Source organism: Conger conger, chromosome 8 (genome assembly GCF_963514075.1).
Source record: "Conger conger chromosome 8, fConCon1.1, whole genome shotgun sequence".
In the NCBI taxonomy this organism is placed as follows: Eukaryota; Metazoa; Chordata; class Actinopteri; order Anguilliformes; family Congridae; genus Conger; species Conger conger.
Window position 1 is genome coordinate 47,445,752 of NC_083767.1, and position 144,179 is coordinate 47,589,930.

Consider the following 144,179-nt stretch of genomic DNA (forward strand, 5'->3'; position numbering starts at 1 on the left):
TGCGCAGAAAAGAGGTCACAGTCAGACATGTTTGCTGCTATTCCCATGAAGACCGACACAAAGTGAGCCCATCCTTTCATAAATGGGAGGCAGATGTTCTTTTTGGACCATTGACAACCTGCTCACTTTGAAAAGTAACATAAATTATGAATGGGCACTAGAGCTATTCTGCAGGCCATAGGGGCCAAAATACTTTACAAGCACAGTACTGTATATCACACAAAACAAGATACTGAAAATCAAGGGAGAAATACAAATTAAATAACAGTTCTTTGAGCCACATGGGATTATGAACAGGCATAAATCATTTCCATGGGTAGAAATAGCTGCCACTCCCAACAGATAAAAAACATTTCCCCAGAACTTTGTTTCAAAAGTGAAAGTAAACCAATGAAAGATAGATAAAGATAGATTCAACTCCAAAAAAAGCAAAGGACTTCTTATTATCCCATTTGAGGAAATAGAAAATACTTTATACAGACTTCTGCAGAAAAAAACAGAAACACAACATCTTCATAAACAAGCTAATACAGATTTACAAAACTATTATAAATGTGCTTCACTGTGGCTGCAACATTACTATGTTTTCACAAGATGTGTCGGTTGCACAACATGTTATCAGTACAGTCTGGTATGACTGAGCAAGGAACTGCAGTCCTTTGTGCATGCTTTATAATGCAGTCCCTATGTTCCTGAAGGAACTATAATTGCATGCACACTGAAGGTTTGACCAAATGTGAAACGAATCAGAGCAGAAATCCTTACTGCATTCAGTACCGTGTGAGACAGGCCGGCTGGCTCTCCATTCAGAGGCCTGTTCCATATGCACTTTGGCAGCAAAAGGTGTAAACACACTGAATTTTTCATTAACCCAAGACTGGGCAGGAGTAGTATGAAGCACAGTGAGATGCTTTCATCTGGCTTCCAGGAGAGAGACACACTTCAAACTAAAAAATTGTGATTGTAGCTTTGACTCTCCTTACACTTACAAATTTTACTCTGCAGTACTCCATATTTCCACTATAATTTCCTGATAGCAACAGATTATTTAGTGCTATAGCAACACATGGCAATCAATGTGACAGCCTGAGTGTTGCCCCTGGAACACTGCTTCAAATTCACTGGTGTTGTTATATGTGACCAGTCACTTGATTGTCTGAGGTCAGGATGACAGACTATTGCACTATGAACACAATTTATTCATTTCAGGCTTTAAGTACGGCAGGCAGCAAAGCTGATTTCCCTAATGTTTGCCGTAATTACGCTCTATTAATTGTTTGATGAAGTGCTGTTCAACACAATGTAGGCACTTTATGTCTAATTAATGTCAGTTTAATACCTGGTCTGCGACAGGGTGAATCAAACCGGCTATGTTCGACCTGATTGAAGTCCCTGAGTAATAATTCATCTCGGTGCAGGAAGGCACAAACACTAAAAACCAACCTGAGACAGGGACCACTCTGGTGAAACACATTAAATCATGCTGATCATTCTGCTGTTTATGAAGCAAGCTTCACAAATCAAGTGTTTTCCCTACATAAGATGCACATACAGTACATGTATTAACTTTTACAAATAAAAAATTATTCCATTCCTTTTTTTTCTGTTAGGCAACAGAGACTTGCGACTCCCATATATTGACTGGTCAAAGCAGGGTTTGACCAGAAAACTACAAATACATTTTGTTAAGTTTCAACTGTTTTGTCACCAGCAGTAGTAACTACTGAACACATACAGAGCACAGAGAAGACGCTTCACTGCCTGGAGGTAAAATACTTCAGATACATGCCTCTGAAAAACATTATCAGTAGAAGAGACACTAAGCCATAGGCTACTTCATTCTCGTGACAAAGATAATGGTTCCAGAGTTGAAAGTGCACTTTCGGTTTGTGAACTTTTATTTCCAATGCAATGCACGCACTTAAGGATGACGTGAATCCAGCTATTCTAAAGGGTTATGTGTTGTCCCTACTGTTCCTGTCATAAAATACAGTTGCATGTCGATTTAATGTGTTTTATAAATTACAATAACCTGCTTAATCTGTATAAATGCTTGCTTAAGTTTTTTTTACAGTACAGTTTGTAGTATAACAAATTGCCTCTTCTCATAAAAACTGAAAATAATGATTGATGAATAATTGATCATCACTAATTCTTCGCTGAATAATTCAGAAGCCTACAAATGATGTGTTATTCACTGGCCACAACGTGGCAGAAATAATCAGGTCAATCAATGGCTCCGCCTTCCACTTTCAGCAGGCTGTGTGTGTAGGTCTCTGCTCTGCGTGCCTGTGTGAGTCAAAGTGAGCACGTGCGGAGACACACTGCAGGTGATGAGAGAGAGGGGGCCAGTCCGTCATCACATCTGGAATGTGAGCAAGTCCAGTCAAGTGTGTTTGTGTATGTGTGTGTTTGTGTGTACCATATGTGCGCATGTGTGTGCCTCTCTGCAATGGTGCATGTGGAAATGCATGAGTGACTGTGTGTGTGTGCTTCTGTATGCCTGAACATGCATTCCTGAGCCATGAGTGTGTGTTTGTGTTACCATATGTCTGTGTGTGCATATATAAATATGTGTGTGGCTGCCTAACTGATTTCCTGTCCGTTAATGTGTCCCTACAGTACATAAAATGTTGACTGGCATTTGTTATTAATGTCCAGTCAGAACTACAGTGAGAAGCAGAACGTCTGCTTCCCTGTGCCCACTCACTTATACACATAATTGTATTATACACCGGTACTGTATCTGCTTATCAGGCACCCTCAACCATAGGGTGCGTACATTTATTATTGTTTACAAATAGTCATTTGCCCAGGTATATATTTAAAGGCAGTTGACTGCCTCAAGGGAACAACGGCACTGCCCCACCTAGGACCTGAAAGGCTGAGAGTTACATTCTCAGTCCCTGACGACACTGCTGCAGTAAGGAATCCAAATGACAAAACAGTTCCTGGTAGTAGAGTCAGGAGACTAAAGATGCAGAACTTAAGGTGAGCAGGTTCACGGTGACAGACAGCGGGACACGGGCTCCACTGCTCTGCACAGACACCTGAAACCTGCAGACCCACCATACCTGTACTGCATATGCAGAATGAGTCTGTGGATCAGTGAGAAGCAAGCCTGGCCTGTATTAGGGGAGGGGGGGCTGCCCCTATTTCAGAGACAGAAAAATCAATAAAACCGTGTCCTTACTTCCCTACTAACAGCAGTAGACCATGCCCCTACTAAACAGGCCTGTTTCACAAGCTGCTCTTTTGGAGGCAGTGAGAGACATGCTTTAGAAGCGTCAATATTCAACCTCCACTCAAGCAACACCGAAACCCTACCCTATATTTCGGGAACAGTGAGACTCTGACCCTGTTACAGGGCGGTCCCTGCCTCTCAGAGACGCTTGCTGTTTCTAACACGCCGTCATCTCCAGCCTGGTCTCTGCTGCAGCGTCTGGAGTCAGGTTGTGTTTTCACTCCCTGTTACATCACAGGGTGAGTAACCCTGCCCAGGGCTGCCTCAGCGCCTCCCTAAGGGCCGCGTTCTCTAACATGGGCCCTCAGGGCCAGCTCCACGCTGCGCTGAACAGTCACATTAACTCAGCGCTCCAGCCCTTAATGCACATCTCCTCTCAGGCGGCCGGATATTCACGACACCTCTCACCCTGGTGTCTCAGGAACACACAGAGGAGGCTGCAGAGAGAGCACTGAGTCTGTGAATGATGATTGCTTAGTGATGACATGCCTGCTTGCATTAGTAGGTGGTTGGATTAGTAGGTGGGACGGTATCTGACCTAATACCTTTGTCTAAGTCAGGGATACTCAATCCTACCCGGAAAGGGCCGGTGTGGGTGCAGGGTTATGTTCCAACCAAGCAGTAACACACCTGATTCTAGAACCTTAGCAAAGACTCTAATGGTTGATTAGTAGAATCAGGTGTGCAACTGCTTGGTTGGCATACGTAGAATATGCTGTATGTATTATGTTATTCATAATCTGTAGTTATCACCATCATTTTATTCTATGTAATTGAATCATTAGCTGAAGTTGGGGTGGGGGGAGGACAAAGGTAGGTAACACATATTATGTGAGGTAACACATATAGCGGGTGTGGTAGTTCTGCCTGAAGCAGTTGAGGCCCAGGTTCCAGCTGGGATCTTGTGGTATTGAAAGGACATCAGCATATACAAAGGGTAAAACTATCTAGGAAAGCAACTTGAGAGAGGGTTTAAGTCTTAATGAGGTTGCCCTGGAGGGGAGTGGGTGTCGGAGAGAAGGGATTGTTTACTCCCAGTGAGAGGGAGGCCATACCTTGTCTCACAAAGTGGCAGAACCGGCAAAGGTGAAATGGAAACCCTAAAGTTCAGTCATGGTGTGTGATCTCAACTCACACATTTTATCCTTGGCTTTAAGGATTTGGACTGATTCACAATTCAGTAATAATAATTACAATAATAATAATAATAATAATAATAATAATAATAATGGTTTGCTCTTATATATTCATGGGGTACTAATAGCAAACTGTGGAATAATGTTGTAAATATACAAATACAACAGAGCCACTGTATATAAATAAAACACTAATTTCTCACTGTTAAATTGTTGCCAATCAAATGAGAAAGAGTCATTAAGTACTCATTTTGCAGGAATGCTACCACATATGCCAGTTATGTACAAGCACTTATTACCCAGAACAAAAACACATTTTTGAGTGTGTTTCCATCATATTCATCTCACAAAATCAGTGATCTGGATAAAAGCCAGCCTGAGACTCGCCCGCAAACTGCCCTTGTTACCAACACAAAGTGAAGCTCATGGTCTCTCCCTTTGCTACCTCACAGGGTCACTGTACACTTCACAGCTGAATGGTTCAGGATGGCTTTTCTTTCCTAATGGCCATTTCCTTGCCACGAGAGCACGAGAACCTTCACGCTGCAGCATGGGAATCAGACAGAAGGACCCCTTTAAATATCCCCTCTAAGAAGATTTACGCAGTCTCCAAAGCTGAGTTCTGCAGCTGGCCTGATTTAGTTTTAATCACAATCAAACCTATAGGCAGCCCATTCAAACCAGAACACATCTCTGAGTAATTCACCTCTCGCATTGATAAGACTTGTTCTAATTTAGCTTCCAAGATTACAATGACAAAACAAAACAATATAAACACAAAACTGTGTTGTATGGAAGCAATTATCTTCCTCTGAGCAGATCCAACTCTACCCTTTGTTCAGGACACAATGCTCCTGCTTGCAGTAATTCATTTCTGGAAAACTGAGCAAACTTTTTCATTCTCAGAATTGTTTTTAAATATTCATTCAAGATCAAATGCTGCTACAAATTCTGCGCCAGTCAACTTTACTATCGGAGTTGAATAAGATCTGATGCTTTACCCAGCCCCAGTGGAAATCAGCCAATGGCCTAATTGATAAACCTTGTGTTACAGTGTGTCAGTCTGTTAGCTTTCCAATGTACCAAAACCCTGCTATCAGAGCCCAGCTTGAGAATAGCCCATGTGTTTGTACACACTCCTTATGTGTCAGGCATTTTCCCTTGTCCAGTTTTCCCCCCTGAGAAACTGGCATTAGTTTAAGTCTACCTACCTTCCACTGAGGGTGTAGGGTCTATGCCACGCATACGTTTGTGGAGTGTTTGAATGTGTCTAATTATGGATTTGTGTGCGTGTGTGTGTGTGTGTGTGTGTGTGTGCAAGTATATGTGTGAAGTGTGTATCAGTGGATGACTTAGTGGAGTGATCGCTTGTGTTTCAGTATGTGTGTGTATATGTTTGTGGAGAGAGAGAGAGAGAGAGAGAGAGAGAGAGAGAGAGAGAGCCTATGCTGTGGATGTTTGGATGACTGAAAGCAAGTGCTTCAAATGGTTTTCTTGAATGTTTACGCCACATACTGTATCACTGAATAGAGTGGACCAGTTTGCTTTGTTTTCTTACAATAACTTTACATTACCTTTCAAGCCACACCCTTGCAACAGCTACCACACTCAGGTGATGCTGTTTACTTCTAGAACATCTGCATTTTCTACGTAGTCATTGGCCAATAGGGAACTATATCATTGCAGTTTATTTTGTTACAGCTTTTAAACCAAACACAACCCACTCATCAAGACGGAAGAAAAAAATAATACTTCAGGAATTACCTCGATGTATGGTATGATTTTACAGGAGAACTCCCCCAGCAACCAGGTTTTCGTCAGCTCGTGGTAAATCACAAGGGGCAAGCAAAAGAAGATGATCACGAAATCCCACAGGGCCAGATTGGCTAAAAGCGAATTGGAGATGCTCCGCATGTAGTAATTGTGACATACGATGCACATGATTGCAATGTTCCCGATTATCCCCACAGAGAAAATTATCATAGAAACACACACGATGGCGAACGCTCCATATGATTCATTGGTTACGGGGTAGAAAGGGTTTCTGATCCAGTTTTTCTTCTCCCGCGTATTAAGGGGGATCAGTGGTGTTATTTCCCCAAGGTCATCGTCCGGTAAAGTAAATAACTCGTAATTTCTAGTATCGAATGGAAAATCAGTGGACTGGTTTAGGGCAAGAGGTAGGGGGATTGGTTCCCACACAGCGAGAGAGGCATCAGGTGAAGTTTCTAACTGTGCAGTGAGAAGGCTATTTTTACTCTGCTTTTTTATTAAACTCTTAATGGATTTATTCTGGCCGTCTATGGTGCCTCTTTTGCGTCTGTGGTTCCTCTTGCGTCCCCCCAGCTTGTTCCCTGAAGGAGGCTTAGATGAACTGTATCCATCACCTATTGTTTCCATGGCAGCGGCCATCTGAGAATTAAACTTTTCTTTCCTTCGCCTCCGAGGCTCTCTGTGGTTTTTCAGATTGTCTGCTTCCGTTCTGTTAAAATACATTTCGTGTTTGTATCCATACAGCTTTGTTTTATCTTCTGCAATCATTTTCATCTTAAAAGAGGTTGCGTTTATGTCTCGCACCAAAGTCTTGATGGCGTCCCATGAGGACACACCTGTGGCTTGTCCCCTCGTATTGTCCATATCAGTGATTACTCTCCTATATGCTCGGTGCCATCTCCTTCCATTTTCTGAGGTTTTGTGCACATTTTTGTGTGTGACGTTGTAGTTTTTCGTAACGATATTAGTCCTTAATTTATCATCATGTCTGTGCGTTTGCACCGCTACATTAAATGCTAGGAAAAATATCACTCTCAAAATTAACACCTGCATTGTTCGACTCTCGTAAGGTTTGGGTATCTCGGATTAACTGGATACTGTTCTCCAAAGGTACTTGCCCATTGAGACCGCATCTATGTAGCCCAAGAAAAGAAAACAATGTCAAAGCTCAAGTCATCATTCACGTGCAACAAAGACCATTCCCCAACAGCCACTGATGTTGCTGCGTAACCATGACTGTGGCGGGCTATATTTTAATCCATGCACAGTTCATAACAGGATAGGCTATATAGTAAAACCACTTCAATTTATACAGGCTCAGGTTGTGCCATTAAAACTTGCTTTGAGAGTTAAGGTTTCTTACAGACTGAAGTATTCTTGTAGACGTTGCCGTGCCAGGAAAACAATGTCAGTGGTTGTAAACAGGTTGACCGATGACAAGATAGTCGCATTTCAAACTCCTTGGCGTGAAAGCTGGAAGTTTCCGCCGTCTTGTCTGAGAGGAAAGTACCGGAACAGCGCCATGCGAGCGTTCGGATCCTCGGGTGTTGGGAGACTGGAGATGGTCGGGGAGGTGCCGCGCGCTCTGCGGTCTCCGGGCTGTATGTGCCTGCGATATGAGCGCCTCGGTGAGGATTCAGCAAGAAAATGGGTTCTCCTAGCGGCTAACCCGGATCTGTCAAAGCAAATCCGTCAGGACGAGCTCTTCAGACCACTGTAGCTTGCTGCCTACCACACCCGCCCAGCAGATAATGAATAAATATCTTATTTTTTCGCAAATAACGCTGCCCAGAGCGAAGAAAGCACGTCACATGGGAATCGATTTCAACCGGAAATAAAACTATACGCATAGCATAAGCTATAGCCTATATTCCGAATAAATAAAATAACCACGTTTTGAGAGAGGAAAACGATTAATTTTACAACCACGTCATGAGACAACATTAAGACAACATTGAAACGTTTATTTATGAAAAGCTAGGAAGGATTATTATAAGAATGTTATTACATATGGCTCAGTTCCATTATGACAGATTCACAACAATCACTGAAAAAAGCATGTTTCAATTTATCAGCAACAGGTCGACGGGGACCAAATTGGCCGATACACAAATTCTGCGCAAAAATACAAAACTGACTTCGAACAGCCAGGCATGTGGTGGTGACAGGGAGTGAGATAGCTGCTTGCTTTAGGTACTGTATGTGGTACGCTTCCCTAATGTAAAAAATCACGTGTTTAATCGTGAGTTCAAGAAAGTGAGAGGACACACAATGAAATGTCCACAGTTAATTAAACTCTAACAGAGTTTATAAGACTCCGAGAGACCATGTGCACTATAAGTTAATTTAACACTGGACATTTACTGTACAGGGGCCTAAAGATAGTGGCATGGGAAAAGTCCAGTGGCTCTTTTTCACACACTCAATTTTTCCTTCATTTTTTGTACTCAGATTAATGGCAGAAATTCTACAATTAATGTGTAAATTGATATTTTAGTTTAGTAAAGCTGCTGTGGGATATCAGGCTGTTTATTTTCCAGGAAATATGTTTCATATGTCATACATTTTCTCACCAGCCAACAACTCAAAGCGCTTTACAGCGATGAGGGGGAGACTCACCACAACCACCACCAATGTGTAGCTCCCACCTGGGTGGTGCACCAGCATGAATGCTCACCACACATCAGAGGTGGAGAGGGAGATAACTTATTTTTATATATTTTTTAATCAGGGGATGATTAGGTCTTAGGCTACCTGAGAAACGGCACACGTCAATGGGCTCTATCTGAGGTAGGAAATGATAGTAATAATAGGTGTAATGTCGTGCTTTGGTTTCATAGTGGTTAAACAGTCTGTCATGGTTGCTGCCCTAGGGGTACTCGATGGGAAAGCTTTCAGGGGCCCTGTCACTGGATAGGGCCCAAGAGAGGGCGCTGAGAGAGTCGCCCCAATCCGCAACTGCATTCCCCACAACCTGCCACCTCCTTCCTAAATTCCTCAGTTCTCCCCAAGAGGACACGAGGAGAACTCCACATGTTGGCCACCACCATGCCACCTCAAAACTGTTGATATAAATTAACAATTAGACAGCTAACACAGCCAACATTTACACAGATATACCTACTACAACATTACTATTGGAGAAAGAAAATTAAAAAAGGATAGCAAGCAAGAGATGGGTCTTCAGTCTGGAAATAATTCATTCACAAGTGCAACATTGGCAAACCATTTTGCCCAGCAAGCCAAGATTTTGTGACCAGGAAGCAAACATAAAGTACATATACTATGTATGCACTGAAAGACCAGGGCAATTCCCTGCAGAACAAACAACACTGTAAGATACGTGGGGGACATGAAGAATTAATGTGTGCTCTTCTTAAAATAAATATTTCTTCCTTCCCATGCCTAGTAGCCTACATAGGAAAAGTTAGTTTTCTCTTAGCCCATGTGCGCCCTCTGGCAGCAATGACTGGAACAGCAAGGGCTCGGAAATCAGTACTGCAGTTGTATCAAGGCGGACGTCCCTGTTAATACAAAGACGATACTCCAAATAGGTACATGAAGCCGGTAGCTTTTCAACAATTAAATCAATAGTTTCTAAAAATGACAAAGCCAAAACTGAAGACATTATGGATGATAATGCAATGCAGTCCTCGGGGCTTGGATGTGAATACAACGATCCGACCGTCTGCAGTACTAAACTGGGCAACCGCGAGTACACTCATTCGGGGCCAGCAGTCTCACTGACAGACGCCTCCGTCAATCATCTTGCTTGACTGCCGTGAGAGCCTGAGGACGCAGACAAGGTTATACTTAATCAGACTCGAGTCAAGACGAGACAGCATCTCTGCGACTTTAACAGACACATTCCCCCCCCCGCAATTACCCCAGTTTACCGTTTGATATTATGCACACTCGCCATCGACAACACACGATCGCTGCTCCTTTTCTACTTGAAAAGTTTATAAAGAGCACACATTCGAATTCATTCACACGCATACGGGTAAGAGAATAATGAGAAACATTCGCGTTGACGACAGGCTGTAGAATAATTGCGGTGCCAACAAAATGTCATTTACCCAATATCCTTTGTGCGCGTTCTCAGCACTGACGTTCAGTGTTCCAGTTGCTCATTTATCAGTCTATTAGGCACCAAGCAGGGCAAGATTCTGTCTTATCAATTTCTTTCTCTATTTGAAAAGCTCATTACTAGGCAATTCAGAAGAGAATGCTATAAATCTGATATTGAAGTTATCCAGCGCTGAAATTCCCATACCCTTTTAACATCAGTCACACTGTTAGTTATTTTTCACACCCTTGAACAGCAGGTCTATTAAAATAAAGAGAAAGCAAACAGAAAGCTGCATAAATTGGCATGTATAGGATCTACTCCTCTGACAAATTAGTGTTTTTTTTTGTTTTTTGTAGCACCTGTTGTACTCCTCATTTCAGCACTCTGCCACCAACATATTGAAAGTGTACTGCTGCTGAAGTGTGTGCACTCCATTAGTATGCCAGCAACGATCAGACCACATAGTGCAATATGTGAAACAGTTGGCATCAACTAGAGGATCAGTGTATCTCTCATTGATATTAGTTTGCAGACACACTGTGTGGCTTTATGAGTTCTTAATGTACTGATAATCCAAGTAACAATTAAACTCTACATTATCGTGGCAGCATGAAGCCAATTGTGTCTTTCTGCTGTGTTGTACCCGGTCATCCTCAGCCAATGATCAATGTGTTGCAATGAACAAGATGTTATTGGGCCCAGCCTGTGCTTGTGGTGAGCACTCAAGAGTCTCAGCGACTCAAGTCTTCCACATTTCCCTGGAAGCTTTGGAGTGACTGCACCAAGCATCAAACTCGTATGGATTCACGCAACCCTTGTCATGACGTTAGTATTTGGGTAGTTAACATTGCATGTTCATTTAATTTCCGTGCTTGTTTCCCATTTCTACTGTACAGCTGTCAGAACCAGCCCACAGTACCAGTATCTCCTGAATAACAGAGGATACCAAAGTGCTGACAGCCCATATCCCCTTCAGTTTGACTGACAGCCCACCCTGGGGGTTGCCTAATTTGATGCCATTTTCCTGGGGTGTGCAGAGAAGCATGGAGGGCGGATCGCTCAGCCTGATGATTCTCTGCATCTCCACTGGCCTCCATGCCGAGGGCAGAAACCTCTCCACGCTCCCCTGGACAAGAGGCATTCACTCCGGCTGGGCCCAGGTGAAATTCCGGGGCCGGCACGGACCCTTGGCTCCACAGGATCGCTGCTTAGTTCCTGACAGCCATCAGCTTCCTCAGAACCTCATAGTGTCTGAAACAGAAAGAGTGCCAGAGACTGCTTCTCTGCACTCGATATATTTCATTATTTTTTTTATTATGGCAGCTCAAAATTAGCAGAACAAAGTACCTGCAAAGGAAACATAGCACACAGGTAATTAACAGCCACCTTAAAGGTCATTCCAGCATTAAAGCTCTAACCCTTTCTTCTGTTCCATTTTTAATTTACAACAGAGGATTATTGCCATCAAAAATCCAGCTGTCTTCCAGTTGATTTACAGTAGGCTGTACTTCTCTGGTAGATACAATATTTGGTTCAGGGACGGGTTACCTGAAAACATGGTGCTGTAAGAGAGAATAGTGGAATAGCCGGAGAATGACGAGTCAGTAATTTTCCCTTATTTTGAGCAAAATGCAGGTTCCTCTGGTTCCTCACGTTTCCATCTGCATGAGAGCTGGCCTTGTGCAGGGCAACTGACATTGTACCACAGATTACACACTGTAAACTGAAAGTGCAGCAGCATAAATCATGAAGCGTTTCATAAGCACCCATCATCAGGATTTGACAGCACAGGTGCACCTGGGACCCAAATCTGCAACCCTGTAGTTCAGTGCACTTCTTTAACTGCAACCCCACACTGAGCCTTCTTTTCACTGAGAGGTACTGCGGTGTGAAGCCTTAATCGATGGCCTCTGCGTGCACACCGAGAACAATCTGCCAAAGAGCTAAGAAAGCTGTGAAAAGCCCCCCTGCTGGGAAGACTCTGAAAGAAGCGCAAAGTGGACCCCCTGCAACCCAATGCTCCTTCAAACTTTCCTGCCTATCGCCTTCACCCCTCCCCCCAACCTCCAGACAGGCACACTCTCACACACGCACTCACACTCACATACACACACGCAGAGAGGCAGTGTTCTAGTCAGTAACATTTTTTATACTGCATACTTTACAGGAGTGCAATAAAAACAGATATCCCAGAATAAAACCAGGACAAAAAGGTCACCAGTCCATCACAGGGAACTTTGCACTATGGGAGGAACATAGGGAGAATTTTGGAACATGTACACAAAATGACCTTGGCCCAGTTTTGATGTGTAGTGGGTAATGTTTTATCTTTTTATCTTTTATTTATCCTTTTCTTCAGCTTTTCCAACGGGGCCTTGACATATCGAAACATCATATGGTATTAACATGGTCGGATAAAGTGGATTCTGAACATGAATCCTGCTTTTTGTGTATATTTAAAAGCCCATTTCCCAAATTCTGTGCAAGGTTGAGAAATTTTAAAAACCAACTAATTGCTGGAACAATGCTGACAGGAAATAATCATATTCCAGTAAAACTTCCTATGATGGCTTTATAAATTAGTTAAACCACACCATTCATAGACAAAACAGTGATGGGTCAGTGATCTGCCATTTGTGATCAAATGCAATTGTGCATAATCTTGTTTATGTATTATTATGGTTTTGACTTCTTTCACTAGCATAAAACATCACATTGTCTTGAACTCAGCCTTTAAGCTGGGTTAGTTCAATTCTCCAATTCGTAACATTCATGCCTATGGCTACCAGACAGACTGCCTGGTTAATTTCAAAATTAAAATGGTTGTAACTAACAATGATAAGGAAAATACAGTTAAAACATATAACACAGCAGAATATTTTTCAATGCCACAAGTCAACAGATAGTCAGGGACAGCCAATTGACCAAAAAGGTCCTGCAGCCTGCGGTCTAAAACTTGAGAGCCCTCTAACAGATCTGTCTTTGACAGGATATCGGCCTCCCGAGGTCTTGCTCTATTGCCTTCTGTTCATTACAAGCCAGGCCCCGCTGCACTGAAGTTAGGGGAAGAGGTTTTGACAGGGAGAGATTTCCCTCCTGGCAAAAAGACTGCTCTCACAACGTTATGTTAATGTAGAGGGAACGTTGTGGCTGTGCCAGCGATGGTTCCTGCCACCCAACACCATTACGAAGTGAAAAACGGCGCTGGGCGCACAGCATCAGTCATTTCAGATCAGCCACCGGCACCTCACACATCATTATCTCATCCTACAGCAACCGGCACATCATTACGTCCCCCGTCTTCTCCAGCCAGCCTTACATATGGCCCATGACAACTATGGATTTAACGGAGGCAGCTGCTGTACCAACAGATTGCTTCTAAGTTCAGGTAGGGGCACTGCTCATTACCCGTTCGCCTCTTAATTTCCCAAACTGCGAATTAGAATGTGAATCACAGAGCATATTGATTGGGTTAGAGAAACAGGCTCGGCCTTTGTGAATACATAATTTCAAACCGGCTTCCACTGGACACGTCGTTAGGCCTGATGGCTCATAAAGAATACTGCATATTTATTTCAAAGCTATTCAGCTATGATCATTAAAATGATTCGTGATTCCATAGAGCCAACAGTGTTCTGGAAAGGGAAACACGATCGGTCATAGTATGTGCAGTGGACAGAATGCATAAATCTGCATAAGGCGTCAGGTCGAACAATGGATTCGTTTTAAACGATGGTCTTATATATACATTTTTTAAATACTGCAGAAAAGATCCAAATTGGGTGTGAATAAAACTGAAAGATGAAGGGATTTGGCAGAGCCCTGCAACAGAGAGCAGAAGCAGGTTATCCTGCATGGTCAATCTAAAAATGCCCTGCTATTTTCAGCCTCACTGCCCCCCTCCACCCTTCTCCCGCCCCGCTGCGATCTGTCCACCCTGCCCACGGGGGGCACAGCGTCCGCCTGACTTCTGCCCGTCTGGCAGCGGGCCAGGCAGAATAACAGGGAGACGAGGAGACCAGAGACGGACGGAATCAGTGGCAGCTCCGAAAAAGATGAACACGTCCATGAAAGCCTTCTCTGTTTAAGGATGAGAACATGGACAGAACAGACATGTGGATTGTATTTTTCCAAAGAATTATTGTTTTCTTTATCTTGCATGACTTTTCCTTTATTTAACCAATTAGGAGGGTCAATTGAAAGCAAATTCTCATTTGGCCAAGAGGCTTCAATTGTGGCAAGATAAATAAAAAAAAATCATGTCTGAAACCAGATTAAACCTGGTAATTTAAGTCATTAGCAATAGGACCTTTAGCATACAGTACATCAAGCAGTGAATGGTGACAGAGCCTACTTTCACACACACCACTAGGTGGTGGAATAGGGCAGGACTGGGCTTGTCGTGGGCGTGGGAAGCATTGTGCGCCAGTGCAGCAGTGTCAATCGCTACAGAGCTACCTGGCAACACGCCTGCTATCCAAATCAATTGTTTCTAGACCATCTCTGTTACAGAGTTACAGTGTAGATGCCTTTGAATTCAGTCCAAACGTTCAGGTGCCAGACAGTAAACGAGAGGCCCAGTGGAGGATAAGAACCTCTCCTCTAATTGGTTCCACAGATGCAGCTCTGCAGACAGTGATCAAAATGAAGATCCTCTTGCTAATGCAGTTCTATTGGGTTTGAGAATAATTTTTTAAATATGAATAATCAGGCCTTAGCAATGATGTATTAAAATGTTATACCATTCCACCATATTTTTCATCAAATAAAAAACTATACAGAAAGTGTTCTGAATTATTCAAAAATAACAAAATAGACCCACCTAACATGTTTTAACTTTAATTTATCGAATTTATTTAATCATGGATTATTTATATAAAAGACAAATACATATCACAGTTCAACTACCAAACTGGCAGAGGCTGTCAAATTGACGAGAGACATTTTCACTAAAAATGAGATTGGCCATTCCAAAGCAAGATATTAATAACCCTGGGAAAAAACACTTTATTGTCACTTCGATGAATTATACCTCACTTGCACAAACAGTTGATATGAATCAGTATATCTGTTTATTTAGAAGGCCTGGAACAGTATAAATTAAAGTCAAACTGCTGGTCTAACAAGTACTCGCAACTTCATATTCACAGCCTGTACGGAATTCTCTCACAGGAGAGAGAGGGTAAAGGTCAGGTAAGAACCTGACGGGTAACAGTAGGATATTTATGTCCAGCGACCGCGGTCAGACGTCAGTCCTTCTAACTGCTGTGTTGAGTATCTGGTGACAGACCATGTGTTGACCACTCTCCTCAACAGTGTATGACCTCAGACACAGGTCCAGCCAGGGATGGTCTTCTGGGGTAGAGGGAGACAGGCAACCATCTCTGTCCGCTGATTCTAATAACGTTACACAGTTTAAAAAAATGCTTACAAGAAATACCCCTTCATAGATTATTTAACTGTTATTGCACATTGAATTTGCCCAGATACCAGGCAGAACTAAAACTATGAAACAGAATATAATTAAATTCACTCAGCAGGGTTTTTAGTTGTTTGTTAATGCCGTTCCTGCTTAATTTGTTCCTTCACAGTGGTGACGCCGCCTTGCTAGGCCCATCAGCTCAGCACACCTCCAATGCCGGCTGGTCATAGCAACAGGCTGCTTATGTCCCATTAATGGTATTCTGCCTCTAGTATTGATGGAATGCTTCGCTAGCGCCTTGTTAGCTGATATTGATATTGTGACTATGAGCATATTTGACTGAGGAGAACACAAGCTTAAGCTTGTTTTTTACACTGGGGTCGGCTACTGCCGAGAGTCTGGCACCGTTAGGAGGCCGGGGAATATGATTGACATTTTTACCCAGAGAGCCCCCTGGTGGGCATAATTTGTCCAATGTCTGCTGAATGCAATCCTGCTGCTCCTGACTGGCTTCGGCGTCGCTGGCGGAAACGCAAAAGAAGCTCTCCTGGAAAAGGACAAAACAGCTGCCATTCAGACAGACACATCTGACAGACAGACAAGTACAGACACAAGCAGATATAACCTTGACAGACAGACATGACAGATCCTTCCTCTTCCAAAATAAATCTTCACACAACACTGGCTGCCTTCACAAACAACTGAGATGTTACTGATATGGGAATGACTGTCAGGTTTCGAGAAGCTGGGATTGTATACAGGGTGGCATCTTGGGATGTCCATGTGAAATATATGCAGTCTCTCCGCGTGTTTTCTGTGTAGATGTGCCAGTCTGTATGTGCAGGGAGAAGTTACTCTGACACAGGCACCCATTTTGTGAACTCAATGTGGAAGCACGCATAGGTCGGCATCAGAATGCATCATAGAGCGAATGAAGACAGCCTCTCCTCACAGCGTCATTCCACAGCAGAGCATCCAGGCAGTCAGTGTCATCCTCCAGAGCCATCTTCACCAAGAACACATACTGCAAGGGCTGCACACCCAGCACTGAGGAGAGAGGGGGGGAGAGAGAGAGAGAGAGAGAGAATGGAAGAGTGGGAGAGAGGGAGGGAGAAAGGAATATAGGGAGGGAGAGAAGGAGAGGGAGAAGAGGAGGGACAATTGAAGGGGGGGGGAAATTGAGAGATAGGGAAATAATAAAGATAAAATTGTTACAAAGGAAATGAAGAGAAATAAAAATAATGGAATGAAAGCAATGGCAATGAATATGAACAGACGGATAGTGAGGGACGAGAACACATTTATATCAGCAATAAGGGGAGAGAGAGGGAGGGACAGGGACAGAAAGAGAGAAAGCTAGAACTGAACTCAAAATCAGCAAACCTCTCCTCCTTATTAGGGAAATAGTACGAGCAACTGTATAGCATGCACCATATGAAAACTAAAAAACTGAGCTACAGCAAGTCACTATTTGACTTAATTGTGAAGTCTTTTTTCTCTACTTCACTATTAATTACTGTGATAGTATTTAATTAAATACTAAAGGACTGTCTCACTTTTGCATTGTATAATGTTTCTGTAAATGTCTGTGATTTGGTAATATGATATTTCTGCTGTTATGCCAACAAAGCAATCTGTGTGTGCGATGTGAGAATAGGAAGGAGAGCATCAGCCGCATTGAGATCAGCTCTGAGGAGACAGTACGTCCCCCTGCAGCTGAGCTGAAATCCTCTCCTGTCTGAACGCTTTTAACCTGCGTGACTGACGGGGTGAGTTCAGTGCCCTGTTCATAAAAGGCGAGCGTGACTAATGCGCAGGGACTGGAAGTGGTGGGGCGCAGCGTGACGTAGGCGGAGGGACTGTCCTACCCTCCGCGATTGTCCCCTCGTTCGCCTCCATCTCTGCCTGTGTGTCCAGCTCCACGTGTTTCACCTGTGAGCACTGTGTGCACCTGGAACACACACACCCCAGCATCATCTCTCACTGAGGAAAAGACCAAACGGAGTATAATGCTCTTGAAAAAAACAAAAAAGCTTTAATTGTACATTTGAAATCTATCACTCTGCCACACTTACAGTAGTAAATGAATGAATATTTTAAATGATTCTTTTTACCACTGTAATAGCAGACACAGAATTACGTTTTAGGTGAAACTGCAGTGAAAGTAAATTTTCAAACATTACTTTTATAAAATGCTATATCACCATGGGCACTGCTGGTAGTGAATAACAGGCATCAAGGACTTTTGGCAGACCATACCTAGCCAATATATCAGTCCAAATACATTGCTAGCCCACAAGGTAAATGACATCAACCTTGAAATTTTGGGGCAAAATACCACTGCCTGATGTAGAAAGATATGTGCAGTTTTCCATGCAAAAAGTTCTGTAGATATTACATATTGAAGATGAAAAGATAAAAGTGCCACAGGTGTAGGAAAGGCTAGAATATCCTTTATCTTGGCCAGTCGTGTCTCTGAACTGTCAGAAGTTGAGTGCCACGGGACTGAAATAAATCAGCCGTTTAAAAATGGAGTTTGAGGACGAACCCATAGTATCGCTTTGGGCCTCGGAATAGGAAGGGGGCGGAGAGGTCCAGCAATGTCATTCTTCCTTCTGATGACCTCACAGGCACCATGCTTCTCTGCACGCCTGACATCCGACACATCTCCTCGAATGTGGCCCCTGTGAAAAAGCATTGAGTGGTTCTAAGAAAACTCAGGGCACGGTACACTTCAGATGTCTGTGAGCGTGGACAACGCAGGGAATGGCACAGTTTAGGTATCTGTAAGTGTAGATAACAAAAGCATGATGTAATTAAGACGTCTGTAAACAAAGGAAACTAAGGGCATGGCGCACGTCAGATGTCTGTGAGCTTGGAAAACTCAGGCATGGTACACAGAAGCTCAGAGCTCAGAAACTCACCCTCCACAAAGACCAGCTCACTGGTCCCCTTCTCCACGCTCCGGCACAGGTGCAGGCTGATCTGTCGTCCCGGCTCGCAGGAGTCCAGGTGCCCCGTGAAGGCCCAAGGCTCACTGCAGCACCCTGCTTCACTCAAAGCCTCCCGAAACCGGCTCGCTATGGCCTCCTCATCCGGGACATCCAGTCTAAAGAGACCAGGCGCAGAGACAGAGAGCTGACAATGTGAAAAGTTCAACAAACATTCAACAAATTCAAGAGGGAAAAGCAATATGGTGCCGAACTATGGTAACAAGGTCATGTTATGTCTTGTCTGCGCGGTTTGTTTGTGTCTCGTTGTGCCTTGGGAGTGTTTTGTTTAGGTACAGGAAACTCAAACTGCTGTTTAGCAAGAACAACATGCAGGAATTGATCAACAAAACCAAGAAGCTTTCCAGGTGCAGTCGACCTCAGGGACACCCAGACAGGAGTGTTGCCATGACCTCAGCAACCTTACGCTCTCCCACACGTCCCTTTCACAGTCGCAGGCACAGATATGTGCTGAAGTATCACCCGTCATTACAGAATGGACCAAAAACACAGCTTCACAGCTTCAGCTAAATATCAATCAATGCCAATCACCCACAGCTAGATAGGCAGGAAGAGAGCACTTACAGTCACAGCCCATCTGATCAAATGAGGAAAACTGACAATGATTCGGCAATTTTTTTCATTACAAAAACTGATATGACATGATGTCCATTCATTTCTGTAGGGACCATAGACACTGTACTAATGAGGCCTGGCAGTGCTGTTGATGGAGAGATTAGACCTAGTCGGAGAAAGAAAGGGAAGTACTACATACAGGAACAAAAGGAAGGGACGTGACCGGACTGAAAATACTGAAAAAATAACCTGTGCACAGAAAAAGGTCAGTGTGAGTCACATGCCGTGACACATTGTGAGCGTGCACTCGTGTGCACATGCCTGTGTACGTGTATATACGCACACGCATTTTGATGTGAATGCACATGATCACGTGTATGCATGAGCCACTTTTTGATGGATTTGTGGGTGTGCCCATTTTTCCCATGTATTGTGCATGTGTGTGTATGGGTATATGTGTGTATATGTATGTGAGTGCAGACCTGGGTTCAAATAATATTGACTTTGGATTCAAATACTTGCCTGGTGTATTTGAGCCTGGGTTTGGTTTACACTTTTGGGATAATACAATTTTCTCCTGTACACTAATCAAGAAAAGTACTTGAATCCAAAAAAGGAACACTATTTGAATGCAGGTCTGTGCGAGTGTGCGTGTGTGACTCACAGCACTTTGCAGTTGGGGCAGTGGAGCTTCAGGGCCTGGTGGAGGCTCTCGGGCTGGTAGGACCGAAGCCGCACACGCACATGGGACACCCGAGGAGGCGTGCTGCTCTTCACACACGCAAGTGTCACACGCTCCTGCGTGTGGTCACATGTCCGCACTGCACGAACGACACACACACACACACACACACACACACACGTCAGATAGAGAGAGGGACAGAGAGCGGAGTATATCCTCGTCTTCCATTGCAGAAATTGGCAGAATGCCTGTCCACAAAGTGCCCGGAGTGAAGAGTGGTCATTTGATTGGCTATGATTGACTTCAGCTGCAACACACCCACTGAAAATATATTCAGCCTAATCCAGCCAGTTTTCCACCTGCGCTGTGAGCACTGAACTGTGCGGTCTTTGTCTCTGGTCACAAAAATACCAAAATTCAGTAGAGGTATGCCCAGTGCACCCATGCAAATGTGCCCATGCACGACTGAATCCGGAAAATAGAGCCCACACAGGGTGTGCACACACAGGCAAAGTAGACAACTGGCATGCAGGAGAGAACAGAACAGATTTTACTGGGCATAGCTGATGCCTCAACATTCAGTCCGGTGAGATATAAAATGACCTTCTACTGCATAATGTGTTCTTTTAATGCTCAGGCTAGCAGCGCAGGACTGCGGCTAAAGGGCTAAGCCTGCAATCCACTTGGTCACAGGTTCAATTCCTAGGTGGGGTGCTGCTGCCCATGGCACTAATTAAAACTGCCTCCATAAATAGCTGTAGCATAAATTAACAAAAATAAAAAAATAACCCATATAACCCATTATACAAAATACAACACATTTAGCTGAGAATCCATCAATCCAATAATGCATGCAAGAGATGGTGCTAAAAAGGGCAACAGCCTCGTGCTGAAGACGGCACACTGTTAGCCAAAGCAGTCGCTCTGTCAGGGTAAAGGTGCCAACACCTCAACACGCCTGTCAGTTATCACCTGTTAGACTGTTCTCGGGATCCATATCTGAAATACAGAGCAAATGTGCAAAATAAGAACATCTGTGCCTGTCATTTGCAGCCACAAAATATATTTGGTACAGTCACACTTGTTATCTTTCCAAGAACATGCACATGACACACACTATGGAAAGGCAACATGTCCGACAGCGGGGGCACAGTGATGCGCAGAAAGGGACTAACCCAGAGACTCTGGGGGGGTGGACCACTCAATTAAAGAGGAATCACTGGGATCGTTCTCCAGGGACTCCAGACGGCTGAGAAAAGAAAAAGATGTTGAGGTGTAGAGATTTCCCACATATTTCTGCTGTAGCCAACTGTGAGACCGTGTCAATAACACTCAACCTAAATGTGAACTTGAGAGAGACAAAGAATATGTGAACACAATATTTATAACACATCCCATTAACATAATGTCACACAGCTCTCCATCTTCAGCACAGACTGACCTGAAGGGTGCAGAGGAGTCAGATTCGGATCACACGGGGCTACCTGCCCAAGGTAGTCCATACACTGCTCTAGTACAGGACCCACTTAACAGGCCTTTTTCTCAGGCTGAGCCAATAAGAGCTGACAATGAAATTAGCAAAAAACTCACCTCTTGAGCTCCTGCAGGTCGGGACTGTCGTCGGGCAAGACCCGGATCCCCCGGCCGAACGCCGTGCCCCTGTGCAGCTGAAAGGAGAGGTGGCCGGCCCCGCCCGCTCCGCCACCCCCCGGGGGAGTCTCGGCACTCTGTGCCACAGCGTGAAGGTTGTAGATGCACAGGTACGAGCCGGGCTGTAGAGATAAGCATATGCAGACACGGAAAGAAGGAAAGAAGATGTTCAATAATCTAAGTTGTATTTCTGCAGTCTACCACAATATAAACCAGATATGGGTCAAATACATAATTGTTTCGGATACAAATGCTTTTCTATGCTTTACTGAGCTTACCTCTCAAAAAGCCATCTGGTTCTCTTGGTTGCCTTAATTGCACCCAGCACAGAACAGTATTCCAATTCAAAACAATTGTGTACATGAACCAGGACTGATATCCACACAATGGATACATGCTGATGAAGCATACACATCTATTGTACAAAAAGCTATTTTACTCAAATTTAAGAATAACAGCAGCACCATACCCCAACCAATGATTCAAAACCTGAAACACTACGTTAATTAACAATAGGTTAACCTTACCTGTCCAGAAATGGAATGCGTTTTGGCCATTTTAAGTTAGGTTTTAGAATAGGTTTCCTGTGTTGATCCAGTAAACGTGCCCAGGCAGACTTGCGCTTTGTTCCCAAGACAGGCGGTGATTTTTATCCCGTTTAAGTCACACAATAACCCAGAGGGATGATGAGCTGAACCCACATGCTAATTTAATATCCTCCTGCCAGATTGAATTTGCGCTTCTTTTTATTAATATTCAGAAAACACTGTTTGTAATACAGATGAAATGCTATTGCTATGGGGAGAATTATATACATTTATATAGAAATTTCATTTATATAGAATATATAATCAGTGACCACTTTATCCGGTACATTTGTACACCAGCTTGTTAATGCAACTATCTAAATGTGGTAGCAACTGAACTGGGATTCTCACAGACAACAGTCTCTAGAGTTTACAGCAAATGTTAAAAACAAAAAACATGTGAAAAACAAAAAACATCCAGTGAGCAGCAGTTCTGCACACAAAAAACACATTGTTAATGAGAGGTCAGAGGAGAATGGCCAGACTGGTAAAAGCTGACAGGAAGGTGACAGTAACTCAAATAACCACGTGCTGTAACAGTGGTGTGCAGAAGAGCATCTCTTCTGAACATAATATGTGGAACCTTGAAGCGGATGGGCTACAGCAGTAGAAGTCCAATTCAAAATTATGTCACTATGCAATATTCATGGACAGTGCGCATGTGAATGATTTGAATGTGTGTATGTTTGGTAAAAAACAGCATGAAATTAATTAGGAATTAGGATTTAAAGAGTTTATTCCTTGTTAATAAATTATTGTATCATTAAAATTTTATATTTAAATTTGATGATCAGCCTGGTTGCTTGTTCCACTAATGGTCAGCAGAGGGCGCTGTGATATCAAGGCAAACTCGTGCTATAGTCACCCAGTGAAATATAACACAATTACAAGAGCGGGAGGAAGCGATTAACTACAGCCGAGACACCCACTAGAATGCGAGTCTGCTGCCACAGTCTGCTGAAGACCAGACCCTGGTATTCTGTCAAGGACTGCTGGAGGCCCCGTTATTTAAACCCCCCCCCCAAAAAAAAAACCTTTACCTTCAATATATTATCTGTGTTTTATACCTGAATACAGCTCTAATATCCAGCCCTGGCTCTTCTCAGGGTGTCCGCTGCAGTGTGGGTAGAAACCATACATGCAGCTGGTCGTAGGCAACACAAATCACACCTGACTTTAATGTTTCTGCAACATTCTGTGGGCTGAAAAACAGCTAACACTTTGAGGCTTTGCTAACAATTCATGTGCAGCATGCTGACATGATGTTGAGACATTGTTGTCGCTGCTTGCGATTCCATTAGTTCAGGCTTTTCAGTTTAGCACAGAACACAGAGGTCTAAGTGAATGCATTGTGAACTTATTATGTGAGCACTGCGACAGGCTGAACAAGAGATTTCAAAACAGTATGAAATGCGTTGATGTGGAGTACGTGGAAATGGGTATTTATGACAGGACAAACAAACAGGCAGAGCGGATGTGATGTGTTGTGTTGTGGGTATTAGAGCAGTTTGAATGCTAAGGCAATGCAGGGTTGACGGTGTTGTCAGTGTGGTCACTATTGTCTGAGCAGCATGAGAGCGGAGACACTGATTTTCTGCATCATTAATTCCCGTCCCCAACTGCTGACTCCACAGGCTGACACTCCAGTGAGGGGAAGAGATCCCCAACCCCCAGACAGGGGTAGAGCGGCCGGGCGTGACTGCACCTGGGTCCCCCCTCCCGCACCATCTGGCTGCGCCGCGGGGTCTTTTTCGGCGTTCCCGTGGCCGAACTCCCTCTGCGTTCCGTCACTCGCCCCATCTCCGCCATTCCACTCCCGGGGATGGCGGGACACGATGACCCGCTCGCAGAGTCACGGTGTGCGAGCGTCCCCTGACGCTAACAGGTTCCAGGACCTGCCCCGGGCCGCTTCACTGCCTGTCTCTCATATCAGCCAAGACCCCACACCTGCAGCTCGGACAGCCTCACGAGCCCAGACTCAGACCGATAACTCTGCCCCTCTGCATCCAGCTGCCTCTGCCAGACCGAATGGTAGCAAGTGTCAAACATGGAGTAGTATTACTGTTATTTACAGCAGCAAAAGGCCAGCTCTTTTCGACCAGTTTTTGCAAGCATTTTATGTTTTTAACATTACCTAGTATTTTTATTGTTATATTTGTATGGTTTTCTTTGTAGTTAATACGTAAATTCAAACATTAATAGGCAAGTTTTTAATCTCAGCTATTCTAAAATTATACAGCTGGTCGGTTACAGAAGCACTTCAAGCTCAGAAGGGTTTGAACCCACTGCCTTTTAGAAAGAAAAATCAAATTACTCCACTAAACTAAAATTTAACTGCTGTACTATCTGCCTTGCAGCAGGAAAGGCTTTGCAGTGCAGTTCACAGGCCAGGCGTCAAAGGCTTTCAGTGACTGCCTATGCGGTGGGACTCAGTAAACATCTGTGAGCCCGTGTCACAGCATGAGAGCAGCTCTCTCCCGCACCGTCCAGCTCTCCCATTCATTCACTCTGTCCAGCGAATCCACAGCAACGCCCCGCCCAACACACCTCCCTCTCTCTACACCTCAGAGAGGATTTCAAAACAACCATGTCACCCTTTTCAATATTTTTACTTCTCTCCACAATGCAGTACAGAATTTGGTGTGAGTACACAATGGGGTGGATCAATATGGGGTATATTTTCAGTCGTGTGGTATTCAGGACGGAGAAAGTCACTGTTCCTTTCAACGATCTTAGTCTGCTCTGCTCTTTTGAAACTTTTTGATGTTTTTTTTTTTTGTTTTAATTCCACGGAAGAAAAAAAAATAAAAATCCATTTCCCAGAAAAGTGACAGTACTCGGCTCTAGCTCTGAACCCGTCTATAGCAAGACTCTTGTAAACATCCACTCTGTACACGGCTAGGGGTGCTAAATCTGGCCCCAAATCTCTTCCCGACAGTGGCAGCACCCCCCACCCAGTCTAAATCAAGGGCCACTGCTGTCTGCTGCAGTATTACTGTCCTCTGCAGGTTCCATTAACCATGAGATTTGTGGATCAGCCTCTCATCTTGGTCCTGTTAGACAACAACAGTGAGAGTGGTGAGACGAGCCTGGGCTATTATTCTCCTGAGTACCAGATGTCTTCTAACTACCAGCCAGGTGGATACTGTGGGGGGTATGGGGATTTGGGGATTGGGGGATTTGAAGTACAGACAAACTGTAAAAAAACATTTTTTTTAAGTCTTAAGTAATGAGTTTTGTAATCTTGTCTTTTCTTTCAAGTAGAAAATATTGCATAAGTTATTTTTTGCTTGACAAGTAAACATATCTTATCCCATTATCAATCTTTTTGTCTTATCTAGCAAATGAGAAATATAAATACATTATAAAGCGTAAATATAGGACTAAAATATTTAAGATTGACTTTTTTTTGTTGTGGTTTTTGCAATGCTTATGCCGGACCCGTAGGGCAAGATGCGCAAGATGGCTTACACAATACGTACAAAGATACAGACTACAGATACAGCTCTAACAAGACGGCAGATAAAACTGCTATGCAGAATCTTCTGGTTTTTCTGGTTTCATGGGAGAGCTGTTTTATCACCGATATAATGTTATATCTTTTTATTCTTAATAAAAGGTGAGGGAGGGTCCAGTTCCACTTCTGCGTCGAGAAGGGTCAATGCAGATCACTGCTGCACTGCTCCTGTTTCCCATAAGCAAGGTGCTTGACCTGAATTGTTTCACAAGCTGTGCTAATGGATAACCCATCATCAATGTGGGTCAGCTCAGGTAGAGGAAACTGTTAGGCAGAGACATAATATCACGGTTAGTAAAGTGCTAACCCTAAAGTAGACGCCCTTCTGCCCAAGGGGATGAGAATGCTGAGTACTCTGAATGACCGTGTACTGGATAAACAGCCCCTGTTCCTTTCCACAGAGGAAAAATACATGCCTGACCAGACATTTTTGGTTCATAGAGGAAATGGGGTAAAAATGCAGACAGTGTGAACTGTTGAATCTCGGAGAGAAACAACTCAAACGGCAACCCACAATACCATTAAAATCGACAGGTTACAGCGGTTTTATTCCGTAAGGCGGTTTTATTATGGCCTTTTCCGCAATCTGTAAAAGAGAGAGAAAGCGCCAGGATTCAGTCTGTTTAGGGGTACTGGATATTCTGTATATCATAAGACTTCTTAACTGAAATTCAGTCACTTAAAAATACGTATCTCCTTAGTCAAATTCACACCCCGATGGAAAGTATTATTTTTTAATACTTTAATATGGGCTACTTTTTCATGTACTACACACAAACATAGTCATTAAGGCAAAGGAGTTTCACTAATTAAATTGGCTTCTGAAGACTTAGCAGTCCTTTAAGTCATTAGTTCTTCTGGGACCCATAATCGCCACATAGTTTCTTTATTTTACTTCTCTTTTGCCATTTACCCATTGTTTAGATTGTGCACTCTCTCATAAAAGTGTATTTGGCAGTTTAATTCACTCATTCAGCCAAATAAGTTAAGAGTACAGCTGTTTTTGTAATTATATCACTATGTTATTTTGTTTCGCCATTTACTACACCTTTACTGCTATTCATAATTCAAACTATGTACTTCGGTCCAGGTCAGTGCTCAGTGAAAAGGGACCATGGTCAACTCCTGCTTATAGCGTTCCGTTATATTTTAATTCACATTAATCTGTTTGAATTTATTCCTGCTGGAGAAATTTAATTCCTTTACTTTCATTCCTTAAAAATGTACTGTATGTGAGGAAGTAAAATCCCATTATTTATTGGTTAAAGGCTAGCTTAGTCATTATAAAACACAATAATTACCATCTAATTGGAAATGTCAGATTCTGTGCGTAGCAGACGGATTCAAAGCCAAAGAATCAATTTTCCATTAAAATAAAAGGCTGTGACTATTTTCCTTCTATTTTCAGCAATATAAGACTGGATAGACTGCTCAAACTCCCAAATAAATGCATGGAATGCAGACGCTGTCGTCCAAAACATTCACAACCCTTTCAATGACTACAGCCCCCAGCTCTAAACTGAATCTTCCCAGGTACGCTTCAAGCTCAAGACCACTCAGTGTTCCCTTACACAATAGACTTTTCCTTTATTAAGCCTTTCCATACTCCATCAGGCACTGCTCTGTACTACAAAAACCCATCACATTAACCATGTGAATAACACACGGCAGGGCTGATTCATAAAAATCACCGTCAAAGCTTCTGTGTCAATAGGTGCTGGCACCATCCTGTTAGAGCATTTTCCTCATTAGTTACTGGAGAATTTAAAGTGCTGCCATTACAATGGAATGATTCTGACTAGCCTGAATGTTACATTCACCATTCCTTAAGATGATTCATGAATAAATATGACCTGCGTACGCCCACGAGGTGCAAAACAGGATAGAGAGTATTTGTCAGTAATTCATGAATCAATTTCAAAAATAATTCTTTTGTAAAGCTGGACTAAAATGTGGCCACTCAATTGTGCCCATTCTGTAGCAACAATACAATTTACATGCCTGGTTTCATCGGATGTTTACCTAAATGTTAATGTACTGTGAAAAATAAAGCAATGATGTGGTATGGTCGCAATAATCATTCAGATGCTGCCTTTCAGTGGCAATCTGTGAATGCTTCCATCATGTGGAATATGCGGGAATTCTACGAGCAACTTCAATGATTCAGCCAGTGTGCTGCAGCCAGGATTGTTTTAGGTAGATCTTCTATGGCGCACACTGCTCCACTGACTGCTGATTGTGTGACTGCTGTTTTATGCTGTGATTCAAGGAACAAATCACACATTCATATCAGTGCTTTGACACCAATTCTATCTCCCAGAATCCAGCACCATTTATTAGCAGATATTCCACTGACTAATGAACAGAAATAGTCATTGCTGTTCATAAGCACATGCACACACACGCAGTAATACATACACTCACACACATACACATACACATACATGCATTCATTCACACACACATACACACTCACACATGCATACACACAAGCTCTCTCACTCACTCTCACACGCACATGCACACGCACACACACACACACACACACACACACACACACACACACACACACACACACACACACACACTGTATTCCAGCACGTCTAAGAAAGCAGCAGACCACCCAGTCGATTCATGGAAGAGAATGTGCGCTCTACCTATGGGAATGGTAATAAGCATGTTATTAATAATTCAGATAAAGTAAACTGTTGGGTCAGCTACAGCATTTCATTTGTAGGAAATTAATGGCAAGGCAATGAGATCACATTACATTTATTAGCATCTATTGCTCTGCTTTGTTCGCACCACAATCTGAGTACGTGGTGCAATATTATCAGACTTTATAAGTGCACACATTCACAAGCTCACATTCACAAATATATCCTCACTCACTCATACTGGTTGAGCTGCTGCCAATTACCTCATTATGGCCTTAATAATAGGAAAGAGATTTCTGGACTGAGCAGAGCTGAAAAGGTGTTTTGGTTCCCCTGCTAGTTTTCATTTTGGGGTAGTCCCTACCTGGGAGTAGTTAGTTGAGGCCTAACTAAAAGATTATTGTCATTTTGACTTAATAAATGGAAATTTTGAGTTTGCGTGTCTGTTCAACACATGGTGCCGAGGGCCTTCCCAGCCCAGCGTCACAACATGCATGAACACACACACACACACACACACACACACACACACACACACACACACACACACACACACAAACACACACACACACAGAGGAGACATGTCTGACTGCAGTCACAGACAAATGAACAAACTCTTCTCACCAACAGTACTACCACCTGGCTACATGACACTGTCTGCACAGGTGAGCAGGCCTGATTTTGAGATCTCACATGCTCATCCAGAATTCCAAATTAGTTTCCTGAACCTTCACTCTGAATCCCAAGCAAGCTTCCCACACATTCACCCACAATCTAAAGTCACATTCCCACATGTTCATTGTGAATCCCAATGGGAAAATGGTTACACGATGCACAGATGCACAGCGCTGTGTGTTCACTCAGGGCAGTCCCCACCACGGGCTAGTGCTACACGAAAAAAGGCACACACTGGATGATTAATGGATTTTAATCGACGTGAAGTGCGATTAGATTAGGACCAGGATGCTATCCTTTTTAAGTTGTGTAAAGACAAGCAAGAGAGTTATTATGAAGAGTGTGGCCACACACATTTCCACAAACCGCTACTCCATAGCAGGGGTAATCGTCCACTTCACAGACTACTTCACATGACTCCTGGCCACCTGACCCTCAGTTTATCAAACCAAGCCATGCTCAAGTTTAATGAAGTGTCGGCGAGACTTGACCCACAGACCAACCGTATAAACACTGCTCCACGATCCAAATGAAACATTTCAGCGTGTGATAAAATATATGATCTCAAAACATGCGCACAGGTCCTCAGCCTCTTCATGTTCATCAACAAAAATAATTGTATATTTACAAAGGTGTAACAAAGTTGAACACAAAAGTGTGACAAAAAGATCTATCGGTGTCTGGACCTCCAAAAGCCCTGCACCACCCCCACATTGGCTAATCCATCTGTTCACTGTGTTTCCTTCAACAACAGAAAGGACAGTGAGCTTGGGGGAGGGGGAGGGGGGTGCAGCACCAAGCACTGAATGTCTAATAGGATGGCTGAGTTCCAGTACCGTTAACAATGTCAGCTCGCTATTAAAATGCAACAATGGAGCGAGATAGTCACAATATGCTGCTGTTTTGCCATTTGCTGGCTAAAAGACTGTTGTGTGTAAGAGAACATAGGTTTGCAAATTGAAAAAAAGCGCTCAGTGTGCTTGCTTATGCCAATTTAATCACTGAGCAGATTCAGTGGGGGTATGCACTTTATATTGTGCTGTGGGATCATTTCTACCAGCACAGTCTAATATTGAGTTCTCTTCAACGCCTCTCCAGCTTCTTAAGCCCTGTATCTGCTCTGTTAATCCCAAATACAGTGTTTTGGCAGGAAGTAGGAAGTGCGGGGAATTGCTACCAATGGGATATACGAATATGCAATCAATGACACGGATGGATGTTTGAAGCTACTGTTTGGAGTTTGTTCTACACATATATAAGTGAAATTAGAGAGCCCTTGGCATTTCAGGGACACAGTAGAGGTACACATAGGAGACTGGATAGACAGATAGCCTTTCTAACCAGAGCCAGTAGTTAGGAATGGACTTTTGCATCCAGCCAGCCATGTCCTGTGCAGTGTGTCTGTTCCATGGTGCTTATTTCTGTTGTTTTTTTTATAAGTCTTATTATGGCAATCACCCAAAATGAACATCTCCGTGCAACAAACAAGACTATTCTTGTTTTTCAGCTGTAAATTATGAGCACTGGAGCGAAGGACAGCAAATCAATTTTAGAATTATATTTTCAATTGTGTGGTTATTAGTCATGTTACTATTTTTGGCTATGGTGTTTTCTAGGTACATTATTGCCTTTGTGTAACTGACAACATTTACAATGTGACACTAACGTCATCACTTGATATGATTTTCTGCAACAGGCCGCCACAATCCTTAAATGCCCCCATTGGGTAAGGCAGGGATGGGCAACTCCAGGAAGGCCAGTGTGTATGCAAGATTTTGCTTTTTGATTGACCAGTTACCCTGGCTCAATCAGCTAATTATCTATAAGCACCACCGATTCACTCATAAATAAGACCACAATAAAATGCTACAAGACAAGAAAATGTATCAGCTGCTGTTTATATCATGGAATGTGGCTAAAAATGAGAGGCCATGTAAATGGTTGGGCTAATTTAACCCTTAAGAGCAAAAGTTGGTCTGAAATCAGATACAGCAGATCTTGCCCATCCCTGGGGTAGGGTAACAGAGATTTTAAACCTCTGAATAAAACCTGGAGGTTTCTGAGAGAGTCTGTAGGGAGCAGAGGATCACACCTACTACAGTGCCCTACTTGGGTGGGACAGAGGGAACGAGTATAGTGCCAAAAAACCTGTGAACTAAATGTATGCAAACAGGCATTACTAATACCTAAAGCAGGCTGTAACCAATAAGAACAAATTGAAAACGAGGTCTGTGCAAAGCGAGTGAAGCCGAAACATCTGCGGATGGGGTCTTGGGGGTAATTAATGCGCACATTTAGATAAGGTGCACATGTACAAATGACTAATTGGCCGTTCCCAGACTGTGCACACCGGGGCATTAGAGCCGAGCTGGTGGGAAAAGTGGGACCAGTTTCTGCAAATTCAGCACAAACTGGAGTAAAACTGGGAGCCAAAATGTCTGAGCCCTGAGACGCTGTGCTGAGAGGGAAGGGGGGGAGGCAGAAAGAGAGGAAGAGAGAGCAAGAAAGAAATAGACTGGTGCATACACACAAACCAAACACACAGGAGAAGGCAGAATACAATGAATTATTGTACCATGCACACTGGATTACAGTCAGGCTGTTACTGAAACCAGATCCCACCTACTGAGTGCTGCAGAACCATTATCACTATAAAACTATGACTTATGAAGACCAACTGCTGTCCACCACATAATCCTGTACTACTGCTGCGATAGCTGGATATACTCAAGCATCCCTGCAGTTTAGAGCAGGAAGTAGATTCACAGGTCCCTGCTTAACCTACTGAGGAGGAAGGGCCTGTTCTCACTGGTTCCTGTGGAACACACAAACAATGAAGCGCTTGTTTTCATTTGTTCCAGTGGAACACACAGATGAGGAAGGACTTGTCTTGATTGGTTCCTGTGGAACACACAAACGACGAAGGACTTGTTTCAGTCAATCCCTTTGTGGAGTGGAATCACTGGCAGGTGATATAAACTTCAGCTAACTCTGCTGGTTAAACACACAGATTAGAATGTTATCGTCACAAAGTGGATCTTTGTCATACGGTTATCTACAAGAGGATAACCACTTTACATCTCATGTCTGAGTATTTAAAGATCAATTACCTATGGTACATACCCAGTTTACAGATCAACTCACTCCTGATCTCCCCCATCATAGAGATACACCCTCAAACTCTCTCACTGATGCAGCATGTGAGCTGGTATGAGATACCATAAGGAAAAGCCAGTGCATATACATGTGAGCATTTGTGTTTGTGTGTGTTCATGTGCATTCCATTGTGCGTATGTAGGAGTGTGAGGTATGTGTTGTGTGTGCATTTTACGCACGCTCTTGTGCATGCATGTCCATATGTGGATGAATACCAGTAATGTGAGTGGGCGTGGTCTGTGTGTGTGTGTGTTTGTGTGTAAGAGAGTGTGAGGTGTGTGAATGGTGTGGTCTGTGTGTGTGTGTGTGTGTGTGTGTGTGTGTGTGTGTGTGTGTGTGTGTGTGTGTGTGTAAGAGAGAGTAAGGTGTGTGAATGGTGTGGTCGGTGTGTGAGGTGTGTGTTTGTGAGAGTGAGGTGTGTGAACAGTGTGGTGTGTGTGTGTATGAATGTGTGAGGTGTGTAAGCAGGTTTTCTTGGTGTATGTGAGGGTGAGGTGTGTGAATGGGTGTGGTCTGTGTGTATGTGTGTGTGTGTGTAAGAGAGAGTAAGGTGTGTGAATGGTGTGGTCGGTGTGTGAGGTGTGTGTTTGTGAGAGTGAGGTGTGTGAACAGTGTGGTGTGTGTGTGTATGAATGTGTGAGGTGTGTAAGCAGGTTTTCTTGGTGTATGTGAGGGTGAGGTGTGTGAATGGGTGTGGTCTGTGTGTATGCCTATGTGTATGCTTGTGTGTGCGTGCGTGTGTATGAATGTATGTCTGTGTGTGTGTGTGTGTGTATGCTTGTGTGTGTATGCCTGTGTGTGCATGTTTCTGTATGCCCTTGTGTGTATGCCTATGTGTGTATGCTTGTGTGTGTGTGTGTGTGTATGCCTGTGTGTGCAGGCCTGTGTGTGTGCGTATGACTGCGTATGCCTGCGTGTGGGTGTGTGGGTGTGTGTGGTTGTGTGTGTGTGCGTATGCCAGTGTATGCCTGCGTGTGGGTGTGTGTGTGTGTGGTTGTGTGTGTGAGCGTGTGTATATCCCTGTGTGTGTGTGTATGTCAGTGTGTGTGTGCGTGTGTCAGCAGCGTCAGTATTGAGACACAGGGGGGTGCGGAGCCTCATGGCCCCTGCAGCAGGGAGCAGTGACAGATCGATTCACACTCCTTCCCCTCTACACATTAATCTCGCCTCCACCATCCTCCCTTATCCTAATGGGCTGCTTTCAGTGGGCATTCCTCAGCCCCACACACTGTGGCTCTGACCCCATCCATTTCACACCGTAATTGCACATACAAGTATATGAAACTGATACTGCGGATTATCTCTATTCACTCCCTCATCCTTGGAAAAAAGAGCCTTATCTTATGGGAGGAAATCAATTCATTGGCCATAAAAAAACAATGCCTTTACATTTCATTTAAGGCACTGAAAAATGGCATTGAAAACCGTGAAATATTTCTTAGTTTAACATAAGCGTGCAGTGTGCGCATTGAATCAATAATAATCAACACGTGGGTTGTTTTTAGCCTTAGACAGTTGTATTGTATGGTAGCATTATAATTGCTGCAGAAAACTACTGGGAAACCAAAAGCTGCATCCTTCAACAAACAGTTTTTCCCTGACAATTTTAAATGGCTAAACCTTGCGGTGCAAGAAACATCCTTATTCCGGGGATCATTCATGGCTAAAATATGAAATAAACCAGGTATCAGACAGACCCAGCTTCAAGACTAGATGCTCCCCAGAATAGAATTGAGAAGGATCAGCTTTTTTTGGCTGAATGGCCTGGTCTCTGCATCCAATGCATTATCCTCTCACAATACACACCTGGATATTTACTGGGACATTTCAGGTTAGAGCCCTACTCAAGAGTACAAGTGCAAAACAGACTTGAAACTGCAACCAAAGACGTTAACCAAGCCTCAGTCCCTAAGCCATACAAGCCTGTCAAAGGGCTTTAAACCCTGGTGTAAATAAAAAAGGAAAGGATTCAATTATTAAACCTGTACCAATTTTTGCCGCCACAGGGCACCTTTGCCTATGAATTCTTTTCAGCGTGTGTTGAATGCGTTGATGAATGTGCTCTTACACAAATGTGTGCAATATTTAAGGAAAGATTCTTACTGCCGGTGGCACCTCCCCTCCCTGCGCACGGCGGCCAGTAGCATTAGCCGTAGCACATCTTGTCACCATGGCAATGGCGTGTGTGTAGAGATAGAGAGAAGCTGTGGCAGTGATGGATGAAATAGCGATGAATCATCTATCAGTAAAATGCTGTCAGTCTGCTGAGATAAAGACAGACATACACATACACACACACACGCACACATACACACACACACATACATACATACATACATACATACACAGGCACACATACGCACACACACACACGCACACATACACACACGTACATACACACACACACACATACACACACATACCGATACATGTACACACACACACACACACACACACACACACATACACACATACAGATACATGTACACATACACACACATACATACATACACAAACACATGCACACATACACACATACACACACATACATATACACACACACACACACACACACACACGCATACCCACATACAGACATACACACATACACACACTCGCATGCATGCCCACACATACAGTTATGCAAACACACAGACATGCGCACACACACACAGACACATACACACACACACACACACATATAAACATACACACACGCACCACACACACAGACATATAACATAAATTATTTTCATCTGCAGCGGTCTCAAGAGGTTCAAACTGGAGTTCCCAGTGTGGGGTACAGCACTGCACCATTAAGCAACAAGCTGAAGTTACTTAACCAGATTAAATGCACATTTCCACCTTTCTAAAGACAAGCACATTTCACCCAAGCACTTACCCTCATAAATGGGAAATTATTACCCTAATATATTGCAAGTGACCAACTCTGATGGCCTAAAGCACACAGTCACCTCCATTCATTTACTGTAATAACTGACCCAGTTAGGCAGTTAAGAGCTCACGGGCAGAATATGAAATCCACTGGATGCTCATCTCTTCTGGATCACTGCCTCTCAGCAGTCTAGACCCTGCCACCGTTTAATGTACAGTAGCTATAATAATAACATCAGTTAAATATACATGCATTTAAGCTACTGACAAGTTAAAGAAATCTCTGTTGGGTTTCATTAGAGAATTAGAAGCACATTCATATCAGGTCATTTAACAGGGGGCTCCCAGTCAAGCAAGTGGGTAGCCATCTGTTTGTGTTATTGATTAACAAACGGTTATAGAATATATAGAATTTTGAAATGGCATTTGCGCCACTGGGAAAGGTACTTTACCATCTTTAATTTCTTCTGTAAACCTGCAACTACATAAACTGACACCGTAGATGTAAATGCCAAGTGCCATGCACTGAGGGTGCCTGCTATGAATAGTAGAATATAACTCTGGAAAGATTTGGGGTTTACCGTGCTCCATCTACTTGTAAACCCAGGGTGGACAGCCACAGTGAACCAACTATTTCAGCCAGACACATTTCAAATGGCCGTGACTACTGTTTCTAATTTTCCCCCTTTACCTCCGTGTCTTTAGATCAGCAGTTAAGTGAACAAGAGCATTAAACGCTCTCCCACTTCACCACAATGTTTGTTGCAATTTACTACCTGAAGCCAACTTTAGAGGATTTGGTGGATAAAAAAAAAAAAACATCTAACAAAACAAACCGAAAAAGCGTGCAGGTGTAAGACATTCAATAAACAGGGTGTCAGGGCTGTCCTTCTGGGAGAAGAAAAATCCTTGTAACGCCAGATAAAGTAGAAGAAGAGGAAGAAAGAGGAGGGGTTTAAACGCGAGGACGCGGGGCGCGGGGAACAGGGGCTAATGTGAGATGCAATTCATCACTTACAGAGCCTTCACTCGCGGGCAGTGGCCGCTCCTGTTCCGCGGCGGAAAACAAGAGCCCGTGAGCAGAGGGAGGGGGAGAGGAAGAGAGGGAGGGAGGGATAGGTAAGAGAGAGGGCAGGGGAGGGAGGGAGAGAGGGAGGGAGGGACAGGGGAGATAGAGGGAGGAACAGGGAGAGGGAGGGAGGGACAGGTAAGAGGGAGAGAGGGAGGGAGGGACAAGGGAGAGAGAGAGAGGGAGGGACAAGGGAGAGAGAGAGAGGGAGGGACAAGGGAGAGAGAGAGAGGGAGGGAGGGACAGGGGAGATGGAGGGAGGAACGAAGGGAGAGGGAGGGAGGGACAGGTAAGAGGGACAGGAGAGAGAGGGAGGGACAGGGGAGAGAGAGAGGGAGGGAGGGACAGGGGAGATGGAGGGAGGAACGAAGGGAGAGGGAGGGATGGACAGGTAAGAGGGACAGGAGAGAGAGGGAGGGACAGGGGAGATGGAGGGAGGAACGAAGGGAGAGGGAGGGAGGGACAGGTAAGAGGGACAGGAGAGAGAGGGACAGAGGGAGGGAGGGACAGGGGAGAGAGGGAGCGAGGGAGAGCGGCTTCAGTGTGTACGACAGCGCTGTCAAAGCCAGAGACATGCGCCTATTACATAGAGAGCAGCACAGCGGGGCGGAATTAATGCAAGGTTAATATAACATCATAATACATCAACATCTAACTCCAGTCATAAATAAGACCCCCGCAATCTCATCTACGGCACAAAACACCAAGGACTGATTCAAGTGTGTGTGTCTGTCTGTGTGTGTGTGTGTGTGTGTGTGTGAAAGAAAGTGAGGAGGCAGGGTTTTTTTTTTTCTTTTCATTTTTTCCCCAAAGGCAACAATGCAAATTTACGCTTTTTAAAAATTTCCAGCTATTACTGTCGGGGGTGGAAAAAAAGAGAGCTGAAATTGGCCTCGGGCGTTGTATAAAAGCGGGACTCCTGAATGCATGCGTTTTCAAGGAGAATGCTCACAACATCAACATTCAACATTCAAAGAGAGAGAAAAGGTCACAACCGCGTTCTTTATTTGAAGCGAGGCGTGCAGTCAATATCTAGGGGTAAACTGTGGTGGAGTAAAGAAAGAAATGGGAGGGGGGGGCATCGGTTTACAAGGAAATACTGAGGATTACAGCACTAAACACTAGAAATATCTCCCCACACACACACACACACAAACCATTCCCAGACAAAACCAGCTCACCACCTCCACAGACTTTTCTGCAAGACAACAACATATCAATCACAGCCACACAAACTATCCCCCCTAAAAGCAGTGCACAGTCAGCAAGTAGGGAGTGGCGCCTCCATCAGAACTAGGAACATTAACCTTCAAGCAGTTGTAAGAGGCAGAGTGGGGTGGGTTGGGCAGAGTGATGTAGAGTGGGGTGGGCGAGGCAGGTCAGGGCTGTGTAGGTTTGGGAAGATGCAGAGAAAGAAGGCAGAGACCATGGACGAGAACCACACAGGTGAAAGGCAAACACACAAACATCCATCCATTATCTGAACCCGCTTATCCTGAACAGGGTCGCGGGGGGGGGGCTGGAGCCTATCCCAGCATACATTGGGCGAAAGGCAGGAATATACCCTGGACAGGTCGCCAGTCCATCACAGGGAACACACAAACAATGATAAGCAATAACCTGTACCTTTAAAGGTACAAAAAGTCATTTCTGATTTCTAATGGCCAAGAGATGAATAGCAGCAACAGACTCCTTCAAACCACAACACTTTATCCGTTCCCCCTTCTCTGTAAACACGCTCACATTGAAACGTCATTGGCTGTGGCAATTTGAACCAATTTTCAACCAATGAGGTTGAATGAATGTTTTGGTACAGAGTGTCGGGCCATCAACTGTATATTTTGACTATAAACACAGGCAGAGTCAACATGTCAGTGAACCTTTTACAATGATAGGAAGGGATTTACAATGGTCTTGTAACAATGTTTAAACACGAAAATCTTACCTATTGTACCTTTAAGCAAGAATCACATGACCTCCTCTTGGGGCAAGTGAAAGGTTTGGGTTTCATAAGACCATCACCCACACCCCACGTTTTACCACTGCTGTGGGTCAGTGGCATTACAGATTCTAAAGAACCACCGCATATTAAAATCCATACTTTTAATATTCAAAATGATCTTCCTACCACTGAAGATGAAACATTCAAAGTTGATGGATGGTATGAATATTCATGAAAGAGAATGATCAATGGTAGTGCTGTGGCCTACCTTAATGTGTTCTGCCCTTTGACATGGACCATTACCAACAGCTACCCTCTCACATTTGGGTGGAGAGGATGGAAGTGCCTCAGGAGGTTCGGGTGGTTGCATCTATTCATGAGGAATCCCACAGCGACCTCTCACCTTTAACTCCCGAGCCATCTCCACGTGGTTTTCGTAAACGAGCACGTTGGCCACCAGGTTGTGCCTCCCCCTGGTGGGGGCTAAGCTTCCCTCCAGGGCATCCTGCTCCACGGACACGTTCAGCAATGGGTCAGCGCACATGGTACCATCCCAAACCTGTAGAAAACAATCACCATACATATCACACTACACTAAATAACCTTGACTATACAGCTCACTCAAATTGAGTTTGTATGGGGCTATGATTTAGCTGCAGACTTTATATTTGCGAGATGTGTTTGGGAATCGAGAGAGTGTGAGTCTGAAAGTGTGAGTCTAATGCAAAAAGAGTGAGAGTTGGCAACCCTGCATTAAAATAAACTTAGCAGTCAACGATTTGCAAGCTAGCTCTTGCCTCCTCTCATTCACACACTGGCATGTGTGATGGGGCTTTCTTCTCATTAATTAATTAATTAATTCATTAACTAACTCATTAACTAAGCATCAGGGGGAGGGGAATTCTTGAACAAACTATAAGTTCCCCATTAAGAAGAACGGGGAAAATCAGACATTACAGGCCACACACAGGAGCACCTACACTCAGTGATCACCTTATTAGGTAGACCTGTACACCAGCTTGTTAATGCAAATATTTAATCAGCCAATCGTGGCAGCAACTAAATGCATACAAGCATGCAGACGTGGTTAATGAGAGAAGGGCCAGAGGAGAAAGGCCAGACTGGTCGAAGCTGACAGGAAGCTGACAGTAATGCAAAAAGTGGTATGCAGAAGAGCATTTCTGAACACACAACACATGAAACCTCTAAGTGGATAGGCTACAGCAGCAGAAGACTTAATACGTCTAAAAAGTCTACTAAATACCAAATAAAGTTCTCACAGAGTGTATATCTTCCAGGTTTGCACAAAAGAACCTTTCTTATGATGCATCAGAATGAGAGGCACTCGCGCTTCATTAGTGAGACCTCACAGTGAAGTCCCTAACCCAGCAGGGAGGTAGGGTGAGTAAGTGCTTTCACTGTGTCTGGGGATGTTCTGGCCTGGGCATAGGTGTGTCTCAGACAGTACATGGTCCATGAGGCCGGAGGTAAAAGCTCCATTGGCTCCTACCTTCAGCAGAGTGCAGCAGGCGTCCATCTGGGCTTTAGCCAGGAGCTGGCAGGTCAGGTCGAAGTACGTCCTGGGCTGGACAGCGGACAGGACGACGGCGGACGTCGCCGGGAGGTCCGCCTGCCCCGCGGCCCACGCCCGCAGCCTCTCCACCGCCTGCCGGTCCTCGTCGCCGAAGTGGAAGGAGCGGCTGGACGTCCGGGGGGTGACGGGGCTCCCCGCGGTGCCGTCGAAGGTCAGGGCGGAGAAGCCCAGGGTGCTCATGCCGTTGACCGCGCCGTTGAATAGCTGCATCTGCCGAGAGAGGGGACGGGCAGAGGTTCGGTCCAGGGGGGAAAAAGTTTCGAGTTCTGCCGGCTGAAATATCGCTCTCCTCAAAGATGAAAAGCTCCTCTGTCCCAGCATGGGCATACATCATTAGGCAGGAAAGGGCAGGCGGAAATGCCACCCCGTTTTTGTCAACCTTGATCAACAGAAAGGGTAGAAAAGTAAAGACAGCCAAGACTTGTGGTCTGAGGATTGGGAACGTGGTCTCAGTGGCACACTAATTTGCGACCGTATGTGTGAGTCTTGCACCTCTGTGAAGCTGGTCTCCAGCAGGGGCCCTTGACTAAGGAACACTAACTGGCTGCACAGTGAACAAGGCCTCGCAGCAAGGTCCTGGGTTCTAATCCTGATAAATTAATAAATCTATTAGTCAAATCTATTAGTCAAATTAAACCATAAAGCACCCACTCAGGGACCACGTCCAGACTGAAAACATGTTCTTGGTGTGGTGGTGTGCTGCAATGTCCCCACTAAAATAGCGTCAGTCCCACTGCTCCCGCGGCTGTGCCAGGAAGTCTAACAGGGTGATGTACATTCAGCCCCGGCAGCACCCAGGCTGCCAGGGAATTCCCCTCCTCGTGCCGGAGATCTACCTGCGTCTGACGCGCGGGGCGCGCAGGTCGTTCCGCGCAGACGGCCGCGCAGACGGTGGACCCGTGAGCGAACGCGAAGCAGCTGGCTGACGTACGCCCCGCGGCTCGCATGCGGCACCGCGCGCCCTCCCGAATTAACAGCCCAAAAAAATTCAACCGGGGGCCCCAAATTGGGAAAATAAAAATGACACATTTGCCGAATAAAACCTGACGTTGCTGAAGTATAAAGGAATCGCTCCATTAAGGCTCGACTGATGAACATTCTGGGCAACGGCACAACCTTACTCACGTTAGCATAGCATAGTGTGTGCTCTTATAACAGATGGCTCACATTTTTAATGTCATAAAGTTTTACAGCCAGGTTTGTTCAACGGAGAAATTCAAACCGGAAACTGCCAAAGCCAATACAAACGAACCCACAGCCTGCTGAAAGTCCGGTTGCCAGACAACCACACACAATGCCCTGATTTTCGATGCAAAGCTTGTAGAGAAAAGCTGTAACTATAAAGGAATCTAACTCCAAACCCCTCATTCAAACTGACATTCCCTCTCCAGGGTATTACCCACAACCACGTTTTATATTAAAAATCATACAAAAGACCAGCTCAATAACATTAGCAGTATTCCTACAGGATTGTGCCAGAACTGAACCGACGGTCAGAAGCATTAGCGCCCTCAGACTGAAACCGATTGAAAAGGAACGGTTGATCTACTCAGCTTTATCCAGGTCTAGCCGACTTCTCTGCCTTTACCTTCTCGATTGTGGATATCGCTTGCACCTTTGCATTCGGCTTGGTTTAGATAATTCCCCCAGTCTCAGGATGGTTATGTTCCCACTAAACCACAGAATATACATTAACCTGTAGGTCACCGTGGATGTAATGAAAGCTCCTGCTAGGTTAGGAAATGTGATCTCAGAGCTGTGCATTGTAAGAACGCGGTAATGATGCGCCAGAGCATTGTGATAGTGTTCACTGTACGCAGTGAAGCAGCCGAGAATCTTGCACCTTGACCCTGTGGAGACGGACGATGTCGCCCGTCTTGTAGATCTGGGGGTGGTCTTCCAGCTTCTCACTGAATATTGAACAGCCCAGCTTAACATCCGATTCGTCGGTTATCTTCAGCGTGGAACAGTAGTCTACAGGAGACAAAGTGTAAGCATGTCAATCCAGTCAAGGTCGATTCCTCCACCCGGAAAAAAAAACATGATCAGCAGAGGAGGATGCCCTGTGGTAAACACTCAGATTCAATGGGAGATCAGTGTTCTCATTCTCAATATTGATTTTCTTAAGGAATGGCTGCATTCAGGGTTTTTATTTGTACATGTATATTACCCCTATGCTATGTACTAAAGCATACCAATTAGGGACCTTGCTCGAGGGCAATCTGGCAAGGCTGTAGATCTGCATAATGATTACAAACCACTCCAGCAAGCTTTGGTTGTGATGCTTGTCCGTGGTTCTTCCTATGACATCAGAACAGGTCTGAGCAGTGACCAATAAGGACCATCAATGAGGCTAACCTCAGTGCCTCACAACAGGAAATGAAAGCACTTAATTCATGTTAAATTCAAACTATCAGTAGCTTTTAAGCACCTGTCAACAACTCATAAAAAGATAATTAATTATTTTGTTTTAAACTAAATGGAAAGGGGAAATATGCTGAAATAAAACACAATAAATCAGTCCAGGCCATGACAACCTTTGTTGCAACTGCAAATAAATCCCAGTCCTCACAGTTCAGCTCAATGTTTTATGCATTAAAATTATCTTTCCGATTGGAATTTTAATCAGAATTGAATAGTAACAGAAAAGTGGAATCTAGAGATGAAAGCGCAGGTCTTGGCAACCTGTTGTCAATTACGAAGCAATTTTGATGGAAATCCATTTAAACAGGCAGTGGCTCTCTTTCTGCTGAAACACTTGCATTCAAACTGTAATTAATTTGCACTGCCTGGATCTCCACCAATATCCAATGCAGAAAAACACTTGGAAAAAAGTATGAACAGAGCAGAGCACAGAGACTGTGACGCAAAGTGACTCACTGAACATGCACAATACAAATGGATATAAATAAAACTAATCACTAAAGAAATGCTAATACACAAACAGGCACAATCACTGACACACAAACAGGCACATACACAAGCACGCACACACACACTCTCTCTCTCTCTTTCTTTGTCTCTCTCCCTCTCTCTCACGGCACATCTCTTTGAGGTTCCAGTCACATCTTTCTTCAGGAAGAAGTGATAAACGTCAGCGACACCTGCTCCCGTGGGAAAGGCCATTCTCTGGGTGATTTGATGAAGCACCTGATCGCGCTGCATTACTGAAAATGGAATAAAACATATGGAGGAAACCAGTGGAAAAAAAATGTCCTGAGCTTAACCTTGCAGAAAGCATATTTCTCAGTAATATTTCTTTTGGGTGAGAACAGAGCAGCCAAGTGAGTTCAATTAGCACTCGGCTGTTATCACAAGGTGTGTAATTAAAGTACAGAAATTCATTTCTGCACTCGTCTAACCCTGAAAACAACAGGAATCAAAGAAAGGGGCTTTCTTTTAAGCACACAATGCCCGCCGGATTCCTGTAGATTTGCCTCATCTCCACTTGTCTGAGCGTGTGGGGCCTTCACTCAGTCTCTGCTACAATCTGCATGAAGACGGGGACCCCCACAACCCCACACCATCCCCGATGTGACAAAAACAACATGCCACTTTTCAGCATGCAAGCCCGACCGAGGAGAACATTCAATCTAGCCAGCACCAAATCGACTTTCAATCTAAAATGTGCTACGCTTTTTGATACTTCAACACAAAGCCAGCATGCTTTATAATAACAAATAATGTGTAAGAACAAAATATTGGGCTCGCGTACGTGCATGCGTATGTGTGAGCGTGTGTTTGTGCACCCGTGTGTGTGTCTGTGTGTATCTGACCGCGAGAGTGTATGGATGTGCAATTCCAAAGGAACCGTTCACCAATTAGCCTGGGCCAGGGTGAAATGAGACATTTGAATGAGCTCAGGGTCCAACATGTGCCAGTGGAAAGAAGATGAGGGTAATCAGCCTCTCGGAAAAAGCCTGGCAATATTACTGAAACTGTGCAACTGCCATTAGAGCCCTCCATTTCAGCACGCAGTATAAAACTGAATCTATTGAGAGGGGCGATTACTACAGAGTCAGGGACTGAGAGAAGGACCAAGAGCCTTCGTACATGGTCACATGACACCTCAGAGATCAAAGCACGCCGTCGAAGATCGCTAGTTATCGCGTTCATCCGAAAGGCCGGTGGAGATCAAATGAATGAGCCGGCCCCTCTATCCTCTCTTCCTTTGCTTTCCCTTTCACATCGTCTTTTCTTCTTAAGGGCAGTGACACTAAAAATAGGCAGCTCCACAACAAGAGCGGTGTCACAGGCTGCTCCGTCTGTGAGAGGGTCCCATTACGGTTAGCCAATTCCCAGCGCTGTCTCCCTCACCGCAGGCTTTTAGCTGGCAGTAACAGAAACGCTAACCTACACCTTCTCCCGTGACATAGATGTGGCAATACACAACAAATCCCCCCCCCCCCCCAACACATGCAGAATCATTCACAAAGGGAATGAAATGGGTTACAGCTTAAAAACTAGAACGTTTAATCTAAATCAGCCAGCTCTTAAAAGGCAGTTTTGTTAATGTGAGTGTATGAGACTGACCTCGCTGGTGAAAATACTGCATGACATGGTCACAAATAGGGTCACAAATCCTTGCGCTTCAACCTACCTCCTCCAAAAACAGCGCAGTCAGTGTGTGCCCAGGGTGCACTGTGCTGTACGGACATTATTACTGCCATTCATTTCCCACTAACCAAAGCTATGCTGAGCAGCCCCTGTGTGCGGTTCATACTGCACAAGACATTTTAGAAAATGCATCCACTGTTAAGTATGCTCTCTCTCTCTCTCTCACTCACACACTCCCTCACTCTCTCACACACACCCACTCTCTCTCACTCATTCAGTCACTCACTCATGCACTCACTCACTCAATTACTCAATCACACTCACTCTCTCTCTCTGTCTGTCACGCTCACCCTCTCTCTCTCACACACAGCTACTTTTCACCTGCATTTCCTACATGAAGAGATCCTTCTCGCTGACGCTCCTGAAGCCACGTGTGTTTGATCCTGAGAAACGAACAAGCTGCTGGCTTGTCTCAGCTGTTATTTTTCCCGGCTCACACTCGCGCAGTGAATTGATCTCCTGAACAGAGTTTCCCATCTGGACACAGTCAAGTGCTCAACTGACCGTTCACAACGCTGATTAAACTGGCCGAAAAGCCCCTCCGAGCCCCACGCGTCAAGCTCAAGTCAGACCTCCGCCGCTTCCGTCCGCTGGAATAAACATTGATTTTCACAGTCTTATGCCGCCTTGCGTGGCCAGATCTCATATATGATCAATGATTTGAATGTGTTAAGATGAAGATAATTGCAAGTGCTGGGCGCCCGTGATCTCAGAAGCTCCGAGTGCAGCCGTAATTGGTTTGGGGCCCGGTTCACATCCCTCATCGTGATCTACGCCGGCGAACGGGATGGTTATTCATCAAGTGGTTTTGTGAAAGGGTCGATTGCGAGACTAACTGCCCGGCCTAACAAACAGTTTCTTCACGCTGTCGATGTAAAGATGAGGTTCTGCGCGCGGAATACTGCAATCGGAGGGCGGTAATGTAGAGGCGTCTCAGACCGTAGCCTGATAAGCCCGTGATGAAGAGACGGAGGCAGTGCGGAACGACGCAGGGCAGGAGGGAGGGCTAAGGGGCCAGGCGCGAGGAGGAGCTCTAATGCACCAGAAAATAGGTTAAATAAACAGAAATGTATAGATCCAGAGATTTGGCCCGATTAGCTGCCGCAGAAGACAGATTATCGTGGAGGTACCATTATGTGCACTGTCAGAACCCTGCTTCTGGAGAACAAGAGAGATGGACTAAATCAATACCGTGTCCCATTCAGAACAAGTTCCCATACAAAAGAAAGGCACACAATCACACAGGAGCATTCACCACCAGCGTGGGGTATAAACAATCCAGAGAATAAAATGGGTACTGTAGGATGTGGTAATCCCTGTTGAAAGAGGTGCTATACAGGGGGACTGCCTGCAGTTACAGCCCTCGTTCAGTAGATGGCGCTGTCAAACCTGTAGAAATTCTGCCTCAGAGGGAGAGGGGGAATGAATGCACAGGAGAGGCGAAGTGGCGCATCATTATCATGTGATGGCTCAAAAAAAAAAAAGGAGAAGAAAAAACATTCAACAGCGTTCAAAAAGCAGCCCTTTCGACACAGCAGCCCCCATACATGTGAGGGAAAAGACAGAGGTTAACGGGGAGTGTGAAAACAGGGACTGGGGCTGATTGCAGCACAACAGGTAGGAGAACTGCCCCCTGGGTTCAAAGGTGACTCAAAATGAATTCATGGGGCTCATTAAAATTTTCTTTATCCTTTTCTATTTTTCATCCTGTCTCCCTTGCCTGATTCAGAAATCAATAGAGGTCCGCCATCTTTAGAGAAATTCCAATCGGGTAAAATGTTCCTTCAAAGAGGTGGGAGCCAGGAGCAAGGAGGCCACCAAAAATGTATTGAGTAAAGGAAATGAGCGCATCCTTTACAAGAGTATTTTTCCGGAAAGCCTGAGGTATAAATGATCAACCTGTAGCTCCAACTCACCCCATCTGCCAGGCATCTGCCACGTCTGAAACTGACGCCGCCACAAACTGACGTATGAAGGAGCAAGGGCATTCGATTTGCCTAAATCACATTTTTTCGATTCCCTCCCGTTTTTTTCCTCCCCCGACGGGTGGAACGAGGAGCAGGGAAAGGAAGGAGGAGGTGAACAATAAACGATTGGAAGGAGCCCATGGCGCCCTGCGTCTCCCTCCCCAGTGTGAGCCGTAGAGACCTGCAGGTAATCACGTGGAGGTGGGCGGAGTGTCCCTCAGCAGGACACAGCTTTTGTATTGGGCACTCTGGGGCTCTCAATCTCGGCCTAACAAGTTTCCTCGAACGGGGGGGTGGGGTTTGCCGAGTTGGCTGGAGGATGTCGTGATCGCCCCGGGAAACAGAGACGCCTCTCTGTGAAAGCCCAAAGCCACCCCCCGCCACCCCTCAGCTGTGCAAACACTCGCACCAGGACTGTTCGTTTCGTCTCTGCGAGGAACACCGCGTCCGCAGCGAGAACAGAGCACCTCGCATCCTTCCTGCTCCGCTCCACTTTCATTCATCTAAACACATCCTGTCCTTAAGAAATGTGCTGCTGGGTAGTGTGAGGGGGCTTGGCTGCTGGTGCGATGTCTGTGCCTCAAAGACGCATCCCAGCTAACGCGAACCGTTCTCACAAAGTTACTGAAACGGGGTGCAGTGTTAGAACATATACATATTCTGTGCTAGCAGGGACGGCCATTCACCGCCACTATTTCACCATTAGGTCCGTAATCATTAAACCCACATTAAATATCTGCATGTGATAGCTGAAGTGCCGATTTAATTCTTTTCCAACACGGCGCTGAATAATTTATGAGGATAATTGCATTGTGACAGGGAACCACAGAGCAGTTTATTAACAAGGTCGTTTATGTGATACAGAGATGACCATCGTTTAGGCATGGTGGACGGACAAGGTTTTGGTGGTCATTATTGAGAAAGAACACAGACATTTTCTGATCAGACTGCTTTTTAATTCAAATCACAAACGCACAAAAAAACCCCCACACCTACGCGCACAGACACACACGTGATATAGAGATGACCATAGTTTAGATATGGATGGATGGATGAGGATTGAGAAAAAACACAGACATTTTCTAATCGCATACACTTCTGACTGCTTTTTAATTCCAATCACACGCACACACAGCCACACACGTGATATAGAAATGACCATAGTCTAGATATGGTGGATGGATGAGGATATGCTATTCACTATTGAGAATGAACAGACATTTTCTGATTGCACACACACAAGCACACACATACAAACTCAGACACACACACATACACACACAAACATAATGCATGCGTGCACATACACACACACAAACTCAGACACACACACGTAATGCGCTCACACACACACACATCCCCACACGTATGCACACACACACACACACACACACACACACACACATATATACACACCCACAAATACACACACACACACCCCCCCCACATGTATGCATACACCCCCGCACCTATGCACACACAGACACACACAAACACACGCACGCACGCACACGCACGCACGCACAGAAACATACACACACACAGTTCTAACAGCACAAGCGCAGCCACACAGGAGAGAGCCGCGTGCCTCCGAGCCCGCAGCGGGTCCAGCTGCGCTAAGCGGCAGCCGCCAAACTCTCCCGTTACAGGTCAGAGAGGAGCCCAGCACGACGGCCCAAAGCCCCACATCCAGCCTAAACACTTTATCAGCCTCCCGCTCCAGAGCAGAGATGCGATCGGCCATGTTGCCTTGCACTAAGCCGACTTCAAACACACTGTCAGCAAACATCTGAAACACCCCTCCTGCAGGATTGACAGCTCAGCGCTCGGATTAAAGCCGTCTCCTCGAGCGTACTTGTGCGACGACACATAAAAATAAAAAATGAAAACCTGATTTCGGAGAAGAAGTCTTGTTTCGGGAAAGTCAGTCACACACGCATCATGTGCTATGAATGCGAGAGCACGCATGTAGCAGGCACAATGCTCGTCAAGCACCGACTCCCCACAGCCCTCTTGGTTATGCTGATACCGGCTTTGATATGATTAAAATGCTTAGCGGAGGGCTGAAATCCCCGAGGGGTGAGACACAGAATTCAAATGAAGAAAGCGGTTACCGGTTCCCTTGGTGCGAAACGGCTGCTTGAAGAACGTCACCACACCGTAGACGTTGACAATCGTTCCCGCTTTCAAGTCCTTCAGCGCCACGTATGCGTATTTCGCCTTCGCAGCCTAAAAAATCGCAAGAACAAAACACAGATTTACTCAAGGCTCTGGGTGCGCTTGTGAAGAAAGACCTAGCACTCGTGGGTATTGTCGTCTTCACAGCTCGATGGCTGCGTTAGCGCGGGCAGAGCCGCCTGGAGCAGTGGACCGTCTGACCGCTCGGGGAGGCCCAGTGTGGACCTCGGCTCTGCAGCAACATGTTCACGGACAAACAGATGAACACACGTGCCGAGTAATTCCTCACACTGAAACCCGGCAGCCGACCGTGACATTGGCTCTTCGGCTGTAAGAGAGCAGGGAGGTATTTGACCAAACAGGATTACCGAGCTGGATAACTTCACTGAGTAAATCCCAGAACCCACCCAAATCTGGAACATGGACTGAAGTTAAGAGCTGTTCCACACTTTATTCAGCTATCCAGCTAACTCAGTAATCCTAAATCAGGAAACACCTCCCCAAATACCTCCCACCTTCTCAGAACTGATAGAACTGCTTGCAGAATGCAGGGCTGGATAGGAAGCAGGACCTGTGTACCTGCTTTTATAAATGAAAGAATGATAACTGTGATATGAAAACCTACCTCTGTGTTCACCGCTGGGGTCCTGGACGAGACTTTGTTTGGACTGGGACCCAGGGTAGAGGCAGGGTAAACCTGAAACAGAGGGATACATAGAACACGTGTGTTTTGCCATCAAGAAAATTATTATATTTATTTCAAACAATTTGCTCATAACATTATGGAGCAGTGGCCAATCAAGGCCTAACATGGCCAACATGGCATGAGCCATTGTAAACAACCAAATTCAGATTATTTTCCATAGAAAATAGTACATAATTTCCATGTAAATTGCTTTTCTTTTTACTTTCAGAACTTTCCACCAAATCAATTCTGCACAGAAAAGTATGCCTGTCACAATCGAATTCCGAATATAACCTTTTTAATTTGCTTCAATATCAACCTACAGGCAGTTGATATTTTTCTGGGTTATTTTGCACAGGGCTGCAGACAACAGTCAGATGAGACTTTGTCACATGAGACGCGATACACAACTTGTAGCTCAAGTAATTTATATTTGAGCTGTTAAACATTTCAGGCACATATCAGACAGGAGCCTTTACATTTTTTTTTCAATAAAATAAAAAAGGAATTTATGGTCAGCTCTGGAGAAGACAGAGGGTTTGTAACAACGGGTCACAAAGTGTGGAAAGAGCCTTTGAGAGCTCGCTCAGACCCAAAGAGGGATGCTGAGTAGGAGGTAGGTAAATGAGGCGGATAACAACCTCGTTAGGGCGAAGGGCGCTATACTCACATAAACGTGGACGTCCCCGCCAGCCAGCTGTAGGTTGCAGGGGTGTAGTCCGTCTTTTTTAACGGTGGGAGACCGGCCCACGGCAAACCCGGCCAACACCAGCAGGTCCTGCAGACACCAAGGCCAGGGACATCACCCTGATGTTACAGTCATGAAGCACACACACCACGGTCTGACTCATTTTACAGCAGTAAGATAACCACAAATATTTAAAAACAACCTTCGTAGGCTTGAAAACACCTACACGTTTGTTGAAATAATATTCTAAGAGCAGTGCTATTTCTCCTCTAGGGGTCCAGGTGTCACTTTCTACGGTGAACTTTAATGTGCATTCGGATCTGCACAACAAAGTATGCTTGGTGAAATTAGGTCCAGTTGGTCAGTTCACTCAAGAGACACGCATATGTATTTTCTACAGGTTGTGGGGGGCTCAAAAAGCCACAGGAAGCCTACGCAGGATGAAAACACGATGATTTAATTATTACAGACTTCTATGTATTAGGCTAGTATTTGGCCATCTATCTACCACACAGTATATACGAACTAGCGCACGCACGCACGCACGCACGCACGCACGCACGCACGCACGCACGCACGCACGCACACACACACACACAAGCAAACACGCTCTAGAACTGCTGTTATCACAAAAGTCGTCAATATTATTTAAAACCAGATTTTTTTTAAAATAATACAAAAAATAAAAAAAGCTGACAGCTCTCCCATTTGGATTCCTACGTTAATAATTCAGCAATCAGAATCGAAGCCATCTCATGAGATCCAATTCCACCCTCAGCAACATGAAAAGAACAAACGCGCAAGATTCAAGATGGCACAAAAATAACGTGCAGGAGACATTTTATAAAAACGAAACCCAGCAAATGTGTCGCAGAACAGAAGACAAAAGCCTTGCATAATCTCAGCCATGATTAAACAAGCATCACACGCCTCCCTCAGGATCACGGTGTTGCAACAAAGAATATGGAGGGAAGGAAAAGGTATGGGGGAGACAGAGAGAGAGTGTGTAGAGGGAGAAAGAGAAAGAAATTAAGGGAGGTAGAGAAAGAAAGTGGGAGGAGAGCTTCAGCGACTAATGCCGGCTGACAGGCAGACCAGACGGCCCAGAGAGACAGAGCTCACGGTGCAGCCCCACAGAGAACGCCAAAAATACTGACAAGCACGCGGCACTTACATCCCACAGATACACGCACATCTGTGCCAAAACCTTACCCTGCGGGCGGGACACGGGAACAGGGCCTCCCCCAAACCTCCCGGGAAGGCCTGGGGTGAGCGGGGCTGGCAGCACAGCCTGGGGGAGGGCCAGCCTGCCGGAGACTCAGCCAGTACAGCACACATCCTCCCCAGAGAGGAGCGGAGCTACAGCGCTAATCTGGCAACACCACGCACGGCTACCAGCCACAGGCAACAGCGGGGCAACAGCAGTGACCCCCCCCAACCAACAGTTATTACCCATTTGTTACTAATTATGTAATGTGCATTGAAATTATGTACATCCAACATTATAATTGTTAGTTATAGTGCTATTGGTTTTATTGCTGTTATGCTGTATGTATAACTGTTACTGTTGTTTTTATTGACGCTGACAATCAAAGATATTATGTATGTTAGAATATGCCAAGACAGAGACAGAATGTGAGACTCACACGTCCCTTTTTAATCTGCGCTGGAAAGCAGCTGATCATGTGACTCACAATACCTGGCACATGTGAAGTCAGCCATATGGCAGAGTGATGCATCCCACAGGACTCGGCTGATAGGTGATATGTATGTGGCCTGATCCAATAAGCACCTCTTACATACAGCAGGGCGGATGGCAAGAAGAGAAGACTGAGGCTTGACACTGATTAGGATCGCTTTCCAGTCCGCTAATTCACAGGCAACAGGCTTGATTACACCAATACTTGGAAAGGATTCCGTTAAACATTAGTGTACTAGGGATGCATGATAAGCTCAGTCGTATCGGTACTGGACGATAACAGCTTAAAACAAATGTATCTGCATAGGCCTGATATAATAATAGCAAATATGATGACACAACATATATGCGCTAGATAGGGGATTCTTTGATACATCACTGCTACTGTAAAATAAGCAAAAATATCATCTTCAAAAAAGCAGCCTAAAGATAGTCATCTCAGCCTCTTATATCTGACTCATTTTTAATGTATGATTTTTGCCAGCCAAACTCACAGCATGGATACCTGGTGAGCAAGACGTCAAGCAAACAGCAGTGCGACATGTAGAGAGAAATGGAGAGCTCTTAGTTATTTGCGGAGATGAAAGCATAAGTGGGTAACAGAAATGCTGGGATTTTCTCCAAAGAACAGCAAACATCTTTAGGTGAGTAGGCTCATGGGAGATTCTGAACAGAGTACACAAACCCAGATGCAAAAGTTGTAGTTAAAGCTTCTTTTGAATCTGGGAGTTCCGCTGATGTAAAATACACTAATGCGATAATGCTACGTACAGGCCTCTAATGCAGAATTATTTCCGCTTTCTTTAATGTCCATTTAGTTTATCAGAACTGCATTCAGATTTTTAAATTAGTTTTCATATATATATATATATATATATTTTTTTTTTTATCCTCAATGCAGAGGTGACAGCATTCTTATGTTAATTTAGTAAAATATTGACTAATTTGTCGCTTACCAGCTTGGCAATGCAAGTGCATTTGCAAAGCTAACCAGAAAGCCAAGCATGGCACAAAAACAGAGAAATGCAGAGGGAGAGAACAAAAGAGGGCAGAAGACAGAGAAAATGACAGTGAAAGAGGAAAGAGACGGGAATTTAACTGGAGGGATTCCGGCAGCAGCTCTGCGGAATATCGGGAGCCCTGAGAATAAGTCTGAGCATATTAGGATAATCGTTTCTCGGAGTGTGTGTGAGGGGTGGTTCGGGGGGTCCGTCTGACACTGTTCATCTAAACTGCTTTCAAGTGCAGACAAAAGAGGGCGAGATAGTAATACTAATCATTTTACAGAGGATTATGTAACCCATCACTCCGCTGGGAGACCTCCCAGCCACATGCATCAGTGCTGCATGGACGTCACGTCACACGCAGACAGCGCTGTAAAACCCACGCCACCGATCCTGCCATTCCCCCCGCGGCGCTGCTGAATACTGTCCCTTTATCCCCTCAAGCTGCAAAGATAGAGCAGCGGAGAGGAGAGGAGAGGAGAGCAGGGGGGAGGACAACAGAGAACCCCCCGGGGGGCCCATCTCAGCTGTCTGGGTCCTGACATCACTTCCTGCCACTTCCTGCCTGGGGCACCCAAGCTAAATTACTCTGTCTGTCCCCCGCCCGCACGTATGACTGCACCTGCAAATGTGGAGGTTTTACCAACTTCTGTGAAGGGTCCTGCATGGGCCTCCAAATAACGTAGGGATTTTACTCTCTATGAAACCGGGGCACCAATTAATGTTATGTAGCAGTATAACTGCAAAAAGTAATCAATCTCATAAAATTACTGTTATCAGAAATATCTAACCACAAATTTAGTATTTGAATTAATAATTAAAATAACCAATATTAATGATTAAACATACCGATAACCTGAAGGTTGGAAGTTCTTCGAAAGACTGCTTTAACTCGGCTCTCATGTCTATGTGACCCCAAAACAGACACCGGGTTTAATAAAATATATTTATTAAACAAACGTACAAACACAGAACAGATAAACTAACGGGAAGTTAGTAGGGTAAGTTATTAGGGCGTGTTTGTGTCTCTTGAACAAAGGAAAGTAAAAGTGGGTGTGTTAGTTATTGTTAGCTGTGAGAAGACTACTTGCGTAGTTTACTCTATACATGTGCAAAAGACGGCAAATCAATTCACGTACATATATATATATAGCTGATGATAATGATAAAACGGCAAATATGGCAACACAGATTCACAAAAACAGTTCAGACTAAACCTACATCTGTGTCCTACGGCGAGTTTCCAGGCCTCGGTCCTGGCCGACAGGGAGTTGCAAATATGTCATCTCATACAGTGCACACATCATTAAACACCATCAACACTCGGGGTGGCAGTTAAGACGGGGGCAGTGCTGGAATGTGCTGAGGCGTGGTACAAGCCTGCCTCTATTTTGGAGCACACGTAAATGCACAGAGGAGAAGTTCCCACATAGCTAAAAAAAATACACATTGTTGTTTTCAGTTTTTTTTTTTTTTTTCTGGTTGTTTATATTTTTGGGATTTTCTTTCTTAATAACGGTTTTATTGTGGTAGCAGTGCAAAGCCTTAATCCTTCCAATCACAAGTTTGCAGAATTTGGATGCAGCCGCGCATGTTGACAATGGAGGGTGGGATTCTCAGCGAACGCTTCCAGCATCTCTTTGAGGATTAGACGCCTTTGTGAGAAATGCATCTCAACCTCCCTCCAACCCCAGCAGAAAAAAAAACAACTGAAATGGAGGCTTATTTGTATGGGTATTAGAATGGGCCTTGTGTATATTATCCCATACACTGTATTCTCCAGTCGCTGATGAAAGGGAAGCTTTGAGACAAATTAGAGAGCTGAAATTCAGCCTGTGCCCGTGCACCAGGACTCGGACAGAGGAGAGGAGCGCCCAGCCCCAGGAGAGGAAGCCTGTCTGGGGGGAGGGTGTTAACGGACCGCGTTTCTGCTGGGGAGGGGGGCACATATCGATAATACGTTCACCACACACTAACGCGCGACACCTCTAAGGCAGGCTGGCACACGGCCACCTGTCATTGGCTGGCAAGGACCTTCATTTTCAAGGCAGACCACAAGGTATGCAGGTAACTTTATTTATCCACATTTTACCTTCAAATCTACAGTGAATGAAAATGAAAAACCCTACACTACGGTTTGAACGAGTCTGAAGGTTGAGCTCATAATAGTTAACTCACCTCTAATTTTATATTCAGCCCTTACATCAAACATACTCCTATTCCATGTTTTATACTAAACAGTCTGCAATCTACATTACATTCATTTCTAGTCTAGTAATAGTCTAGACACATTATTTACTGCCTCAGTAAAATGTCCAGCAATTGAAAGGCAATGAGGTGGAACTGAGCACAAACATTGTTAGAGTGTAAATGTGAAGACTTTAGAGTGAAGGGCTTTACTCAAAGCTGTACTCAGACTCTGTCTGGGGCGATCAGCAGTTGGAGTGAGAACGAGAGCCTACCCCTTCAGCAACCGTCTCCGAGAAGTCTTTGGCCAAAGGTCCGAACAGGATGGTGTTGATTGACGTGAATCCCGAAGGCGGGTTCTGTTGATCCTCATACTCTGAGACAGACAAAGAAACTGGATGAGTGACAAACAGATGTTCGCAGTAATATGATTGGGCAGGTCTGGAGAGAGGGGGGGGTGTGACTGAGATTCAAATCTTACCTTGGTGTTATTTCCTCCTGCTGCTATGGTTTCCTTTGGAAATCTTGCAGTCTTGTGAGAGAATTGTCCATTGTGCGTGCATGTGTGTGGACATGTGAGCGGCTGTGCCCTTGTGCATTATTAACTGGTTCACCACAACCCTCCACGGTTATTACTGAAGATGATTTCCCAAACAAAGTTTTAGCTTAATTACTGAATATAGTTACACACATTTTATCTACCTATCTATGACCTATCTATCTACAGGAGTATCAACGTGAACTGTGGGCAAACAAATCATTTATGAGATCGTATTCCAGTATAACTAAATAATGACACTGGCCTACATAGGTATGTGCCTTGATTTTTATATTCTTTCCCGTTACACTTTAAAATGAAATTAAAACATCTTTAACATTTTTCATACATACACAGTTGAAGCTATCTGAGCTCCTCACTTTCAGTCATTTCTCCAATTAGGCCTGAGAAGATTAGGTCTGAGAATACGTGCCGCACGAGGCCCGCCGAATTTCTGAACCTCAGCCGCCGGCTCGCTCTCCGGCTCGATATTTAATCACCGACCTTCCCATGACCTTGCAGGCTGACTCAGGAACAGGGGACCGAGGCCAATAATACTATCAGTACTGCGGTGGGTGTGGAAATTCCCATCTGTGGCAATCTGTTAAGGACTTCTCAAAGATCTTGCACTCAAACTGAACAGAAACCACACGCTAGAAATCCACCGTTCTTTATCCTTAAACGTGAAAAGGCCAGCGCTGTGTCGAGGAGGTTAAAGAGCTTGACTTGCGCTGCACTGCCGCAGACCCTTGGGCCCGGTACTTAACCTGAACCCAATTGCTCCAGTAAATACCCAGCTGTATAAATGACTAAGAGATACAATGTCAGTGGCATAAGTCACCAAGGACTAAGTCTGCTTCACAAACGAAGGATGTAAATCCTGCTGGTCACTGGTCTTAGTATTTTATTAAAAAAGAAAAGCAAACACTGCAACAGAGGGCAGATGAGCTGTGAGTGTGTTGACTGACACGACAAAGAAAAACTGAAACAAACGCCATTGGCTAAATGGAACTACAGCCACAGCTGACCAGATCTCAGCCCTCTCCTCATTCAGCACCCTGGCGAGACACCTGCAGCAGGACTCGTAACGCACACAGGGGCAATAATGTCGGTGTTTACCTGCAGTTTAATGATGTCAGCTAGTCTGGAGGTATGCTGATAATTAATGAGTCAATATGCACAGAGAGCGGAGTGACACACAGGAATGTGAAGGTTACTGCTATTGTAAAGGCTCCAGGCCTGGTCTGCCTGCCCACACAGAGAGCCAGCATTTGCATTAGGAAAAGGCCTTTTCTGTTATTAAAAATTCATGAGCACGTTTTGGTCTGCAGTGGAAAAACATGAGGGGAAAATAAGGGTCTCTTTGAGTAAGGAGCCTTATCACAGTGAACAGCGCGCTGCCAGCATGCAAGCCACCAAGGAGACATTTGCACAAACATGGACTTTACAAAAAAAAAAAACACCCCTCTCCACTAAAAAATACACTAAACAGCTAAAACATATTTAAATAAATGCTGATAAACAGCTTACAAAGCCAGCCAGCAGACTGTCTGAAACACAACAGCGGCCCACAATATGGCCTCAGAAATTTCAACAAAATGAACATTTTAAGGTAAAGATACGAAGCGATTAGGCCGATTTGGACGCACGGGAGGCCATGTTGGGTTGTTGAGCCACCTGCTGGGGTAACGCACCTTGAATCACAGTCTTCAGAATGTAGTCGCAGTCACCTTCTGGACACACCAATGGGAATTTCTTACGTACTTTCGCCTAAAATGAAACGCACAAAGGGGGAGAAGGGAAAGTTAGGCGTCAAAGTATTGATATTTACTGCACACTCGTTTGATATATTTTGCCTCTTCTTTATGCGCTTCTCGTATTTGATACAGAATCCACAGATAAGCAGTCGACAAATGATAAACTGATAAACCGCCACCATGTAGGATGTTTTGAATTTTCCTACGCCTACTTGATGGGTTGGGCATGTTGATGTGCATCATTGTAAGAGATGTACACAGATTAATCCTGTCAGTATTAAATCTGGCACCTAATAAATCTAACTGCAGCGCAAAGCACAGAGAAGCCCATCTAAGAGCCCTGCTGCATGTTGTTGTTTGTGTGTGCGTGTGCCATTAGAGGCCACAGAGCTCATAATGGGGGCAGAGCCGGGGAATTAGGCTCATAATGAGCACGCTGCTGGCTCCCATAAGGCAACCTTTCACTAAGGTTTCACTGAAGTAGCTGCTCCTGGCCGGAAAATAACAACCAGATGAAATTATGACACCTTTTAAAATGTAGCTATACATCCAGACAAATAAAATATTTAATGTAAAGCAAAAGAATCGGAAATATTTTTTACTGCATAGGTTTTATCATTTGAAGATAAAACCAAGAGTCATTTAACAGATATGCTTGTCGCAAGGAGAGAGAGAGTTTATTGTTGTTATTTGTTATTGTTACAGTTTCTCAATGCTTTTGCAACACAAGTTTACTTGTCATGCAAATAAAGCACATTTGAATCTTGCATCTTGAGAGGGGGGGGGAGGGGGAGAGAGAGAGAAAGAGAGAGAGAGAAAGAGACAGTGTGAGAGAGAGTGTGTGTAAGAGAAGGGGCGAGAAAGAGACAAAGAGAGGAAGAGAGTGAATAAGCACCCTGATTCCTTTACACTGACCTTCACAGACATGTGTGGGGCAGCAGAGGAGAGGCTCAGGTGGGGTATGGGAAGCCTCTGGAGGTGAGCGGGAGGCTGTGTCCTAGGGTCTGAGACCACACAAATCGGCATGACACCTGGGCCAGGAAGCAGAGATTGGATTACCTCTAATAACACCCTGGCTATAAGAACTCCATTACCCATGAAGCAATGCCTAAGGCACGGCATACACAGTATAGATATGAAAAAGTCTATTCACTCATAAAAGATCGACACTAAACATTTTCCATTAAAAAAAACTCATGGAGTGTGTTCTTACTTCAGTTTAAAGGAGAAATGATAACTCAAAAACGCCATTTTTCCTATCAACAGATGATAATCCAAGCGAGATCTGCAGCACAATAAGTACACTCAGCTTGGCAGAACAGCACTCCAAATATTTATACAAATCGCACTACTCCAAATGACAAAGGTGCAAGAACTCATCTATATCGATCATCTATCTGCACACGGCTCTTTCCTCCAAGCAATTTGGTGTGTCAATATGATGTTCCTATCTTTCAAACTTTCTCTTGAAAGAGCGTGTACACAGCAATTTCCCTTGCCTCAAGCTACCATAGTTCAGTGAAAAACAATTGGCTATGATAATTATGAGACGTTGGTGAAATGCTTGATAGAAATTGCATTAAAAGCTAAATTAGAACACAAGGTAGTGTCAAGGTAACAAAAATGTATGACCTACAAAATGAAATTAAGCGATTTTCCGTTAGATTGCTACAACAAACACAAGGAACAGCATGGATTGAACTGTGACCTTTTCCCTTTAAAACAGGTGTGCTGTGCACTGCCTAGATGAAATGAATTAGGTATAACGTCACATTTATGAAACATAAACACCAGAATACTATAACAGAATCATAACACTGCTGGTATACAGCTGTAAAACTGACGAATTGGAAATGTACAAATTCAATTATCAAACGTTTAATTAAATGCAAGCATTACCCACAGATGGTCATGCTTCTAGAAATTATACCATTTATGTATAAGAGAAGCAACAAGCAAATTGGGCGAATGCTTGGGGAAATAAAACGGGAACGAAAAAGGCTTTTTCCTCTCAGCCGTAGATGACAGCCCCCCCCTCAGACTCAGGGGTGGGGGGCTGTTTCCCCCGGCGCCACCTGTTAGAGACATGCACTGTGGAGCCACACGTACCCAACATCTGTGGGCTCAGTCACTCAGTGCAGGAGTCTGCCAGGCCTCCAGGGGCACTGTTCGCCGTTGGAGCCAGGAACAGGCAGCGGCAGAGCGAGACGCAGCCGTCGCTGCTCTAATAAAAACGCGAGTGGGGCTTCTCTGAAATTCAGCTGATCCACCGAGCATAAGAAAGGGATCGAACCGAGGAAAAAGGTTTGGCCTTTAAAAGAGGGAATGCTATGCTGCTCTCTCTCTCTCTCCCTCTCCCTCCTTCTCCCACTCCCCACCCTCTCTCTCACTCTCTCTTCTCTCTCTCTCTCTCCAACAGCAGCAGGGCAGAGTCCGCCCCGGCAGTCCCCGGAGGGACGTTCGGCGGGGAACGGCTGAGTGACAACGCGCCTAAATGCCGCTCTCTCTCACCCCGCCCGGCAGCACGCGCCCAGACTTCGGCGGGAAAATGTCAGAGCTCGGGCGCCCCTGCGGAGGGACCGCGGCTCCCGCCGCCCCCGGTGACGCGGGCGCCCAGCCCCGCTCGTTACCCAGCAGCCTCTAATTAACTGCAGTCCCGCCACAGTGCGAGACAACACACAGAGCTTCTCTTCCCGAGGACGTGTAACGAGCTCGCCGAGCACGAGTGCCGTCCCGTGCTTCCTCTCCTTTTTTTACATTTTCTTTTTTGGAGGATTCATAACGAAGATTAATGTTGCCCCGTTACCACGGAGAAATAATAAATAACCTCTGCCGGGGAAAAAAAAGAGAAAAAGGCTGCCGTCTTCACAGAGATGTATTCCAGTCCGACACTTGAATGTGGTGATTTCATAACCGACATTTAGAAGATGAATGGCTTGTACGAAGCTTCGAGCTGCAAAGTCATAATTAATTGGCTTCTGAGATTTTGACAGACCCACCCCCCCCCCTTTAAAGAAAACACAACTGTCATTTGTGGATTGCTCATTCCTATCAGTGGTTTTAATTTCTTTAGCCATTTTACTTTCCAGACACAAATGTATGAGTGCTCTTTGATTGATAATGAGAGAAAGCAAGAGGCCGGAACCTCCGACAGAACCCTTGCTCACCATTCCTCTGAGCAGGCAAGAAACGTTTGCGCATCACCAAAAGCCTCTTAGCTCTGCCTCTCGGGCATGGTCGCCACCATAGTGATGCTGTAGCATGTATATCAGGGCAGAGCCTGATTGTGTCACAGTGATACCCAAGAGAGCTTCCCTGTCCTGAGGGAAGAAGATATTTGGCCAGGGGAACAACCCTGCAGTCACACTAGCACACACAGCCAGGGGGAGCTTCAGCACATGGCTCACAGGATGCTATGGTGCCGTGGGAGGATGCAAACACGATTATGACACGTGTGTGTGTGTGTGTGTGTGTGTGTGTGTGGGTGGATGCTCCACTTGGGGTGCCGCTCCCTCCTGGAGAGAGCGAGATCCATGAACCTTTCTGCTTCGCCAACGTGTTGGAGCACAAAGGGCCGATGTGGAGGAGCGGTGCCTACGGACCCTGCTGCGGTTCAGAGGAAAGATTAAATCCTTTTCTGTCCTCATTAAAATTCACTGCTGGCGCAAAAAAAAGGGAAAATCACTGCTTTTCAGGAGTGGATTTCTGCCTCGGGTTGCTGGCTCTTAACCTGGAGGGCCAGAGTCATCTTAACCTCCTTAAATCATCATCAGATACATAATACGCACATTCAAAGAGCAGCCATTTTGACTAATCAAGCTTAATAATGGGTCCAGTCAAGGTTCCCTCACTCGGAGGTGTAGTGCCCGAAACAGCGGCAGAGAGGACCGGAGCAGGCAGGGAGGGTAGGCGGAGGGGAGTTTAACATTAAGCACAGCTTTTTAATCTGAACTCCGCACGCAGCTTCCCGGGAATGGCCCAGAGGTCAGGCGGAATTTACCGGAACGCAGCAAGCCGAGGGAGAAGGATCCTCTTCCCGCTAGACGTCCTGCAGCGGCATAGCAGAATCCCGTTACGCCCCGTGAGCCGCCCCGCCGATCGCAAGCGGCAGCTCGATAAGAATACGGGCACGCCGGCTTTCAGCGCCCCGCCACCCCCACACCCAAACCTTCCTCAGAATTCAGTCTCCCAGCACCACCGACTGCCACGGAGGCTTTCACTGCAAACAGGCTGCAGCTGACAGTGTACACACCCTATGATATATTCAATAAAATGGGTAGGGGGAATTTATGCACTCTCTCACTCTATGTCCTATCTATCACACACACACAAACATTCAAGTCATTTAATTCTTCAGAAGATTACAAAATCTATGCAACTCAAATCCTCTGCCTTGTGGGCAAAGGATCCTGTATAACATTATGCACAAATTTCCACATGCATGCATGCAAGAATGCACACACACACAGAGACACACACACACACCAGCCTTCCACAGTTTGCTTTTCCACTCTCCCGGGGCTTCATGCTGCTGGAGCAACACAGTTCAAATCAAACTAATTAATCCTGAGGATGAATCCAGGTGTTAATCACATGGGCGTCAGGAGGAAATAAACTTGATATTCCTATAAGGAGAGAACCTACCTTTTCTACATTCCACAGCTTAAACCATACAATTTCATCAATAAAACACTGACATCTGCTGTGGACTGAAACAAACATGAAGAGAAAACTGTAAAAATAGCGAACATTTTGCTAAATGCTTTGCAGAATCATTCATATTCCATACCAATTCCATTCTAATCAATCCAGCCAAGAGCCAGTGCACTCTAGGGCAGCGGGAATGAACCACTACATGTTCTCCCAAATATATCCCTAATAAATGAAAAATCCACAAAAACTTAAACATAATGTGCACGCAAACACTCGTACGGTTAGCATATCCAGGTCATCAGCATGCATTCTTTATTTGTTAGCAGAAATGTCTACTCTGCAAAATCAACAATTCCATTACAGCAGTGCATAAGAAAAAAAAACTGCCACACTGTGCGTCTTATTAGTAGGCAACTTTATTAAACGTGACAAGAGTTTATCTCTGGCACCTGCCGTCTACATTAAGTGTGAAGTTTTTGTTATGATTTGTGGATACTGTATACAACTGAATTTCTGTGCTTTGTGTCTTTTAGTGAGATACTCTACCATTATGTATAGATTACATTATACGTTGCTGTCACATTTCTCTGAAAGTGCTGTTGGGTCACAAGCCGTACTCCCTGTCACATAACGGCGGACAGACATACGTTGATAAAGTGAAATAAGATGGTTAAACGTGCTAGTAGTTACAGCACATTTCATTAATAATAGATCATGTGGCTTATGATTTTCTTTGTTTGCCAATTCATTCTGTAACATCATATGATTATGTTCTCAGGAACGTGCAGTTACTCATAATTAGCTATATTTTAGTTAGAGTGGGAGAGATGGAAACAGCATTTGTTTGGCATATTGGGCACTTCCAGCACAGAAAACAGCATGTTGGGCTGGCCTGGGAAAACACACCTGTCTTGTGAAAATGGAGCCACATTTAGGTCTCATAATGCATGTGGCTTTAGACGCTGAGTTAAAGTCCAATAATTATTACAGAATTACGCAACTTTACTCCTTCAAACTGCTTTCCCTTTTGGCCTTTTGACCCCTTTAGTGTTGTTTTTTTCACAACAGAAACCACAAGAAAATCCCCCCAGGAATATCATATTGAGATCTATGGGTAGGGAGAGGAGGGGAGTGGTCACCACAGGGATACTGAAAGCATGTTATAATTTCAGAAATTTCAATAAAAGTTGATCGCAGGAAAGAAGCCATGCAACTGTAGCCTAGAAAAGCCTGTCCCACTTGTTTAGAAAATGGGATGGTAAACTGATAACTCATCAGGGACCTCCTAAAAGGGAAGGGATCCCACCTCTGGAGCCTCTGCAGTCCAGAAGATGGCTTCATCAAACAGACCAGGCAGAGATGTGGCAGCACCCATGCAGTGAATTCATACCCACACTAATGGAGTAGCCAACAGAGAGCCACCCACCACTCTAAGCAGACACTTTGCAGACAGAAAAGACAAAGACAGTAGATTCAACTCTTGCTTGGCTTCGGGTATTTCAGGTATTGACAGCAAGTCAAATATTTGCAGAAGTGTGCACGTGGGTGTGCGGAAGCATGGCACTTGTGAATGACACACTGTTCGGAGTGGACTCGATAGCTACTCAAATGAACAAACCACGGATTCAGCTTCAAGGAAACAAAGAAAAAAAAGGCCGGCTGCCTACCAGGTGCGAGATGACAAATCTAGAGTAAGAATCCATAGCAAGGTGCCCACTGCTGTTTCTCATCTCTCCCTCACAGCCGAAAGCTGTCGCGTCGGTGTAACATTCGCCTTTCAGCGTGGGTTCTTTGCGTATATGTGAGCAGAGAACGGCTGGGCTCTATGCATTATTCCAGCCCGGGCTGCTGACTGTGTGGAGAGAACTTGTTATGGCCTTTCTGAGGAGCGTTCACAGCGGCGGGGAGCACTAACTCGCTCCACGAAGCCTGGAAGCTGCAGGTCTGTTAGGCCGGCCCCGGCAGGAAGTCCCAGGCATGAGCGTCGCGCCTCCAACCGTGTCAAACTCTGGCTTTTTAGCTTAATCCAAAGAAAGCAGAGAATGTGTGGGTGACCGCTTGTGTGCATGTGCGGCCACTGCAGAAGCCAAAAGGTGACGCGAATGACAGCACTCATTTTTCTCCAAACCAAGTTCACAATGTTCGCAATCTGCTCCTGTCGCGAGTCAGAGGACTGAGCCACTGCCTGAGATGGCCGCTGAGAGAGATAGCGGCTACAGGAATGACATCCTTGGGCACTCGCTCATCCAGGAGGACGGCGGGTGGAGAGAGAGCACGAGAGCACATTCCTCAAATGAGAGCGTGGAAATAACTGGCCAACGAAATGGACTGTCCCTTCTTCACATAACAATGAATGCACCAGTGACACTGAATGGAAAAAGATTTGGACCGTGGAGTCAGCGGTCTGTCCGGTGCTTGACGTGATCCCCTCGGCTCACTCAGGAATGTCCGCAGAGTGTGACTGTGGAGTGTGGAGGCGGCATTCATAGTTGAGCTCTTCTGACATGCAGGGCTCTTGAGAGAAGGACAGATGAGAATGAGAGAAAGATTGTCCCCCCCAGGAGGAGGGGGGGGGGCATGGCCTTCCTGTCCCAGTGACAAGTATGGAGGGGTCCTGTAAATTTCAGGTCATGGAGTAACACCAGACCCTTTAACCAACTCATGCCAAAGGATGCAAAAAAAACTAAAAACATAAGAAATATTGTATTGTATTGCCCTTGGGCTTGAATTTTCATTGTATCTTACCATGTTCGGTTAACAACAATGGCCTAAGGAAGAATGGTATTTTTACCTTTTGTGGTTAGTTAATTAGTTTCATTAATGCAATCAGCCATGCGACCATCTGCTGAGCCTGCCACCCCATGGTTTATAAAGATTGTTTCTGAAGGGCGCAGAGTAAGAATCCAACAACAGCTTAATGAATAGACCTAATCTAGCAAGAGGGAAAACAGAGACTCACAGAACATTAGAAAAAGAAAAACATTCATAAATAGGAGTATAAAGAATGGTAGAAAAACATTAGTCTAGCAAAAAAAAATGCTTGCTTGAAATGATGGCCCCAATAGCAGCATAAAGCATCGCATCTATTAGTTTATAGACTAATGGCTGGTTAAAAAAAAAAAGTTATCCAATTTCTGGAGCTAATTTTCCAGAACAGAAAAATGGTCTTGGAAGGAAATGATGGAACACCCCCCCACCACCACCACCACCCGGCATGGAATAAAACAAACATAACGCAGATGAAGCACATCTGTGCTGCAAACATTAAATAAAGAAATCGCTTTCGTGCCTGCGCTTTGCAGATTGATCAATGCTTGTGCATAGTGTTACGCGGCGTTATAATACTGCATTGTTACTGAATAATCATGAGCTGCACTGCATTGGGAATCGCTGTAAAAAGGGGAGTGGGGCAGGCTGGCGACGGTGAAAACTAAGAAGAGGTGTGAGCAAGAAGCGAAAAGGGCACAGTCGGGAAGGCAGAGCCAACAGAACGGCACTGAAAACGATGGTTCAGTTGAGCTGGAGTGGAAGCCCTGAAGTTGGAATAGGGACGTTCTGGCATCAGAACAGGAAGTGGTGATTTTTTGGGAGATGGCCGTGACTGCAGTTGGCCTTTGCGTTTCCTCTGGATCGCCACTCCATGGTCACCCAGAAACGTCCGTCACAGTGTGCGTGATGCAGCCATCCGCGGAAACTTTGACGCCTGTGACCTTTCCAAAGACCTCCAAGGGCTCAGTTTTTGCTTCGGGAGTTGTTTCTGAAAAGCGAACACCAGTCCTTCTCCCGTCCTGCAGCGGCTATCTCCTGGCCCCAGAAGCACGGATCCTGGAATAGTTGGCGGATTGCTGATGAGCGAGGGCGCACTGCCCCCATTTAAACTGGCAGACAGCAAGATGGAGAGTGCCAATAAACACAGCGCTAACGCCAGCTCGCCACGGGGCAGAGGATTCAATCCGCGTGAGAAACGCCTTCACCCCTCCGCTCTTTATCTCCTCGCCCGCCCGCATCCTTCACTTTTAATGCTAATTTCAGTCCCGTCAACACGTCGCCGGACGGATTTTAAACTGCCGAAACTGAAGCTTCGGTTTCTCTTTTGCTGGGCTGTGTGCTGCTGCGCACGTGCTGAAAGGCAGCCATGTTGGCTCTGCTGGCAGACGGACTTACGACTGAGTGACCGTGCGACTGGCAGCGCGTAGACTTCCAGGCTGCCGGTGAGGGTCACCTCCACAGCTCCACTGCAATACAGAACACGTACACACCCTGCAACCAACAGGTCTCAACACGGGCCTAACAAGGAAAAACAAAAGGCCCACTCATGTCTGTAAGTGCAGAGACACATTCTGCCTGTTTTTTCCTCCTTTCATCTTTGGCAGGAGGCTGGAGACCGTGACAGTGAAGGATGAGAAGACCCCGGTGGCAGAGTAAATCTTATTCTGTGGGATTTGAGAGGAATGCCAATCGCATAGCCGGGGAGCGGGGATTTCACCGTGTCGTGGAATCTCTCTGAAGTGTGGAGTCCATGCAGGGAAGCGGTCTTATTTGATGAAACTCCTCATCGCTGAGATAGGAGACTGTGCCCATCAAAGCGAGCATTAGCATTAAGGAAGGCCGATCTTGACTGACAGGAGGAGTAAGGGATTGAGTCCAGCATGACATCAACACTCAGGCTCAACGATTCCTCCAGGGTCACATAGCCCTCTACTACCACAACCCATCTCAGCCACCGTGCTGCTGGTTGGCTACACCTGAAAGGAGCCCAGCCAGGGCCAATGGTAAACCAGCTCTTAACAATTTAAGGCTGGCCCTCAGGGGCCATGTTAATCCTGCGCAAATGATGTAGTGTGCAAGTACTGAACTCTTTCTGCTGAAATAAATCCTGTTTCTTTCTTGGATGTACTGTACCTTGTCGTGCCTGGTCATTATACAGTCGCTGCTCAACAGTAGCATAATAAGAAAGTCACTTTACTGCACTCAAGCCCTTTCTAGCCCTGCAGTGCATCTTACTAAATTACCACTGGCAAGTCATGCAAATATATATATATATACATATATGAAGAAATAAACAAAGATTTTTTTCATTATAAGCAAAGAACCAATGATCAAAGTTAGTGAACCACCTCCAACTGGGTTACGCTAGAGTTGGCTGCAACAAACTGCGTGCCTCTTGATGAGTTCCTTGGGTCAACAGTGTGCACTGCACTCGAAACCCAAGTCAAACCCTCATTGATTTGCACAGTGAGTAAAGTGGGTCAAGCAAAATGCAGATAAACAAATCCAAAATATGTTATCTGCTTGTTCAGGCTACAGCGCTTATCATTGCTATGATCATCATCATATCTGCTCAGCGGACACTTGCATACAGGGATACAGAAATACAAATTAATTTACATGGCTGTATTATTTTCTGGAATACTGTAATCCAGGCAACAGTGAGCGCCCCCACCTAAATCCATTTTGAAGGACGTCCATTATTATTTTGGTAGTGTGAGCACAGCAAATGAAATGAATCAAAGCAAAATGTATATTCCAGGCCGCGGGGGTTTTTTTGGGTACAGCGTGACGAAATGAGGGAACGAGAGAGGCGCCATCCTCCCACGCTATTCCGCCATCTACTCAAAAAAGGAGGATGCACATAAAAAGTAGAAGCTCATCTATAGAGAACTAAAGGAAAAAAGCAAAACAAAGCTCACCCCAGCTAATGTGGGAGATAATAGGAAGAAACCCACAACTTGAAATCAGTTGAGCAATAAATCATAACAGAATTGGCTCTTGAGAGGTTAGCCCAGTTACATCGCGTATCTGCAAAAATCTGATTCAAAAGCTGTTTTTTTCCATAACATTTTACAACCAGCAGAGATACTAAATAAAATAACAAGAGAATGTCGAGAAGTAACATTTATCACCGCCGCATTAAAAAAATGACAATTTGGAGGATTTTTGTAAGAGCCGAATGTGAAACATCCATTGTGCTGTCATGGTGTGATGGACGGTGAAGTGCAGAGCAAGCAGACCCTCCGGCAGGCTGAGAGAGCTGTTCTCAACTTCTTCATTATTCTGGCCCCTGATAGCAACGGTTGGTGGTATCTAAATTTGTCTTCCACTTTCATGGGTTACTGGCAGACGCCGTTGGGAGAAATTAACCTTAGATACCCATGAATAAACGTCAGATGCAGCAGACACCGGTTCAGATGCTATGAAAATATGGAGACTCGCAGGGGCAGCAGGGCCGGCTAAACTAAAGCGCTAGGCTATGGGGGCAATGACTCTGCGATAACCCAGCGGGTGAAAGTGGCCTTGCCCATTCGTGTTGATGGGTCAGAGGGGACCAAGCTCAGGACACTAAGAAGTGGCACTACGCGGCTATAGAAAGCCAAGAAGTACTGTTAGCACTTGCTCGCCACGCACTGGCATAGCCACAGTTATATGGCCAGTGATGCAGGTAGCAATAACACTGCCTTTTGAAGGAGTCAAATTCAACCTATTTCACAGTGCAAGAGCACCTCCTCTGGTTAACCCCACACATGTTGACTGACTGAGCATGAAATTTGTACCCCAGAGTGAAAAGATTCCTGAGCCCAGTTTTAATCACTGTGCAAGCTTAGCAACCTTATCGCTTAAAACCAGTAGTATCAGTATTGCCTTGCACTGTACTTGGTATGGGCTACAGTGTATGTGTAACATGTAGCTTTGTGTATTTTCTATTCCATTATTCAACCTAAAGGAGACCAACGAAATAAATCTTAGCAAAGCTTTTAAATGACCTTCAATCTCAGACACCTTCATTGTAACCAAAATAATCGAAGGTAGCCTGGTCTCCGCATGCTTAAAAAGATTTACAGTGAACTAGAGAAGGTACGTTGGACACATTCTGCAAGTACAAAGAAGGGAGTTGTTTTTCAAGCCTTTTTAATCACGAGTAACAGGTTCAAGAACCTTATCGCTTTAAAGGTGAGCTCTCGGCATCTCCCCATTTGCAATTAACAAGTCATCTCTAATTTCCGCCCATAACGAGACCCAGACAGCCTCTGGAAACAAAACAACAGTTGCATAACTGGCAGAATAATTCATAGTTAGAGACTCCGTAGAAACTCTGCAGTAGGAACACCTTTTGGGATTTAACACGCACACACACATAGGTAGAGGTGGATCATTTCAGGACTCTGCAGCACTCAAGAGTGCTAATACAATGCAAAGGCATTCTGCCTGGTGTAAGCCACGCAATGCTTTGCCTTCCTCGGGACATTCACCGCAGTGGAGGAGATGCACCTGGCCTTTGAAACGAGGAATTCAAAGACATTTCAGCCGCCCGCCTAGAGCCTCAGAGCAGGGTGTGCGGAGCGCTGGCTTGCCATCCCCCCTAAAAAACACCTCACCACAGACAACCGCACTGAAGCATAGGTGAGCGTACATATAATCTGCAGGCCATGTAAACATAAACTCCCTTCAAGCCGTGAATAATGTAAGGGGCTGAGAATGGCCTTGTCTTAAAGTGCAGGTTTCTAGAATATTCTAACGGGAATTTGGGGATTCGCTTTCAGAGTCAACCTCATACACTCACACGGACACAAAATGGCGGATCTTGTGCATCCCCATACACATAACAAAGTGCTTCCAGGTCCAATGGAAACACAATCAACTACTATCATCACTATCCTAAAATGCTGGGGAAGTCCAGCTGACGACATAGTGGAGACAGGGACATCAAAGCTTTCTTACAGACGTCTTTTCAAGCATTCCCACAATGGTTTCCGCTGGGAGAACGGTTGTTTATTATTCATAGTGATGGCTAACGTTTGTTTTAAGAACACAAACATTGGAAACACATCCAGAGAATCCCCTTGATCTCCTCTCAGTTCCATAAAGAATTTGACATGCTAGCGGGGCTTAGAAAGCACTACACGAGAAGACATACAAATAATAAGCCATATGAAATCTCCCTTCAGTGGTGGAGAGTGTAAACGTGAGTATTAAAGGAAAGGGGTAGTAAACGCATTGGACACACAACAAGGGCTTGCATTCAGGAGGCTCCCCGGGAAGGGTTGGTGATGAATGGAAACTTGTCAAAAAAATGTAAACAGTCTCCCTTTCTGTGAAACATTTTTTCTGTTGTGTTTTTTTTTTTTAATGCTCAATGAAACCTCATTTCCATAATCTGAGCCAGGGTCCCTGCCTCCAAAGGGACCCAAAATAGGTGTTGAAAAGGCTCCTCCGACGCAGCCTCGCCAGAGAGAGGCGTTATTGTGCTCTGTTAACTCCGGCGTTCCTGGAGGCGCTAGGCTCGCACGGGACCGCTCCGCACCAGCGGCTCCGGAAGGCTCGGAGCGTTCTCCCACCGCTCTCGTTTGTCTTTGGGCTGTGTTTCACCATAGTTAATCCACCTTCGTCTTCTTCTTCCATTGCTTTGAAAGAGTTGGGGGGGGGGGGTAGGGTAGGGGGGTTGGGGGGAGCTGCATTTTTTTCCTCCCTTCTTCCCCTGCACCAGCAAATTGGTTTTACACGGAGCGGTTCGAGCAAGCGGTACGGCCAGCACCAACTGCTTAAATCTCTGGGGGAAAATTTGTGAAGAAATTACCGACAGAGGCTCACCTAAACCTCCGCTCTTCACCCTTCCGAAGATGTCAGGACACTGCAGAATGTGATCTACAAGTGCAATTCCTTCCCAAGAGAGCACATTAAACAAAGTTTTAAAAGCAAAGGAAGATAAAATACGGCACCGGGGACCAGACATAAATATTCCTGAGCCCCTCTGCCAGGCGTGCCTGCTCTAGATTGCAGCCTTTGGACCATGGCGGAAAAGGAAAAAACACACAGTGAAGTAATTAGCTTGTGATATGAATGAATATATGGACACACATACACGCGCACACGTGCGCGCACGCACACACACACACACACACACACACACACACACACACACACACACACTCAAACATACATAAACAGAAAAACACTCAAAGCTTGAGGCAGGAGAAAATAAGCGTCTAATTAAATCCAAATCGGCCTGTTCACACACTCATAATTCACAAAACTGCCATGTTCTTCCTGGACCAAAATCATTTTTAAAGATTCATGCTGTGATTCTACTAGCGTAATTACCAGGGCTCAGTCACAAAGACATTCATTTGAGAGCTGGAGAGGAAGGCGTGACACTTTCCATTGTTCATTCCACTCCAATTATGACTTCAAATGGAGAACAGCCAGATTTGGGTTAAAAAACACGTGCGTATTCGTGAAAGAAAGAGTGATGGAGGAAAAAGGGGGGCATTAGTCACTTTAATTCATTACATCAGCTCCCCATAATATCATATCTGGGTTAAGCCACCGTGAAAATGGCTGAAAATGGGAGTAACAGGGGGGGCATCAGCAGACTCTTATTCACTGGTAACATGGACATTTTGTTTAAACAAAATTAAGTTTTAAATAATCATAATTAAGGTTATTATAATTTTGTGTTTTCCATTAGTTTATATTCCTACACTATTTTTGAATTTAATTTCCAGCTGTTTAATATCTATTTATCTGTAAATCCTGTTTTTATTTTCACTTATAGTGTGTATTGTGGAGACCCACGCCTTAGCAGTAGGAACAGGTTAAGGTAGATGCTCATTGGTGATGACACAAAACTGAAGGACACTACAGTGGTTCTAGAGTAGGCCTGTCGAACTCCAGGCTTGGAGGGCCGCAGGATCATACTCCAGTCCTGGAGGGCCGCAGTGTCTAACTTCAGGGTTGGCTCTCCAGGACTGGAGTATGACACTGCGGCCTTCCAAGACTGGAGTTTGACACTGCAGTCTTCCAGGAGAGGAGTTTGTTCTGGACCATTCCCAACTTTGCAGACTGCAACCCGCTAAACAATTCCAACAGTCTTTATCACTGGCTTAATGGGGGATTTATTTGTAATAACACAAGGTTTAACACAAGCCTCTCAAGAACATCTCACACTACAGTGAACAATGGAGGCATAAATATGTTCTCATGTTTTTAAAAAGCTGAGAATGTTTGAAAAGCTCAATAAAATGTAATTCCATTCACAAGACAAAGCCCATAATCAAATACTCTCTGTCTCTCTTTCTCTCACACACACACAAATGCATGCACACACTAGGACTGTGCTCAAAATATTGATGCAGTAATATATAGGCATATTATATTGTTTATATAAATTGCCAGCATTTGTTTCATCTGAGCCTGTTCATAGTTATGCTGTTAAAAATATATTTTAGAAAGTCAGTGTGGCTTAACAGTGTTTATGTTAAAATCATATTTTATGTTAAAAAGTCAAAGAGCCATGCAATTATTTTCTGTTGAATTTATTTAGTAAATTTTGGCTACTGCTTCTTATATAGCTCTATATACAATAAACAACTGAGCTTGTTTACAGCTCAGACAGCTTGAGCTCTGCTGTTTTTTTTCCAATCGATAAATTCACTTTCCGTATGGGGGTATGTACAGTCAGGTCCATAAATATTGGGACATCGACACAATTCTCCTCTTTTTGGCTCTATACACCACCACAATGGATTTGAAATGAAACGAACAAGATATGCTTTAACTGCAGACTTTAATTTGAGGGTATTTACATCCAAATCAGGTGAACGGTATAGGAATTACAACAGTTTCTATATGTGCCTCCCACTTTTTAAGGGACCAAAAGTAATGGGACAATTGGCTGCTCAGCTGTTCCATGGCTAGGTGTGTGTTATTCCCTCATTATCTCATTTACAAGGAGCAGATAAAAGGTCTAGAGTTCATTTCAAGTGTGCTATTTGGAATCTGTTGCTGTCAACTCTCAATATGAGATCCAAAGAGCTGTCACTATCAGTGAAGCAAGCCATCATTAGGCTGAAAAATCAAAACAAACCCATCAGAGAGATAGCAAAAACATTAGGTGTGGCCAAATCAACTGTTTGGAACATTCTTAAAAAGAAAGAACGCACCGGTGAGCTCAGCAACACCAAAAGACCCGGAAGACCACGGAAAACAACTGAGGTGGATGACAGAATAATTATTTCCCTGGTGAAGAAAAACCCCTTCACAACAGTTGGCCAGATCAAGAACACTCTCCAGGAGGTAGGTGTATGTGTGTCAAAGTCAACAATCAAGAGACGACTTCACCAGAGTGAATACAGAGGGTTCACCACAAGATGTAAACCATTGGTGAGCCTCAAAAACAGGAAGACCAGATTAGAGTTTGCCAAACAACATCTAAAAAAGCCTTTACAGTTCTGGAACTATGGACAGATGAGACAAAGATCAACTTGTACCAGAATGATGGGAAGAGAAGAGTATGGAGAAGGAAAGGAACTGCTCATGATCCAAAACATACCACCTCATCAGTGAAGCATGGTGGTGGTAGTGTCATGGCGTGGGCATGTATGGCTGCCAATGGAACTGGTTTCCTTGTATTTATTGATGATGTCACCGCTGACAAAAGCAGCAGGATGAATTCTGAATTGTTTCGGGCAATATTATCTGCTCATATTCAGCCAAATGCTTCAGAACTCATTGGACGGCGCTTCACAGTGCAGATGGACAATGACCCGAAGCATACTGCGAAAGCAACCAAAGAGTTTTTTAAGGCAAAGAAGTGGAATGTTATGCAATGGCCAAGTCAATCACCTGACCTGAATCCGATTGAACATGCATTTCACTTGCTGAAGACAAAACTGAAGGGAAAATGCCCCAAGAACAAGCAGGAACTGAAGACAGCAGAGGCCTGGCAGAGCATCACCAGGGATGAAACCCAGCGTCTGGTGATGTCTATGCGTTCCAGACTTCAGGCTGTAACTGACTGCAAAGGATTTACAACCAAGTATTAAAAAGTGAAAGTTTGATTTATGATTGTTAGTTTGTCCCATTACTTTTGGTCCCTTAAAAAGTGGGAGGCACATATACAAACTGTTGTAATTCCTACACCGTTCACCTGATTTGGATGTAAATACCCTCAAATTAAAGCTGCAGTCTGCAGTTAAAGCACATCTTGTTCGTTTCATTTCAACTCCATTGTGGTGGCGTATAGAGCCAAAAAGATTTGCGTCGATGTCCCAATATTTATGGACCTGACTGTATTGTATCGTGAGTTACCTGCCTGCTAGGGCTGGGTAGCTCTTTCAAAACCACTTTCTCCTGGAGAACCATCAAATGCTGACTGGAACACCTAGTAAGCCCACTATCTCATCTGCATCTATGTCCCCCAGTTCTCCAACACTGGTTGCTGCCTAGTACAAAGTTACTGGAGTTGCATCAAATGCAAGATGATGCTTCCAGACAGCCATGTAATGCTTTCAGGAGCACTGGACCCCCAGGGACAGTCTCTGGTGGAAAGCATTGAGGGAATCATAGGGGGGGGTGAAGAGGAAACAGTGGTGAAAAAAGAGGCCTTCTGACAGTGGTGTAGCAGTGAATCACTGCAGGAGATGAACAAATCCATTCAAAATCTCATATTCCATTAATACAAATAAATACTATTTATTATTGCCAATACATACATGAGTGCTGCTGCAGCTAACAACTGAAAAACTGCATTCAAAAGAAAAATAAACCACAGTTCACATGAAAGCGTGTTTACACAAAATCCATTGGGAGATGGACCCAATAAACCAGCATTTAATGGGTTAAACAAATGGCAGTTTATAGCAGCAATTCCAGCAAAGTGAACATACGGGGGTCTAGCCATATATAAAACTACACATCACGCTCTAAGTACCAGGGAATATCACTGAAACGTTTTGCTCTTTTTTTAATGCTCATGATTTATTTTCTCCTCTAATCAGAAGCAAGCCAAGCGCTCGAGGCCTGGCAGGGAAGCAGCTACAGTTGTTTTTCTGCAGACTTAAGAGCGAAAGGCGCCCTCTGATAAAGACGAAACGGCTCCGGCCTGCCAAAACGGCGATGTAGGGCAGCGCTCCCGTCTCAAACGGCCGCGGGGCACGGCATCACGCTGTCAGCGCTCAGGCAGTGGCCAATTAAAAGGACACCTGACGCAAGCCGCGAAACGCAGGAAACGCCACTCGCTCCGCGCTAACATCCTCTTCACCGAGAGCCGTGCCGTCTCTTCCGCCACGGTCCCCGGCCGCCTCCGTCACGGTGCAGACTGCGACCTGTCCCCCCGCACGGCGAGCTGGCGGAGGAATGCAGCGAGGCCAGAGGGGGGGTACGGGGGCCGATCCGGAGCGGCAATCCTCCAAGGACCCCGGGCGATGGGCGCGCAGGGAGGCTGAGAGCGCAATTACCCCGGCACAGTGTGTGATTACAGCCGGCATTATGCCGAGAGCCGTCCATACGCCGCGCACGGCCCCCAGGGGAAGGCTCCTGCCCTGCCCTCATCACTGGAGCGCTCAAGCGTGACAGGGCGGTCGCCCACGGCGAAACTCCCCGCCCTGCCAATCAACCACCACCAGCGGTTAGGGATAATTCATCTACAGACATAAACTTCAGGACAAACGACTATTTTTATACCAGAAAGAAAGTTTGTTTATGCGTTAGGCTAGACAAATTTTGGATATTCTCCCAATACCCGGCGCTAGTTATCAGAAAAAGAGCCAATCCCTGAAAATAAATAAAACAGCAGCAACAAAGATGAGTAGGAAGAAGCAGTGGAATAAGAGTATGCGAAAGCCCTGTATAATGCAGTGGCTTTACAGAAGCAAAAGTTGAAGGGCTTGTGGAAGAGCCGGTGAGAATGAGTGAAAAGTTTATCTCAGAAAGCGGTACAGGACTATAAGAGGACAAGTGCTTTGGGCCTCAGACCCTGTGGTTCTCAGTGCAGCTTATGCAAAGTGCCTGCACAATCCCCCCGCCTGCACGCCATGAGACAGCTCCAGTGAAACACACGCAGCCACACGCACTCTCGCTGCACGCCACGTTCCCTAAACCTGGGCCTTAAACCGCACCGAGCCTCTCGTCCAAACTCCCGCAGAGCCACTCCCCAAAATCCTCAGCCCGGGTCCCAGTGCTTAGTCTCAGCAGGCAGCAGATGAGCAGTGGTTGATGTTAATGTGTGCACACTGTCAAGCATGAGGGGGAAGGGTGCTTTGCGACTCTCCTGTCGGTCCGAACCCGGGTTCTCTCGGTATTCCTCAAACTCTTGGCCCACAGTAAAGCCCTGAATGGGATGTGCTTCCACTAAACCCGTTTACTGCCATTCCAGGAAGATGGGAATCCAGTAACCTAGAGGAAAAATTGCATCATAATCACGTTTACCGTGACCGAGCAGTAGTCCGCCAGCTAGGTGACCCTCTTCAGCTACTGCTGTGAGACTAGTAAGGATGTACATTTTCACTACACACAAGGACTCAACACAATAGGCATGCGATGGTACATCTGCTCCGCCTGTCAGGAACTAATTGCAATTAGGCTAGACACCATGGTACAGCATCCCTGCAAGGCAAACTGCAGGCTGAGGGCAGACTATTCACACCTACGCTGCTTTCCACTCGGTCGGCCCAGAGCACGTGCTCCGCATGGCCAATGCCAGCGACTGTCCACCGCGACCCAGGGGAACAGCATCCGGCATTAGCATGTGCGGCACGGTGGTGAAGTGGATAGCACTGTCACCTCGCAACAAGAAGGTCCTGGCCTTCCAATCCAGACTGCAGCCTTTCTGTGTGGAGCTAGTATGTTCTCCCCGTGCCTGTGTGCGTTTCCTCCGGGTACTCTGGTTTTCTCCCACAATCCACAAACAGACATGCGGGTTAGGCTATAATGGGGGGTGGGGGGGGCGGTGGTCTGTAAAGGAGCTGTGCTCAGTCAACCTACCCGATAAAAATAAAGGTTAAATGAAATTTTAAAAATCCAGTCACACCTTGAGCTGACCCTGAGCTCTGTCACTAGCCCCGGGTCTGGCCTGAAGGCACGTGAGAAGACAGCTGCGCTCTAAACCGAGAATGCATACACGACTGCCGACCGACCATCAGCCCGAGTGCCTCACCTGTTCAATGAGCGCGCAGGTGTTTCTCATCCAGTAACAAAACAGGGGGTAAGAAAAACACCTCCTTGTAACAAGTACCATCTGTAATTACTCACACTAGTTAAGCACCTGGCTGGCATAAGGCAAGCAAACCTACCTCACCAAGTCAGGCCTAACATACAGCTTTTAATATACGTACGTACGTACAGTGTTTATCTGACAGCTGTGAGTAGAGAATATAGGGAGATTCTGTGGAAATACAGGTTCCTGCAACTTGCTGGTTTATAAGCCAGCCACGGCAATTTCCTTGACCTTTTTAGTTGCTTTATCTTCTAATAATTGTGTAGTGCTCAAAGATCAGAAAACATCCAGGCTTATTGAGTGGCGAAGATGTTTGTACAGTGCATAAACCGCACCAGATCAAATGAGATGTAAATGCAGTTTCAATCAGATTGGTCGTAATGTTCCCGCGGTGCAATTGGACTTCGGTGGGAGCGGTTACCTCCCCGCCGTTGTCATTCTCGTAACTCATTGGAAGAGGGCAATAAAAAACAAAGGTATGAGCCGCATTGATCGATTGATCGGGCCTATTAAAAGTCTGTGTTTACAGGCGGATTGATTGGCCTTCTCCCTGGCCGCTGCACCGGGATCAGCAGCATTCTTCAGATCCTTTCTCACGCAACAGTAAAAGCTTCCATCCAGTGTGAAAAGCGCAGGGAATACGGGTCACCAGGGAGACGCTTGATTGATGAGCGTGGCCTCACCATGGCCGGGTGAAGCACGCAAATGCAAACACACACAAACACATACACATACACATAGTACTTATAGTTATATTCTGTTTACTTTTTTTCTGGCCAGCTGCTTTCGGTTGCCAAGTAAACAGCTACTGGACTACAATACACCTGTCCCAGGTGTCAAGCAGTGCCTGTTGAGTTCTCCATTTTTAAATAAATTGCATTATATTATGCACAAATAACACATAACACATAATTTGCATGCTACCATCTACATAGCTGGACCTTCGCTGATGTCATTCAGGTTAAATGGGATCTTCCTCGTGGGTTCAAGAGCAGTGCTCTACATGGGAATCCAATTGATTGGAAGATCCCCAGTGAGCCAACCGAAAAACAAATAGGACACGCTACACCAACATTATTTTCAACAAAAGACACTTTCTAAAGGAGACCTAGACCGAATTGGGGCAATTGACAGGGAAAAAATCCTGAGAACTAGGGCAATTTCTTTAATTGTATTTATTTTGCAGCATACGAACTGAAGCTCTGGCAATGATTTAACCAAGGACTGAGCTCTGATTTCAAACACCAGGCAGGTAAACTTGGTGCACCACCATCAAAAAAAAAAATCACAGCAAACGTGCATTTTGTTTTGATTCCCGTGGTAATTCTCAGCCTGCCACGGTTAAATAAGACGAAATACTGCAGGGATTCAGTTTGTCCTCCTTATTTGTCCCTGGAGTTGTTGTGCTACAGATGCCACCCCCAGACAGGGCTCAGCGTCCCGTGATCAAATCGAACAGATTACACGAGGCTAAAAAAGACGACAGGAACAGCGAGTGCCTGCGGGCAGAAGCACTCGCGCGGCGGTGCGCAGTCACACTGACATCGCAATTGCTAACAGAGTGGCGCTTTACGCCTATTTCCTCTTCTTGCATGAGTAAATTCCTGTTTTTTCTTGAGAGAGCAAGAGAGTGAGAGAGCGCGAGAGAGCGACCTTGCTTATCGAACTGTTTCAAATCGCATTTGTTTGTATGGTATGCTTTCCTATTGGAAACGATTATGGCCTATATGTATGAGGCCTTGTGTCAGCCGTTTCAGCACGACGTGCCCTTTCTGCTACAACCCAAGGTCAGTTATGGTGTAAAGGTTTAAAAAACACAACAGCCATTAAAATTCAAGTCAGAAACACACATCCATAAAGAGCATACTACTATGTTCGTTTTTGATTAGCAAAAGTACCCAACAATTTCCAGCCTGATTAGGCCATTCTGGCCATGCGTGGCAGGCACACACTGAAGAACACACGGCTGGTTAATATTCTAGTGCCTTCTTAAGTCCTTATACCCTCAAAGCACCCCAGAAAAAGTCAATTAACTGTTGTAATTATGCTGCCTTCATAAGGCTAATTATGTCTCTAGATTGGGCCCAGAGTACATACAGTAGTAGGAATTCAGGTGCGGCTGTGACTTTGCAAGCCCTTTCTGTATAGCTCTACATAATCCACTTTTAACAGGCCGACATATCTTCAACAAGAGGATTTCTAAAACATTACATTGCGAAGACATGTTCCATACTGATAGGGTATGAAGAGGCCAGGTATTACAATGGCAAGTCAAAACAGAGAACAAGGCCTTTATGACTAGCATAACATTATTATTATTTGCAGTCATTGTGTATTTTTTATATTATGTATTTATTTTTTCCCATTCATTTTTGCAGTGAGTCCCATTCAGTAAACACAGCTTGTTCAGTTTTGTTCCATTTCTCACATTATTTTAATTTGATTGCTTGGCAAAACCCAAGATAAAGCTTACAAACATTCTGCGAAGTGCAAAGCTTTAAAGTTGGATATTTTACAACTTATTTGGCATGGATGCTTTTAGCCAAACTGACTTGTGTGAAACAAAAGTAGAGCAACTGTAGAGATAGGCAAAACCATGATAAGTGGCACAATGACGGCTTCAATAATTCTTACAAATTAAATTATTTAAGTACCTTAGTTGGCTTGGGTATAACAGCAGAGGCTAACCTGGGATTTGACCTTGCAACTTCCTTCCTGTCCAAACCACTATGCCACACTGCAGTCATAATTCATTTTTAATAATATTTTTTTTGGTGGGGGGGGGGGGGGGGTATTACAGTGTTATGGGCTTGGGCAGCAAAGGAGCACAATTAAGTGTCTGTGTGTGTGTGCGTGTGTTTGGGGGGGGGGGGGTCCTTCACTCCTGGAAGCAGCTGCAGACACAGCTGTGTGCACTTAAGCTATGCCCTAACTCTGATAGCAGTCTTTATTAAATGAGCTGGATGAAAGTGCAGGGACCAGTGTGAGAGGTCTGACCCATGCACTGAGGAAAGTGTTTTATCCTCCAAAGAAAGTCTTCAAAACTTGTGTGCAGCAGAACTGTGACAGAACTGTGAACCAGCATGTAGTCATCCTCCCAGATTAGGTGAAAGAAAGGACATGACTAGTCACACAGAAATGGCTGATAACAAAAATCGCAGTTTATATGGCTCATTTTCAGTCTAGTCTCCTCCAGTTAAGTGAAACAGGATCATAACCCGGCAATTTTATGCAAATTCGACAACCAATGCGTCATCAGGAATTCATGTCCAATTAGAGTGGTCTCATGCGGATAGTCAGAACAATTATGGATTCCAATGAAACAATCTGATAGCCCCACACTTAATATTACAGTACGAGTTAATTGTGTCATTTTAATTCTTCAGGTCAAAGTGCATCGTTCAGTTTCTCCAATGTCCCTTAATTTGATTTGACACACACACCTGATCTGAATTTAAATAAAATGTGTATTTTTAAAATGCACATCAAATATCGCAAAATTGCTACCACTGTATTCAGAAAAAGCTCTCCCGAACTGTCCATAAATCTGTAAGGCTAATATTTACAGATCTAATGCGCATGATCAATATAGCCTACGTTAAGCACACATGACAAGTTCATAAGGTATCTGGAAACGACTGAGTGAAATGTGGAGATTATAAAATTGTGTCAATCTCAGAATCTCAGAAACTCTCAAACTGGAATGCACAAGTCATGGCATGTTTCAAAGCTGAGCGCACGAAAACACAGTCAGAAACAATCATCAAATTATCAGAATTTTCTCCAAAGTCCGTCATTCCGAGGAGGGAATGCACATTGAATTACAACACAGGTATGATCCGCGACAGTGCGTTTCATCAGCCGGACAGGCTAAACAAGCTAATTGCATCAGTACTGTTATTGTACGTAAGTTACCCGTGCTATGGCGGAAAACAAAAGGGGGTTGCTAGCACTGTTACAGTTCAAGTACATGGCCCAACCAACAAACGTTAAGTAACTTGGGCTAAATAGAACGAAGGTTAAACACTGCAACGTACGACTCCATACTGGGGCATATTCTCGTACTAACTCTAGTCTAGTTAGTTAGTTAGTTAGTCCTTAGCTCTAGCTAGCTAGCTAAAGCAGATAACTTGGTTGGATTCAACAGGCAATCGAAAGATTGTTATCGGTAGCAATAGCTTTATACCTAGCATATGAACGTTAAATGCGTGTCTTTCGGCGTTTTAACAAGTTCATTGTTTGCGATCTAACCAGTTACCTCAACTTGAAAAACTCACCTGTGGTTCCCTCGCTGCTTTTGAACTACAGGTTAAAGGTTATTATCGTATCGCGCATGCGCACCACACAAGTTGACGTTGACTGCTGAGTCTTATGTTCGTTACGTATCTCGATGGTTATGTTCGATAGTAGCTCAAATTAAACCACAAAACACATGGAAGTAATAAAATACACAATGGAAATAAGACAATATGTGTATTCTATCAATATAATTGACTTTTGCACCTTTTATAGAACATGCATGTATGAAATAATGGTAAGTAAGCACACCTTAAATTCCATAATATATGCTCAATTAGTAGTTCATCATGTTACCTTAAATGGCATAGTGACAAGATGAGAATGCAAAGTCTTTTACACAATATAGCTTTTCTTTCATTTGAATGGACAGAGATTCTGGCTGAAAGCAAAGATCCTGGTTCATTATCCACAGGAGGTTGAAGGACACTGACTACCAGAGTGAATGCCTTTTTATACTGTACTTTTCAGCATTCATTCAGCATGTACATGCCATCACACCCCTCACTGCCTGTCTGTCAGTTGACAGAGGATTTGCCCAGTGCTTTGCAATCTGCCTGAAGAGATATAACATCCCAAGTGTCACAGAATTGGAATTGTAAAACCAAGCTTGACACAGCCCTCTTCCCTCCCCATCCCTGTCAGTAATAATCTGTCCTTTGTGTTGCTCCATACTGTTAAGGAATCACATCCCCTGAGGACATTTGACATATGTATGTATTCTGTGGTGAGAGGGTTTGTGATTAAGGACTGGGACCCATAACATGAAGGTTCTGTGTGTGAAAACTAAAAAGGGGCACAGCCATTGTGTACCCAAGGATTTTACTGAGCAAATTACATTTTCAGACCTATCACTGGGTAATACAAACTGTCCTGGATAGGGTGTTTTGCTTAGCAAGACAAATACTCGGAGTGAAAAACACTGGAGAATTATTTTACTGGCTGCTTTGCGAGGACTGTTGCCAAAGTGCAAGTTTGACCTTTGCAAAATCAGTGACATATGCAGGGGGAATAATTTTGCGGATATTGCCTACATATAGCTGTAGAGTTGACTAAGAATCTGTGTTATGATATTAATGCATGATATGCATTACTGTATGGACCGTGTGCATTCTGCATTCATTTATTGCCGTTCTAAATGCTCAGTGGTGCAGATTTAATCTCTTTAGCGTTGATGATGAATGTGAAGTATCCTGGCTATGTGCATATTAAGTGATGTCTATTATTAATGTGACGGAAAGATTAGGAAGTCATGAATCGAGCATGTCGGAGGCAGATGGATTGACATGTAAGTGGAATATGTGCACCAGCAGGTATGCAGCCTGTCAGCTTTGGTTTGACATCACTTCCTCCCTCTGCTGCAGTGTGACAACACATTACTGCAACACTGTGTTGTTGTACCCATACATTTGAACATTTTTAAGCATGTAACAAATACTCTTATCCTGAGCAACCTACGCAGCTTGCATTCTTTTTAGATATTTGCTGGAGGAATCTAGATTACCTATGTTGTTCAAGGAAGCTGCGAAGAAATTGAGTCCAGTTTCCATACGCTATCAGTGCTGCACAGGGTTCTTACACCATGCCATTGTAGATTATTCAATAATGATGTTATCATTTGATCACTTTCAAATTATTACTATCCGAAACCTATTCTGTTGGGAACCCAGCAGTGTGAGGGTGTTAATTTGTCAATGTTGTACATTTTACACTCTCCTAAATTTTGAGGTGTTTTGTTCTTATGACTGAATTTAGCGTCAGTGAAAACTCTCTCTACTCACTGTGACCTGCTCAGTTATGGCGAGCATATTCATGTTCTTTTGGTCCGGTTGTGCTGAAGGTAGAAGATAAGCGGGTTAGGATAATGAATGAATTAATCTTGTCTTCTGGGGTTTAGTGGAATGACTTCTGGTTTGATCTCCTTTGCTGCAGTATGATAATTTGTATTCAGATTAAGGCATACCTATTAATACATAGAGTACAATAAACTACACATCTAATTAGTAGGCTACATATTGGGCTGTTTAGTATAATGCTTTAAAATGAGGCACCAGGTCTATGTACTACAGATAATGATTATATCTCTATGTCCATGATTATCCATTATGGCCTTGTTGTGAGGTTCAGGTTTATCTTACAGTTATGATTAACTCTCATATTCCCTGCATACATCTTCCTCTGTGATATGGGTAGGTTTGTCCACAGTGGTGCTGAACTACCTCCATCTATCTGAAAAACTATCTTGGAAACTTGCCAGAAAAAAGATGCATTAAAACAGCCTGGTTCCTATAAAATATTAACGGTACATTTTAGGTTGAACACTGCCTCCCATTAAAGAATTATGAGGTCCACCAATGAGCCGTCTTTCCACAGCACGTAAATGAAGAGGCCAAAAAAAAGTTGCTACAGTACACATGCAGTCTTTTGTTCATTTTTATTTTTGACTGGATGCAGAAAATTCAAGTGCAACCCCCCACCGAGCCACAATACAGGCAACGCAAGTGGGTAAAAATGTTCAGTTTTTCTTTTTTGGGAATAGACAGGCAGAAATGTATTATCTTATGGAGTCACTCTCTCGCTTTCATCTGTGAATATCGTTGCATGGAGTCTCTGGTGAGATGGTGGCCGAAACTGTCCTTTCATTTGCTATTCATTCGTTTTCTCGACACTTCCAGTGGTTATCAGATCTCACCTAAGCACACTGTGCAGGGAAATGGAGGGTTTCTTTTCCAACAGAGGAGTTTTTGTCTGCCTTTACTGAATTCAGCTCAATCTCTCAGGGCTCAGAGACTTCACACTGAGGAACCAAAGTCTGTGTTTAAGTAACATCTAAAATATGCCTGTCAGTGCTATGGGGCTTTCTGTATTTTAATTTCTGTACTATTTTGTTTGTAAAAGTATGTAATATTTTTCATGTGTTTGTTATTTTAATTTCAATACTATCTGAAAGAGATTTCCACTGTGCTCTGACTTAGTTGGCGCTTTGACCAAAAGTTTAAAATGAACAGAAAAATAATAGATTGCTGTTTGGTAGATGTATTCTTCACGAAATAGACTATTTAATGATCATATCAGCAGACAAATAGACAAAGCATTTCCAGCATACGGCCTTCATGTGTGGCGTGTAGCCATAGGCCGAAAACACTTAAATTGCTTGTCTGCTGGTCTTCTCATTAAACAGCCATTTCCTCAAGAAAACATCTACCATCCATTTTTCAATGATAATTTCAATACTATGCCACAGTTTTCAAACATATATAAAATATTTATAAGGCTGAATGGTGAGTGAAGCTGTATGTGAAAAATGTACATTATATACCAGCCTGACGGCCAAAGACTTTCACTGTTTAGGCATCATATGAATATTTAATTGCGTCAAAAAAAACTCTCTTTTTAACTTTTTCTTTGAAAAGATGGATGGTGTCAGATTTATATTCAGAATAGTTTCAGACCACATGAAGACGTCTTTCATCTGGGACCCAGACACACGGCGCCTCTGTTTCTCTGTCAGCACAGATACAGCACATTATCGGGCAGATCAATAATTCAGCAGAGAACACGTTCTTCTCACGGTTAATTCTGCAGTGTCACACAAACTGCAACATGGGGTGTGTGTGTGTGTGTGTGTGTGTGAGAGAGAGAGAGTGAGAGAGAGAGAGAGAGAGAGAGAGAGAGAGAGAGCCTGGGTTGAAAAGTTATATCCACATAACTGAAGACACTGTTGCTATGACGGAGGCCAGTCTTGGTGCTGGAAAAGGGCCCAGTGAACTGTCAGAAGTTTGTCCTCCAGCATCCCAAGAGCCAGCACACAACCAAGAGATATTACTACATTCAGTTCACGTCTGGCTGGGCTCTATTGGTTATGTATTGTGTTCTCATTTCTTTCATTGAGCTATCATCAAGAGACACTCAATGGAGAACAAATACACCAGTCCTCTTTGAATTACCAATGGAGTAAAGACATCATCATTCATTTGTGTGATGATGATAGTTGTTAATATCACCACAGTGCAAACACACACACACACACACACACACACACACACACAGGTTGCATTAAACAACTGCTGTTATAGTAACTCTAAAAGTGCATTATCTTCACAACTGATTTTTGTCTATTTTAATTTAAAAATGACACTAATAAAGTCCCTTATAGCAACCACTGATTAATTGGTGGTCTTTGCTCGTTCCTGTAAAAGAGCAATGTTCATTGCTTCACACTAATTGGTTTCAGGGTGGTTTTCCTTTTTATCCATCTGTGATTTGCAGCAACAAAGCCAAAAGGGACATGGAGGACAATTTACAAATCTGGAAGGTGTCTATGCGCCAAACTCTACTGGAAAAGCTGTAATCCTGCATTCAAATGGATATTCGCTGAAAGAAAAAAGTGATTTGCATGTTTCAGGTTGTGAAGGGCTGTCTGATGTGATGATTGGGGTTCTGGGGTTGTTACAGAAAAGGTGTTGCTGCTGTAATCCCGAGCAAAGGTACTTAAGCACAAATTACTTCAATGAAAATCCAGCTGTAAAAATGGATAATTAGAGCAAAAGAATGTAAGCAATGGAAGTTTCCCTGATTAAGTCTGCCTGCTAAACAATTACAGCAAAATGAATATGTACACTGTGGGGACTGAGGCAGTCGAGGGGAAATGCTTCAATGGTCATTCATTTGCATAAAATTTGTTTGTATAGTGCTTCTGCAGTATTTAAAAAATAGCGTCTTACAAATACGGGTAAATTTTTATTTATTTTGAATCTACACCCCTAGGCTACCGTATGGCTGTAGAAATATAGACAGAAGCGTTGCCAAGCATGTGAACACACATTAACCACCTCACACTATCGCAAAAACAAAGAGTCCTGAAGCTGACGCAATCAGAGCTGGTGTAGGAACCAAGGGAAGGTTTATCCCTGCCGTGGGAAGTTCCGGAGGTCCTCCATCATCTCTGCCTCAGATCACACTGAGTGGGGAGCAGGGGGATGAGGCTTAGCGTTCAATTATCCCGTCCGTTCTGGAGCTCCTTAGCTGTAGGGAGGGTCTGAGCGATCTGCGAGGTGCGATACGCATTCCCCCCGCTCTCCGGGTTCTATATGTTATCCTGTCAGTGCTGCTACCGCCGCTTAATCATGCCTGGCTTTGAATTCATTAGAGCGGTGCGAACAGGATCCGCAAGCCTTTTTTCATTACTTTCATCAGCAGGAGACCTCTTCCCCTTTCACCTGCATAGCACAGTTCACCAGGTGAGCACCCCATTGTTGTTTATATACAGCTATGAATAGCAGCCATCCTTCTAGTTTACATTCCATCTGAAGAAAGGAAGGGATGCGGCTAACTCCCTATCTTTACGATGGTAATTTCTTACATTGTTATTGCATTGCTATGTAGACTTATACAATCAGCTTTGGGTTTGATAACCTGGTTGGCTTTATGCTGGTGTTCGTGGAAGGGAGGGGAAGAGGGAGGCAGCTTCTCTGTAGTAAATCTGATCATTTTGGGAGGAACCTGGGGCCTATATCAGGAAAGTATCTCAACTTAGTCGGGCGAAATCCGAGACAGCCGGATCAATAAATCCAAAAGATGGCAATCAGTGATAAGTGGTATCACAATGCTGATTATAAACTCTGTCAGCCCTGGAACTAAGTCCGAAGCTGTCTGGTCATTCATATAAAAGGGGTGGTGTTGAATTGTCCTGATTTTTGTCAAATCACATGAACATGAAATGCAATTTTCGATTTAGCATTTTTGTTTTAATTATGGGATCATTCATGCTTCCATAAACGGCAACCTCCGGCAATACAACATGCAATTTTTTCAGTGAGCTGATTGGTTGAACATAGCCCGAACAAAACTGCTCAGGAGCAGTTTAGCTCTGCCTCAGAAGTCACCTTGGTCTAATCAAAGTCTGATTAAAAGAGAGCGACTTTCGTAATACCAGAAACTAAGCACGCAGTAAGCCAGCTACCCTAATTAATTAGTGATATAGGCCGCTGGTTTAGAGTGGTGCATGAAAACTAGTGTATCAAACATTCGGGTGGGGGTTTGGAGTTGTGAATGCGCAATGTGGGGCTGGTTGCCCCCAAGAAGCACAACAATATTAACTTTTCCCCTTTCTCTGTGGTACTCTACGCTGTAGGATAACCAAAATTTGATTTCTCGTAAAGCAATAACTGGAAATTCCCAGAGCATTTGATTGAATCTTTTCTTCGCAATAAGTTCTTTTTTTTCACAGTTTTTCTTTTGTTATTTTTCCCTGAATAAGAAAATAAGTACTCGTCATATTTAAGGGCAAAGCATAAAAGAATAAATGGTGCAAATCCAGTGCAACTGCGACCCCTTCCTGATTCTAATCAACTACCCTGTTTCCCTGTTCAAAAAACTATAGCTTTGACACAGGAATTGATATAAAATGCTAGAAATCTAGGTCACTAAAGAAGGGGCAATTACTGGACTCTGGTGATATTCTCTACCTGAAGTCTACCCGTACAGTACCCTCTGTTCCCCAGTAAGCCCTGCCATGAATAATTGGCTTCCTGAATGTATATGTCCCTCAAGATAAAAGTATCTGGCAGATCTGACAGGAAACGAGACAGACCTTTGTGCTTCTAAAGATCCTCCACTTCATCACGCCATAACGATGCCATTATTACCAGAGATGGAGCCAGGGAAAATTGTCAACAGAATGCGCTACAAAATGATATCCCTTAACCCTTTCCCACAGCCATCATTTATCCTGCAAGGCTTCACTGCTTCAGAGACTGAGTCAGCCACTGCTGTCCGGCAGCAGGTGCTGTGCACTGTTATTATATCTAGCAATATTGCTCTCCATCGAAAATATGTTTGCTGGAGACAAATGTTGATGTGTAAGTCTGAGTCTCTGCTGGAAGGCGGGAGGTTTGAACTACAGGGGCTCCGATGACTTGCATCATTATGTCCACATATTGCGAGCTGAGAACTTGAAGGTTCTAACTGACATTTTTGACAATAATGAGTTGGTGTCATAAATATGTCAGGAGCTTCTGATGGGTCATGCTAGGGGTTTGAGGTAGACACATTAAAATGGCCGGTGGTTTATTGCATGCTCTTCACAGAGGTTCACCACAGACAAATTATAAACTGAAGCAGTCACTGAACAGTCACTGCATTAGTGAAAGCATGTATGCTGTTGTTTTTAAATGTATTTTAAAAAATCCATATTTTGACATGCCACAAAAAAATGCTAATCTAAATCTGCCACCGACTCAATCCCTGTACCTGATTGGCAACACAATCCTTTGACTCTCTGCTGGCTTTGACTCAATTCATAGTTGACCAACAGTTTGTAGTTTTTATAAAACAATTATATGTTATAAAATAATTAAAATAGAATAAAAACATGTGTCCGTCTATATTTGTACGTCGCTCTGGATGCCAATAATGTAATATTTGAAGGGGCGGGTCAGAGAAAATATAACCTGAATCATGGAATAGGCTGGAAATTTTAGGAACTGCTGCATTAGTACAATCATTTTGAATGAATTCCTTAACATTCATGAGTCAAAAAGGAAAAATATAACAGCAACCAACACTCAGACAGAAAGAAACTTTTGTAGGCCTACTTTGCATACAACTTTTCTTTTTGGAAATGCACACACACACATTCATGCAAATGTAATGCAGTTCTTGCAGGTCTGTACACCCACTTCTGTCATTTTTGCTTCCAGGGATTTATATTGATAACATCACTGTTTTCCTTCAGAAATGTTTTAAAATACAGAAGGCAGCATGACTGGGAATTATATTATCATGTTGGAAGGTAACAATATTTCATATTTTTTCCCCACATAACTCACACTTAATGATTCTCTTTTTTTTTATTTCAGAATTGTTTTAAATATGTAATTAATTAAAGGAGAATAAATAGATTAATTGGGGTGACAGTTTTGACAGATGACAGTTTTTTTTTCTCCAGAACATAAAACATGCTGGTATGAAGTAAAATGAAATATATGATCTGAAATATAACTGAGAAATAAATCAAGTTATACAACAAAGGACAAGTAAGACATTACATTTTTGTGCCTGAGAAATAGATTCTGTTGATTTCAAGTATTGAATATCTGTCTTTAACGATACTGCAATTCAGTCTCAGTAAAAGAACAGAGACTCTCCATAATGACACTATGCTGTAAAAACAAAAGCAGCCAATAGTTCTTATAATACTTCTCTTAGCACATTAGATATTTATAGATTCAATTTGAAATATTAACAACATGTCTAATTCAGGTGTCCTTTCGATGGATCATTATGATGCAATATTTTAAATATGTAGGCTATTGAAAAACTAAGTTACATCTGAACACATCCCATTGGTTTCAGCATAGATACTCTGATATGATATGACGATATGATCACAGGTCACTTGCAGTGAGACATACAACTATGTCTATGTGAGGTTGATGCTTGTTAGACCGAAGCTACGATTCTAAAATCGTTTATCTTAAAATCCTTTGAGTTTCAGGAAAATGGCTTCAGTTCTGAGATCTCTTAAATGACCACAAATTACCTTCTACATAATAGTATGTAGGAAACAAATGTATTGGCTGATAATCAGCTTTAGCTATGTTAGCATCAGCAAACAGTGTGAGGATGCTCTGCTTCTGTGTTGTACTGTTTGCACATGCTGGATGTACAAGTATAATGTGTGAGTCTTGCGTTTTCCTGACATGGCCTACTTTACAGGAGTTTAAGCTGTTCGGGCATAGCTAATGTAACCCAACTTCTTCATTAGAATTGATGTGATTTGACATGAAGTACATAAAAGCAATGAGACCATGTTGTAATAATTTAAATGAGGGAATTGGATGTTTATTTAAGGATGGCTATGTGAATCTAGTATAGTTTTTCTGGTGTATGTATTGTTGCTGAGTAGTATCCCTGGGGACAAAAATGATGAGCTGGATTTGATTTTATTGGTCTTAAATTCTAACATGTTTATGTCGTTTTAGTATATACTGTATCCAGTCTATTTGACAGCATTTAAGGTATGAGGGCTTAAAGCAGTTCAGAATACATTTTCAGAAGCCTTTCTGCAATCCAATTTAACAAATTCCAAAGATAAAGCAGGATGAAATGAGATGTATAAAGTTTGTTGTGACCTAATTATTTTTGAAAGGTCTCTTAATGTGATGGAAATATTGGCTTATTGAAGTCACAATTGTGTGGTGTGGTACAGACATGCCACTTACTGTTACTATTATTGTTGTATATCATTATCAGTACTGGCAATCAAATCATTATTTAAAATGCCCTAAATGATTTGAAACACCCAATGGACTTTGCTATTTAAGATGACAATAACAAATTGAGCCGTCTTGCGTGTGGCTCCCAGGCACCTGTACTTGTTGGATTTATGGCCTGGTGTAATTTCTGTTGTTTATCGTTATGAACTGTTAAATCTTTCCCTGTCGCTGGCAACTAATCAATTCGGGCAGGAGACAGACTGTGAAACTCTTTACCGTGCCATATTTAAAATCTTTCAGGCAAATGCCTATGTGCTTGAATGGTATGCCAAGACCTTTTCCTCACCTCTGTAAATCTGTGTAAATGTATTTGATGTCACTCCCATCTCTTATGAAAAAATATTCTCATTTTTTAAATGGTCTGGCATTAATTGCCATGCCCAGGGCATCTTAGAGTGTGTCTAGAGATAAATAAGATGCACCTGTTAAAGAAGAAGAATATGATTAAATCAGATGGTTATTTTCCATGAAGGCACTTTTTGGCAGTGGAGCAAAGGGACAGGCTACAGTAATGCTGAACGTCTTTCTTTATTCTGTGACCCATTCATCACACCCTCCCCCCCTCCATTTTCTACCACAAAGCTACTAAGCGCCCATCTCCATAGAGCCCAAGAGGGTGATGAAGAGGGGCAGGAACAAAACTCACCTGACCCCCCACCCCCCCCAATCACCTTTACCTTCCCCTAGGTAAGCCTCGGATGAGAGACTGAGTGAAGGTAAGCCAAATCCCTCCTGACTGCTCTCATGAATCTTTCAATGAGGCGCACTTCCGCTGTCTTGTTCTGTTTTCCTACCAGGTGTATTACAGAAGACTTAAAATGTGTAGCATTTAGCAGGAAATGCTAGCGCTCGTTACCGACTCCTGTGAAGGGGCTAAAGTGGTGGCACATTCCAACAACATAGAGATTTGCCAAGCGTGTTCTCAGTGGGTCTGAAGTCTGGGCATTTTTTAAATCGTTAATCTTGAACATATGGACACTTTGGAGAAGTAAGCGCAGAATAATTTTAGATCTGCTCAACAGTAATGCGTGCTGTCATGGTTGGCTTCTGCTCCTGAAATGGATTGGGTGTAGATTGTGTGCCCAAGGATCTGGAGTGAAATTAATAGGAATGTCTTTTCATGTTATGCCATTATGTCATTTTAATACTTTTTTTTTTCATCCAAATATATATAAACAGTGTGGACATATTCTTGAATATCTGCTGAAAGAGTTTAAATATTCCCTACTGAACAACATTTAAAAAAAGATAATCCTACACAGGATCAAAAACACTTTTAGTAAAATGCTCATTTCTCATCTGAAAGTCAAGCAGTCAGCCTAATGGCTATATAAAATTAGTGGTATGACAGTTTTTCAGAATTGCTTTCTCTGGGTTTCACTGCTAACAGTCTGAATAGGTTTCAGTTTGAAAATAGTGTTGCATTTTAAAGTGAGTATTAGAGAGCTTATATTACATGTAATATATTCACTTAGCAATTTAGCAGATGCTCTTATTCAGAGTAAACAAGTGGACAAAGCATCCAGTGATACTCTCAAGAGCACAAAAGTATAATATCTCCAAGAATGCACAGAGGGCCAATTTATAATTAATACCTGTACTAAACAAACAATTAGTATTGTAAAACAAAAAGTACTGTAAGTTTCACTACACAGCTATGCCTATAAAAGTTCTACATAAAGGACATTCAAAAAGAAAGAAAGGGGGCAGGGCTGTGGTGCAGAGTCAGTGGGTTGTCAGAAGGTGAATAGGGTCTCGGCTGTCCTGTCTGCAATAGGAAGCTCATTCCACCACCAGGGGGCCAGGACACACCAGAGAATTGACTGGGAATTGCTGGCACGAAGGGCGGAGAGGCTGCCGGTACCAGACACCCAGAAGGTTGCAGGATGGAGAGGTCTGGCTAGTGTGTATGGTCTGATGATCTTTTGAAAGGCACTCAACTAGGTTCACGCCAGAACTTTTCATTAACTCGGTGCATGTGGATTGGCCATTTAGTTATTTACTTCATCAATTTAATGGCAGACAGGGAAAGAAAATTGCACACATTGCTTAGTGACATGTAAACACTATTTTGTTTGTGAGGGAAAAGTGACGTGGTGCTTCGGGATCACGTATGCCTTTACCAAGTAGCCAATCATAAAGTGTTGAGTCTAGAGCTCTGTGGCTGGAGGCAGCTTTCACACAAATGATTATGCTGTTTGGCAGCTAGGTAGGCTACGGGCAAAGATCTGAGTCATGGCAATTCCCAAAGAAACCAAAGAGACTGTCAGTATCGAAATAAGTGGAAAAAAGCACTATGTCTGGACAGTGGATCTGTGCATTATACAGTGACAACATGAAAGGCTTTTGTCACGTCTCCAGAAGAGTTAAGTGTGTCCCATTCTGGAGAGGCAGGGTCACTAAATTATATAGAAAACCCACCAACAGTGTTTTGCCACCTAGCATCTTCCATCTTCTAAAGGTACAGCTAAGACCTTCCATGTCCAAACAGAGCATTTGAAAAGCTTCCTGTAGTCCTCTTTTACTTACTATAGTTTTGCAGGAAAAAACCTAGAAACACCCCTGTTTCTTGATCCATATGTGCCCTGAATACAGAGAGAGCAGTGAATGCACCCTTCAAAACGGGCATATTTAGAAGTACAGAGATAGCAATACCAAAGTCTTTAAGCTCTTTAAAAATGTGAATAATGTAAAAAGTAAGCCATTTTAACCAAGAACCAAATGAGACATATTAATATAGTTTGCCATTGTATGAATTTTGAAGGGTGTGTTGACTGTTCTCTCTGTATCCAGGGCCCCATTGTATGAATTTTGAGTCCATGTTGAGTCCTTTTTGTTTGTTTTCTTTTCTTTTCCAGTCTGGGTTCTCTTTAATGAACACCGGCATTCATGCAAGCCCTCTGTGCAGGTTCAACCAACTCTGGGTTGGCTGCCTCCTTATTAAGCTGATGAATCAGCAGCATCCACTGCCATTTCTTTCTAGTCGAGTCCTCTTGACAATGAGCAGGGAGTGCTGCAAGAGTGTATATGGTAGGAAGGGGAGAGTCCACAAGAGGCTGAACTTCATGATGGGAGAGCTTCTGTGCTGGGTCAGGTCCCAAAGTTATAGTGCAGTTGGGAGGAAGAAAGAAACAGCACTGTGCTGGAACAGACTGTCTCATTACTGCATAAACTTCAGTGCAGGTGTACTGTTGTTGGACTTGCCTTGGTAAAGTGCTGAAAAGGGCTGTTGGTGGATCCTGGAGTGGGGAAGCTGGTTATGGTGGGTGGGTACAGCATAGACGCCCTTGTTTTTGTTTAGCTGGGATGTCTGCACCCCCCGTCTTCTGTTTCCACATGGATGTGCACCCACCTTTTTTTTGTTTACATTTTATTTGTCACTGTATTAATGTGGTTTTTGTTGTAATGTTTCTTGTAATGTTTGTTGTCTGTGGACTCCAGGAAGACTACTGAATTGCTACGGCATGAGCTAATGGAGATCCTTTAAATAAACAAAAAAACAAAACAAAACCCATACACGCCGAACACACAAATAAAACACACATACACAAGCACGCACATGAGCTTGTGAGGGCTGATGGGAGTGACAGGTTACCCCGATGCCTCCAGCACAATCAGTAATTGGTTTATGGGGAGAGGTTATTCTTTTATTACCCCCTGAATAATTCAAACGCTGGTTGAAGAGACCCCGGTTGGGTCTAATTCGGCCTTCTCTGAACCAATCAATTCTTTCACTTCAGTATGTACTGCATATGTAAGACAGTGGCCATGGAAGAAATCGAGATTTCTATGGTTTGAAATTGATCTGATATATCATAGACCTTTAACAACAATTGATTGAAGGGCATTGTGGCATTAGCTTTAGCCTGAAAGCTGTGGAAATGGCTACCGTGTCACTGCTTGGTCTACCTGCTCAGGACAAGCTAAGCAACGAGGGACTTGTTTAAAAAATCTTTATCCTTGGAAAAATTGGACAGCACTCACCAAAGTTCAATTAAAATTTGAATTTGAAGTCTAATTTGTGCCAAACACTTGTGCCTGCACGATATGGATGAATTACTGTAATAAGAAAAGGATTTTGGTGAGTCAGTTAGCGGATAGTCAGTTTTTCAATTTGTGCATATTTTCTGGGATTTGACACTCACGATTTTGGGCACATTTCTTGCCAATAATTTTTACACTTGCATATTTTCAATTTAGTAAAAGGCACACAACCCAAAAAGTGTCTAAAACCTTTGCTTTCATTGTTAGCAGTTCCTATTTAAAGTGGTAGCACTGTGCCACATGACTGCCCATATTCATTTTGACACTTTAAATGGCGAACATGCCATAAAAAGGCAAGACAAGACAAATCCGAACTGACAAAGAGTTAGTCAAAAAATGGGTCAGGTCTTAATGTGAGAGCTCATTATCCTGAGGCATTCCCAGTGTTGGGGATTGGATCGGAGGAGAAGCATACAGACAAGGATATTCAAATGGTAATCCTGCTGGAGATTCTGACACTTCACTACAGAGTCCCAAAATGCCTAGCCATTTCTCTGAGAAAGGACAGCCTTTCTCTGTCTTTGGAACGTACGTATGTGACCATGAGCCGCACATATAGTGGCCTAGTTCTGATGTAGATGACTTCCAGAGAATGTGCACATTGTCATCTCCTGTGGGTCAAAGCTGGAAAAGATATGGATGAAGATGGAAGCAATTCCCACCTATATGCAAACATGTCCTAGTATAGGCAGATATAGCATTCTTAACAGGATCGTCCTACAGCCATACCCCCCGACCCACCCTCCTCATGAAGTATGAATCAATGCTTCAGCAGTTTGTATTGTTCTGATCCGGCATCTGTGGTGAGTAGGGCAGGGATGTGTCCCTGTACCAATTCACAAGCACAAAAAGGAATTGGATCATTGGTCTCTGATTTTCAAACAAGAAGCATAGTATATGCAGCAGCACAGTATACCCTTTGTACTGATACTCCCCATTTTTATTTCCACTTTCCTGTTTTTGATGATGCACTGTATGTTATGTTTTCTATGTTTTCTAATGCTAGGTGTTTTACCTTACTGCATTCCTATTTTAAAACAATGGTGGCTGTTAGATTTGATATTCTTTCCAGTGTTCCCATGAAACTGCAAGTGCACTCAAAGACAGAACTAGGAGGGAAGGGAGGCAGGGGGGCAAAAAGGGATCATCTGTCACCAGGGTCTTGTTTTCTGTTCCCATGTACTCACATAGGGAATAACAACATGATTTGACACACATGCCCCTAAAAAAACCCAAAAAAACCCTTCATTAGTAAATTCCCCCCGTTATTCACTTTTCCATTACCTGCTTTCAGCAGGCTGAGACGTCCTCATCAAACTGTCTGGTTTGGGCCTCCAGAATGAGCAGGGTGTAGAGAGCACGTTCAGTCTGGCGAACTGCCCTGGAGTAAGAGAACCCCCCGGGTCAAGAGCATAATATATAAATGGGTCTGTTAGAGAGCAGTGTGAAAAGAATCAATGAACGGTACAGTAACTCCCCATACACCACACCCGCCCTGACCTCAGAGAAAAATAGGAGACGGAAGTTCCCTTAAGCATCCAATGGTGCCATTCGTCGATGGGTTTTTCCTTCCATAGACAGACAGTAGTGAAAGGTTATATCCTTCACCTCATCCACTCTGCCCCCTTGTGGTTGAGTTGTCGACGTCTCATATTATTGTTGCGTTCATATTTATATCATACAAAAATACAAAAACTGTGACGTAATAAAACTGCAAAACTCAGATGCCAGATTGTTAAAAAGACTCCGCTAGCAAGAACAGCAGTTTAGATATTTATCAGCCTCTTATTTGCAATGCAGGGCAATAAAACAGCAGGCTCCACGATGCATTTGAATGCCTGTGGATATCTTCATCATATTTCGTACACAAGGTGTTCTGTCTCAAATTTCTGAATGGTACAATCCTCGTTTTTGAATTTTAAATACTTTTATGGGACAACAAAATAGGTGGAAATTGCCATCTGTGGGGGGGGGGGGGGGGGGGGAAGTGGAAAGGGTTAACAATATTCACTTTCTTTACCAATCCTATCAGTAATTCCTTATTCAACCATATAAATGCATTATCACTGCTGCAAGATAAAGTATAAACTTGTGGCACTATGGTGAGGGAGAATTGAAACATAATCCCATGTTATCTTTCTGCAAGACATTGTTGGTAATAGAGAATTTACTTCCATGTACAAGTGTTACATGTCATGCTTTTTATTGACTTCTAGCTTGCATTTGCATTAATTAATTTTGCATAAGCTTTTATCCACAGTGACTCAAAAGATAGTGCTGCAAAGCAACAGCCGTGGATGAACAGTGTAATGTAGATAAATAGCATGTCTTCCACAATCAAAGCAAATGTCACACCTTTTCACGTTGCCATAAGAAAATTTTTAGCATTCAATTGACAAAGTGAAGGAGACTAAACCAAATCAACAGAAAAAAAACAGTGCTGTTACATCAATCACATAACATAGTGCGGCAGTAATCAGAGCTGGCTGTAGCTCAGTAAATCATTAGTAGTGCTGGAAGGGAGAACATTCTGGGTTTAAGGGTGCCAATGAACAGCTTTAGAAAACTTTGAATGGCCTGTGTGATAAGTGCTTTGTAAATCTTATTTATAAATCCTTCATCATGCAGGGAGGAGGAGGGCCTGTTTCACAGTATATTTGTATAATTAAGATTAAATGTCTTACACTACCTGTGGATATGTGCTTTGTGTAATTGCAGCATTAATGTTTTTTGCAAAGTCTTCAATAGAAATTAGTTCAGAATTGTTTATGTAATGCTTCGTCTGGTTGTCTCAAGCATCAGAATGTCCAGATGGATAACTGCTTTATTTGAATAGTCTATCCTTCTCAGCAGGATCTTCCCCTGTGTTAGAAGCTTAATTAATAATGTGAATAATAAGTGATCACAATATAGTTCTGAGAAAATTAGTTGAGTCTAAATGGAGCAGCTAGAATACGTTTCTGGTCATGGTCATGGCAGGAAAGACGATGGCATTTTTGGAATGTAGTTTAATATTTAAAAAACTATGAGATAAAGACATTCTGAATTTCGCGTCATTGTGTAATTTGAAAGTCCAAATTAAATTAGTACGGATGAATAACAACAAATTTCATACAAGATTTGATACAACTGTCCCAATATTTTCATCATTACTGTATATTGTTTAGTGTTCATTAACATTACTTGCTCAATATAATTTTATTGTATTTATTATGTTACTATGGTTCAATGGGTAAATATAATATTTCAGACAAGACAATCATGTTTTGGTTTTATGAAACTAATCACTTGGCTTAGGGATTGTACACAAAATTGAGTTGTTTGTATTGATGTGATAGCTTTGCATACTGATAGGGTGCTTTGAATTCTTGTCAGCAACCGCAGAAATAGCTGCAATACGAAGTTGCCAACACGCATAAATACATAAAATATCCATGGCACGCTGGGTAGCATGTATCACAGGTGTCCGGTGCCTGTTTGATATAAATTCACATCTGCCAGGACTCGCGTGGATCAAGTGTCCTGGCGAGAGGGAGAGCTGTGCGTCTCCATCGCCTGACCGCCACGGCGCGGTGAGAGCGAAAAACAACCCCGCTACACCGGAGATATTGGCTTTCTCTGTGCGCCCGCCCTGCGGGAGTGCCTCATTACTGTGAGAGGAAGCTCCGCTCTTCTTCTCTGATTTACAGCGGCCTGCCTTCCTCCAGCGTGCGCTGCGTGACTCTGCTCGGCCCGGAGTCTCGAGTGGCTTCAGGAGTGCCTGAGACGCTGAATGCAAATTGGCACGCTGCACAAGAGGCTACCTCCGCCATCACCGTTCCATTAATGATAATGAGCGGGAGATGAGTACATGGACCCCCCAGCAGGAAACACCTGACCGGGGGGAAGCGGATGCAGGAAGGCTGGAGTGAGACCTCCTCCGCACAGCTCACAGTGCCTTGGGGCCAAGTACGGTTTGAGTAGGCCCAAAAGGGTTTAGACCAGTGGTTCCCCTGATTGGTGAAATGAATAATTTGTTATTTACCTGACACTTTTATCCAAAGCGACTTACAGTTAATTTGACTAAGTGGGGGACAATCCCCCCTGGAGCAATGTCTGGTGTCTGGTTGAGGGCCTTGCTCAACGGCCCAACAGCTGTGCGGATCTTATCATGGCTACACCGAGTCCCAGTCATGTTGTGAAAGTGTGTACACATGAAAAAAAAATGATGAAGGAGCATAAACACATTAAATACATGTGTTCAACAACCTAATTAGTTGCCTGTTGATTAATCTAAGTCTTTAATTTGATTAGTTAAAAGAATGTTTATGCTATTGTTTGCAATATAGCACAATAATAGGTGCAATATGAACATGGGACTTTTATACTTCAGGACATGCGTAGAGACATTTGTGCCATGAAGTAGCTAATTTAATTAGATGAAAAGCATCTAATTAAAATTCTCTGATTGCAGTTGTTGTTGGAACAAACACCAGCATACACAGAGGTCCCCCAGCACTGCGTTTGGGAGCCACTGGTTTAGGCAGTGGAGTATTATTCTTGTTTCTATGTTGCAGGTGTTTTGATTGGATTTGTTTATCGTTATCATTCTCATATTATTAGCTATCACATTCAGTCCATATAAAAATACTTCTTTTGAGAATGTATTTTACAGTCTTTCTTTTATGTTATTTGTTTTCAGGTTTTTATGTGCCTGTCGCCACACATGACATTCCCAGAAAGGAGCAATAAAGTTATTTTATATTTTATTTTATTTCTGCTACCAGAGGCAATATTCCCAATGCCTTATTTATCAGATAGGGAGCTGACTAGTCTGTAATTGCTCCTTTAGTCCTTCTTCAAATCATCTGGCCCAGCTTTTGTTTTTCTTGTGTATGGCAATGTACAGACATTAGGAAGATTGTGTGATCAATGTGTGGAATATCTTGCCAGGTGCTAGATACTATTTAGCTTTTTGGCAACCTAAGCAGTAGGTACACTTAGGGGTAGGAAAAGGCAAGCATTGCTGGGCTGAATGGCCTGTTCTCACCATTACCTTATGCTCTTATGTTACGTTATGTTATGTTATGTAACTGTGGTGCCAGACAGTACAGGACAGGCTCATAGGAAGCACACTGCTAGTAGTCTGTGGCTGTACTGGAGAGAGAGAGAGAGGTGATGGCCAATCACTCAAAAGTACCTACAGTGAATAAAAAGTGTGCCTACCATGGACATATTGAAGCTCAGTCAAGATAACTGAGCAAACAGAATTTCAATCAATCAATAATCAACCAATAAATTAATTACTGGATGAATCACTTGGTTGTTATCCGGCTATTTTAGTGGCTTTTGCCATATGAATTTCCATACAGAGCATTGCAGCGAAGTGAAGTCCCATTAATACAGATACAATACATATAAAATCCTTCTGGAAATAAGAGCAATGACATTTTCTGTATTTCTGAGATTACCCTGTAAGTCTCTCTGGAAAAGAGCGCTTGCTAAGCGATTGCAATATAATATTAACGGTTGATGAACTCGGCTATTTTCAGAACTTTCTTTGTGCTGGTGAACAAACCGTTATGAAAGATCTGCCCTTGAGGAGACAAATAATTGAGCTTGCCCACCTACCAAACAAAGGGACTAATTAATGCACATCTTCAATAATGACTACATTGTCATGTTACATGTGCAGTTCAACGGAAAATGGAAACCTTAGACAAGGTAATTTTAAACATGCAGTATACTCTGTTTGTGGAATAGCTTGTCAGATATTAAAACTTTGAAAACAGTACAAACTACTGTGTTCAAAAAAGGTCTGATCAATATTAACGTATTTTGGAAAAATAAATTAATCCATGACATTACCTTACATTGGTAGGTAGGACTTGTCATCCTACATTTTGTTCATTCCAGAGAAATAGCTTGAGGGGTTCAAATGGAAGAAATACATTTACTGACACTGGCGGAGGGGGCTACCTCATGGTAACCCATACAAGGTTGGGGTAAATTGTATTTCAGTTCCATCAATTCAGAAAATTAAACAATTTTATGGACTGAGAAATGTCCATAACGATTTACGGCCATTTTATTTTGTTTCACTTTCTGTTATTTCCAGAACTGACTGCATTGGAATGGAGTTGACCCTGTAATGTTTTTACTTTACTGGTCAATGAGGTTTGAGGACAACTCAAATTTAACTAAAAAAAGAAACCTATGCCAGAACTGCAAATATAATTTTGTACATGGATAGTTTTCACGACTTTTCTATTGTGGACTGAAGTACAGTAAACTACTGCTGAGTTTGCAGACGGCTGTTTAAGAGTCACAGATACAGTGTCAGAGTCTGGCTGAAAATAAGGCTGTTTGCTGTTCTTTTCTACGTCCTGTTTCAAGCTGCTCGCTACTGCAATTTCCCTGCTGCTCTGTTGCATTGTGCGTAATGGAGGAGGCAGTTCTTACCAGATCTCAACCTGTTTTCCCTCTTGCAAGCGGATATATTTATTTCTCAGACAGGTTTGCAACATCACAAGGATTTTAAAGGAGAAAGTACAGAGGGGAACGGGATGGGCCGTGTGAAAAGTCCAGTTCAGCCAGAGTACATCCTTATCTCTCATATTAAATGGGTAATTCATATTTCATTTTTAAAAATGGGGGGGAGGGGTGTTGGGCGTGCTACCTTCTACTGCACGCAGTTGCCTCCCCACCAACCCCCTTCCCACCAACCCCCATAAATTCTTTATTTTAAAAGGAAAATAAAGAAATTATGTAGTATATCATTGCAGCCTAGCAAAAAACACTATCAGTTTTGTTGATGCTGTCTTCGGCACTGGTATGTTTGCTATAGGTTTAACCTAATTTGCAGAAGGATTAAGCTTATCCACAGTGGGATTGTCATCACTGCCAGAGGACATATTAGCAGGACTGATTTTAGCTGTTTTTCATGCCATTACACTCCTAACAATAGTACATAAGGCTTCAGGTTAGTATCAGCGCCTGTGGTATTAATCATATAAATTACCTGCGAGGAAGATAAAAACATTCAGTCTGTCATGAACAACCTTTGGCAAAAACTTATCTCCAATTGGACACGGATGTGCCTTTCCCTGTCAACTCTGTGGCAGGACTGCAGGCAGTAATTGCTATCACGTTATGTTTATATCATCCATGGTTATAATGCATTTGAATGAGCCTAGAACTAAACCACAATATATTCCCTCTTAATGTCATCTCTGTCAGTCAGCTGCTCATTAATAGTTGAAGAACTTCTTCCTGCCCTGCTAATGAATCTGTTATATAATGTAAAGCATTTGGTCAGGCCCTTTTGTTCCATGTGTCAAAGGCTGAAAGTACTGCAGAGTAGTGCACAATGTCACACTTGTCATAATCTGCCAGTGGACACCTAGCAGCCATTTTCTACACAACTGCCTTAACTGAATACAGGGTGCAAAGATAGACAGACAGAAACACACACACACACACACACACACACACATGCACACACACACACACACACACACACACACACACACTAGGACTTTTACTGGTTGCATATTTAATTCATTTTTCTGTTCGCAATTTGTCACAAGGGAGTGAAACAAAAGAGGACATTTACTTTCATTCCACTGAACAGATGCTCTCCAAGAATAGAGATCTATCTTTAATTGCATGGTCCCTCAGCACTGTCATACAGTTATGTTGCGTCAAATCCCGCTGTACTGGCACATCATACACTATGCAAATGCAGAAGCTATTTGCCCTTTTTCATCATGCCCTTTATTGTATTAACCTGTCAGAATCATCCAAATCCAAGTCTACTTTCCTCCAAATACTAAAAAACATATATATAAAAAGTATAACTGCTTGTGAGACCTTGACATCTGGGATGTTTTCCCTTAGAAGCCATGAGACATTTCATGACATGTTACAGATGTAGAACTGTGGCAAGTGAAAGCCTGTAGCTTTTCCTTTTGGGGCAAGGATTTAAGTTTCTTAACCATCGTGTTGCTGAGTTCTGTGACATATTGTCAGATCGCTTTGGTACAACGTGAACATTATGATGTACCTCTGGAGCTTAGCAAACACTTGAAAAATCTGGCTTTCTGGCTTCTCTCTGACCAATGGCAGGTGCAAAGGGCTGTGATTTGGCCAAGGAGACGGATTTCAGCTTTGAAACACTCCCAAAATGCCTAAACCCAAACCCGACACCCAATATCCAAGTATAAAAATAGTAATTCTCCCACCTGTGCCCATCTAAATGTCTAAATGTAAATGGCTACATCACAGGCTGCGAGATGCAGGTGTGCATTGTTATTTAGTAGTAGATATTTGATGGTGGATTTATACATTATTTTTAAAATGGAAGATGTTCATTATACATTTAAAATGGAAGATAAGGATGTACTGTGGCTGAACTGGACATGGTGCCTGTCTCGGCTACACGATGCGCGTGCGTATGTGTGAGCACGTGTGGGACGGGGCCTCCTTTCTGAACTGGACATGGTGCCTGTCTCGGCTACACGATGCGCACGTGTGGGACGGGGCCTCCTTTCGCCATAAATTCACCCCCCGAGTTATCCTTATGGCTCACATATTATATTTCCTTACAAGCCCCCCACACCCTCCTGTCCCTCAAGACCCCTGTTAAAAAGCAAGGGTATTAAAAAGGCCGCATGGATATGAGGCTTTCACCATGGTTTCATCACTTCTTACTGCACCCCTGAGGATCGTAAATTCTGCCCAACGCGTGCTATTCGAGGAACGTTGGTCAAGCAGCAACCTCTAAACGACATCATCCTTCACCTCTCAATCACTTCACTGGAAAACCAGGAAATACCACTTGAAGCTTCTGGAGCCGTCTGTCTAATCAAAACAATATTAAGAGATATATTACAAATTAAATGCATCATCTTTTCAGGTTTTTTCATCGGATCATTTATTTATATATTTATTTTTGTCCTTTTTTTTTTTGAGGCAGGAATGATTTGTTGACAGATCCAACTGCTGCACGCTGTGATTTGCATTTACCAAGATAAGTATTATAATCACTGGCAGTACTTACCAGCTTTTCTGAGAAAAAGTCTGTAAACACCGAAAGGATGTGAAGTAATATACTGTTTAAACAAATCACAGCAAATTAAATCACACATTCCGCACACTCACTGTTATGACAGCGTCACTTTCCTCTCAGCCTCCTGAATTGAGTAGAAAACTCTCAGATTTTGTCCTGTTCCAGCCTAACCCAGATCAATACTGGGCACTGGGAGATCGGCGATGCCCTGTCCTCATGACGTCCCTCTTGTCAGTATGTGGCTGTTGTGAGGAAGCAGGTGTCACCGCTGAGTCGTGAGATATGGGTTGCTTGGGGTGATATGGTTTTTTAATGCTTCGCCTTCTTGGGCTTTTGACATTCCGCATTCCCATGGACATAGGAAAGTGCCATTACTGCCGGGCAGCCATGATTTGTACTGTGCAGAGTACTGTGGAGGTTCACTGAGTGCTCTCTCTGCTATGCCAAGGGCCTCATTGCTCTGCTCCCCCCACTCTACCCGGAGCGCAGAGACCAGCTTCTCCCAGCTCAATTCCATGCCAGCCTTGGGATCAAACCCTGTCGTCTGCCTTAAAACTGTCATAACATTTGTTTTGGTAATTAGGGCTGACCCTTTTGTGGGATCTGGAATACATCACTGTCAATATGCAAACTGTCTCTGTCTAATTGTCTCTTGGTGTGCTTCCAGCCAACATAAATTATATTGATCTGGCTCAGGTAATTGCTGCTTGTTTTTTGAATTTGAATGCATTTTCTCAAGTTTGGACCATCAATCAACTTCCTCCTGCTAGACTCAGATGTGGCAGTTACACTGAAAGTGGGCTGACAGCGGGACTGAAGGAGACAGAGGGCAAGATTAGAGTAGAGTGCTAAGATAGAAAGCCTGAAGGCAGGAGTAAAGTTAGAGATACAAAGAACAAAGTTCAGCTCCCAGCACAGTCAGAAGTTGCCTGGTGTTACAGTGAGATCACAGCACAGTCAGAAGTTACCTTATGTTACAGTGAGCTCACAGCACAGTCGGGGGGTAGTTAGTGTTTCAGTGAGATCACTGCACAGTCAGACGATAGGTAGTGTTTCAGCGAGATCACTGCACAGACAGAGGATAAGTAGTGTTACAGTGAGATCACAGAACAGTCAGAGCATAGGTAGTGTTACAGTGAGATCACTGCACAGATAGAGGATAGGTAGTGTTACAGTGAGATCACAGAACAGTCAGAGCATAGGTAGTGTTACAGTGAGATCACAGCACAGACAGAGGATAGGTAGTGTTACAGTGAGATCACAGAACAGTCAGAGCATAGGTAGTGTTACAGTGAGATCACTGCACAGATAGAGGATAGGTAGTGTTACAGTGAGATCACAGAACAGTCAGAGCATAGGTAGTGTTACAGTGAGATCACAGCACAGACAGAGGATAGGTAGTGTTTCAGTGAGATCACTGCACAGATAGAGGATAGGTAGTGTTACAGTGAGATCACAGAACAGTCAGAGCATAGGTAGTGTTACAGTGAGATCACAGAACAGTCAGAGCATAGGTAGTGTTACAGTGAGATCACAGCACAGATAGAGGATAGGTAGTGTTACAGTGAGATCACAGAACAGTCAGAGCATAGGTAGTGTTACAGTGAGATCACAGAACAGTCAGAGCATAGGTAGTGTTACAGTGAGATCACAGAACAGACAGAGGATAGGTAGTGTTACCATGAGATCACTGCACAGATAGAGGATAGATAGTGTTACAGTGAGATCACAGAACAGTCAGAGCATAGGTAGTGTTACAGTGAGATCACAGCACAGTCAGAAGTTACCTTATGTTACAGTGAGCTCACAGCACAGTCGGGGGGTAGTTAGTGTTTCAGTGAGATCACTGCACAGTCAGACGATAGGTAGTGTTACAGTGAGATCACAGAACAGTCAGAGCATAGGTAGTGTTACAGTGAGATCACTGCACAGATAGAGGATAGGTAGTGTTACAGTGAGATCACAGAACAGTCAGAGCATAGGTAGTGTTACAGTGAGATCACTGCACAGATAGAGGATAGGTAGTGTTACAGTGAGATCACAGAACAGTCAGAGCATAGGTAGTGTTACAGTGAGATCACAGCACAGACAGAGGATAGGTAGTGTTACAGTGAGATCACAGAACAGTCAGAGCATAGGTAGTGTTACAGTGAGATCACTGCACAGGTAGAGGATAGGTAGTGTTACAGTGAGATCACAGAACAGTCAGAGCATAGGTAGTGTTACAGTGAGATCACAGAACAGTCAGAGCATAGGTAGTGTTACAGTGAGATCACAGCACAGACAGAGGATAGGTAGTGTTTCAGTGAGATCACTGCACAGATAGAGGATAGGTAGTGTTACAGTGAGATCACTGCACAGATAGAGGATAGGTAGTGTTACAGTGAGATCACAGAACAGTCAGAGCATAGGTAGTGTTACAGTGAGATCACTGCACAGATAGAGGATAGGTAGTGTTACAGTGAGATCACAGAACAGTCAGAGCATAGGTAGTGTTACAGTGAGATCACAGCACAGACAGAGGATAGGTAGTGTTACAGTGAGATCACAGAACAGTCAGAGCATAGGTAGTGTTACAGTGAGATCACTGCACAGGTAGAGGATAGGTAGTGTTACAGTGAGATCACAGAACAGTCAGAGCATAGGTAGTGTTACAGTGAGATCACAGAACAGTCAGAGCATAGGTAGTGTTACAGTGAGATCACAGCACAGACAGAGGATAGGTAGTGTTTCAGTGAGATCACTGCACAGATAGAGGATAGGTAGTGTTACAGTGAGATCACAGAACAGTCAGAGCATAGGTAGTGTTACAGGGAGATCACAGCACAGTCAGAAGTTACCTTATGTTACAGTGAGCTCACAGCACAGTCGGGGGGTAGTTAGTGTTTCAGTGAGATCACTGCACAGTCAGACGATAGGTAGTGTTACAGTGAGATCACAGAACAGTCAGAGCATAGGTAGTGTTACAGTGAGATCACTGCACAGATAGAGGATAGGTAGTGTTACAGTGAGATCACAGAACAGTCAGAGCATAGGTAGTGTTACAGTGAGATCACAGCACAGACAGAGGATAGGTAGTGTTACAGTGAGATCACAGAACAGTCAGAGCATAGGTAGTGTTACAGTGAGATCACTGCACAGATAGAGGATAGGTAGTGTTACAGTGAGATCACAGAACAGTCAGAGCATAGGTAGTGTTACAGTGAGATCACAGCACAGACAGAGGATAGGTAGTGTTTCAGTGAGATCACTGCACAGATAGAGGATAGGTAGTGTTACAGTGAGATCACAGAACAGTCAGAGCATAGGTAGTGTTACAGTGAGATCACAGAACAGTCAGAGCATAGGTAGTGTTACAGTGAGATCACAGCACAGACAGAGGATAGGTAGTGTTACCATGAGATCACTGCACAGATAGAGGATAGGTAGTGTTACAGTGAGATCACTGCACAGATAGAGGATAGGTAGTGTTACAGTGAGATCACAGAACAGTCAGAGCATAGGTAGTGTTACAGTGAGATCACAGCACAGACAGAGGATAGGTAGTGTTACAGTGAGATCACAGAACAGTCAGAGCATAGGTAGTGTTACAGTGAGATCACTGCACAGATAGAGGATAGGTAGTGTTACAGTGAGATCACAGAACAGTCAGAGCATAGGTAGTGTTACAGTGAGATCACAGCACAGACAGAGGATAGGTAGTGTTTCAGTGAGATCACTGCACAGATAGAGGATAGGTAGTGTTACAGTGAGATCACAGAACAGTCAGAGCATAGGTAGTGTTACAGGGAGATCACAGAACAGTCAGAGCATAGGTAGTGTTACAGTGAGATCACAGCACAGACAGAGGATAGGTAGTGTTACCATGATATCACTGCACAGATAGAGGATAGGTAGTGTTACAGTGAGATCACAGAACAGTCAGAGCATAGGTAGTGTTACAGTGAAATCACAGCACAGACAGATGATAGGTAGTGTTACCATGAGATCACTGCACAGATAGAGGATAGGTAGTGTTACAGTGAGATCACAGCACAGACAGACGATAGGTAGTGTTACAGTGAGATCACAGCAAAGTCAGAGATTGACTGGTCCTCCAGTGACTAGCGTTACTTAATGGGTTTAACGATGCCTGCCAGACCTCCTTTGACACTTGCATATTTCTGAGACACTTTGGGGTAAGGTGGTTTCTGGGAACAGCTACTGAGCTACTGTATATTTAATTAGCAAATTGATGCATCAGGATTCAAAGCTGCAGAAGCAATATTCATATGCTGCTCCTCTCTGAAAGGATATAGAAGTATTTGCATGTGTTAAGTGCATCGGGATTTTTTTGTAAATGCAAAATACACTGCAATAGTAAAACAAAGTAATTAATTCAGTACCACAACAAAAGGATATTTGAAAATGAAAAATAAAAAGGCTTCATGCAAAATAATAATCAATTTCTGTTTCTGTGAATACTAATATTGTATTTTAATTACAGTGCTGAAACATATCTGATGTAAAACATAATAAAGGACATACAATAACAGAACAATATCAGAAATCCTTTTCACAGCCAGCATTTTTTATAAGAAGCAAGCCTTCGCAGAATAACATGAATTTTGTATAATTATGAGCTAAATACATTCAGACTCCTGGATTTAATTTTCTTTTTTGATGATAAGAGACTCAGCCATTCAGCAGTTCATTGAAATGCGCTAGGGTGTCAGAGAATTAATTTCTATCCAAATTAATGCAGTCAATATCTGTGTGTCTTGTATAGGTCGGCATCCTTGTGGGATAGCACCCATATACATACAGACTTTCATGCGCACACACACACATGTGCACAGTGCATGCACAACAAAGTAAACTAACGGAAAAATAAACCACATACAAGTTAATGTTTTCACAAAGACCTCTAGGGCTTCTGTTGTTACTGTGGCAACCTTTCTTTTCATTTTTATATCCTGAATATTTGGAAATTTTCATAATATAATGAATAATATAATATAATAAATGGCTGCTGAAGGACACAGATTTGAAAAGCTCTCATATGCACTCCCTAGGCCTCTCTCTATTTTACTGTTGCAATGCTACGTTTTATGGCTCTTTATATGTCTATTCTATATATTTGGTCACAATGAAAGAGCAGCTGCTTAAAATCTGGTAAAGGTAAAGGTAATGTAGAAGTCCCCAATTCAGTACATTCAATTGCATCTTCAAATGTTTATAAAACTGTACATTCCTCATACATTTTGACCAACAGTCTGCCCTGTTGTCCTGTTGTCAGTAATAATTTAATGTGGTTTTAAAGTGGTATTTGGCATAGTGGCTAGTGAATCATTCTTGTAAATATGAAAATAAAGGAAAAGGGTCTTGTGCTATTACTTGTGCTATTACTATATTTTAAAGCAATTACAGATACATTGAAAAGGCATATTTTAAAGGGTATTGAAGGGTATATATTTTCTAAGGAATGGTGTTGAAGATATGAATTCAAATGAATATTCAAACATTTTGTTTCAACTGTCTTGTTCCCTTGTTAAGAAGCTCAAGCTTAGTTGAAAACATTTTCAACTATGCTCTCTCTATGCTCCCTGTGCTCACAGGTAGATTGTTAGACAGAATGATTGTAAGAAAAAATAAATGTCTGAACTGACCTCTGCGACCTCCAAACATCAATCTGAAAAGAAGACGTTTGTCATTTAAGCACAAGAAACCAAATCCTGAGTTCATATTAACATTCAAACATATCAGGGTGAGTGATCAAACATCTAAACATCATAAAACAATGGGAAGTTTCCTTACTCTCCAATATCAAATGTCATCTCATGTCAATTGTTATAAGATTATTTAAATTTTTCACACCGTTATGTACAAAACTCAGAGACTGTTGTGTGTAAATATCCCCGGAGATCAACAGTTTCTGAGATATTCAAATCACTCTGTCTGGCGCCAACGATCATGGCCAAGGTTACTTTGATCACATTTCTTCCCCATTCTGACATTTGGTATGAAAAACTGCTGAACCTCTTCACCATGTCTGCATGCATTTAGTTGCTGCCACATGACTGGCTGATTAAATATTTGCATTCACAAACTGGTATACAGGTCTTTAAGCTTTAAAACCTGTCTTTCTCTCCTTGTAACTTTAAGCTCTAAAACCTGTCTTTCTCTCCTTGTGACTTTAAGCTCTAAAGCCTGTCTTTCTCTCCGTGTGACTTTATGCTCTAAAACCTGTCTTTCTCGCTGTGTGACTTTAAGCTCTAAAACCTGTCTTTCTCGCCGCGTGACTTTATGCTCTAAAACCTGTCTTTCTCTCCACATGACTTTACGCTCTAAAACCTGTCTTTCTCTCCGCGTGACTTTCCGCTCTAAAACCTGTCTTTCTCTCTCCGTGACTTTATGCTCTAAAACCTGTCTTTCACTCTGCGTGTCTTTCCGCTCTAAAACCTGTCTTTCTCTCTGTGTGACTTTAAGCTCTAAAACCTGTCTTTCTCTCTGCGTGGCTTTAAGCTCTAAAACCTGTCTTTCTCTCCGCATGACTTTAAGCTCTAAAACCTGTCTTTCTCTCCTCGTTACTTTAAGCTCTAAAACCTGTCTTTCTCTCTGCGTGATTTTATGCTCTAAAACCTGTCTTTCTCTCTGCGTGACTTTAAGCTCTAAAACCTGTCTTTCTCCCCACGTGACTTTACGCTCTAAAACCTGTCACATGCACACAAACACACACATGCATGCATGCAGCATGCACACACACACACACCCACACACACACACACACACATTTGCGCATACACACATGCATCATATAGATATATGTACATCGCTGGTCATATTGTAATACTGATGTTGTAATTTATCCCAGTAATCTTTAAAGTTAGCTAAACTTTATTTCACTATACTGTATGTGGAAATTACGGTGGAAAACAGTGCAAAACACAACTGCGTTACACAATTCAACCCAAACACTTAAGGTGTTAAAAGGTATGAAATGAGTCAATGCTAGCTTGTTATTTTTACTAATGTAAAACACAAGTAAAAAAAAAAAAAAAAAAGCTTTGAGAAGTAAACAAGACATTTATTCATGGAGAAATATGGCCTTAATACATATTAATAATGTAACATGCAGGGTTCTGAAGCAGCTAATTAGTATTAAAATATAGCGTTACACTTCATTTAAAGGTTTAAAAAATGAAACTAAATTGATTACTATTACTATTATTTATTTATTTATTTCTGCCTGATATGGGGAGAGGTTGTGTCTCTAGGGGACATGATTTAATAAAGAATTATAAAATTAACAGGCACTGGTTGTGGTTGACTGTTATGTTGATCATTTCACCTGCTAATAAAATGACCCAGCATGAATACACTCAATAGACCTGCTGGGTGGGAGTTTGACTACAGTCTGAAGAGGGGTCTTGTGAGTCCTGTGAATCCACCACTGCTATTGTTCCTTTGGTGAGGAGCTGGGATTGCTTCCTTCATTCACAGCCGAATATATAAACAATAATACATAGATGAATATTGACAGCAAAGGATTGATAACGAAACCGCTGAATCACTACTTTTTCTCGGATGGCTGATGTTACAGTTTATGGAAAGGGGGAAGTATTTCTTGGCTTCGTTGTTTCTAGGTAGCTGACACTCTGCACTGGAGCGAGCAGCATCCTGCATAGCTCTGCCAGGAATTGTGTGTGTGTGTGTGTGTGCATGTGCGTGTGTGTGTGCGCGTGCGTGTGTGTGTGCGCATGCATGCGTGCATGTGTGTGATAATCCTGCAAGTATATATGTCATTATTTTGCACTGTGTGTCTATATTGTTTATGTCCTTTATTGTTACTTTGGTATGTTGACATGAATACAAGTATTAAGGTGTGTGTGTGTGTGTGTGTGTGTGTGTGTGTGTGTGTGTATGTGTGTGTGTGTGTGTGTGCATGGCTGTGTGTGTGTGTGTGTGTGTGTGTGTGTGCATGGCTGTGTGTGCGTGGCTGTGTGTGCGTTGCCTGTGTGTGTGTGTGTGTGTGTGTGTGTGTGTGTGTACGTGCTCACGCAGCTTAGTTCTTGACATAAGTGCGCATGTTTCATCGACTCTGTTGACTCATGTTTGGCCATTCATTTAGTTACTATGTCTTCATTCATTTTTGCGTTTGTCACTCTGTGTAGATGTATTAGTACACATGTGTGAGAGTGGTAGAGAGGATGAGAGATTGAGATAGAGGGAGCGAGGCCATCTCTAATCCCCACAGTTCTGTGGGAGTAGCACAGTATTGTAGATCCAGTCTAGAGGCCGGTCTTAACTAATGCCTGTGGTCAAGCAGAGCCTCTAAGTCCCTGATCACAGCCGAGGAATCACATTCACAGCTTCCTGACCCTGACAATTTCTATGGCATGGCAATGAACCTTCAAAATAAACGCGCTAGCAGGGAATTCATTTTTACATGTAGGATATTTTGTGTTCATGTGAAGCATGTGAGGATTTATGGCAATGATTAAAAATCTGATTTGAACCCCCGAGTGGGATAGCCGTATGTATCTGATATAGAGGCTTGTAATCTTTTTTAGATTGCTTGTGTTGAGCCTGTGCTATTAACGTGTTAATTAACCAGTTGGTTTTAACAGATCATTCATTGCTCAATCAGCTGAACTGACCTGAATAATAATTCCAAACTGTAAATGTGTATGTTGAATGAGGACTCATTGTAGGATTGATGTTGCTTGTATAAGAACAAACAAAATAGGCAGGCTATACTCTAGCGCCAACACAACGTTAAAACTGCATTTGACTTCTAGTTTCTCTCATGCTTATTTAAAAGCCGACACCAGTGTTCAGCTGTAATTATAATCACTGTAATCTTTGGTAGTCACAGTCAATCAGGGGGTGGAATAAGGAATTAGCACCATTAGGATTACGGTGATTGTGGGCATTATTACGGGAGTAAAATTACCTTGAATTACCGTGTTTTACTATTCCAACCTTTCAAAATCATACTATTTTCTTCACAAGCATAATGGCTTTGTGCCAACATCTCCAAGTTTAATTTGAACAGATTTCCTCATAGTAAAATCAGGCTACGGTGACTCCTGCTACTTTAAGTTGCTCTACTTCCTTCAAGGGAATTTAAAAGTTCTAGTTTACTGAGACCACCAGGGGAGGAACTTTACCAACCTACATGAAACAAATGAAACAAGATGAAATGAAATCTTCAAAAGATAGCATAATTAATATTTGACTGCAGCTAAAAACATTTAATAGAACTGAAAAGTGCCATTCTTCATGGCTAAATTGTAGAGAGACATGACTCAGGCAAAGAGCACATGCTAATGTTACAATTTAATGTACTGTATGGTCTGTGTCCATCATCCTGACAATTTTTTAATTTTTATTTTGCACCTGACTTTCTGTAAGATGGTGAGACCTGTCTATTGCAGTGTCTGTTTGAATACATTTGAAATTATTCCAATTTTATCATTATCATTTCAAACATAAACATTGAGATTGATGATGCAAAGGAGAGCAGGTCAAAAATCAATTTTCCCTGTAAAGTTTGCATTTCCCTCAAAGGCATATTCTCCTGCCCCTTTGGCACCAGTAAATATTGTGTAAATAATGCATTCATTCATTACGTTGAAGACTATTCTTAGAATGTGGGTGATGGGATTCAGATATAAATGTTCAACACTTTAAACCTTTGCAAAGCAGAAGCCATCTTATACAAGGCTCCTGTAACACAATACAGTATTCATCTTTAGAAGCAGGTGACTGCAGTGAGTTCAATCTTATAATGTATGTATATATTTATGTATAATGTTATTTCCCTGGTGCTTTTTTCCAAAGCAAATGACAGTTGCTTTGACTAAGTAGGGGACAGTCCTCCCAGGAACAATACGGGGTTAAGGGCCTTGCTCAAGAGCCCAACCGTTGTGTGGATCTTATCATGGCTACACCGGGGTTTGAACCACCAATGTTCTGGGTCCCAGTCATGTACACTAGGCTATAGGCTGCTCCTGTTTGTGACAGGCTAATGCAGAGAGCTGATTTCTCTTTAACAGATGAATGCAGTGAGTTAATTCTTCATCTGTGACAGGGTATTGCAGTGAGCTGACTGCTCTTTAGACACAGGTGAGTGGTGTGCTTTGATTCCTCTTTAGAGATAGATGACAGCTATGTTTTTCGTCCTGTAGCCTGCTCTGGGGCCTGATCCACAAAGTAGGATTGCTAGTTGATTAACTGAATTATTCAGAGTAAAACCTAAAACCTGCCCCCAGACTGCCCCCCACCCCCTACATCTTGAACATGGACTGGAGAGTTGTTCTGGGTTTTACTCTGTGCTGTTGTCCATGCTTACTCAGTACTCCTGCTTTGTGGGTCCTTGGTCTGGTTTCTGTTGTCCATGGTCCTGAGATCTTCCTCAGTGCTTGTTTGTACCACAAGAATCCCAGCTACAGAATCTAGGGGATTTTCTATTCATAAGGAATGCATCATTGGTGAAAATCTCTAACTGCGAGGTTACGAACAAACAGGTCTGACACGTACTATGACCTTCTGATAGTAGTTGTTCTTAACATGTGTTCGACTTGGATTTAACAAGAACATTTCATTAAAAGATGCCTTAGCCGAGAGTGTGCGTTTGATCAGCGGTGTCAGTGCCGTCATTAGTCTGAGTGCGCTACATTCAGAGACTGGAGAAGAAAACTCAGTGCATACAAAGCGGACGCCATTATGAGACTGCTGCCTCTTATCATTTGACACAGCGAGCGATTGAGTAAGCGAATCGTTTCGGGACCGAGCGATCGATGTTCGCGTGCGGAAAGGGTGATAGTTGGCAGAAAGCAGTGTCTTTAATTCGCTGGGGATTTGTTAGCTGATAAATAAGCGCATGCTGGTGAAAAGACTGTCAATAAAAGGGTCTAAGCTGAGGGGGCAAATGCCAGGGAAGCTTTTATTCCTGGGGCCTCTTCCAAGACTCAATGATAAAATGACTCAGCAGTTCGATTGGGAATAAAGTGGATCTGTTTATTCCTCTCGCGGTCTGAAGGATGCATACATCAACAACGAGCCCAGAAAAAGCACCTTGAACACTTCCTGCACTTATAACATAATTGGTGTCGAGTAAAAAGGCCTGCAGCTAGGCACATTGTTGTAAATATGTTTCAATGGATGAGTAACAATAGTTTATGGTAGTTTACACTTTGATGGTGTTATTCAAATGAGTAGTATGGATGTATGTACATCTGAATGGGAGAGAGAGAGATTGCGTATGTATGTGTGTGTGTGTGTGTGTGTGTGTGTGTGTGTGTGAGTGAGAAAAGAGAGAGAGATCCCAGTATTTCCCAGTGTTGTTCAGGTGTCAGAAGGTGAAAGTGACGAGTATGCTTCCCTCTCACCCTGAGCTACCCAAGGGAATGTTCACATTAATGCATCTTCTATCATTTATCCAGCTCCGCTCCTACCAGGTCAAAGAGACCATTGAAGCCCCACTGTCACTACTGGCATCTTTGAACCTGCGCTTTGAACAATCCCTCACACCTGTAGATAACCCCATCAGCAGTACAAAATGGAGGCGCCTCAGAACTCTCGCCTGTCTCAGGGCTGTGCAGTTTGAAGTCACAGCCGTGCCCTTGTTTCAGAAAATGAGAGACTAAGTATGGAATTTGATGGGCTCTGCATTTGTGCCTTGAATGGTGTGGATGGAGGTGGGGTGGAGCTTGGCTTGCTTTCACACTTCTCTTCATGCAGGGTGAGGGCTCCTGGCTGGCTCTAGGGAGGTCCAGGAAGGCTTGTGTTTTCTGTTTGTGTGAAACCAGGGGAAGGATTTCAGCTCACCAGGTTTCCATGGCAACAGCAGCCCATTAAGGAGCTACTCCTCTCTGAATTACCACTAATAGACCTAATGGACACAACTACTCTAAAAGTAAGTTAACTTTATAAAAACAAACAAAAAAAAGACTTTAGTACGTTTAATACGTTGACTGTTGGGGAAATGTGAAATATGGTACAAATTAAAACTTTTAAATTTAAATTACTTCAAGACTTAGGCAGAATTAAAAAAAAATATATATATATAATATAATATTAATATAAGTAATTCTGTACAAAATGTATGTTAATAGGGATTAGTAGATTAGTGTTATCTACAAGCATAAATGGAAAGAAAGCAGGAAGTAAGAAAAGTGAGACTGAGAAGGAATCGTGGGAAACCAGAAAATTCCAAAAACACCCGAAGAGTGATTCACACAGAATGTAAACAGAAAAACAGACATGATTATGAAAAATAATAAATGCACAAAAATACAAAATAAACTAACAGACAGAAAGCAGGAACATTACATATTGTATGCTAATAGTATGGTATGTTGCATGTTACCAAGTAAAGCAAATCCACATCCAGAATGCATTTGTGCTTCATTGTACAGGTTTCATTGGGTAGACAAACTGTATATACTCCCACACCTATAGGAGAGGAAAACTGGTTGGATTTTTGGTAATAGAATTAGATGCATAGCTTTAGAACTTGTTTATTTGTGCTGCTGGAATCTGAATGACTCATTCTGGAAGATGTTTTGTCCCTGTGAACTTATTTAGTCCCTCTTCAAGAGTGATTACATGGGACAGAAACACAATTCATTGCCTTTGATAAAAGCTGAGCCATTAGACTCGGAGTTCATTGACTCTAAATTGGCTGACAACCTGACTGACTGATTCAATTAAATCAGTATCTCACCAATTATTTGGTGCATAGACTTTCTAACCTATGATTGACCACGCATTTCAAGCATTGTTTTTATATTTAGTGTAACTAAGAAAATAGATGGTTCCAAAATACAGTACAAAACCCATAACAATATGCTACAGTTTTAATACAGATACTGTACACCTTTCAAATTTAACTGTAGTACCATCTCTTACAGGAAACTCTGCAATTCTGTGAATCAGCAATCATGGAATTTCAGATCTTCCATAGAACTTTCACAGTGAGAGATGCCATTCATTAAATGCCTAACCTGGTGCAATCTGCCACAATACTTTTTTTTTTATTGTTGCTGTTGGACAGTCTATGAAACAAGATAATAATATTCAGTTGGCTGTTCAGTTTTAACCATCTAATTAAATTGGTGTTCAATACCAGTCTTAAAACAAAAAATTGGTTTGACAACCCAAAATAATTATACAGTATGAATACAAGTAAAGTGGAAAATATATAAGCCACAGATCCTGAATGCGGTGTTGTGGCAGTAGACAATACTAAACATGATGATAATGAGTTTTAGAAAACATATAGGCTTATTCAATAGAAAACAGACATTTACCAAATTAAGTGAAGTTGCCGTGCTGTTGGTTGGCTGTAAAAATCTATCTCTGTTTCCTAGGCAGTGATCAAGCATGGTTAAATGAAAGATTAAATTGCCTGTTTTATGATTCGGAAATATATCAATTGAATTATGTTGAATATATTGATGGGTTTGGCCATTTTAACTGTTATGGTTTAATTGCACCTAGAAGTAATTGACTGTAAAATGAAATGAAATTAAATTAAATTAAAATGCTAAATCCCTTCCAGAGAATACCGTGGGAGTGCACCTTTTTTCACTGTATAAATGTACTGCAGTCATCCAGAGGATGTACCCTACAGTCTTCTCTTTCAGCAGTACTGCCTTAAATCAGCCCTGGATCAACACACAGGAGCTTCATTTAGTCACACGTCACAAGAACAAATCCTGCTGCTGCCTCTATGGATTATTCATCTAATATTGTATCGACATATTCTATGTGTTGTGCCTTTGTAGTTATTGCAGTTATTTTTCTATGACGTTTGTTTATAAAAATGCTCCCTGGAGACATTTGGCTAGTTTCACAGACACAGATTAAACCTAGTCCAAGACTAAATTCTGTTTTGAATGGAGGATCTCCATTAAAAATAATCTCATAAGCCTTTATTGGCATTTATTATAAAATTGCCCAAGACTGAGCGTAATCTGTATGAAACTGCCCCATTATGTTTTAGATGAAGCATAATCAACAATTGATGGTAGACACATGGAAAAGTGAGAAGGATCATGTGCATTGTGGTGAGAGGTTGGTTTTGACTGGGAGAATTAGAAGAATGATATTGTGGAAATGTGAACACATTTGTTTTCTGATTGGCAGGTTTCACAACACGTTATGGCATAACTGAAGACAGTGCCTATTGAAGTGTTATTTTGCGGCTCGGCTTTGAATAGGGGCCTGGTGGCATGTTTTTTTGATATAACATGCCATTAAGTCAAAATTAACACCCTAAGTGTAGGTTATATAAACAGTGTTTACTATGAAGGCAGTAATAATACCTAACTTTATTAACATTGTGATTCTGCAGCAAATTATGCGAAGTGTAGCACAAAAAAATCCAGGAAAACATCTACATCAAGGTTGACATACAGTAACTAAACATGAAAGGGTCTTTTAAAAGCTTTTAAAAGTGGGATTTTAAAAAAGATTTAAAACTAGTCAACAGAAAAAAGGAAAACATACAAACAATTCATGTTAAATTCATATACCATAAGCAATGTTTCTCTTTTAGGTGCTAACCAATTACCCAGGCTTATAGTCCCAGTGTTATCTTTGCAGCTACAAAGATGTTCCTAAATTGTAATCATTATTATGGATCCTGGGTACTTCACCACAACTTTTTGTGTTGCAGAAAGCTTTCACATTCACGGTGTGGGCATTTGGTTTCTCTATTACAGTATGTCTTCACACAAGGTTGGGAGCTATCAGTTTATCACAGAGTACAGTCATCTTCACAGAGTACCTTTAGTTATGTTGCAATAGTGTAAAAATCAGGATTTCCACAGTGTTTTTGTGTTCATTAGGGGGAGATGTGTGTCTGTGACTTGCCTCTTCAGAATTCCCCAGAGGCCAGTGGCAGTGTGAACAGTAATTTTTTGTGTATAGTCCTCGGCCTTCTGTTATTTTGTTCAGTGAATCAATTATTATGGCTTGTCAGCCTGTTTGTTGATTTAATTATTTTCCTGACATTTAAAACAAAGAGAGTATGGTACCAAATAACTTTCAGGTCACACTTTTTTTCTTGGTTGCAATGCATGCTACTAAGCAATTACAGTGACCATTAAGCTGGGATAATGCTCCTTCACTTGATGTGCACTTGATGAACATGTATTTTTGAAAAGAGTTAGCTGGTATATGTTTCTAAAGCACGTGCTTTATCAGTGTCTGGAACTGAATTCTGGCTGTGGGACAGCCTGTAGCGTAGTGGTTAAGATAAATGAAAGGTCGGTGGTTCTAATCCCGGTGTAGCCACAATAAGATCCGCACAGCCTTGAGCAAGGCCCTTAACCCTGCATTGCTCCAGGGGAGGATTGTCTCCTGCTTAGTCTAATCAACTGTACGTCACTCTGGATAAGAGTGTCTGCCAAATGCCAATAATGTCATGTAATGTAATGATAGCTGCACCATCACCCAGGAATGGACAATTTCAGTTTGCATGATTTTCACTGCAAAGTGAGACGGGTGCGTGGGGGTTGGACCCAAAATGCACGACTCAGAAACAATAGTTAAATAAAGTCCCGTTAGGGCTTTATTCGGGACGAGTCCCAGGAGCGTAGTAAACACAAGCAAAGTCCATACACGAAGATCCAGCCAAACAAATATAAAACAAACAAAAAGCACGGTGCCGAGGGAAGAGGCAATCTTGTAGTCGGTAGACGTGCAGGGAGGTCCGGTAGCAGGAGAGCTGTCAGCGGGGCAGATGAACAGGCGGACGGCAGGCAGAGGCGTAGTCGTGGGCGAAGCGGGAGTCGAAACCATGAAACAATCAGCGGGGCAAAAGTACAAAAACGGTAGGCGAGGACATAGTCAAAAAACAAACGATGGTCACAAAACAGAAATCAATAAACTATGGTCGTTAAACAGGCTTGGATCGTAACGTGAAATCAAAACAGTAAATGCTCAAGAGTTGCGTGGAAAACAGAGGCAGACAATTTCGCGAAGAACAGTGCGCGACTGGGCTATAAATGCGGGTGTAGACAGGTGTAGACAATTAGTTAGAGCGTAGCAAGGAAATGGAAGACGGGTGCGATGGATGACAAGTTTAACAAGGAGATTAGTAATCGTTAGTAATAAACCTATCCTGCCCTAGCATTAGTAAATTAGTAAATGACATGCACGAGAAACGTAAGGTAACATGAACACATGATTAGTCTTGTTAGTTTCTACCCAATCCTGATCTAGCGTTAGTTGTTTTAGTAAATAGACAAATGGAAATAATTAGGGAGTGAATGACAGAAGGAGCGAGAGAGAAAAGGCGGAACGCAAGGTTTGCGGAAAGACATGTAAAAGTGTATGCATACACAACGACCAGTTAACGTAACAATAAACATAAATCAAAACATAATACAAAACAAAACTAAGACGATAACCATTCAACATAACAAGGTAATATAATCGTAACGAAACAAAACTAGACATGACGAGAAAATAAATCGTAACAAGAAATAAACTAAACAACATGACGAACCTAGACTAACATAATACATGATAAGACACTACGTGACTAAGACAACATGAATAAACATAAAACATGGCGAGACAGACCTGAAACGTGACAGGACCCCCCCCTTAACGACCGACTCCTGGCGGTCCTTGGAATTTATCAGGGTGGTCACGATGGAAGTCTCTGATGAGCGATTTGTCCAGAATGAGACTGGGAGCGACCCAGGAACGCTCCTCAGGGCCATAGCCCTCCCAGTCAACCAAGTATTGCACACCACGGCCCCTCTTACGAATGTTCAAAAGCTTTTTCACAGTGAATGCAGGGTGGTTATCAATGATGCGGGGGGGAGGGGGTGGGGGATCGGGGGGACAAATGGGGTGAGAGGATACAGGCTTAATACATGAGACATGGAATGTGGGGTGAATCTTAAGGGAAGCAGGGAGTGACAGTTTAACAGAGGAAGGGTTGATGATTCTGTGGATCTTAAAGGGACCAATAAAGCGGGGTTGCAGCTTGTGGGAAGTGGCTTGGAGGGGAATGTCCTTAGTGGACAGCCAGACGGAGTCACCTGGTTTGTAGGCCGGAGCTGGAGTGCGGTGGCGATCAGCAAAACGGCGATTACGATCTGCCGTGCTTAGCAGCGCGGCCTTGGCATCCCTCCAAACCTTGGAGCACCGTTTCATGTGGATGGCGAGGGAGGGAACAGCGATCTCGGCTTCCTGGTCAGGAAACAGTGGAGGTTGGTAGCCCAAGGAAACCTCAAACGGAGATTTCCCGGTGGCGGCGCAGGGTAAGGTGTTGTGTGCGTATTCCACCCAGGTTAGCATCTTGCTCCAGCTGGCTGGATTCTTTGCCGATACGCAGCGTAGAGCGGCCCCCAGGTCCTGATTGGCCCTCTCCGTTTGGCCATTGGACTGAGGGTGGTAGCCCGAAGAGAGGCTAGCTGTGGCCCCGAGGGCCACGCAGAACGCCTTCCAAACTTGGGAGATGAATTGGGGGCCGCGGTCAGAAACGATGTCCGAGGGAAGTCCGTGAATGTGGAATACTTCTCTCACCAGAACCTCTGCGGTCTCTTGGGCGGTGGGCAATCCAGCCAGGGGGATGAAGTGTGCCGCTTTGCTGAATCGGTCCACCACAGTGAGGATGGTGGTGTTACCTTCGGAAGGGGGAAGTCCGGTAACGAAGTCCACGCCGATGTGGCTGCAGGGTCGGCTGGGTACAGGCAGAGGTTGGAGTAGACCAGCAGGGGCTTGGTGGGAGGCCTCGCTTCTGGCACAGGTGGTACATGCCTTGATGAAGCGCCTGGTGTCAGGGATCATGGAGCTCCACCAGAATCTCCTCTTCAGCACCGCCAAGGTGCGGGTAAAGCCGGGGTGGCAGGAAAGGAGGGATGAATGGGCCCATTGCAGCACCTGTGTCCGAGCGGCTGCGGGAACGTATAGGCGTAATCCGGGGTTGGGCCTAGGATCGGGTTCATCCCGTAGAGCCCTCTGGATCACCGACTCGATCTTCCAGGTGACGGACCCAACGGTGCAGGAGGCCGGAAGGATGTTCTCTGGAACCTCACGCTCAGGACAGGTGTTAAACTGGCGAGAAAGGGCGTCAGGCTTAACGTTCTTAGAACCCGGGCGGTAGGTGAGTGAGAAGTTGAACCTCCCGAAGAACAGTGCCCATCTGGCCTGTCGGGAGTTCAGCCTCTTGGCTGTCTGGAGGTATGCCAGGTTCTTGTGGTCGGTCCAAACGATGAACGGCTTCTCGGACCCCTCCAGCCAATGTCTCCACTCCTCCAACGCCAGTTTGACTGCTAGCAGCTCTCGGTTCCCAACGTCATAGTTCCTCTCCGCCGGGGACAGCTTCTTGGAGAAGAAGGCGCAGGGGTGTAGTCGGTTGTCAGCGGCCGCCACCTGAGAGAGCACTGCTCCCACCCCTGTGTCGGAAGCATCCGTCTCGACCACAAACTGGCGGGTGGGGTCAGGGTGTACCAGGATGGGAGCGGAAGAGAACAGTCTCTTGACCTTGGTGAAGGCCGTCTCAGCTTCGGAGCTCCACCGGAATGGCACCGCAGGGGACGTGAGTTTGGTTAGAGAAGAGACCACTTGACTATAGGATCTAATGAACCTTCGGTAGAAGTTGGCGAATCCCAAGAAGCGTTGGAGCTGCTTACGTGAGGTGGGTGTGAGCCAGTTGGTAACTGCCAGAATCTTCTTGGGATCCGCCCTGATCCGTCCCCTCTCAAGGATAAACCCCAGGAACTCAACTGTGTCGGAGTGGAAGACGCACTTCTCCGCCTTGACGAATAGTCTGTTCTCCAGGAGTCTCTGTAGGACTTGCCTGACGTGGTATTCATGATCCTTGGCATTGGTGGAGTAGATTAAGATGTCATCCAGGTAGACGAACACATGGCGACCCAACAAGTCCCGAAGAACATCATTCACCAGGCCCTGGAACACAGCAGGAGCATTGGTGAGGCCGAATGGCATGACCAGGTATTCGAAGTGTCCGAGAGAGGTGTTGAAGGCGGTCTTCCATTCATCGCCCTCGCGGATACGGACCAGGTGGTAAGCGTTGCGGAGATCCAACTTGGTGAAGATGGTGGCCTCGTGAAGTGGGTGGAACGCGGAGTCCATCAGGGGCAGAGGATACTTGTTCCTCACCGTGATGTTGTTCAGCTCCCTGTAGTCGATGCACGGGCGTAGGGAGCCATCTTTCTTCTGAACGAAGAAGAATCCCGCACCGACGGGAGAGGAAGAAGGGCGAATTAGTCTGTTAGCCAGGCAGTCACGGATGTATTTCTCCATCGCCTCCCTCTCTGGTCTGGAGACGTTGTATAGGCGACTTGAGGGAAGTGACGAACCAGGGAGGAGCTCGATGGCGCAGTCGTAGGGTCGATGAGGTGGCAAAGACTGAGCTTGTGTCTTGGAGAACACTGTGCCCAGGTCATGGTAAGGAGAGGGGACCCTCTCCAGGGAGGGTTTGGGAGTCTGTGGTAGAGCTGGCACTCCCTCTGCTGGTGGTGGGGCGGAACGCAAGCAGGACAGATGGCACTTCGGATCCCATGCTTGCACTTGGTTAGAACTCCAGTTGATCGTGGGGTTGTGTTTCTGGAGCCAGGGTAATCCCAAAATGAGTTGGTCATTAGGGGACTGGATGACGCGGAACTGGATCATCTCCCGATGGTTCCCAGAAATGATAAGTTGTAAGGGAATGGTGATGTGCGTCATGCGGCAGAAGGTCCTTCCATCCAGCGACCGCGCGTTCTCAGGGTGGGGTAGAGGGAGGGTGGAGATGTTCAGTTCAGACACCACAACTTCGTCAATGAGATTGGCGTCCGCTCCAGAATCCACCAACGCGTTAATCCGGGTCGTTCTGTCGGGCAGAATTAAGAGAGTCGTGAGCGTGGGACGATGGTTGTCTCTGTCAGACCCCTCATGTCTGTCGACAGCTCTCACCTCCACTGGTCTCCTGGTCTTGAAGGAGCACCGAGCCTGGGTGTGACCCGGCCTCCCACAGTAGAAGCACGAACCAGTGGTTCTGCGGCGTGCTCGTTCCTCGGTAGAGATCCTTGTACCGGCCCGGGACAGGTCCATGGGTTCGGATCCCTCAGACTGCTGCTCCTCCAGTCGAGGACTTGGCCCCTGCCTGGGGTAATGGTTGCCAGGAAGGATCGGTCTCTCCGACCAACGTTGTCTGGCACGGTTGTCCAGGCGGATCGTGGTGCGCACGAGCTGGTCGAACTGGGTGATGGGGTCCAGTCGCGCCAACTTGTCCTGGAGCGTCTCACTCAGGCTGGCCAGGAAGAGATTTGCCAACGCCGCATCGTTCCAGCTAGTAGCCGCCGCGAGGGTGCGGAAGTCGATGGAATGGTCTGCCGCGGTCTTCCGTCCTTGGCGCAGAGCAATCAGTCTCTGGGATGGCTCCTGGTCGCTGGATGCGTGTTGGAAGACCTTCCGAATCTCATCGGCGAAGACTGGGTAAAGAGGAGGGAATGAATCCCCGGACCACACCGCCGTAGCCCAGTCCAACGCCCTCCCCTTGAGTAGCCCCATCACATAGCCAATCCGACGATCGTCGCTGTTGTAGGTCTGGGGCTGTTGCCTGAACACGAAGTCGCATTGTAGAAGGAAAGCCTTGCACCTCTCAGGTTCTCCACCAAACCTCTCCGGAGGGGGTTGTTGGGGCTCTCGGAATTGGCAGGTTCCCGTGGGGTTGAGCGCTGGGGATGTGGGTGGGTGGGATGGCTCCTCCCGTGGTTGTGGTAGGACCGCGACGGCGAGCCTCCTCATCTCCGCACACAGTTCACGAATCTCCAGGTGAAGTTCGGAGATTCCATGTGAATGCTGCCGGACGATGGCTCCTTGTTCCTGGAGGGCGTGGAACATAGCAGTAGAGTCAGCAGGGTCCATTTTGGCGAAATTGTTCTGAGACGGGTGCGTGGGGGTTGGACCCAAAATGCACGACTCAGAAACAATAGTTAAATAAAGTCCCGTTAGGGCTTTATTCGGGACGAGTCCCAGGAGCGTAGTAAACACAAGCAAAGTCCATACACGAAGATCCAGCCAAACAAATATAAAACAAACAAAAAGCACGGTGCCGAGGGAAGAGGCAATCTCGTAGTCGGTAGACGTGCAGGGAGGTCCGGTAGCAGGAGAGCTGTCAGCGGGGCAGATGAACAGGCGGACGGCAGGCAGAGGCGTAGTCGTGGGCGAAGCGGGAGTCGAAACCATGAAACAATCAGCGGGGCAAAAGTACAAAAACGGTAGGCGAGGACGTAGTCAAAAAACAAACGATGGTCACAAAACAGAAATCAATAAACTATGGTCGTTAAACAGGCTTGGATCGTAACGAGTAATCAAAACAGTAAATGCTCAAGAGTTGCGTGGAAAACAGAGGCAGACAATTTCGCGAAGAACAGTGCGCGACTGGGCTATAAATGCGGGTGTAGACAGGTGTAGACAATTAGTTAGAGCGTAGCAAGGAAATGGAAAACAGGTGCGATGGATGACAAGTTTAACAAGGAGATTAGTAATCGTTAGTAATAAACCTATCCTGCCCTAGCATTAGTAAATTAGTAAATGACATGCACGAGAAACGTAAGGTAACATGAACACATGATTAGTCTTGTTAGTTTCTACCCAATCCTGATCTAGCGTTAGTTGTTTTAGTAAATAGACAAATGGAAATAATTAGGGAGTGAATGACAGAAGGAGCGAGAGAGAAAAGGCGGAACGCAAGGTTTGCGGAAAGACATGTAAAAGTGTATGCATACACAACGACCAGTTAACGTAACAATAAACATAAATCAAAACATAATACAAAACGAAACTAAGACGATAACCATTCAACATAACAAGGTAATATAATCGTAACGAAACAAAACTAGACATGACGAGAAAATAAATCGTAACAAGAAATAAACTAAACAACATGACGAACCTAGACTAACATAATACATGATAAGACACTACGTGACTAAGACAACATGAATAAACATAAAACATGGCGAGACAGACCTGAAACGTGACACAAAGTACAGAGAGAAAAGATAAAAACGGGTTTAAAAGGTTCACAGTCCCTTTTCACAGTTGTCACCAGTATTAATAAAATCTCACTGGGTCTCATTACGTTTCGATTTTCATAAAGCACCTATATATCCCAACTCTTTTCCTGAATATCCACAAAAACAACTATCCACTCGTATTTAATGTGTAGATAGAAACCTCCATCCACCCATCCATTATCTGAACCCGCTTATCCTGAACAGGGTCGCAGGGGGGCTCGAGCCTATCCCAGCATACATTGGGCGAAAGGCAGGAATACACCCTGGACAGGTCGCCAGTCCATTGCAGGGCACACACACCATTCACTCACACACTCATACAAATGGGAAATTTTGACTCTCCAATCAGCCTAACCTGCATGTCTTTGGACTGTGGGAGGAAACCGGAGTACCCGGAAGAAACCCACGCAGACACGGGGAGAACATGCAAACTCCACACAGAGAGGCCCCGGCCCACGGGGATTCGAACCCAGGACCTCCTTGCTGTGAGGTGGCAGTGCTACCCACTGCACCATCCGTGCCGCCGTTAGATAGAAACCTGTGTGCATATTTGTGAACACCTTTACATGCTATCTTTCCGTCTGCCTTGTCTTTGCTGGGAATAAACCCTCCGCAAATGTTTGATAAACAGGTGTCTGAGAGCCAATAAAAATGGCGGCTTTGTGTTGCGTTGCATCAGGAAGGCACTTGAGACTTCTCAACACATGTCAGTGTGGTGAGATGATCCTCTAACAGTGATGTTTCTCTACTGCACCAAGCTACTTGTTTCTCATTTCCATTTCAAATCAAGGGCCTATCATGGAAATATTGCTCTTGCGTCAGGGATAAGTATGCTTGGATAACCCCGGCGTTCGTAATTACTGAGGAATAATTATCATTGTGTGTGACTGCGTAGACTTGTTGGCCCCCAGCCCTCAGCATCCTCCGTGTGTTGTGATTATGCGCAACACATGACCCTGCGATTCTCAGCTCATCCACGTCAGGGCCTCCTGGGAATGCTGATCTGTAAGGGCAGTGGACAGGGTGTCCGTGACAGTGGGGCCAGGCCTTCCCACACACTCTCCTGCTTCTGTATGCAAAGAAGAAATATGGGCGGCCATTTCAACTGCACTTCCCTTTCTACAAAGGCAGCCTTCCTATGAGGCTGGCAGGGCCAGGGGTGTTTGAGAGAGGTGAGAATATAATATAGAGCAGTGCTGACTGCAAAGGCTACAGCAACTGCAAGTCCATAACACAATCTCTGCCTAACAACACCGCTCGGCTGTGTAACACTGGGATCTGATCCTGGGCATCAGAGGCTGTGCATCATTAACACAGTCTCGGCTGCTGGGGTGTTGTTAGGCATGGCGCAAAGTGCAGTGCCTGGAACCCCCCGTAGCTGTGATCGCTTTCACGATACAGCACGGCAGCAGGTGCCATATTGCTTTTATCTAGCAGTTACAACATACAGAAACAATCAATTGATTACACAATTATTATTTATTTAGTAATAAATACAAAGCAAATGCAGCCTCTCAGCCTATGAGCATCCAGGATTGAAACAACCCGTTTTAAACATACGTACAAACACACACGCACACACACACGCGTAGATTCACATGAGAAATGTTTTCAACATCTATAATATAAAAAAAGCAAAAGGACCGATCATCACCAGCAAGGACACAGAGCGACTGGGATCTCAACAGTCATCTCATTATTTCAGAGGAGGAGATGTAATCCCTGGTGAGCGGGGGTAATTACAGAGAGGGTCTGCAGTATAATTGCCTCAGATATGTTAAAGTTTTTATGTGGTAATAGTCTGAATTTAATAAACATTTCATTAACCTCTGAAGCAATTAGTTTTTGTCCCTTGAAGGTGCTATAAGTCCCTGGTTTTAATCTGAGGATACATACAACATGTTCTACAATGCTGAAACCTACACTACAAGAGACATTCAATAAAAATTAAAAAAATATATTTTTGAAATACATTTGACTGCAAAATGTTGTGTCATCCAATACATTTGTATCTTCCAGGTCTCTGGACATTAACATTGATCTGAACTTTAGCTAGCTGTTAGCTTTTAAGCCAAATAAAAATGAATAGCTGAATACATCCCTACTGCTTACACAATGGACACAATGGAGTTGATCATAAATAAATGCACATAAATACACACTCAATCACATGGACACACAAATATACTTGCATTCATTTGGACGCACACACACACACACACACACACACACACACACACACACACACACACACCCTTAAACTTTGAATACAGATAATAGCACAAAGTTCCAGTTCTTTTCTTTAATGTCTGAAAGAATAAAGCCCAAAGTTCTGCCTGCAATTTAATAAAAAGAAAAGATAATGCTATCTCAATCTTACCATCTGCTTCTCTTTGAACTATGTGAGATTGTGCCTTTTTAATTACTGAGACAATGACCGTGCATGGGTGGCAGGGACTTTCATGCTACAATTGCTGTAAAACTTGAAATCCAGTTCAGATGTTCAGACAGGTGTCTAGCCCTCATAATCTGCCATACAGCATAAACAGCTTGTCCACAAGATTCAGCATGCACTCGACCTGTGTAGTCTCTGCGCATACAATGTATGCTCTGAAATGGCTCTGAAACAGATGCCTTTTTGTGAGAAGTAAAGTTCCCTGGGTAATACTTCCTTAGGCAGTAAAATAATTAGAGATGAGTGTTCAGCCCTGCCAGTGTTCTCATTACTTGTGACTGAATGCCTTGTATTGCAATTTTTCTCAAAACGTTCTTTGCTCAAACGCATTCTGAATGAAAGAATGTCAGTCATGAAGTTTGTGAAAGTCACTTTGAAACCATCAGTATTTTACTACATTATTTGGATTCCCTAACTTAGTCTGATTACTATCAGGGCACTTTCTCATTGTTTTTATTTTATTTTATTTTTTAAACTATTATTAAATATGTGATTTTGCTCATTTGGAGTAGTTGTGTCATGGCACAAAGGAAAATGGTCAAAATGGCCCCCTGAAAAACTGAAATACTGTATGCTCCAGGATGCAAATCAAATCGCATGACATTAAAGTGAACCTTGTACAAAAGCCTGTTCTGGAACTTGCTACAAGAACAATAGTTCAAACAAAATAAAGGATAGTTATCTTATGCAACCACTGAAAATAGGGCAATATTAGTTAATGTCCTTCTTTCAATTATCTATGCAAATTATTGATGCGCTCAAATTTAACTAATAATACATTGATCAGTTATTGACTCTCTCTTCATGCCACACACTGCTTGCAATAAAAGTGTTTATATATATATATATATATATATATATATATATATATATATATATATATATATATATATATATATATTATGACAGTCTGAACAGTAGGACCATGTGAACCTTTGGTCAAGGTTGAAGTCAAGGTTGCTGTTCAATTAAAAGAGAATCATTTAATGATGTACATGCCATCATTCTGTCCCGACTATCGAGCTGTTATCCATGCTATGGGGTGAATGGACAAGCAGGTGTTGTTTTCTCTGGGCCAAAATCTGGCTCATTTTTAAAAACAATTCTCACTGTTCCAATGCAGGCTTGGCAGCTCTGCATACAATGATGAATGGATGCCGATCCAGTTACAGTTCAAAGCCTAAACCTAGTTAAAAAGTCTAAACCTAATTAAGCCTAAACCTAGTAGTGAAAGGGTTGAATATGTGAATATTATGTCATGTAAAAAGATGTAGATGTAATAAGCTAAAGCTTCAGCCTACACCTTTTCGTCAATATTGTTATTCATTTTTTCTATGTGCATTCATTCTGTAAAAATTCTTAATAAGGACCAAAATAAACAACTACTACTACTACTAATTATGGACTCCTAAATAGCATGCCAGACATATCCTGCTTAAACAAATGTTTGACATTTTATGGTTGCATAACACAAGTCTGTTTACACTGTTGAACCTTGTGGTGTTTGACATAAAGTCAGGGGACCAACCTAAGATATCACTGTGAGGCGCTGAGGGAAAATTCGGCCATAAATTGTCTACGTTTAGCATTCAGTGAAGTTTGCTGTCTGAGGAAGGTGTCATTTTTAAATATAACACTAGATTCTGGAAAGAATCTCAGGTGATAAAGAAAAGAGAGGTGGGTCCTCTGTTTTGAAGACATGAACAGAGTATGCCAAGTATCTGTCAGACAACTGGAATTGGGAGTTTACAACTTGGCTTCATCCAGAGCCCTTCTGAAGTCTCATATGGGTAGCTGTCCAAATGCATCACTGTCCAGACCCGGCTGTTACCATTGGTCCATTTCCCAGTAGAAATTCAAGCATTACTGTAAGTGCAGTTTAGTGGACCAAGCCTGATACAAATCAAACGAGAAAAAATCTTTTAGATTTAAAAAGAGCTGTGGATTACTGTAAGCATTTCATACTCACATGACAAGGATATACGTTACATAAGTTCATTCGTGCTACACTGGATTTCTAATACAGACAAGCTGTGGGGAGATAAGGTGACTTGCAATTGTGCTGGCTATGGGGGAAAAGCACAAAAGACATGAGAAAGAATATAATTACAGATAGAGTATGGATACTGCTTTACGTCAGCAAAAGCCCTCTGACATAATCAGAGTCCACTGGCTGTCTCGCTAGGTATCCCAAACAGGGCTCCTGCAAAGGAGTCAATATCCTGTGGAAACCCTTTTCTCATCCAAGAAACATCTCACACCAAACTAAGAAATCAGAGCACAAAATAAACCTAAACAAAACAATAGAACAAGAACAGCACAAAAGCAAGAAGTACACTCAACAGAACAACTATTGTTTGTTGTTTCTGGAGCTACAGGGCGTGATGTAATTGCCCAGGGGGGCCGCGGACAGATGGGGCGGATCTCAGTTCAGCGCCAAGATGAAGGGCGGGAGAAAGTGGAGGCTGCAGCAGAGTCTGCTTTGAGGCCCATTACAGATGTGATGCATTTGGCGGTGAGAGAGCCATAGCATTAGCATGCATCAGGCAGAAAGGCTTTTCTTTATAGTTGTCCAGGTAAACAGCTGTTCCCACAACACAACAGAGCTCCATTGTCTGAAGTATCTCATCTGATCTTGCCATAACATAGTACCTCTGCTTCATATTACTCTCCAGTTTGTTCTCCATCGAATACCTACTCGATATTATTTGCCGTGAATACCTCATAAACATTCATATTAAAGTATGTAAATGTATTTATCAGAATGCTAACACTATATATAGTCCCATAAGAAATAATGAATGACCTTGAGAGCTGTGTCTTGGAAATGTACCATGATGGAGTTGAGACCCATATTACATCAAATTCACACCAGATAAATACCACTTTTTGCAGGCTAGACTTATTCTAGGAAATCAATCCTGGAAGGCTTGGCAGATCCCTCTATTTATAGTCAGTTTGCTGCTATTACTTTCAGGATATTTTACTTTCGAAGAGGTTAGCAGAAAAGTTGCACAGGGCCAGTCGTGTCACCTTGATTACTTGCCGGAGCTCTGTTTACTTGGATTTTGAGTTATACAGAAATTGTAAAAGAAATCAACTTCACTGAGGCTGCTAAGTAGAGTCCGTTAATCAATTCTAACCAATGGCATCCTGAGCCACAGAGGCCATTTAGTATATATTTTTTTCTGTTTTACAAGATGCTACTTTTAAAACTAGCAAATAAAATAAATGCCTCACACTTCTCTCTCAAAAGAGTTTATTGGGCTTTTGTTACCAACGTGTCTTGTTCCGTAGCCATCTTGGCAGGATTCTACATTTTCAACCATTAAAGGACTGTGGGTGGTACCTACAATTTGTTGTATCACAAACATTTTTTTTACTATGTGTTTGATAGCCTCTGTGACCTGCCTCACTGCACTATTGCTTTAATTAAAGAAATAATGAAAAAATTGCATAATCAGGGCTCCCTAAACTGTCTCCGCACCCACTCTCCTAATACCCAAGCTCTACCACAATCTGGCTCTCCAAAATCGCCTCCTCTGTAATTGTAATTTGCTGTATATTTTGTGGAAGTGAAATGGTACTTGAAAATGTTTTAGGAAAAAGTATTTTCATTGGCATGCTCCCTTTGGGGGCCATTTTGAAAAAGAAATGGAACAGAATTTTTGACAGGCTTGGTAATTATGCCACAGCTGTAATCTATATGGATGAGGAGCTACACGTATAATCAGATTAAAATATCTATGATTCCACTTGTAATATATGGCTTGGGAATATTATTTCAATAATATTAATGAAAATCTGAAAGAACGTATATCCTTGCACTAACCTCCATGCAGAACAGTTTTTACACTGGCATTAATCATTTGTACACTGTTATAACTTGTTAATAATACATGTATAAATGTTTCTGCCAATTCTGCTCCACCAATAACCCAGGTGGACCCAAAGAGAAACATTCATTCATTATCCTAACCCGCTTATCCTGAACAGGGTCGCAGGGGGGCTCGAGCCTATCCCAGCATACATTGGGCAAAAGGCAGGAATACACCCTGGACAGGTCGTCCATTGCAGGGCACACTCACCATTCACTCACACACTCATACCTATGGGCAATTTAGATTCTCCAATCAGCCTAACCTGCATGTCTTTGGACTGTGGGAGGAAACCCACGCAAACACGGGGAGAACATGCAAACTCCACACAGAGAGGCCCCCGGCCGACGGGGATTCGAACCCAGGACCTCCTTGCTGTGAGGCAGCAGTGCTACCCACTGCACCATCCGTGCCGCCCCCTCTGAAGAGAAACATTCAGTTTGAAATTAATTTTGGCTATACCACTAAGCCCAGTCTGCAATTAAGAAAATTCATTTCTTGACTTGACTACATCTTGGAGCATTTATGTAGGTTAAACTGTAGGGAGATGAAGCTGTAAGCATTTGTAAGTTTACATCCCCGATTAGCACTTTACCTGAATGCCCCCACTGTAATAAATTAGGTTTAAACTGCAAAGACCATAGTTGGACAAAGCCCATTGCACCACTGTCTTTAACCTTTCTGTAATGTGTTCATGTGAGTGGGCACTCCAGTTGATTGTCATTTGTCTTTGCTGAATGATAACAAATGTTAAACAAATTGACAAACACATTTGTAATTAAAGTAAGAAAATGTAACAAAAATGTTGCCACAAAGTGTGATTATCTACTCAGTCCTTCACTATCCGCACAACTCATCAAGAGGTGATGCAGATCACACAGCTGAAGACCAAGCATTTGGTCTCGGGAAGCTTCTCTCACTCCGTTTTAGCCACTAGCATAGAGCATTACTATGCTTCCGCACCAGAGCCCCGTTCCTTAGTTTACGGGCATGCTTGCACTATTGAATGACACATTTCCAGCATCTGTTTAATGAATAATTAATTACAGAGAAAAATAACTTCACAGAAAAATAATAACACAACGAATCACAGCAAACAAATAAGAGAGAAATGACTGTCATGGATGAGCTCCACGGTAGCTGCATAGGGTGATAGGCAGTTGGTGGCTGCGTAGGCCAGAGTATGGGAGGGTTCAGTCAATTAGGGGCCCACATTTCAGCACTCTTCAGTGATAAGAAAAGAAGCAGACTAGCGACGCCTTGTGGTCTGGAGGAGAACTGCAGTTGTTTACACTCTCCCAAATTGGCAATGGGGGGTTTGTGCATGAACATGAGTGTGGCTGCAGACTTTTGGTAAATGGTTGGAATTTATATAGCACCTTTATCCAAAGCGCTGTACAATTGATGCTTCTCATTCACCCATTCATATACACACTCACACACCGACGGCGATTGGCGATTGGCGATTGGTGATTGGCTGCCATGCAAGGCCAGCTCGTCAGGAGCATTTAGGGGTTAGGTGTCTTGCTCAGGGACACTTCGACACAGCCCGGGCGGGGGATCGAACCGGCAGCCCTCCGACTGCCAGACGACTGCTCTTACTGCCTGAGCCATGTCGCCCACTTTTAAAATGGCGATCAATGGACATGCGCAACCCCACATTTAGATGGCAAAAGATGTATATAAACAGAACCAAAATTGACTGTCTTCCATGCTACAGGTGGAATTTATTCAGAAAAATGTGTGGATGAACTCAAGCAAGCACAAAACTGTTAGAGAAAGAAGCTTCTCCTGCTCCTGCCTGCTGAAATTCATCATACATTTCACTGTCACATTTCTTATGATTGACAGCATTGTGATGCATGCAGGTTTCCCGGAATTTGATCTTCTGGACATTTCTAGTTTATGCCAAGTTTATGCCACCTGGCATCAAAAAAGTATTTATTTTAAGCACTGCACCTTATATAAGAGAGGTGAACTCATTTTTCCACCCAACAGCTTGTCTGTAATTAAATTCCCAAAACAAATGTCTGAGTTGCTAATGCAATTCTCACACCATTAGACATACAGAATAAGGCCATGACAAGGCTAACTCAGATGACATGCTTTAAAGGCTGACTGACAGAAACTATAATCAATAGCTTAACAGTTTAAAGGAAAACTGCAGGCTAGAACACTTGCATTGTCAGTAAATGTGTTGCAGCAATGTGAAATTAATTCCAGGGTTAATGATCTAACATTTGTAACTGTATTTATAATTAATTATGAGTTACATTAATTATATAATTATATTTGACTTGATCGCTATTTTAAATTTTACACTGGCTAACCTTCTTCTGGATCTGCTCCATTGTCTTATTCTCCTACATTACCCAGAACTACTTTCACCCGCCTTGATCAGAATGTTAGCTAAAAATCTAAAAGCAAGGTCTGAGATGGTGGCCACACCCCCAGTTCCCTGCAAAGCCATGCTGTTGCATTCTGGACTATTGAGACGACCAGCACGGCAGACATCAGCAGAGCCTTTTAATACATTTTTGATTTCTCTCAATAGGAGTATTGCGGAAGTGTGATTAGCAGGAATTCCAGGCAAAACCCTTTACTCATTGTCCCTAATGGACTGACATTAATATGCTACTTACAGTTGGTGCTATAACAAGTTGACGACACACTCTCCTATTAAAGGTCATTGTGCCTAGTACGCAGAAAGTATACAGTATGGTGTAACCTAAGACCACTTACGTTTGTCACTTTGCCTTTGTTTCTGGCTTGTGCAACAATCCTGCATGCTGTATTTCGTATTATAGATTGCATGCAGATTTCACATCCTAGTTGTTGTGATATCTATGCAGAAGAGCTATCATTTTGTTGGGAAATGCAAATGCAATTATTTTGAGAAGAAAACCTGGGGATAATTCTGAACACCTTGTTTCTGTAACATACCTGTGATTATCATCCGGAGTACAGGCAATAGAGCAGTTTGCGAGTGAGAAAAGAGAGAAAAGAGAGACACAGAGAAACAGCAGAGGAGAGAGGGGCCATTTGAAAATACAGTCAGTTGAGAGAAACCACATGCAGAGGGGAGACACAGTGCAAGGCCGAGGAAAAGAAAAGAAAAAAAAGGGGGGGCGTTAGAAGGAGGTCCTATTGGCAGAGAATATTGCATAGAGGTGAGAAAGAAAGCATATAATCCTTTGTCAATTGCAATTTCTAATAAAGCATTGAAGCATTGGTAGGCATTTATTATAATTCATTAAATTTATTCAAATCTGTTGCTGTTCTCTTAAGTTATTGTATCCTATGCTTTGGCTTGATGGTAAGTGCTTGTATTTGTCATGCCAATACAGTTCTTTGATTTGAGGTCAAATAAACAGAGAATGCAGGTAGTTGAGGAAGAGCCAGAGAGAAAGAGAGACAGGGAGAGAGAGAGAGAGAGAGAGAGAGAGAGATGTGAAGAGGTAAAGCCTATACTACAGCCTCTACCTGGTCCCTGTACTGGTGGAGGAGAATGTGCCAGAAGGCCAGAGAGTGATAAATTAAAATAATCTCTGGATCCACCACCACATCCATTACCCCCATCTGTCTGCTTTGTGGTCCGGTTAGAAGCCAAATTATCCAATCATGGACATCTGTGTGGACAAAAACTTGGAAAAGTCCCCCTTTTTTCCAATAGGAACCTTCTGTATTTGATAAATGGGCAAGAACTACTTTATGTTAAAATACATTATTGTCAGTGATGCTCTCAAGAGAAGAAACTGGGCAATACATCCACATAGGGCTGGAGGGTATTTCTGTTCTTTCTCTCATTCAGTTAACATCATATCAATATCATATTTTCATGAAGAGAGAACATGTGTATAATGAACCCGAGGACCTCAAATGAATAATTCCCAAACGGTGACTGATGCAACTCATGGTTGTGTTGAATAGAGAAAAAAAAAACACTGGGTAAAACCATTAATTCCACCATATGAAAAATAATTGGCACTACATTTATTGCATGCTCTTGCACTATTGTGATCTTAAAAACGGGGTGACAAACCCATCTTGTACCACTTAGAACTATTATTTCATGTCTTAAAACGTTTCATTAATAATATGCTAATTGTATTCTCCTTCATTTGCATGAGAAAGGAGGCGAGCACGAATCAGGCCTGTAGATAAGAGCGTGTGCATCGCACCATTGTCATCCCCCTCATTGTGATAAGGTTTGTCATGTAGAGATGAACCTTGGGGAGTTCTGGAGAAGCCACCGGAGAATTCAGCGACTTAGTGATGAATTTAAAAATTACAATGTTCCAGAGGTCAAAACAGACACTCAAGCCCACTCCACTGATTCACTGAAATTACCGGCTGCTTTGATTGCGGCTGGCACAGCCTTGTTACCCTCGCTCGGCAATCTGTCAGGTATGTATGGACTTTACTGCCAATTACATTTGTTATTCCCACCATTTTAATTCTAGCTGTGACTGATCTCCACTCAGCCCCCTGAATTCTCCAGCCACAGTTATAATTCCATTTCCGTGAACTTTATTCAAATGATAATGAAAAATAAATAAATTATTCAAATTAATTTTAATGTCAGCCAAAATAATTAGGAGACTGCAATCTTGCCTGCTGCTGTTTAAAGATAACCATAATTACCCCAAGGAGTTCAAAGAGTGTAACCCGTTGCAGTTGCATTCCAAAAGTGCAGTGCATGAGTCTGATGCGATCAGCACTGCAGCAATGGGATAATCAGTTCCCTTAGAAATGAAAGTAAAGTGCCCTGATGAGTATGTAACAGAGGCAAATTGCCTCTTTACTGTTGAAAGTAAACAGTAATCTTGTCCATGAACAAAAGGCTGGCAGCTGAAAAGGAAAGACTGCAGTACAAATTGGTTTATAAATAACACCATGGTGGCTTTGTCTGCAGTGCTTCAGAGTGATGAATATGGAACAATGCCGCTGGGTTGTTTCATCTAGTCAGAAATGTGAGCCTGTGTAACCCTGGACTCCAAAATTAAATTATGCTCTCCATCAGAATCCCACAAAGACAGGGGGCAAAAAATGTCACATGATTTGCCTCACGTTTGAATCACCATTAGAGATGATGACGACCAACCGTTAATGTCTGATACATTTGTTATTTTGTTCCTCTGACAAAGAAACATACTTTCAGGCAATATACACAATAAGGACTTCAAAAGGAGAACGTTATCCCACCATCACCTTCACTAATCTCTTACCCTGAGACAGGGTTAGACTCGCAGTCCTTATAACCACGCAGGAATATCTCTGACAAAAGGCAACATGAAAACTCTGGATCCTGGTCTGAAGCAAAGGGAGCCATCCACAGTATGTGTTTGCCTTGACTGTATGGGGGAGTATCATAAGACAGTAATATGAAAATGATCGAGCCACCTGGTGCAACACCAAACAACCAACCGGCATGACTCATAAGTAACCCAGTCACGGCGCCAACGTAACCACCATAATTAGGGACTGATTATGCAGCCATTGCAATCACACAGAACAGCTCCAGTTAAGGACCCAGGACTGCAATGTGCCCCTGTCTAGGCTCAAGCACTGAAAATCTTAACTAGTGTTTTAGTCTTGTAATGAGACTAAAAAAGTGTACACTTTTCTCTCAAGCAGAAAATATTACTGTAGCTTGTTTTAAAGGTACAGTAGGTAATTTTGGACTTACCAGCAACAGACTCCTTCAAACCACAACACTGTTTATCCCTCCCCCTTCTCTGTAAACACGCTGAGGTTGGCAATTAGAACAAATTTTCAACCAATGAGCTTGAATTATTGCATAGTTATACAATGTTTTGGTACAGAGTATCAGGCCGTCAACTGTATATTTTGAAACCCGAAATATAAACACATTTTCAATGACAGGAAGGGATTTACAATGGTCTTGTAACAATGTTTTAACACAAAAATCTTACCTATTGTACCTTTAAGTTACTTTTGTTTTCACTAAAACTATCGAATCTCATTGGCTATCTTCTTATTTAGCTAAAAGAGTAGTCAAAGTAAGATTTTAAGTCAAAATATAAAACTAAAATACTTCATTGTTTTTGCAGTGAGTGGTCTGGCTGTCATTGAAAACTCAGCTCCCCTGCACTGGCTTCTGAGAGAGGGAGTGTTGAGTGGCAGGTTCAGCCCCTGATCAATCCTAGAGATTTACCCCCTGTGTGTTGTCAGGCTCTATTGCTCTTAAATCAGGGCCAATGTGTCTCCAGGTAGACCAATGACAGGGTGATTTGTCTCCCGCCTTGATCTGCTCAGTGATAATTGATGCATATTTCAAATTATTTATGGAGAGAGACAAATAAACAGCAAAGAGGCAATAAAGAAGATATTTCTGTGGCTTAATGAATCATAGGTTGGGTCTAAATTGTTGTCACACCTAACTGTGTGGTGCCAAATATAAATCTCAGTGATGAAATGTTGAACTAAGTATGTGAACATAAGAAATAACATCAGTTAGCCCCACAACATGTCATGTACACACCTTGGATCTCTCCATTGCTATTCATGAGTCATATAATAAATGTGTATTCTGGATGTTGGAAAGCATAATGGTTACTCAGGGACCATGTGGAAAACATGGATGGGGATGGGGGGGGGGGGGGGGGGATTGCCCTCTAGGGGGGGGCATACAGTAATACATGACAGTGACCCCCAATAATTAATAACCTAAATTCTGCCTTCTTGATTCATTGCCTTTTCATGTGCGGTTCTTGGTCAGAGATTCCTGCAGAGACACACTGAGAAATGTCACTGGTAATAGGTTTTTTCATTTTTGAAAGAACGTCCTTGATGGTGGCATTTACGAGCATGGAATCACGAGTGGGACTGCCTGCAGGCCTCCATAAAAGCAACAGAAGCCCCCGCACAGTTGCGTCAGTTTAATTATGAATTCTACGACGGGAGCATGAAATTGAAGAGAAGAGTTAAAAAATGAAGAATGCTACCAAAGTTGTCATCAACCAAAAATTTCTATAGGATTTACTATTTTATGCTCCGTACTGATTGAAAAACATGCTTCTACAATAAGAATCATAAGGCAGTAACAGTAATTCATAGATAAGTGGATTTCTCAGGGGACTGTGTAAGCATGGAATTGGATGGAATGGATCACTCAGTGGGAGAATGCTGATGCTTCATGCAGTGTTCCTGATGTCATGCTATGAAAATCCACTAGGAATTTGAGTCCATTAAGTGAAATCAAATGTTAAAGATGTGTGAGGCTTTGACAGACAGATGTTATTTGTCTTGCTTGACCACATCTGTTGTGTTCATATTCATATCATACAAAAAATACAGTAGTTTAGATTCTTATCAGCCTCTTATTTGTAATGGCTCCTCCATGCCACGCCTACGGTTTACAACTCTGACCTTGTCACAGACTCAGATAATAAAAGGCATATTCTAACAATCCGTGTTACCATTTCCAATATGTTTCAATATAATATCAAAAACAATTCAGAAGTTGCATAAATAGACACATTGTTTTAGTTTTTTTGTTATTTCATGTCCTGCCAATGTGGAATTAAGACTTCAACCATGTGTGTGCAGTAAATAGTTTTTGAGATATTGACACTTTTATTGAACTAGTACATAATAGGTGGAAATTGCCCTCTAGATGTGTCTCTCTGTGTAAGGCCTTTGTAGAACATATAGCTCTCAGATCACCTATAGAAGGCAGCTTGGGCTCTTGTCTCCAGATCAAGGGAGCTGAAAAACCTTTATGCATTTTCCACAACTTGCATTTCACAGTTTCAATAAATCAATTAGTCAACCAATTAGTATTTTGTCATTGTAGTGTGTTTTTTTCCCGACTGCATGGGCAACTATTACCTCTAGCTCTTTGTTCTTTGCCCCAAGCATTCACTAGACAGGAGAAAACTCATCAATAAAAAAATTTAAAAAAAACTTCAAACACTGAGCCCTGAACATTTGCAAAAATCTGTTGAAAAGAGAAAAGTAAAACCCAAGAGAGAGAGAGAGAGAGATGCCAGGACAGACAGGTCAGAGGAACTGTTTGTGTTGCATCCTCCCTACACTGTATAAAGAAAGGATTGGAGACAGAATGGGATGTACATATAGGGGTGAGAATACAGAATGGCAGGGGCATTGACCACAGTTCAGGATGTACAGTAAGGGCAAATGCATCGAGTTTGCAGAGAAGAAACAGAATGTGTGTTGTCACTATCTTGTAATATCTTGTAAAATGTCGTTTTCCTGGTGAGCCTGGATGTTTGTGTGTGTCTGGGTGTGGTCAGTATGTGTTATATTAACAACACAGTCCGTGAATAGGCCCTGGAATATTTAGTCTTGTCTCATTGTCCTGTGATAGCTCGGCACTGTGTTCTGGCTCATGGCTGAGTACATTGTCTTTTAATGAGCAGATTTTCTACTGTAGTAGACTCCCTCATACAGAGCACATCTGAGTTCTACTTTAGCCCTGTCAACCAGGCCATGCATGTGTAGCAGGATGGGTTACATTTTGGGCCTGTAGAATGGAGGGCCCAATTCCTTAATTTGGTGATCCATCATTGTCCATCATTGATGACGATCTTTATGATGGTGATGATAGTTATAATTTTTAACACACTATTTATTGATGAACATTATAAATCATTGGCAGGAATTACTGTAGAACAGTGTCCAAAAAATTTTTTTTTCTATTTCTAAAAGAAAATTAATATGTTCAAATGTGATGGGCGAAAAGTTAGATACCACCAGCAACAAAAAGGTCAATGCTGGAGCACAGTGAGGAAGGAAAGCCACAAGCCAGGCTTGGACTCCAGCCATTTCAATTTGTCTAAGATTCGTCAACAGATTAAAGAGTTTGCTCCCACCTAGGAGCTTGCCAACAGCAATAAAAGTATGCAAAAGCATGAAAGTACTTCATTTTTGCTTTTTTATCCAGTCAGTCTGATGGAAAAAAATTATTTACTTTCAGCTTGATCCTTAACCCTGGTGCTGATGAGCTGTGGGGTCTGCAGGGTTTTGTTTTCCACTGAAAAATACACAATCAAGGAAATGCAAATACCCTTTAATGAGTGCAGATTTCCATTATTGTATTACTCAGCAGTGCCCAACTGAAAATCTGAAAATCAGCACCCTGTTCAGACCAAAGAAACCGGCTGAAGTCAGACAACTGTGTAAAAAGAGCTTTAATTGCTGAATTAAGCACTGAGTAACAATGACACATCCAGGAGCAGGCTCTGTGGTGTGGTGTAATTTCTCATTCTGTCTGGGCTCATTATGACTAAGGGTTGGGGGGTAGCAGGTGGTGAAGGGGGCATCTTTTATATCTGCCTCCGAAGGGCTCCCTTCTTCCAGAGACTGTATAAACCCTTCAGGTGATAGTTTTTCTGTATTACATCTCAACTAAAATTTAAGTTTGGTTTATCTGTTTTTGTTTTGGCGACGAGAACAGTAAGATATTTGAAATAATTAAACGCAAGTGCGATCATTACATATAGCATACATATAGCAAATGTGGCTAATTAGAAACGACATGGAGGTAGGGAGAGGAGATGAAAAGCCTGAAAAGGTGCATCTTCAGTTTGTGCTTGAAGGTGTCAGGGTCTCTGCTGTTCTGACGTCCACGGGAAGGTCATTCGACCACCGTGGGGCCAGAACAGACAACAGTTGTGACCGGGAAGTCTGGGAAGGCTTTTTAAGAGAAAAAAGTATATACTGTATGCAATTGAGAAAATGCTGTATATTAGCTGGATAAATCTGTCGGAATGTGATCACTAACAACACTCCAGATTCAACAGTCTGACATGAAAGCCCACAAAATTCCGTCACAGTTGCTTCTCTGGAGTTAAAAAGCACGTTCCATTGCCATGGAAACAGGAGGATCTGTACCACTACAACTCTATATTTCTCTAAGTCATTTTAGCCACGTGTACCATTTTAAAGGAGCAGGGGGTCAGGTGTACTCCCAGTGAAGTAGTTGTTGAGCAAAAAAAAAGTTAAAAGGCTGTTGAGAATGTTGTTTGGCTCCAGCTGCGTATTCAGCCCCCATGAGCTTACTGGAACAGATATTGCATGAAGCTAGAAACCTATAAGGTTTCCTTTAACCCCAAGGCTTTCATATAGGAACTACTAGATATTTAATAACACTTCATCCCACTCACCCCCACTGTAATTTGATAGATCCCTGCTGGGAGACGTGTCCCATCTATAGCAAGAATATAAATTCTTGATATAAATATAACACGTCATATAAATTAGAAAGGGAACCACCAGATATTTATGTAAGAAAACATTTTGAGTAAACATGCAGAGATAAACATAGAAAATCATTCCTTTTTCAGTTTTTTGCAGTAAATTAATTAATCTAGACTATCTACATTGAATATAGTCTATAGGTAGAATTAAACTGCCCAAGCTGACATTTTATTTGATATTCACACAGGGGTACATCTCTTGATTATGTATGCAAATGGTACAAGTTTGAATTAGTTATGGTTCTGATCATTTTCTATGACTAAGATTGATGAAAGGTTCTTTTTCATGGAAAGCCTCCCTCGCTCCATTATCAGTTTTTTTGCTCTTAATCTTTTTTTAGTGTTCACGCACTCTTCACAGATAATCCCCTTCCTCTTCCTCCATTAAACTGTCAATGTACTTTTATTCCACGATAGTGTATTCATGTTCCACCTGACAGTCACATCATTGTCTTTCACCTTTAGATGAAACCACTTGTTGAATATTCAAATAATAATTACAATGATAACAGCTACCTCAAGAGTTCTGAAACTGATGGGGCTCAGTAATAAAACTAAAAGGATTATTTGAAAAACATAACAATACCTAATGATGTGAAAAGGCCATCGAGCCCATCTGGGCTCCAAATTTACTGCAAACTAGAGAGTAACCAGCGCTGCATTTCACAGCGCTGCACTGCAATTCTGGACATGACTCTGTTTCTGGTTCTCCTAAATGATCTTGCAAGCTATTGCTATGCATTAACACTGTGTCTGCTAATGCATCCTGATACTTTTCATTAATTCCACCTACTGCATACCTCCTTGTTCTTATGAGAGTATTCAACCTGACATATATTTTATAGTTTAAACCATTTCATGACTGAAAACATTAATCCCCCTTATTCTCCTTATTCGTTTGTTTAGCTAATTTTCTGTGGAAACACAGACTCACACAAACATACTGTATGTACCCACGCTTCCTCACAGTTAATGATTTGCTGTCTTTGAATTTGAATCCTGAAGGACTAGGGAAGCAGCTTTACCCTGAGATGAGAGGGAGTTCACCTCTTTTTTGTCATTTGCTCTGCTGTATTTAGGTGTGAGGGTAATTAAATGCCTATTAAGGACTTGGTGCTATTAAACAAGTCTGACGCCTCCTCTCTGAAGTCTATCAGCTCATCAAAGATTAGGGAATAAAGTTTTTCTGTTGACCTTTGACCTGGAGCTGTTGGCTCAATGAGAACTTGAAAACATTAAACCTGATAAGAGTCTTCAAGTGCTCACTTGTATCGAAAGCCTTTGGTCTTTTTCCCTGAGTTTAACTACTGCCATCAATGACTGAGATGGCCTGGTTGATGATGTCACTTAAGAACCCAACCATCAGTGAATTTTACACTGCGGTGCGTAAATCGATGATCCCTCTGCCACTGAAACACTCTGGAGGAAGACACTTCCTGACCCCGTGGATCCAATATTTCACTTCAGTCAGATTTAAGGCTGTGCCTCATTGATCACAGTGAACCTACCTTTGGATGGACTGACAAGCCTCCGATTGTCTCCAGTTCTGCTGACCTTCAGCTGCCACTGAAGTGGCACCCACAATGAGGCCTTTTTCTGCAGTGATGTCCCTGAGTACCAGCAGGACTGGGGTATGTGGCATGGATACCTGTGCTTGGCACAGCAGCATAGCACAGGCCCAGATTTTCTCCCATTGTCACTTTGCTCACACCAAGTTTAATACACTGTGTTTATCCCTCACTTTTAGAGGTCACACCTCCCACTCAACACATCCATCCCAGAATCCTCTGCTTTCATCAAACTGTGCAAACTCACAGTGACTCTAATTTTCTAAAGGACTTGCTGCCTTATCTTCCACAGTCCCCTAAATAAAAATCCAAAAAGAAGTGTACCAGCCTGATTCCCTTAAAGGTTTTGTCATCGTCACCTTTCAGAGCATGCATGATGGGTCTTGTCTTTGCTTTTACTTCAGAAATACATTTGGGTCACAGTTTTTGGGGAGGGAATTACAAGAGGTGCATTCATCTTAAAACAATACAAAACTAATTTTGTTCATAAATTTATTTATAATCTTTTTATGTAATTCTGTACAACAACAAACAAAATGCTACAGTAAGCTGTTAAGCTGTACTTTATCTGGTTAATGTCCTGGTTGTCTCCAACATTGGACCTGTTTCTATTTTAAAAGCGCACTGCACATATCATTGAAATTGTGCATTGTATGCCATTGTGATGAAAGTCCCACACTCCATTAACTCAGCATTTCCAGAATATTCTTTAATGTCTTTTTTCTGCCCTC

General features: G+C 43.3%; 2 protein-coding genes across 5 annotated transcripts in view; both read right to left on the reverse strand.

Annotated features, from left to right (window-relative positions):
• The window catches only part of gpr37b (G protein-coupled receptor 37b), a 10,402-nt gene extending 2,514 nt beyond the window's left edge, over positions 1-7,888 (reverse strand). Inside the window, exons 1-2 of the mRNA XM_061252635.1 lie at positions 7,517-7,888; positions 6,145-7,286 (exon numbers count right to left, since the gene is read on the reverse strand). Coding sequence (XP_061108619.1) covers positions 6,145-7,206 — 1,062 coding nt within the window. The 5' untranslated portion in view covers positions 7,207-7,286; positions 7,517-7,888. The remainder of the gene's footprint in view (positions 1-6,144; positions 7,287-7,516) is intronic.
• A 7,167-nt stretch (positions 7,889-15,055) lies between these two features.
• Positions 15,056-80,954, reverse strand: pot1 (protection of telomeres 1 homolog). Of its 4 annotated transcripts, none has more exons than XM_061251963.1 (20): positions 80,877-80,954; positions 57,873-57,988; positions 56,895-56,970; positions 54,938-55,038; positions 49,755-49,862; positions 49,025-49,096; positions 48,336-48,450; positions 41,481-41,611; positions 39,554-39,847; positions 38,447-38,602; positions 21,486-21,667; positions 21,071-21,144; positions 20,868-20,894; positions 19,878-20,034; positions 18,572-18,756; positions 18,196-18,331; positions 17,516-17,598; positions 16,600-16,694; positions 16,089-16,194; positions 15,056-15,622 (listed from the first exon to the last, which is right to left on the reverse strand). In XM_061251963.1, exons 2-20 carry the CDS (start codon positions 57,981-57,983, stop codon positions 15,468-15,470), a joined length of 2,364 nt encoding a protein of 787 aa, XP_061107947.1. In that variant the 5' UTR covers positions 57,984-57,988; positions 80,877-80,954; the 3' UTR covers positions 15,056-15,467. The 4 variants fall into 4 exon arrangements, with proteins under 4 accessions (XP_061107947.1, XP_061107949.1, XP_061107948.1 ...); XM_061251965.1 differs by lacking the exon at positions 80,877-80,954 and adding an exon at positions 80,786-80,873 and having other exon boundaries at positions 15,056-15,577; XM_061251964.1 differs by lacking the exon at positions 80,877-80,954 and adding an exon at positions 80,786-80,873 and having other exon boundaries at positions 15,056-15,580.
• Between the last annotated feature and the right edge of the window lie 63,225 nt (positions 80,955-144,179).

Coding starts and splice junctions, on each gene's coding strand:
- pot1 (XM_061251962.1), bottom strand. Junction 41,612..48,335: donor GTTTCGCACCAAGGGAACCG/GTAACCGCTTTC, acceptor TGTCTCCTGTAG/ACTACTGTTCCACGCTGAAG. Junction 38,603..39,553: donor CCTGCTGCACTCTGCTGAAG/GTAGGAGCCAAT, acceptor TGTTTTCTACAG/GTTTGGGATGGTACCATGTG.